The sequence below is a fragment of the Crinia signifera genome, chromosome 5, assembly GCF_055691185.1.
Source record: "Crinia signifera chromosome 5, ASM5569118v1, whole genome shotgun sequence".
NCBI lineage: Eukaryota > Metazoa > Chordata > Amphibia > Anura > Myobatrachidae > Crinia > Crinia signifera.
In genome coordinates this window covers 208548136-208673948 of record NC_139221.1, presented here as the reverse complement: position 1 = coordinate 208673948, position 125813 = coordinate 208548136, and the positions used below count along the sequence as shown (strand labels likewise).

At 46.1% G+C, this 125813-nt stretch overlaps 1 protein-coding gene and 1 long non-coding RNA gene across 2 annotated transcripts; one reads left to right on the top strand and one right to left on the bottom strand.

Annotated features, from left to right (window-relative positions):
* Nucleotides 1-6310: 6310 nt before the first annotated feature.
* Nucleotides 6311-43210, bottom strand: LOC146080811 (uncharacterized). Its single transcript, XR_014474996.1, has 3 exons — nucleotides 43081-43210; nucleotides 41385-41472; nucleotides 6311-6901 (listed from the first exon to the last, which is right to left on the bottom strand). It is a non-coding gene; the product is annotated as an uncharacterized LOC146080811 (long non-coding RNA).
* Nucleotides 17270-112619, top strand: EPDR1 (ependymin related 1). The gene is made up of 3 exons (XM_083188473.1): nucleotides 17270-17601; nucleotides 103155-103363; nucleotides 110619-112619. Exons 1-3 carry the CDS (start codon nucleotides 17333-17335, stop codon nucleotides 110807-110809), a joined length of 669 nt encoding a protein of 222 aa, XP_083044599.1. The 5' UTR covers nucleotides 17270-17332; the 3' UTR covers nucleotides 110810-112619.
* Nucleotides 112620-125813: the final 13194 nt, after the last annotated feature.

Genomic DNA, 125813 nt, shown 5'->3' with positions numbered 1-125813 from the left:
GACCGACAAGACTTCTATATACTAAACTATATATATATACCACATATACACGCACACACAGACATTATAGGGTTCATTTTGTTTGGAGCCAATTAGCCTGCCAGAATATTTTTGGATTGTGGGAGGAAACCGGAGTACCCGAAGGAAACCCATGCAAGTACAGGGAGAATATACAAACTCCGCACAGTTAGAGCCATGATAGGAATTGAACCCATGACCTCCACGCTGTGAGGCAGTAATGCTGACCATTACACCATCCGTGTATTGTATTATATCCCTCCCACTCCTTGGGAGTATTACTTATAATTAAGTGCCTCCACCCAAACCAATTTATATTGTAGGTGGCTTGGGAAACCTATTTTTGTATATTTTGAAAGTTATATTGACCGTCTATGAAAGTACCTGGGGTCCTAATTAATTCCCCCCTTCTATTTTTCAGGATCCCTTGCAATAACAAATGGATTGGGAAACCCGATTCAATACACACAATGGCTAATACATTAGGTATATAAGAAATGGAGTAAACACAGCAATAGTTTTTAATTATACACAATACACATTACATTCTATAAACTCTAGACTTATTTCCTATATTCTCCTATACAGAGTGCTATGCATGCATGTATGTGGGGCAGTACGGATGATGTAATGGTTAGCATTACTGCCTCACAGTGCTGAGGTCCTCCCACAATCCAAAAATATACTGGTAGGCTAATTGTCTCCCAACAAATGAACCCTAGAATGTCTGTGTGTACATGTGGTAGGGAATATAGATTGTAAGCTCCACTAGAACAGGGACTGATGTGAATGTTCAAATATACTCTGTAAAGCGCTGCGGAATATGTGTGCGCTATATAAAAAACTGTTAATAAATAAAATAAATGTACAAAAATTACCGAGTACCAACTGGCCAGTTAAAGAAAAAACATATCTGAGTGTATACAACTATATATCAATAACAATGATAAAGTTGGTGTGCGTTGGGGCCCATATTCCGTGGCTACTTTTGAAGCGATAAGCTGTTCTTGTAAGACCATATGTCCATACCACACAGATACTGCCTGTGTATAATTGTAGTAATGTAACTTACTTCTCTCAGTTGGAAGTTATATTGTTACTATTCTGAGCAGCTTTCCATTAGCTACAGTGTAACACTTGTAATGGCTTGGCTGTGACCCCAGTTCTTTGTGGGAAAAGCAAGCACTCTCAGTGGATATGGTCAGGGGAGCCGAGAGAGGGGGGGAGCAGGTACTAATTACCCGGGCCCAGGCTTGCTGAAGGAGCCCCACAGGGGCCCTGGTTCGACCCCTCCCTTCCCCCTCCGTCCCTCCCGGGTATCACCAGTAGCACACACTTCTACAGCATGTGCTGTTCTGACAGCAGGCTCAGCATGAGTGTATCACTGACAGCGTGAGAGGTCATGCTTAGCCTGCTATCAGCACAGCACATGCTGTAGGTGTGTGCTGCTGCTGAGATTACAGTTTTTAGAGTTTTCTTTTACCCACCTCTAAACATTTTGGGGGTGTGGCCTAAGTGTGGGAGGTGCCCACACCACACACACTTAGGCCACACCCCCAAAATTTTACCGGGGCCCGGCATTCCTCTCGGCTGCCCTGGATATGGTTCCTGGATTGTCAGGGCCGTCTAAATGATTGGGCTGTTAGGGGCCCAACCAAGGGCAGACTGGGCCGGGGAGCAGGGTGGCATGTGCCCCCACACCAGTACAATTCTAAAACTGCGGGGTTGACAGCGTAATTACAGACTCTGTACAGAATCAGGCTGAGCTGGAGCCCTGCAGTCGGCGGCATCTAGTGAGACACTGTTATGCCCCCAGCTGCGGCCGCTCCAAATCGGCCTGATTCTGTACAGAGTCTGTAATAACGCTGCCAGCATAAGTGTCAGGACTCACTAGATGCCGCTGTCCACCAAATCTCCATGTCTGCGGCCACCACCAAGTCTAGGGTAGTGTCTAGTTCACATGCAGTTTTGGTAATTTTCCCACCATGCACTGGGTCCACGTATACCTGTAGGGGGAATATAAATCTGTGGCGAGCGAAGCGAGCCACCGTGCCCGAAGCATGCGAGCGTAGCGAGCCCGCGAGGGTACAATGCTGCAAAAATAAAACAAAATAACCGACACCTACATGAATTAGAGATAAATTAAACGTTGTGAGGGCATCTAACAACTTCCGCCCTCACTGTACGTCACATCCTGTAACCAATACTGCATGTGAACTAGTCTCTACCCCAACTCTAGCGAGCAGCTGACAGCTACTTTCAGTGCAGCGACTGGCCGGAGGGGGAGGAGAAGCTACAATCCTCTCTCCTGATTGCTCCGGTAGGGGGGTGGGGGCGCCAAGCCAGAAATGCGCTACTCCCCTACTGGATACCCGCGCTTGCCGTTAATGCCGTGTATGCCTGCTGGAACCTGCTCTGCCTCATGCAAGCATTCCTGACTACTCCCCCTCCCTTGCCTACGATCTTGATAACAGGCAATCCGTGGCTGCGGGAAGCCCAGCGCTGGAAGAGCAGCCAGTGCTCTCTCCTCTGCACTCCTTAGCAGCACCTGCTCTATCACAGAGGCCACGCACAGGGAGCTCTGGTCAGTGGCACATCTGCTCAGATAAATGGTGGAAGAGGAAATGCCGGCAGTGTGTGGGGCTAATGTGGATGTGAGGTGATTCTGCACCCCTCTTGCACCTGTGGCATCTGTCATGGTGCCCACCGCTACCCGAATATGCAGATTATGGGAGTGCTGGTGCACTGTGCGCCTGCAGCCATGGGCAACATACATATAATCCCCCTGACAAAGAGCATGTAACCGCCTGGGCAGCAAGCATATAAACCCACCTGGCAATGAGCATGTAAACATACCCTCTGGCAACGTGCATGTAAACCCAGGGCCGGATTAACAATGGGCCTGATGGAGTTACAGCTCCACTCTCTTTTTGTAGCTGAGGGCCAGGGCTTTCCAATGAGCCCAGCCCCGTGCCGCTAGCCCTCCGGGAACCGGAGATACCCCCAGGCAAACCCGGATCGTTTTCCCCATAGGATAACATGGGACCCGCTAATTCCGACGCCCACCCAGTTCCAATGGCTGCTAGATCCTCCTCTGGCATCACAGAAGCTCAAGGTTGATCTCAGTCATACCATACATATATTGCTGGGCCTTCAATCTGATACCAGACTGGTCCATATGGGTTCATTGGTTCTAGAGATATTGTGGGTAAACCGATTTTTTTTATTTCTAAAATGTCATTTCATGGCTGTTCATGCTGTTTGAGGACAGATTTCTCTGGAAACAAATGGCTGTTTCATGGGACCAAAATCATTTGAAGCCCACATGTAAATGGGTCAGTTGGTTCTAAATATATAGCTAGTTATTTAAAGGGAGGGGTGGTGGTTTTCTCTCCCACACCAGAAAATGCAGTGACTAGGCTGGTGTAAAGGGGGCCAGCCCGGGAATGTCCCTGCATGATCCTGGGACCATATTCCCGGGTAAGTACCTGCATCTTCTGGTGTGAAATGGGTATTATTTCAAATAGCCGGGACCTGCAGTGCTCTGAATACAGCCGGGCAGCCCCCTGCTCTCTGCCCGGCTGTCAATGGCTGTCATTTCTGCCCAGCGGCGGCTGTCCCCCAATTACCACGAGCATGTATTCCAACTTGGCAATGAGCATGTAATCCCACATGGCAACGAGCATAGAACCCCTGGCAATGAGCATGGAACCCCTGTCAATGAGCATGTAGGTAAGCCGCACTTATGTAGCATAACTTTTACTAGGCATTATGGTGTTTGGCATAATACGTAATGGACATTATGGTGTGTGGCTTAACATGTAATGGGGATTAGGGTGTAAATTTTGAATGCCCACCTTTGGTGCGCAATGCCCCTGTTTATGAAGCATATTGCGCATTATTGCTCAATCTGTTTGGTATAGTGTGTATTTCGGCTCAATCCATGTGGCAAAATGTGAATTTTGCCTTCATTTGTGTGGCATAACGTGAATTTTGACGGAATTCGTGCGACATAGTGTGAATTTTGGCTCAGTCAGTGTGGATTTTGGCTCATACCATGTGGCATTATGTGTATGAGGCAAGTACAGTATAAGGAGGTTACTTTTGTGTTGCATGATTTGTCGGTACTCTTTACCTAGAAGGGCGCCCATCGCGACCATCGCGACCATCGAATGCACTAAAAATCGGGTGCGACGCGATGGCCGCGATGGCCGCGATTTCCCATAGGGACCAATGTTAAAAATCAGATTGGACCCAATTTTAGTGTTCAATGCCTCAATGCCCGCGATTTTTACATAGAAAACAATGTTAAATGGGCCACAGAGCCCTAATAGTCACCGTGAACTCTGAAATGGCCCCCACAATTGTTAACGGCACCCCACGATCAACGTCAACCCGAAGCGTGCCGAGCGCAGCGAGCCCGCGAGGGGCGGCGGTACGCGTCCTCCGACCTTTTCATGCCCTACTATCCACGTCGGCGTGGAGTTGAGAATAGAATAGTGTGGCGAGCGCAGCGAGCCACCGAGGCCCGAAGCGTGGCGAGCGGACGCGGATACCTTCACAGTTATACTCGTCCCCTCGCGGGCTTCACAGTTGTCCGTGGCGAAAAGCGGACACCTGTGAAGCCCGCGAGGGGACGCGTTTACCTGTGAAGGTATCCGCGTCCCCTCGCGGGGCTCGCCACGCTTCGGGCTCGCTGCGCTCGCCACACTATTCTATTCTCAACTCCACGCCGACGTGGATAGTAGGGCATGAAAAGGTCGGAGGACGCGTACCGCCGCCCCTCGCGGGCTCGCTGCGCTCGCCACGCTTCGGGTTCACGTTGATCGTGGGGTGGCGGTAACAATTGTGGGGGCCATTTCAGAGTTCACGGTGACTATTAGGGCTCTGTGGCCCATTTAACATTGATTCCTATGGCCAAATCGCGGGCATTGAGGCATTTAACATTAAAATCGCAGTCAATCACCGTTTTTAACATTGATCCCTATGGGAAAATCGCGGTCATCGCGGGTACCCGATTTTAATGTACCCGCGATTTACCCGCGATGCCCGCGATGGCCGCGATTTTTTACCCCCGATGCCCGCGATTTCAATCGCTGGCGCCCTTCTAGGTAAAGAGTACCGATTTGTCTAAGGGGTATATGGTGTGATAAACTTAGGTGACCACATAAAAGGTGCTGAAATGTTGTCTACCAAGTTTCAGCTTTCAGTATTTTTTTATGACTGGAGTGCCGCCTCACCCCGCAAGTATCTTAAGACATTGGCATCCTGGGGGTGTACCTTTGGAGTGCACCCACCAATATATCTCCCTGCATTTTTTCCTATGCCAGCCCCCTGCCTTTTCCAGGCATATAAATTTAGTTTAAAGTATTTACACAAATAGAGACACACCCATGAGCAGACCACCCAAACAGAACACTGGACACGCCTTCCACATTATTAGGTGCTGGCCACAACCCCTATAGGCCCACATAAGAGACCCTTGATAATTTTCAGCCAAACTGGCCACCCCACAGGTTTACTTGCATGGGGCTGGTGGAGCATGAGTTTCAGATAGCCCTGGTCACTGCTGGGACCCTTGTAGCCTGGGCCAGCCAGCACTGGGCTCTTCCCAGATGTGGCCCAAGTTGAGCATGCACTTAGTGTTGGTGAGCACTGTAGTGATGTTACAGGTCATTCCGTTGTACATCGTCCCATTTGTGCTGAGACAGATTGCAATAGAACATGATAGGGCTGAAGGTAGTGATGGGGCTGAGAAAGGTGATGGGGCTGTTACTGAAGAAGGTGAGGGCGCTGAGGGATGGACTAGGAACTAAGGAAGGTGATGAGACTGGTGGCTGAAAAAGTTGTTAAGGGCTGAGGAAGTTGATGGGGGTTGTGGGCGAGGAAGGTGATGGGGGCTGTGGCTGAGGATGGTAATGGGGCTGTGGCTGAGGATGGTAATGAGGCTGTGGCTGAGGATGTTAATGAGGCTGCACATGCAAACGGTCTGTAAAATCATCTGCAGCCCGTCCTAGAGATCGTTGATCAATGATCTTTGTTCAATCTCTGAATCAGGCCCGCATTAGAGAAGACTATATAAAATTATTTAGTATTTAAATAGAAAAATAAATAAATACTGTCCCTTTGAAAGTTCCAAAGGTTCAATTCCACGTGGTTTATCTGTGGACAACACCTTGGCTTTATACAACCAATAAGGCAAACCCATTGCCAAGGAGATAAAAAAACACTTTTAGTGCAGACGGTTAATACTTTATTTGGTAATTATGGCGTAGATGTACACTCACAATATCTAAAGGAAAAAATAAGCATTCATTTCAATCCCACTGGCAGAAACACAGCAACTTCTTGTTCCACTGTTATTCACATATGGACTTCAGAATGGCTTTACATATATGGCGGAAAAATCCAAAAGAAGCCACAATGGTGCAGATCATTAAAAGCAACACAATTTTAATATACAATGCACTCACATGTAGGAGACATTTTAAAAGCATGTATACGATCCACAGGCAAGCTGGAACCAGTTGAAGGTAACCGTTCCTGGGGTACGTTGGTCTGCTTCAATGACCCTCTGGAGTGGTCAGAAATGAAGAACCAGGTAGGTCCCCCCACACATGCCCATCCCGCTCTGGATCCGAAACAAACTGCCCAAGTCACTCTAAACGCGTTTCAGAGTATGTTTTTTCTCAATAGCGTGACTACCAGGCAGTAGATGGACAGCTGGCTGATTACTTCAACCAGCAGCACCTGCCGCTGACTGCACTTGCGCACTGAGTTCCATGAAGATGGTGGTGCTTTCCACATACCCGAAAATTCTGTTTTTTGCGTTCCACCATCGTCCATACTTGTTCAAAAGTGTTCATTAGTATGCAGAATAAATCTAGATAAAGGAACATAGTGTGACTAGCATGTATATAACTACACCCAAAATGGAACATATATCATTTTTAAAACCAACATGATGCGATTTGTGGTTTGATTATACATACCTCCCAACATTGCCCTCTCCAGGAGGGACACAATGCTCTGTTTCTGGACTTCCCTCTTAATTTATGATTGCTATCACCTGTGTGGAAATATCTTTCTTACCCATTAGCCTGTTTAAAACAGGTGACGTCAATCGCACATTAAGAAGGAAGTCCAGAAACAGAGCATTGTGTCCCTCCTGGAATGGGAGATGTTGGAAGGTATGGATTATATAACTATTACCAATGTTTATCTATATATATAAAACATCCAGGATGCATTGTAATATGTGACGCTAATGGCCATATGTATGTTCAGTGGCGTTTCTGTAATGGGTGCAGTGTGCACAGGGACCCCTTATTCCCAGTGAGGCCCTAACCATGCAATCTGCACCTATTTATTCAATACTTGCTCTCAGGAGTCCTGCGGCAGTGGGCAAAGCGCTGCTGAAATCGCCAGAAAAATGGTGCAGCTGTCATTTTCCCCGTGTTCATCACGTGCACGGTGGAGTCTGACTGATCTAGTGCTCAGACTTCACAGCATGCAGTCTGCTCTGAGTGCTCTGACCCTACTTCTCCTGGTAGAGAGGAGGGTGCTCTGCTGAGGAGGCTGCACACAAGCCTTCTCCTCTCTAAAAACACCCCTGTGTAGGTTCCTACACAAACAGGGACAGGGCTCTGAAAAGAACCCATCCCAGAGATGCACTCAGCCAGGTGCCGGGTGGTCTGTGCATGCGCAGTTAGCGCTGACCCGAGTTGACCGCACTGCCCCGCCAGCAGTTTTGTAAGTAGCCCATAGGCTACAATCGGCTATCACTATCTCAGAATGGTGGTAGCCCCAGGACCTGATGCAATGCTGCCCGATATTGATACATCGGGCAGCATCGCATCCCCCTTAGAAACCAATAGGGGATGCTGCTGGTGGTGGGATAGGAGGGATCGCATCAGTTATCATAGAGCCATGCTGCGTTCCCCCCTAGATACATTCAGGGGATACTTCAGGGGAATATCTGTCTAGCCTTCGAAAATGGGTGTTTTTGCAGTGTTGTAACATCCGCGCCCATTATCGCCGGCTACCGCATTATTATTAACGGCATATGCTGTAACATATGCCATTATTAACGCAAGGGACAGCTCTTGTGATAAGAGCTGGCACTGCGGAGGCGCCATATAGCATATAGAAATGCGGTAAAAACCCAGAAAACTGGGTTTTTACTGCATTTCTGCTTTACAGAATCTCCCCCTTAGCCTCAAATGTTAAATTATAAAAGGGCCCCCTAATTTAATTTGGTCCTGGACTACCAACCCGAGGCACCCCTGCAAGAGCTTCATGGCACCCCAGGGTGCCTAGACACACAGTTTGTGAATGGGAACAGCTGGACTAATGCAAAAGGGCTACAATCATCCCTTTTGCAGCAGACATTAATGACATAGGGGTACATTTACAAAAAATGTGTATTTCCTTCTTTCTCATTCGTATTCATATTTGTATCGAATGGCTGCGTACGTATTTGTGTTGTAAAATGTACGACCATGTACATATAATTTACCAAGCAGTTGTATAAGGGTAATTTGGGTACTTGTGTATTATCTGGGCACCCGATTTTTTTACATTGCATGCCACTACTTAAGGCATGCGAGGCAATGCGATGCAATATTTCATTGTAAAGACCCAATTTTTAATTGTATAGTCAGCCAGGGTGATTTCATAACCCCAGTATCCAACTACGAATGGAGTTGATTTTATATAGTGTGGCGAGCGGACGCGGAGTACTTTACATGTATTCTGTGTCCCTCACGGGGCTCGCTGCGCTCGCCACGCTTCGGGCTCGGTGGCTCGCTGCGCTCGCGACACTATATAAAATCAACTCCATGAGTAGTTGCATAGTGGTGGTATGAAATCACCCATGGGTGACTATACAATTAAAAATCTGGTCTTTACAATGAAAAATCGCATTGCATGAATTGCATGCCACTATATTGCATGCAATGCAATGCAATGTGATGCAATACAATGACAAAATCGGGAGCCCAGATATTACACAAGTACCGTAATTTGTCATTTCCAATGTCGTTGCTGTTCGTAGTCATTTGTATACTATACGTTCGTATTTGGAGTTACGGATGTATTTAATAAGATTCGTATTCATATTCTTAAAAAAAAAAATTGAAGTAGGGTCCCCCCTCCTCAGTGGCGTAACTATAAATTTTGCTCCCCCCAGCCAAAAAAGTTTTTGATGCCCCTTACACATTACGTCACACATCATAATGCCCCTTACACTATATGCCACATGCCGTAATTAACCATACACTATGGGCGGAATTTAATGCCGCCCGAGTTCAGTGTGAGATGTCCGCCAAACTCAGACGTTTTTTAAAGGGGAATTAACTGGTTTTGCCTTGTAAGTTAATTCCCCTTTAAAAAAACGTCCGAGTTCGGTGGACATCTCGCACTGCCGCTGAACTCAGGCAGCAGAAAATTCCACCGTATCTGTCACACACCGTTATGCTCCTTACACTATACACCACACATAGTAATGCTCCTTACACTGCAGGAATTAAGACTTCTGTGCGACAAAGCCGCACCGCCGCCAGAAAAAGGGTGTGACCGCACAAAGAGGTGGCAACTGCAAGGCTTATTGGGAATAATGCTCCCACAAGCCATGCCTTTGGTTTTCATCACTATGGAGGCATGCTAAGCTCTCTCTAAGCTTCTGGCATGTCCCCAGCCCCTCTGTCTCCCGTGAATAGATGCTTTGCGTAGGCGCAATATGTCTATTCACCACTGCTCCGCCAAGCAGAGCACCAAAAGGGCGTCTCCCAACTGCCCCTCTCCCCATCACGGGGCATTGCTGCCCTTGGTTGGAACAGTGGGACAGTCACACAAAAATAAATACAGATGGGAAGTACTGTATGCTGACACATGGACAAGCAGATGCCGACATGCTGGCAAACAGACAGATGCTGACAAATGGACAGATCCTAACACACGGGCGCTGACACATGGATGCTAACAAGTTGACGCATGGACGCTGACACAGACACACATGCTGACACAGATAGCCAATGACATACCTCCCAACTTGCCGCTCATCGGCGCTGAATAGACGCTGTGCGCATGCGCACAGCATCTATTCTTGGCAGACTGGGGGGACTCCCAACTGCCCCCCTCCCCCCACCGCGGGACAATGGCGGCCCCGGGCGGGACGCAGGAACGTCCCCGAATATCGGGACATTCCCGTGGTAAGCGGGACAGTTGGGAGGTATGCAATGACACATGGGCCCTTATTCTGATCGGTGCGGCCAGAGCCGATTATGCGGCCAGGACCGTGCGTGCGAAACCCCGCCTTCCATACGGATCGCCCACTCCGTCCGTATGCGGTAAGAAGCTGGCCGAACGGACCACACGTGTATTTTTCACGGAATACGCCTCCTCCATCTAAGGGAACCTCCCCCATCATTCGATGGTCGCAGACCATCGAATGCAGGACCGAGTGCTCCACCAGCACCCGCAACCTCAGACCACACGGACATTTTTCCGTGCAAAAGCAGGGATCTGGGCGGGCAGCTGACATCCGGCGATGTCATATGTCCGCCCCCTACACGTGCGTCACGGCCGCATTACCATACGTACGCCCAGCATTTTCATGGGAACTCCCATGAAACGCGGGGCGTATGCATATGGTAATGAGCCCAAATAGCCCTTCACGCCCCTCTCCACCCCCTGTTCGGAGTGTTCACATATCATGCGGGATTTGGCCGTACGCCCCGCTCGCACATGCGCAGAGACGCCTCTGCACATGCGCAGACACAAAACATCGGCGGGGCGAACGCACGCGGATATTACCGCACCGATCAGAATAAGGGCCATGGACACTGACAGATGCCTACATACAGGGATACGCTGACACACAGACTGCACATAGAGACACTAATGCTGACATCTGGAGACATAACACAGACACCCGGACACTGACCCAGATATGCTGACATGTGATGACACAGACACTAACTGTTTTGCCTCCCACTTGCATCCCACTGTAGAAAACCAGGGTGTGAAAGGGGTTAACCTTATTGTTTTGTTCTGCTCCTGTGCTGTAGCAGTAGGGGAGGGTGCAGTAACCGAGTGGAGAGTGCAGGGGAAGAGACGAGTGCCTTCGTGCGCATGAGGATCAGGAACAGAAAGCAGGGAGAGGGAGGATGCTGCACCAACCTGTGCGGATGGATGGAGGCTGTGTGTGTGTGTGCACAGAAACCTCTCCTAGGGCCTTATTCTGATCTGAGCTCAGTACACATTTGTTCCTAAAATGGGCAAAACCATGTGCACTGCAGGTGGAGCAGATGTAACGTGTGTTAAGAGAATTAAATTTGGGTGGGGTGTGCTGAAACTGAAATCTAAATTGCAGTGTAAAAATAATGCAGCCAGTATTTACCCTGCACAGAAACAAAATAACTCACACAAACCTAACTCTCTCTATACATGTTACATCTGCCTCACCTGTAGTGCACATGGGCCCTTATTCTGGTTGGTGCGGCCGGAGCCGCATATGCGGCTCCGACCGTGCAGGCGAATCCCCGCCTTCCATACGGATCGCCACGGCCATCCGTACGCGGATATGTGGCGATCCGCATGAAATTGGACGGGGATACGCCTCCTCCATGGTGGGAGCAGCCCCTGCATTCGATGGTCGCCGAACATCGAATGCAGGGCCGCACGCTCCACCAGGTCCCGCAACACAAGACCACACGGACACTTGTCCGTGTGAAATCTTGTATGGGGGCGGGCAGCTAACATCCGGCGATGTCAGATGCCCGCCCCGTACCCACGCGTCACGGCCTCATTACCATGCATACGCCCCGCGTTTGCATGGGAACGCCCATGAAACGCGGGGCGTATGCATAGAGTAATGAGGATAAGTAGCCCCTCACGCCCCTCTACGCCCCCTGTGCGGCGTATAGAGAATCCTTGCGGCGAAATCGCCTGCACATGCGCAGAGTGACCTCTGCACATGCGCAGAAGATAAACATCGGCGGCCCGTACGCAAGCGGGAATATCCGCACCAACCAGAATAAGGGCCATGGTTTTGCCCATTTTAAGAACAAATTTGTACTGAGCTCAGATCAGAATAAGGCCCCTAGTTCCTTCCTGCCTGTGCTGCTGCTGGGAGGAAGGGAGGGAGAGCATACCCTCCAACATTTCAGTGGCAGAATTCGGTACACATTTAGGAAGGGGCGTGGCCACGGGTAAAGTGGGCGGAGTCACCCTTTCCGAATGTGTTTTGGGCCGTTTTTTCCCCCACATTTGTAGGTTACCCCCCCCCCCCCCCCGCCCGGCACCTGAAGCAGCTCATGTCACATGGTGGCTTGGTGGGCTGCTGGCTGCGCATATTAAATTAAATAAGTGTATTTAATATACTTATTTAATAAATGAGTATATTAAATATACTTATTTAATATGCCAGCAGCCCACCAAGCCACCATGTGACATGAGCTGCAGGCAAACAGGTGCGACACGATGCTGATAGCAGACACAGCTGGAGTGATTTAGTGCACCTACTTGCTGCACTCCAATGTGTGGCAGACTCCGGACGGCGACCTGTAGTCTAGATGGCACCTACTTGCTGCACTCCCGTGCGTGCCGGAGCTGGCCACCGCACCCCTCTCTCCCTCACAGAGATTTGCACGCGCCCTCGCTCAGTTCTCTGCCTGCGCATGCGCAGACAGTGAGGGCACATAAATAGACATCCTTCCCTTGAGTGCGCGCGGTGCGGTGCTGGCGCCTGATGTCATGACGCCATGCCCGCAATGCACTTATGGGAACGGAGGGGGAGAGGGGAGAGCCGGCGCAGGGCAGCACGCACAGGATTGGAACAGCCAGGAGCGGAGGAGGAATAGGAAAACAAGGAAGGAAGCAAAAAACCGATACATTCGGTACAAACTGATTTTGCCGGTACAGACTGTTAAAAAACGGTACTGTACCGGCAAAATCGGTACAGTTGGAGGGTATGGGAGAGGCAGGACGGACCTCACTCACTTCAGCTATGCGGGTCTGAGAGTGAGGCTTCCTGCTGCTGGTGCCGCTGCCTGTGTTAGGCAGACAGAGCGACAGGCAAAACATCCGGCAGCAGCAGACGGCACCAGCAGCTCGGCGCTCCCCGCAGACCCCAGTGGCACCGCCTCCTCAAAGCCACCGCAGGGGCTGCGGCAGTGTAGTTACGCCACTGCCCCTCCTGAACATAGCCATCCCTGAGCTTATTGACCCGGTCCTGGTTTTGAAAATATGGAGACAAAATGTATAGGAGTCCACTGTATTGAAGAAACCAGCACCAGGCTCTTGGACCGGTCCTGGTTCCAAGAATACAGGGGACAGAAAAACTGGGGGTCCCCCGTATGCCACAGCTGAGGGACACTTTCTATACAAGGTCCCCCAGCCGTTCCATGAGCACTGTGGATACTCAGCCGTGGACTGGGTCCACAGGGGAGTCAGAACCCCTCCATTAATGGGGTCCCCCCATTCCAGGGCTGAAGCCCGGGGCTGTCCTCAGGGTGGTGGATGCCGTGCTGATACGTGTAAAATTAAAATAATAAACGTTGCTTTTTACAGTCGAACTACAAGTCCCAGCAGTCCTCCCCTTCATGCTGGAACTTGGCAAACCACAAGTTCCAGCAAGCGAGGTATTAATGGGCCCCCTTAGACTTATAGTTCACCTGTAAAAAGAATGTTAAAATAAATACACACACACACCCAGAATAGTACAGCTTTATTACGTTCATTATTTTTACACCAATATACAAGCCAGGTCCCTCCTCGCTGTACTATTTTGTGTGTGTGTGTCATTCTTTTTTACAGGTGAACTTTGTTTATTATTCTAATTTTACACGTCAGCCCGGAACCTTTAATGGGTGGTTCTGACTCCTCCCACAGACACATTTCAGGGCTGACCAGCCACGGTGCTCATGGTATGACCAGAGGACCTTGTATAAAAAGTGGCATGACACCACTTGCTTTTGAAGCCCGATGCTGGTTCCAAAATATGGGGGACCCCCAGTTTTTTTGTCCTCAATTTGTTTGGAACCAGGACTGATCCAAGAGCCTGGTGCTGGTTTCTTAAATACAGCAGACCCCTACACATTTTATCCCCCTGCAATTTTTAAGCCAGGACCGGTTCAATGAGCCCAGATCTGGTTATGCTCAGGAGGGGGGAAGCCAGGCCATTTTTTAAAACATTTTCACTAAAATTGCAGCATAATTTTTTTCCGTTAAAGGAGTTTGCTTTTGCAAACCGACCAGAATCACCCCAATACTGCCATACTGCCAGGGGCGTAGCGAGGATGGAGCCGGCGGAGCACAAGCTCTGGGCGCCAGAAGTTGACAGGGCACCGGAAGTGTGCCTGCACCACCAGCTCGCCTGCTCCCCTGCCCACTCCCGGCTCCCCGCTGTGTCTGGGAGATGTGCTGCTAATTTCAATTCACGTCTCCCGCTAGACCGCTAGCCAATAGGCGCTTGCGGTCCAGCAGCCAATCAACCCCCTTGGCAACGAGCAATTTCAGTGCTCCTTGGCAAAGAGCAATTTCAGTGCCACTTGGCAAAGAGCAATTTCAGTCCCCCTTGGCAACAAGCAATTTCAGTCCCCCTTGGCAACGAGCAATTTCAGTCCCCCTTGGCAACGAGCATGAAGCCCCTGGCATCGAGCATGTAGGTAAGTGCCACATTTGTGTAAAATGTGTAATGGGCATTACGGTGTGTTATATAGTATGTAATGGGCATTACGGTTTGTTATATAGTATGTAATGGGCATTACGGTGTGTTATATATGTAACCCTTTTAATCTTTTACTATGTAAAGGGTACAACTAAGTAACTAAGTGCCTCGACCCAAACATTATTTAGTTAGTGTCGTCTGGGAAACACTCATCTAATTAAGTATCTGCCTATCCTATAATGTTACTCCATAATGAACTTGGCTAACCCGTCAATAGAATAAGTAAGTTTAATACGATTTATATTTATCAATACATAAGCATACAGGAACATATCAATAATAACATACAATACATTTTCATGCTCTTTATACAATACAATACAGTACCCTCTAATCCTCCCAAATCCTATACAGAAATACTTGCATGCATTACAAAAAAAACCCTTAGCTGGCCAGCATTAAAGGAATAATATATGCGCATGTTGGGGCTCAAATGTAAGCATACAGTTCAGTCTTGCTTTGAACTAATGAAAGTGTATTTATCTGAATGTAGTAGTTGAAAAGTATTAGTATTGGATACTAATGGATGTATCCAATCTAATCAAACCTTTTCTCTGTCTCAGAGTTCTTTCCTATACAATGTTTCTAGTTACTTAAATCTGGCTGTCTGTCCAGACTTTGAGTGAAATGTGAGAGTAAGACATGCTGTCTTTTTTGTGAGTGTGAATTAGTCTTATCTCACCCTATGTCTGCTGGCTCCTTAACTCTTTCTCTGCTGCACTTGAGTGGGATATGATGATGTTTTATATTCGCGGCTCAGCGGCTCCTCCTTTGCTGGCTGGGCGGTGCTGCTGCTGCTGTGATGATGTGAGTACCTCCTGCATTGTTGGCTCAGCAGAGGCTCGGTGACCTGACACTCCCTCCGGGCTTTGGTAGAGCAATACTGTCAGTTGCCGCTCCGCCTCCTCTGTCTTCCCCAACTTGTAGCACTAGGCTGCAGTCCTCCTGCCTGCACCAGATGATAGATGGTGCAGCTTGCATTTTAGTTGGACAGGGAGCGGGGTGCTCTGCTAAGTAGTAACTCCTTCCTGGCTCACTTCCCCAGCCACATAGTATAGCGCCTAAATATCTACAGCTCTCAATGTTCACAGCTATCAGAGAAGGTTAGCGCTGTATAAGGGAGACTGTCAGTCTAAAACCAGCAGCGTTTCTGTCAGCCCTTCACAGAGTCAGCTCACTGGTCAACTGCCTGGTCAACTGCCTGGCTCAAGGACAGTCCTTGTTCTCACTGATTGACAGCCTAAAGAGTCTCATGGGGCTCTGGAAATTTCCAGTGCTGTGCTCATTGCTCTACAAGTCTTTAAGCCAGCATGCCAGTATACCATACATATAATATATGTACACCATTAAATCTATTCTATATACGTAAATACATATACATCACTTCAATAAATATATTAACACTACAATTTCATATCTATACATGTATAACCTAAAGTAGGGTTACATATAGTATGTAATGGGCATTGCGGTGTGTTATATAGTCAGTGGTGCAAGTAGAATTTTTTTCTTGGTGGTACTGATAGCCTCCACCAAAAATGGGCGTGGCCATGTGTCATGAGGGGGGCGTAGTCACACAAAGCTAGAGGAGTGACTAAATGACAATAGTGGCGTGGCATCAGGAGACAGGGAATGAGAAACAGGGAATGACTGGGGGTGGGTTGGCTCTTGCTTGGGGGAGAGCCGGGCAGCTTGTGCTTACAATTGTGGAGCCTGCTCTTCATGCTGCTGGCGCCGCTGATGCCTGTCAGTGTGACAGGCTAAATCAGCAGTAGCCGATAGCTGCATCCATCACCAATCATAACGCTGGGTGGGCGGGCTGCGGATGCATTATATTTAGACTTAAAATAAAAATAGAATTGACAGTGGGTCAGGGGGTAAGTGGTACTGCGTACCTGCAACATATTTCTTACAGGTACTCCGTACCACACAGTACCCCCTTACTTGCAACACTGTATATAGTATGTAATGGGCATTACGGTTTGTTGTATAGTATTTAATGGGCATTACGGTGTGTTATATAGTATGTGATGGGCAAAATGTGTGGCCTTATGTGTAATTGGCATTACGGTATGTGGTATTACAAAGTTCGCTGCAATGGGCATTACGGTGTGTGGTATAATGTTGTGCTGCGCCCACTTTTCACTGCGCAGGAGCCTCAACTACTACAAGTTGGGGGGAGGGGCGCAAAAAATGCCCTTGCTTCGGGTGCCGTGGCACCTAGTTACACCACTGCATGCTGCTAGAAAAAAAAAACTAGCCTGCTTGGTAATTCCACCATGTCAGGTTACAATGCATTACTGTATTATGTAAATAGTAACTTAATGCTTTATCTAAGGAAAACTATTTGGTTCACAAAGTGTGCCCTGTAATTTAGGTAAGTGAAATAATTTTAGTTGCAATCACTTGTTAGTAATTGTACACCAATGTTACAACTGATGCCCTGTTCCTGGCTAGACTCTATTCAGGGCACATGACATCACTGCATTCACTCTGTGTCCTCCTCCTCCTCCTCCTGCAGATACAGTAGCACACAGAGCAGAGAAGGAAAGGAAGGGGGCAGGGTACAAGCTGCTGGGAGAGATGATGATGGAGACAGGACAAGTGCAAGCTTTCTGCAGAGTCATATTCCTGGCTCTTTTTCTGCACATTGTCACTAGTCATGCAAATTCCAGAGGTATTAACACATCAGTTCCTGTGACTCCATGCCAAGCACCTCTGCAGTGGGAGGGCAGGACAGTAGTATACGATCATAACACTGGTAAAAACACCAGGGCCAATGTCACTTATGATGCCAAACTACAGCGTATACGGATATTGGAGGACAGAAAGAGCTTGGTGCCTTGCAAGAGGTAGGTTGCTTCAGCTCACAGTAGATAGTAGCTCATGTTCTGACTTACTGTATACACGGTACTTCCATGGTCTGTTAAATGGGCAGTAATTTAGGTATTGCAGGACCATTTTGTAGCTGCTTATTTTGTTCATGTATTGTACCATATGTTTGGGATCAATTAAAAAAAAACTGATGTTACTAACCTGCTAGGCCTCACCGTAATAATACTGGTTAGGAGGAAGGTAAACAGCCTGAGAAATGCTGCCATCTGGCTACATACAGTATTACATTACCCTGCTTATGTGCAATAGTCGCTATGGGTACTGGTGCTCCTGAAGATAGAAGTCTTCAATATGTTTTTTGGCAATGATAGTGTATGTGATGTTAATGGTTGCGGTATGAATGGTAGGCAATATCTAGGTCGACAGTCACTAGGTCCACCACTAATGGACAACAGTGACACTAGGTCAACACCTTGAAATGGTCGACATCCCCAAGGTCAAGCATATGGTCGACATGAAAAAGGTTGACCTGAGTTTTTCACGTTTTTGCGTTTATGCCCACATACATCGACATGGACACCGTATAAATGTACCGCGTCCCCTCACATGGATCGCTGCACTTGCCATGCTTCGGGCACATTATTATATTACTAATTTATACCCACTTGGATAGCAAAGTATGAAAAACCTCATTTAAAAAAAAAGTGAAAAACTCATGTTGACCTTATTTAGGTCTATGTCGACCATAAGCTTGCATCTACCTTTTGCCAATATCGACCTTGGGTATTTTGAACATTTCAAGGTGTCAACCTAGTCGCTGTGGACCATTAGTGGCTGACCTAGTAACTGTCGGTCTACCCAGTGACCGCATACCCATGGAAATACTGTGATGATAAAATGTAGGAATATTATGATGGGCATAGATCAGGTGAGGACGGAAAGGTCTACATTGTCTAGGTCGACTGTCAATAGGTTGACACCAAAAGTTAGCCGTACAAAAGGTTGATATTAACAAACTGTCAACATGCAAATGATGACATTGACAAAAGCGTGACACAAGCAAGCATTCAACATTAGCTTTTCTAGTGTTTTGTGTCATTGTCGACCCCTGTCAACATGGGCCCCCCGTTAGTGTAGTGCTTTCCCTCGCTTCAGGCATGGTGCCTCTCTATGCTCAGCACACTTTACCAATCCCAAACAGACTCCACGTGGCTGTAAAAGTATGAAAAAGTCCCAAAAAATTAAGAAAAACTCATGTTTTCATTTATCATCCTTTTTTATGTTCCTTTTGTCAGTGTCAACATTGTGTCATTGTCAACCTTTTGCATGTTGACGTATTTACTGTCGACCTAGACACAGTAGACCTATTGACCAGATACCCAAAGATCACCTACTGTAGTTTTTGTAATTTGACAAATGCAGTAAAACAGTAATTGGACAAAATCTAAATTCTTACTAAACTATAATACTTACAGGAAGACTAACGGGCACATGACGGGCACAAGACTGCACCCAGTTAACTGATGTGCAACTGATCAGATCACTTTATCTCTGAAGAGGATGCTTAGATCACATAAGTTATAAAACTACAAAAACATTAATGTATAAATGTGACTCTTTCCATAATAACGAAAGTCAAATATGCAACAAAATATATAGGGTGTATTCAAACTCTGAGCTATTTCTGCCGGGGGAAATAGCAGCCGCCGCCTTTTCAATGCTGCTGTTTCCAACAGGATTGAATTGAAGGCAGATTCAGACAAAACAGATCCGACTTTAAAACCAGTTGGATCTGTTTTGTCGGATACGACAGCAGATTGTCGAATATCACAACAGCAATATTTAAATATAAAAGGCTAGTAGGATGGGCTACTATTTCCATAAAAAATGTGGTGCTGCAGGGCTCAGGATCCCTGCGCTACCCGGAAGTGTGGATTCCGGGAGCATTGGGGCACTCTGTGCCAGCTCCTGAACAATGAGCATGAATTTCCCTAGTATAGAGCAGAATTTGGGGTGGCTGCAGGTGGGAGCAGGACCCAGGATGACCGCTGTCAAAAACTCTGGGCCACCACGAAGGGGGCAGGCAGGGCTTCGGACAGATGCAGGACTTACGGCAGATGCAGGTCAGACTGGTACAGAAGGCAAGACGGAGAAGGCGGGTGGGAGTATCCAGTGTCCTGAACAATGAGCATGAATTTCCCTAGTAAAGAGCATGTAACCCTCATGTTAAAGAGCAAGAAACTGTCAAGGAGCATGTACCCCTGGGCAATGAGCAAGAAACCTCTGGGAAGGAGCATGAAAGGCCGGGCAAGGAGCATGTGACCCTGGGTAATAAGCAAGAAACCTCTGGCAAGGCGCATGAAACACCTGACAAGTGTAAACAGCACTGCAGGGAGCAATATACGTGTATGCGGCACTGCAGGGGGCATAATGCACATAAGCGACCCCATCCCCAGAACATAACCAGCCAGTGCTGGTTCAAAAAAATACAGGGCAAATGCGTAGGGTTTATCTGTATTTCATCTGTATTTAAAGAACCAGCACCCAGGCTCCTGGACCGGTCCTGGTTCCAAAAATACGGGACACAAAAGATGTACCGGACTCCACTAGCCAGGGATGTAATGCCACAGCCAGGGGACATGCTACTGTCACTTTTAACCCCTGTGTGCAATGGAGTGGGAGCTTGCAAAGGCTGCGGACAGATGCAGGTCCCCGGGCGGCTGTCGACAGAAGCAGGATTTGGGGTGGCTGCAGGCGGGAGCAGGACCCAGGATGGCCGCTGTCAAAAACTCGGGCCACCACGAAGGGGGCAGGGCTCCGGACAGATGCAGGTCAGACTGGTACAGAAGGCAAGACGGAGAAGGCGGGTGGGAGTGTCCAGGGTCTTGTGTACTTCAGATGCGATACATCTGAGGTACACAAGAAACATCTGAGGGAGCTCCAATTTTAGCATGTTTTCATCAAACAACTGGTCTCACAGATCCATCTGAATCCATTTGCACCAAATCAGACTAGTGGATGGGGCCTTTAGGGAGAGAGGTGGAGATAGAGGTAGAAGGAGTAAGCAGGAGAGACACCACTTGAGTACAGCACAGGATGGGGGATGGAGGCATCAAGGGACAGATGGATGGGGGCATGGATGAATGGATGGGGACATGGGCAGACAGATGATGGGCAGAGCACCATATGGGGGAAAAGATGGATTTTGTCAGCACTGATGGTCACATTTACACTCAGAGCACCATATGGGGACAAAGACAAATGGATGTACGGGAGGGGGCTTAAACAAACAAGATGGACAGATGGTAGTGGTATAAATAGACAGGATGTAGGGGGAATAGATGGATGGATGGACAAGAGGTGGGAATAGATAGACAAATGGAGGGATAGAGCTACATAAGGGTGCATAGACAGACAGACAGAGCACCATATGAGGGCACAGATGCAGGGTCGGTGCTACCCGTTCAGCAGAGCCTGCAGTGCAGGGAGGCGTTGGGCTGGAAAGGCGCTCTCCCTGCTCTGCGACTCTGCTGCCGACTGCTGGAGTGTACGGTGCTGCTGTGTCTGTCACAGTGTATTACACAGGCAGCGGCGCTGGCAGCAGAGGTGAGAGAGGGCATACATCAGAGGGAGCAGCAGCAGGGGAAGTTCCTACACCTCCTGCAGTGTGCGGTGCACGGCAGAGCCCCTCCCCCTAAACTTAGAAACAGGGTCAGGACAGCATGTGCTGAGCTGTGATTGGAGGAGCTTGGCACATGCTGATTGGAGAAGCCCCTGATTGGAGGAGCCATAACATGCTCCTCTGACCCCCGGGAGAACACTGAGGATTCAGGAATGGATCATTCATCATTTCACAGAATGGCCCCATCTGTGAGTATACACCCTGCCCTGCCTTCTTTGTCTCTGCAGCTCCTGCCTCTCTCTCTCTCTCTCTCTCTCTCTCTCTCTCTCTCTCTCTCTCTCTCTCTCTCTCTCTCTCTCTCTCTCTTACATGTTTCATACTTCTCTATGTTCTGTACCAAGCATCTGCCCCCCCCCCCCCCCACTCTGCACAGCTTCTGTCCCCCCTCTCTCTGCCCAACATCTGGCTCCTTCCTCTTTCTCCCCATCATCGGTCCCCCTCCTCTCTACTCATCATCTGTCACCCCTCTCTCTCTGCCCAGCTTCTGTCCCCCCTCTCTCTGCCCAGCATCTGTCCCTCCTTCTGTCTAGAATATGTCACCCCCTCTGCTTATCATCTGGCCCACCTTTCTCTACCCAGCATCCCCCCTCTCTGCACAGAATAATCCTCTCCCTGCCAAGCATCTGCAACCCTCCTCTCATAAGTATCTGTCCCCCTCTTCTCTCTGCTCTGCATCTGCCACCCTACTTTCTCTACCCAGCATCTGTCTCCCCCTCTGCCCAGCATCTGTCCACCCTTTATCTACCCAGCATCCCCCTCTGTACCCAGCATCTGTCTCCCCTCTGCTAGCATTTGCCTTCCCCCAGCATCTGCCCTCTCTCTCTCTCTCCCCAGAACCTGTCCCCCCGCTCTCCCCAGCATCTGGGTGGGGGGTCCTGAACACCCTAGCACCAGCCTTGCATAGATGGACGGATGGGACAGGTATAGACTGGTGGACAGAAGGGGGAATTGAAGGAGCGGACAGCAGGGGGTATAGACGGACAGATGGGAGTGGGTATAGAATAGATGGACAAGCATGCCCAACCATTTTCCATTTTTTTAAATCTTCAATTACTGATGTGGCAGTTTACTTACTGGGATGGAAACGTGAGGCAGAGTCATTTTTTGTACAGAATCCTGTGGATGTGCCTGCAGTAGCAGTGCAGCTTCTTGTAGAGAATCCAGAAGCTAGAAGTGGCGTTGGTGGTGTGCAGCTGACGGATGTTCACTGATTGTGCTTGTACAGTCCATCAGCCTCACACCACCAGTACCACTACTAGTTTCTGCTTCTCTACAGGAAGTGGCTTCGCCTCCCTCCCTGACTACCTGGTTCATAAAACATAAAAGCAAATAACCTTTGTAATGGGAATACAATAGGATTGAACCTTAGAATCCTGGGCTTAGTGATGAATAGGCACCTTAGAGTTAAAGATAAATTATTAGAACTTTATTAGAACTTTTTGAATTGGACCTAACACTTTTATCTGCAAAATATATCAGTAAATAGACACTCTACATTTAAAATAGCATTGTTATTATGGCCCCCAGGTGATAACACCTCCATCCACTAAAAATAAACGAATTAGGTTTGTGTACTACTCTGATGATGGTGGAGCTGCTCCTCATTCTGATGCATGAGTGGGTTCTGCGTCCTCACAAACAGAGCCCCTAAGCCACAGCTTAGTCCATATCTAACTCAGGCCCAATGTTTATGTTCTGTATTGTGATCATACTATCTACTAAGTACCTTGAGTTTTATTGGAGCAAGAGCACTATAGGCAGGGACCAAAAATGGATGGGGCTATTGGATGGAGGGGGTGGGGCTACACGGATGAAGGGGGCAGAGCTATAAGGGAGCAAGACAGATGAAAAAAGAAGTAGGAGAGGATGAGCTGCCAGCCTGAATGCCCTGAACTAGGGGAGTAAAATGTGAGTGAACTGCAAATGTGGGCATATATATAGGCAGCACTACTACTGTCGCAACTGGTGTGGGCATATGTATAGGCAGCACTACCACTGTCGCAACATATGTGCTCATATGTGGGCAAATGGTGTGGGCATATGTATAGGCAGTGCACCCGGTGTGGGCATATGTGTAGGCATCACTACTAGTGTGGGTATATAGGCAGCTCTACTGCTATCGGCAACTGGTGTGGGCATATGTATAGGCAGTGCTACTATTGTCAGCATCTGGTGTGGGCATATGTATAGGTAGCGCTACTGTTGTTTGCAACTGGTGTGGGCATAGGTATAGACACAGTACAACTGCTGTCTGCAACTGGTGCGGGTATTATGTATAGGCAGTGCGACGAGTATCAGCAACTGGGCTGGACATATGTATAAGCAGCGCTACTCCTGTCAGCAACTGGTGTGGGCATATGTATAGGCAGCACTACTAGTATGGGCATATAGGCAGCGCTACTACTATCAGCAACTTGTGTGAGCTGCCAGCCTGAATGCCCTGAACTAGGGGAGTAAAATGTGAGTGAACTGCAAATGTGGGCATATATATAGGCAGCACTACTACTGTCGCAACTGGTGTGGGCATATGTGGGCATATGTATAGGCAGCACTACCACTGTCGCAACATATGTGCTCATATGTGGGCAAATGGTGTGGGCATATGTATAGGCAGTGCACCCGGTGTGGGCATATGTGTAGGCATCACTACTAGTGTGGGTATATAGGCAGCTCTACTGCTATCGGCAACTGGTGTGGGCATATGTATAGGCAGTGCTACTATTGTCAGCATCTGGTGTGGGCATATGTATAGGTAGCGCTACTGTTGTTTGCAACTGGTGTGGGCATAGGTATAGACACAGTACAACTGCTGTCTGCAACTGGTGCGGGTATTATGTATAGGCAGTGCGACGAGTATCAGCAACTGGGCTGGGCATATGTATAAGCAGCGCTACTCCTGTCAGCAACTGGTGTGGGCATATGTATAGGCAGCACTACTAGTATGGGCATATAGGCAGCGCTACTACTATCAGCAACGTGTGTGAGCTGCCAGCCTGAATGCCCTGAACTAGGGGAGTAAAATGTGAGTGAACTGCAAATGTGGGCATATATATAGGCAGCACTACTACTGTCGCAACTGGTGTGGGCATATGTGGGCATATGTATAGGCAGCACTACCACTGTCGCAACATATGTGCTCATATGTGGGCAAATGGTGTGGGCATATGTATAGGCAGTGCACCCGGTGTGGGCATATGTGTAGGCATCACTACTAGTGTGGGTATATAGGCAGCTCTACTGCTATCGGCAACTGGTGTGGGCATATGTATAGGCAGTGCTACTATTGTCAGCATCTGGTGTGGGCATATGTATAGGTAGCGCTACTGTTGTTTGCAACTGGTGTGGGCATAGGTATAGACACAGTACAACTGCTGTCTGCAACTGGTGCAGGTATTATGTATAGGCAGTGCGACGAGTATCAGCAACTGGGCTGGGCATATGTATAAGCAGCGCTACTCCTGTCAGCAACTGGTGTGGGCATATGTATAGGCAGCACTACTAGTATGGGCATATAGGCAGCGCTACTACTATCAGCAACTTGTGTGAGCATATGTATGTTACTTATAAGTTGTTCTACTACTTTCATAAACGTGTGGGCATTACGTATAAGCAGCGCTACTTCTGTCAGCAACTGGTGTGGGCATTATTTATAGGCAGCAATACTTCTGTTGGCAACGGGTGTGGGCATTACATATAAGTTACACTACTACTGTCAGCAACTGGTGTGGGCATTATGTACAGTATAAGTTGCGCTGCTACTGTCAGTAACTGTGGGCGTTATATATATAAGCAGGCATATGCACAAGTACTCAGTATTAAGGAAAACATAGGCCCACTAACTGATACTAGTGGAAAAAGTGTTACTGAGGACAAGGGAAAAGCAAAACTGTTAAATGAGTTCTTCTCATCAGTATTTACTAAGGGAGAGCAGACTGTGGAAAGAACATTTACCACAAACGGGACAAATAAGCCAGATCAGATTGTGGATTTCACGCCGAAGGAAATAATACTGAGGCTAAGCAAACTCAAAACAAATAAATCACCAGGGCCAGATGGGATTCATCCGAGGGTATTAATGGAATTAAGGGATGAACTAGCTACCCCCTACATTATATCTTTAGCAAGTCACTATCGTCAGGTATAGTACCAAAATATTGGAGAATAGCAGAGGTAGTGCCAATATTCAAAAAAGGAAGATCCCGCTAATTACAGACCCGTTAGTTTAACATCAATTGTGGGTAAACTATTTGAAGGATTTTTAAGGGATGGTATCCAGGCATATTTAGACCATCACCGTCTACTCAGTACTAACCAACATGGGTTCGTGAAAAATCGTTCATGCCAAACTAATCTACTAGGGTTCTATGAAGAGGTTAGCAAAAACCTTGATAATGGAAATGCTGTAGATGTGATTTTCCTAGATTTCGCTAAAGCATTTGATACTGTCCCACACAAGAGATTGATTAATAAAATGGAGAACCTAGGATTGGGTGAAAATATTTGCAGATGGGTAGGGAATTGGCTATGTAATAGAGAACAAAGAGTGGTTGTGAATGGTGCCGTATCAGATATGATACCGGTACTAAGTGGAGTGCCCCAGGGTTCGGTTTTGGGGCCCATTTTGTTTAACATTTTTATTAACGATATAGGGATAGGGTTACTCAGCAATGTATCCATCTTTGCGGACGATACAAAACTTAGCAAAGTCATCAAATCATCAGAAGATGTCACCATGCTTCAAAATGATCTTGCAATTCTAGATGAGTGGGCAAAAAAATGGAAGATGAGGTTCAATGTAGATAAATGTAAGGCTATGCACCTTGGGAGACACAACCAGTGTGCAAGTTACAACCTTAGCGGAGAGGAACAGGGTAATTCCATACTTGAAAAGGATCTAGGAGTCCAAATAGACAGCAAACTGGGATGTAGTGCCCATTGTAATGTAGCTACAAAAAAGGCCAACAAAATTCTGGCATGTATTAAGAGAGGAATGGAAACTAGGGACTCAAGAGTAATTATGCCACTGTATAAAGCATTGGTGAGACCTCACCTCGAGTACGGAGTGCAGTTCTGGGCCCCATACTATAAAAAGGACATCATAGAATTAGAAATAGTCCAAAGGCGAGCAACAAAGCTTATTAGGGGAATGGAGAATTTAAGCTACGGGGAGAGATTAAGCAATTTGGGACTATTTACATTAGAAAAGAGACGTTTAAGGGGGGACATGCTCAACATGTACAAGTATATCAAGGGCCAATATAAGGAACTGTCACACACCCTCTTTTCTACTAGAAAGGAATCTAGGACACGAGGGCATGAGTATAGATTAGAAGAAAAAAGATTTAATTCAGCTAGTAGAAAGAATTTCTTTACGGTCAGAACAGTCAAACTCTGGAACTCTCTTCCCAGAGAGGTGGTAACGGCTGGCTCATTAAATGCGTTCAAGGCAAAGTTGGACAAACATTTACTGGAGAAAAACATCCATGGGTACAAATAAGAAATATAATTTGTCTGTAAAATATCAGAACCTACCAAATCAGCAATGGATACCAGGTTGAACTAGATGGACGCAAGTCTTTTTTCAGCCTTACCTACTATGTAATTATGTAACTCAGTGCATTGCATGGAGCATAATGTGTGTCATAATATCATATAGGCATAATGGTGTGCAGCATATTGTGTAAGGGGCATTATGGTGTGTGGCATAATGTGTAATTGGCACTACAGTGTGCTGCATATTGTGTAAGGGGCATCATGATGTGTGGCATAATACATAATGGGCATTACTGTGTGATACAATGTGTTATGGGCATTACAATGTTATTAGTAATTTTATATGGCCACACCCCTTCCCCATGAATTTTGATGCGTGCCTTCGGCGTACACTCTCCCTAATTTAACTGTGGTGGTGGGGCAGTCACCAATTCTAAAATGGCTAGTTATGCCACTGGTTCTGTTGTGCTACTGTGGTATTGTGTGGCCATGCCCCTTCTTTGTGAGGCTATGTGTCTTTCATTCGGAGTGTGCTGTCGGTTTGTCAAGTTTGGGAGAGCGCAAATTTATCATTTGCAGGAGAGCGCCGAACACCCTAGCACCGGCCCCGAGTACAGCGTTGGCAAAGATTGCATAGCAATCGAATCTTAAGTCGAATAGCAAGGGAATCTCACTGTGTGTACACACATTAGTCATGTGCGACAGAGACAGATTGATCGAGGCTGGCACTGACGTCACACATCCTCCCTTAAAATGCCTGGACACACATTTTTTTTGACACTCCCAGAAAATTTACGGTTTCCACCCCCAAACGCCGGCTTCCTGACTGTCAAATTGTAGTAGGATTGCCATGACAATCCATGTGTTATTTCGGTCGCAGTTTGTTCTCACGCATGCGTGCTATAATCCAAAAAGATGCGCAGTCAATCGATAACCACTCGATCTGCAATTTTTCACATTAGCAATTAATTCTGTTCTAGATCATACACATGGCCACTATGGCTATGTAACTGAGGGGTAGATTTATTAAGCTCGATGAAGCGATAATGTGTCTGGTTTTTATCACCGGCCAATTAGCTCCTAACTGTCATTTTTCAAACCAAGCCTGTAACTTCACAGTTAGGAGCTGATTGGCAGGTGATAAAAACAAGACACTTTATCACTTCACCAAACTTAATAAATCTGCCCCTGAGAATCTTACCACTTACGCTAGCACTCCCATAAAACACCCACAAGACTTTTTGCACAGGCTTCATAAACTTCCGTTAACCCTTTGCAACTCCATTTCTGCACCTGCCGGAGATCTTTGTGCCATCTGAGATTTTTTTGCACAATATCAAATAATCTCACAACTACATCAATAGTTGTTGCACTCTTAAGTGTTGAGGTTAAATCCCATAGATATTGATAATGCATTTTGATTCACCAGTGATGCATTTAATTTCCTATACTGTCTGTACTAGTCCTTTCTGCAAAGTGAAAATATATCTTTATATTTTCAGCAAGCATTTTTAATCCAAAGTGTAGTATAAAAGTTTTGGAAATTCCACTTGATGCAGTGCTTCCCAAACTGGGTTCTGGGATCCTTAAAGTGGTCCAGGACCAACTCAAATAGTTTATGGTCAATGTGGTAAGCAAAACCAGTGTTTATGGCTTCTAATCATTGACAAACAGAAATGTATCCGGTCTCCCATCATATAACTTGGGGGTGGTGTCAAACTGTGATGTCATCAGGCTACACTTTTAAAATGGGGAAATGTTCCCAATTTGTGGCTCAGGAAGTAGGGGGTAATTTCATATGTGTGCCGGATGGGATCCTGACAGTCATTTACCCAATGTCGGGATCCCGACTGTTAAAACACTGACAGACGGGTTCCCGACGGCCACTAGCTTTTCTCCCTCATGGGGGTATATGACCCTCATAGAGGGAGAATAGAATTGGTGGCGAGCGTAGTGAACCACCGTGCCCGCAGTGTGGCAAGCCCGCAAGGGGCTTTGTTGCGCTCACCATGCTGTCTGAGTCTGGCCAGTCGGGATCCTGACATCGTGCTAATGACTGTCGGGATCCTGACTGTCGGAACCCTATACCACACCCATTTTATCCCTATCCTGCCCACTGCACCTTGAGAGTTACCTACCCTTCTGTGCTGTGGAGTACTACTTGAAAACAGCTATTCAATTATTTGGAATTGAGTACTATCTTTAACTATCAATTAATTAATACTGTTTTCTTAATGTGGGTAAGAGATGATCCAGCTTTGACTTTCAAAATTTGTTTGCTCATATCACTATATATTGTACAATACATGGGCAAAAGTATGTGAACTTTACACTCACACAGTATGTGCTTGAAGAACGAGATACGTGTAACAGAATACTGAGCGTTATGCTGGGGGAGGTGTGAGTGGGGTGGTGGCACTAGAGGGAGGATTAGGATTAGGCTGCAGGGTGGGTAGACTTTTAGAAGGAAGGGTTGGGGGGGGGGGGGGGAGGTAAACATGCTGACTGTACCCCTGAAAGAATTCCCTCCATGGTATTCTGACCACTTTCCAGTCCCACAAGTGACAATGTGGTGGTGGCAGTTTAGAAATTCCACAGCTGCCACTTGCATTAAGTATATATCTCCTTCATAGACATCCTTAATTTTGTTATATGCAGAATCAGTGCACCGCCCCCAGATCCCGGCGCCCAAGGCAGCTGCCTAATGGTAGTGCCGGCAATGCCTAAACTCTTTTTAAATTCTCCTATAGACATGTGCAGTGCCGCACATCGGTCCCTAGCGCAAATACGCCAGGGAGCGAATCAACCTGAATCATGACCACTGTTCATTTGGCAAATACTGCTTGTTCTGACACTGACAGAAAAAATATATAAACAGTGCATGATAAAAGTTTGATGCAAAATCAGCAATGACTTTAGCAAATTTTGCTGAGCGATCTGAGCGATGCTTGATCGCTCAGTACACAGCACTGCACAGCAATGTGTCAGGGCCAGGCGATAGTGATCACTTAGAAATACCCTGAAATAGCCCTGTGTGTAGTGCTCATAATTATTCTCTACAAAGAAATCTGGCAACACTGAACACAGAATTGTTGTATTGAATCTGCTCATTTGATCAGTGTGTAAATATTTGTGATGTGTAAAGCCAACAATCTCTCTGGGGCTTGCTGATGTATAGTTAACCGTTATTATACAGAATCAGAATTCTGACACTTTTACCATAGTGATCTGGCACATTGATCGGTTAATAAGGACATTTTATATCCGTTACTGGAAACTTCAATCAACACTGCTTTTAAAATGACGTTATGCTCACATGTCCTAGCTGTTTAGCCCAAAGCAAATACTTGTATTTCCTTTTGGAATGTCTTTCTGTGTACACACGGGGCCTTATTCAGATCTGCGTGCATTCGCACGCAGATCCGATGTTGGCCATCTGCACATGCGCAGACGGGTATCTGCGCATGTGCAGGCATATGGTACGTGCACCCACGGCGACCTTTCGGGTCACCGGGTGCACGCACCCATGGCAGCGAGGGGGGGGGGGCGGAGATGGGCGGGAGGCGCCGGGCTGCCCCATTACCATATGGGAACGCCCAGCGCTGGGCGTTCTCATGGTAATGAGGCAGTGACGCGGGTGTGTGGGCCGGGTAGCTGACATCACCGGATGTCAGCTGCCCGCCCATATCACGCCAGCGTGCACGCAAATGTAAGTGACTGAAAAGTCACTTATATATGCGTGCACGCTTAACATCATTCGATGGTCGGTGACCATCGAATGATGTGGGCAGACACCCCAGCAAAGCGAATGGATGTTTATGCAAAACATCCATTCGCTGCTGTGCGGCCGAAGCCGCACATTGCTGGGTCGGCGGGGGGGGGGGGGGGGGGGGCGTGCGTTCGCCGGGCGGGGTTTGGTGGACTCGCAAGGCTGCAAATTCGCAGCCTTGCAAATCAACCTGAATAAACCCCACGGTGCGATATATTGCTCAGAGTCTCGTTTTCATCACCGACCAGAGATGGTTGTTGATGAAAAGGAGACTCTGCTGGGGGAGCCGCAGTGGGAAAGAGCTGATCCTTCTGCGACCAGCGACCATTAGGGAGCTGAACACGGGAGCGCGCAGCTGGCGATTTTTCGCCGCAGCACAAACAAATCACTGGCAATATGGTTGCTCAGCGACAATATTGCCAGCGATTTTGCACTGTGTATACACAGCTTTATGCATTTTATTCTCTGATCACAGAATGACAAGCTTAATCTCATTTTCTCTTGTTTATATTTATTTTAGAATTATCAAAGAAAAAACTAATATTTGGTTGAATAGCTAGTGACAAGCTTGGTGCAATTGTTTAGCCCCATACACTCTAGATGAGAAATTAAAAGATATAGGAGGTTATTCTGGTTGGTGCGTAAATTTCCGAATTCTTTCGGAGTGGTCCGCACGCCACGCTGTGCGGACATCGTACGGAGAAACGCCCACCGGTCCTCCACATAAGGACGGACTCACACTTTAAGAACAGGGCGTGTTTACGGACGACATCCAAACCTTGCGTGTGCGGTGGGCACACACATATTCTGCACGGTCTTACAGCGTTTGCACGGTCTTACCGCGTCAGAACGGACGGGAACCTGCCTTTCTGCATATATTTGTGTGTTTTGTAATGGTCCATTTAAGCTGCAATGGTTCCAATTGAAGCAATGAAAAGAGTGTAATTAATGAGTTATGAGTAAAGGAGTGGATTGTATTGTGTTCAGCTGACATTGGTTCAGGTGCGGCCGTACTGATTGGGCGTTCCGAATGCCTAGCGCATGACCGAGTGGTGTCTGCAAAGAAATACTTGCTTATGGACACCGCATATTTCTTGCCTTTTGGTTCGTTTGCAGTCGGTGTTCTGTCCGAATGCACGCCTACCGTAATTAGTGCACTCCCTCGTGATCGCCCATGTTAACGGCCAGTTTAGCCCACTTTGAAACTACGCCCCTGTGTACTTCCGAATGACGCCCATAATACGCCAATATCTCCCGAGTGAATGCGGTGCACATTTCTGTACGGTATTAGTAAGAACGAGTATGGAGACCTTGCATGGCACATGCGCATAGCGTTGCCCACGCATGTGCAGACGGCTAAAAAACGCCATCCGAAATAATTCAGAAAATTACGCATCGACCAGAATAAGGCCCATAGTTATATCTTAAGTGTTACCTTTGGGGCCTATATTATCTAGCTGAATTTGGTTATCATCTGATCTTGTGCGACTGTCACATACCATATTTCTTTTTATAAAAAAAATGTGACCTGTGCGGCTGCGCAATCATGAACTTTATAAATGAAAGACAATAATAGACCACATATGTTATGGGCAGTTTCCTATTAAACCTGGTAAAACATTGGGAGAGAAGGTTTTTCACTATTTTTACAGATGATATCCCAATGTTTTTTATTCGGCTATTTAATTTGGATTGCTCGATAAAAAGCACGAGTTCTTACAAAAACACACGAGGTTCAGCAAAATGTGTGTGTTTTAGTTGCCTTAACATTCTATGGGCTGGATGTAATGATGCCGGAGTACCATGACTTGTTAAGTGATTGCCCATTTATTATTATTATTATTATTATTATTTATATGGTGCTACAAGGGTTCCACAGCACCGGAGAATACTTAGACGAACGAAAAACAAGAAAAGTTAGTACAAGTACATGGAAAATAAATGAATAAATGATGTCTGAATTTGGCCAGCAGAGTGAACGGCCACCAAACTTGGGCATTGCTAGGAGTCAGATGTAATGAATTAACATGATTTATTGTTAATGTATTAGGCAAAACCAGTGCTTGTGGCTTCCAATTATAAAACATGTGGGCAAACAGAAGTTAATCACCACATAACTGAACCTGAGGTCCCCCATACATTGTGGCGACTTCTCCCCTTGGAGAAGTCGAGGCAATGCTCCTTGAGCCACCCAGGCTACGTGACCCTCCCAGGCAGCAGTATCGCATGTGACATATCGTGTGAGGTCCTTTTGCATGAGATATATCTTATGCAATTCCAGCCGAGCCTGCCCAGAGCCGGAAGCAATCCTATAGATTGGTTCTCCACCTGAGGCGACTAGTACCCCTTTCACACTCGCAGAGCCAGGTCATACCCGGGAATGTGTTCCCGGATGCTTCCTGGGACACTACCCGGGAATGTACCCTTTCACACTGCACTCAGACCTGGGATCGACCCGGGAAAGCCCCATTCACACTGATCCCGGGAAATCCCTGCAAATACATATGCATGTCATTAGAAATGGACTCAAGGGCTCTGAAAGATGACATAAGCATTTGTGGTACTTGTGAGTTATCTGGGCGTCCGATTTTTTGATTGTATGCCTTAAGTTAAGGCATACAATCAGATGCGATGCGATATCGCATCGCATCGCATGCGACCATCGGATGCGATGACCCGATTTTTCCATAGGAATCAATGTTAAAATGGACTGAGTCCATTTTAACATGGAATTCAATGGGAAAAAGGGGTCCTTTTCATACCCCTACTATCCAAGTGGGAATGGAGTTGGATATAAACCTGTGGCGAGCGTAGCGAGCCACCGAGCCCGAAGCGTGGCGAGCGAAGCGAGCCCCGCGAGGGGACGGTATTCCGTGTCCCCTCGCGGGGCTCGCTACGCTCGCCTCGCTACGCTCGCCACAGGTTTATATCCAACTCCATGCCCACTTGGATAGTAGGGGTATGAAAAGGACCCCTTTTTCCCATTGAATTCCATGTTAAAATGGACTCAGTCCATTTTAACATTGATTCCTATGGAAAAATCGGGTCATCGCATCGCATCGCATCCGATGGTCGCATGCGATGCGATGTCCCGATCCGACCCGATTTAAAAATCGGACGCCCGGATAACTCACAAGTACCGCATTTGTGAGCCCAAGAAAGCTCCAATCAGCAGCTCTTTTAAAGTCCTGTGTACCCAATCCCGGGTACGGGACCATTCACACTGACCACATCCCAGGTCGATTCCGGAATCTACCCAGGTAAGGACCTGGGTAGAAGTCCCGGGATGTTCATCCCAGCATATTTTTTCAAGACCCTTTCACACTGAACTAAATCCTGGGTTGATGCGCGTTCATGTGCAAAAACCAGAGATATTTTTGCAAGTGTGAAAGGGTTCTAGGAGGGTCTATCTAGTGTGATGGGCACGGTACCGCACATTGCATTGGACCAGCTGTCAGTCTGCAATTTGGGCACTTTTCCTGCAAATGAGGACCAAAATTGCAGGAAAAGCGCTTAAATTGCAGGTAAATGACCGTGTATGGGGGCCTTAATTGTGACGTATAAACACAATCCACGTAACTGAATGTTTTTTTTTTTTCTTTTGAATTTCACAATAAGAAACGTTTGGCTTAGGGGTGGTATAAAACAAAATCTGATACTCTAGGGCAGTGGTTCTCAACCTCGGTCCTCAAGGACCCCCAACAGTGCACATTTTCCAGGTCACCTAGCAGGTGCACTCATTATTCACTGACACATTTTAAAAGATCACAGATGGAGCTAATTAGTTCACCTGTGATTCTTTGTGGAGACCTGAAAAACGTGCACTTGGGCACCATGAACCAGATGAAGGGCCTTATTTTGGTTCATTCTTTCTGACAAAATCCTTCTTAGATGGACAAAACCATGTGCACTGCAGGGGGGCAGATGTAACATGTGCAGAGAGAATTAGATTTGGGTGAGTAATTTTGTTTCTGTGCAGGGAAAATACTGACTGCTTTATTTTTACACTGCAATATAGATCTCACTTTGAAGTAAAACCCCACCCAAATCTAATTCTCTCTGCACAAGTAACACCTGCCCCACCCGCAGTGCACATGGTTTTGCCCATCTAAGAAGGATTTTGTCAGAAAGAATGAACCAAAATAAGGCCCGAAGTTTGGGAACCACTGCCCTAGTGTATTAGCATCCAGACAACAGTACTCATATGTAACTATGTTGTTCACTCAGGATTAATTGATACTTTTGTTGTTTGATACTATTATTGCCACTCTGGATAACTGTATCCGTGTGTGTTTCCTTTTTATTCTCTCCAAACACTGAATATAATGTGTCTGGTATTAGCAACTGTGTGTGTGGTTTTTAAATGGAGAAAGTATTATTAGAACGTCTATGTAAATTAATTTAACATGGTGAAAATGAATGAACAATGAACTAATAGTTAACAAGGGGAGATGGAAATGATAGAATAATTCATATAGATATTATACAGGGAGCATGCGTACAGTGTCTGTATAGAGAATTGTTTGTAAGGACTTGCTAAGAACCTCCAAGTCCCGCACTGGCTAATTAAGCATCTGGACATTTTCAATCAGCTTAAAGAGTCCAATGCTAAAACAAGTCACAAGAGTCCAGATGCCCTGCTAACAGCAGCTGGTAAGAGGTTTGTCAGACCTCACTATGCAAATAAATGCAGGATATCCAGTATATATTATACCAGCGCTTGCTGTTAGTATGGAACTATGTACAGATAGTCTAATTGTTAACAATATAACAGAAACAGGGATTTCCCATTCACGGTTTCTTTAAAAAAAAAAAAAAAATAATATTCTGACTAGAAATATACATATTTCCATACTCCCAGCCAGCGCTGGTGCAATATACAGTATACCTTGGTTGTCCTTAATGAGTCGGAATAGATGGATTACTAGCAGCTCTGTCCTCCTCTGCTGCCCTGACATGCTGGAGATCCCTCCTGTGTCCATTCTGTCAGGTAGGGAGCTCTCTCCACCCGCAGGTCCCTGATGTGATCACTGCACCCCTTGCACCTGCCCCCCAATGAGTACAAGTGATTGGATCAAGTGAGGTTAGATGCCTCCCCCCTCTGAATGGCGCCCCCTGTGGAGTGCGCAATTATTGTTTGGGAATGATTTTTTAGTGCATGTGGGCACACACTCCCCTCCGATCCCTGCACCTGGTCCTTGTAATCACTGGTGACATTTTGGGAACATTAGTTATGTAACTCCTGCTTCATAGTCACAGCTGCAGGTATGATGCAGAACCGCACATACACCACATACTGTGCAATACTTATCAGTAACTTTCAGTGCTGTAAATGCACCCTGCCTGCTCCTCACCGGGGACACCATGTTTTATTACATCCCCACATGCACTAAAAAATCCATTCAAAACAATTATTTTAGATAGAGATTTCATGTTTTTAATTGTCAGTAAGAAAAAAGTGCACCCGGGAGGCAGAGGTTCAGGGCCCATCACTAGGACTCATTACGCAGTGTAGCGGCGATGATGGTATGATGGCGGCTTCCTGTCGCATGAGGCGTGGGGGTGGGCCTCGAACCCGCGGTCACACTGCTTCCCAAGCGCGGCACTTAGCACGGCGCCAACCCGTGTCAGCCAATAATAACCCTGCCTCGGGGCCCCTTAAGGCTCAGAGAGCATGACGTCATGCAGCCACTAGGCGGTTGTGTGCAGGGGCTGGCCGTTCCGTGCGCTGCTTATTGACAGCGGGCAAAGGGAAGAGCTAGTTAGTTGCTGGCAGCTTCCAATTCCGAGGATGGAGAGTAAGAGGGTGAGGATGGTGCCTGCGTGGTGCTCTCTCAGGAATACATTGTACTGAGCTCTCCATCCTACATATTTAATATATATATATTCTGACCTCCAAATAGATAGAGGATAAATAAATAGATTAGATGGGTACAGATATATTTGCTTTTGTTCAGTTAAACCAACATGACCATGTTCTATTTTTATATGTATTTATATCATGTAGGGGTGCACGTAGGACCTGCAGGCCTAGTCATGGGGCAGTGCTGATAAGAGGGAAGGGCCCCCTATCTTAAGTGCTCCAGGACCCCCTAACGCTGGCTCATAGGGTCGACATGCAGTGTGTCGATCACTGAAGTTCCACATGAGCCAAGGTCGACACACGAGAAAGTGGACATGGGCTTTGGTCAACATGTCATTAGGTTGACACAAGCATTAAGTTGGCATGGGCTTGTCAGTCAAAAGATTAACATGGGGTTTTTCACTTTTTAAACCGACAGGCAGGATTTCATGCCCTACCATCCACTAGGGCGTTATGGGAGCGTAGAGAGGCACCATGCCTAAAGCATGGCCTGCACAGCCGTGCACTTTTTTAGTGTCCATGTGGATTGTGTCGACATTTGGGCAAATAAAAGTGAAAACCTTTTGACTATTGACCTAGTCCATGTCAACCTAATGCTTGTGTTGACCTAATGATATGTCGACCTTCAGTTGTCAACCCAATGCCTGTCGATCTTAGTGCTGTTGACCCTTTGACCCATACCCCTCCTCACATGCGGCCAAAGGGGACGGAAATCCTTCGATGGTCGTCAACCATCAAATTTATTTATTTATTTATTTACAGTTTCTTATCTAGTGCCGTGGTAAACACAGGATTTTTCGTGGGGGGTTTCCAAATCAAATCCACAATCGACCACTCTGCAGAACATTGGAGTAAGTACTGCAGTCTGGTCCTTGTAATCACTGGTGACATTTTGGGAACATTAGTTATGTAACTCCTGCTTCATAGTCACAGCTGCAGGTATGATGCAGAACCGCACATACACCACATACTGTACAATACTTATCAGTAACTTTCAGTGCTGTAAATGCACCCTGCCTGCTCCTCACCGGGGACACCATGTTTTACTACATCCCCACATGCACTAAAAAATCCTTTCCAAACAATTATTTTAGATAGAGATTTCATGTTTTTAATTGTCAGTAAGAAAAAAGTGCACCTGGGAGGCAGAGGTTCAGGGCCCATCACTAGGACTCATTACGCAGTGTAAGCAGCAATGATGGTGTTTGGCTTCCTCCAGCATGAGGCGTGGGGGTGGGCCTCGAACCCGCGGTCACACTACTTCCCAGGCGTGGCACTTAGCACAGCGCCAACCCATGCCAGCCAATAACTACCCTCCCTCGGGGCCCCTTATGGCTTAATGAGCATGACGTCATACAGCCACTTCGCTTACGTCATGTGAAATCAGCCGCCCATCCCGAGCAGGCATCGGTCAGCCTGCATTCCTAGGGGAACGCCCATAAAAGGCTAGGCATTCCCCTGTTCCATCCCCATTCTCAGCCCCCACTCTGGAGTGAAGTAGCCTAAGCAATTCGCTTCCGGGGATTGCCCGTGCGCAAAACCTCCCACCATCGGACAAGAAACCGAATACTGACTCTTTTGCACATAATGCCACAGGAGTAGTGCCGTTTACGTACATAATACCCATAGGAGTAGGCATGTTTGCACATAATGCCCACAGTAGGAGCACTGTTTACACATAATGCCCACATGAGTATCGCCCCTTTTGCACATAATGCCCACAGTACACTTGTCTCATACACACATTCTCCCTCAAATTACACCTATCAATTGGCCGCTCATCTGTAGCAGCTTATGATCTGCCTCTGCAGCTCTGTTCTGTGTAGCTCCGCCTCTGAACTCCTGATTAGCTCCGACCCCTAATTTTCATGCACCTCCACCCTCTTTTAGACACAAATTCCTTCCGCTGTCATAGGATGAGGGAGAGAGGAGCTTCTTGCTGCTGGTACTGCTGCCTGTCAGACAGTCTAACCCCCTATACTAGTGAGATTAGGTTAGATTTGATTAGATTCCAACGGATTGGGCCGATAAATCGGACCAAATCTCTTGTATTTGACATCCCACCCAAGCCGATGCACGGTCCCGTGTGCATCTGATCGAGTCGGCAGGTTGGACGGGCTGCACATAAGATTTGATAAATCTTATGTGCAGCCCGTGCCAGGCAGGGGATGCTGCGAGCTGCAGAGGGGACCAAACAGGTGGGCAGGGGAAGACAGGCAGCAGACGCAAAACCCATACAAATGAATGTGAAGCCGCTGATTGACTGAGAGCTCTCTCAGTGAATACATATTTACTACTTCCTATGTATGGCCCTTATTTTATTATAAATCATGGTTATTGTAATATTGCAACATTGTTTTTGTTTTGTTACTGTGTAAATCCACAGACCTTTACATGGGTGAATAGTTTATTGTTTCACTTTTTGTCTTCCTAACTTGTTTTTGTTGCTTAAACCTCTGTATATGTGTAATTAAATTACATATTTTAAAATACTTATCGATTATTGAATTTATTTATCACTCACCTATCATCCTCATCATATAGTGCTGCTTCCTGTATTATATATGTGAATAAAGTGCAGTGTTATATGAATAAGGAGCCACACAGTGTGGTGTAATGTATATAATTTACACTCATGATTGACGTTTAATGTGAATGGTGTAATGTGAATAAGGCTGTAATGTGAATAGGGTTGCACTGCTGTGTGGCATAATTTGAATTTGGGGTACTATTGTGTGATCGCTGCCCTTCGTAGCAAAACCATGCTCCTTTGGCACATGCTGTGCCAATTTAAAATATGGGGGATGGGGGTACCAGTGGTCCTGCTGGCACAGGGCACCAAAATGTCAGCTTACGGCTCTGTGAATAAAAATTGGTATGGGTGAGGGGTACTAATTGTTGCTGACTGATGGGAACTGGGTCAGAGATGAAAGTAGCAGCAGTGCTAGGGGGCACCAGCCAATATTTTACCTACGACATCAAATTGATAGGGTCATATTGTGTCGCCTCTGTCTCCAGGCTAACAGCATTCTTCCAGCTAGTGTCAAGGCCCCCATACACTATGCGATTTTGGGCCGATTCCATGCGATTTCGGCACTTGGGCCGATAAATCGTCCCAAAATCGCATGCGTGTGACATTTGATCCGATACGATGCGCAGTCCCGTGCGCATCGGACCGGATCAGGAGGTCGGACATTCAGCATATACGATCACGTCCGACCTCCGGCAGCGGGGAGGGTGCCGGTGACAGTGGTGCGGGCGGCAGTAATAATCAGTGTGCTGCCACTGTGCAACGGGCTGGCAGCAGTGTCTCTGGGTGCATCGGGGGATGCCGGTGACAGTGGGGCGGGCAGCGGTGATAATCAGTGTGCTGTCACTCAGCGCCGAGCGGGCGGGCAGCAGTGGCTATTACATCTTTAAAATAACGTCAGATGACTATCCGGCTTCTGATTGGCTGAGATAGCGCACTCTCAGCCAATCAGCGGCCGCTGGGAAGGAGCCACTGATTGGCTGAGAATGCTCTATCTTAGCCAATCAGAAGCCGGATGGTCATTTGACATGTTATTTTAAAGATTTAATAGCCGCCGCTGCCCGCCCGCTCGGCGCTGAGTGACAGCACGCTGATTATCACCGCTGCCTGCCCCACTGTCACCGGCATCCCCCACTGCACCCAGAGACGCTGCTGCCAGCCCCCACTACTGCCGCTGCTCACCGCCCCCCCCCCCCCCCCCCACACTGCTCCTCATCGCCCGGTAGCTCCCCGGTTTGTTTTATATGTGATAAATCGCATGCGATTTATCACATGTAAAAAATGGCACATCAAGTGCCAAATTGTATGTGAGCCTCCCGGGGAGCTGCCGGGCGGCTCACAGGAGAATTGGGTCCGACTAGTCGGCCTAATGTATCGGGGCCTCGGAGTGACTCAGTGGGCGCCGGGCGGTCCCACTCACTACTATCAGTGTTTACTATCAGATTATGGGCCATAGATACCTGGAGCGTAAAGGTTTTTTGCACATTGCTAACAGTGCAGCAGGAGAAAGTGGCTTGTACCTAGCAAGTGTTTGTTGTCTGTCAGTCACGTAATATAGCTCACTCTACCACCTTACATGATATTATGGGCAGACCAAAGGAGGAAATCTTTCCTGAATCCCAACTATCTCTCAAATGAGACAACAGTAATAGTCCTTCTAAATCAAAATTTCCCTGTTAGAACTGGAACAGCTCTGAGGTATGCTATGGTACTGGCTTTTTTTTTTTTTTTGGCACCAAACTATGGGTCTGCCTGTTTCCCATTCAGTGCCAAATTCAGCATGAATCCCTTATCAGAAACTGTGCAAATCGAGCGATTTTTTTAATTTCTGCACAGCGTTTGTATCGCACATGCATGTGGTCAATATCTTTCTGCATAGAAGTTGCAGAGTAGTCGCAGTTTAAGTGACAAGAAACTGGCATTAATGGGTGGAAACATGGTGTTTTCTGGGTGTAATTGTGAATACACATGTGCGCCCAGCTGTGTTTTGGGTTGGACCGTTGTTATCTGCTTGTTGCTGTAGCAGATTAGTGATGTCCTAGACTAGCACATATGGAAAAATCTGTTCAATGGTCCAGTTTTTGCAAATGGATCTGCTATTACATTGCAATTTGTGATACATTGGCAATTTTGCAAGAGGCGCTCTATCTGTCTGTCTGGGTGGCGGTTTTCTGCTCACAGTCCCCTCTGCATTTTCTCTAATTTAGCTATCCATGCTGAATTAGACCCTTAAGTTGCTATCTCCACCCCATGATTACATGATTACAACTCCACGCGCATTTCTGCACATGTGCAAACCCTGACTACGAACCGCTGCGGTGAGTTACCCACTTGCTGGGTCGTTCACGGCAGGGAGGGAGGGACGGGGGTGGTGGCATTGCTGGGCAACGGGAAAGACCATATTTTATGAGTGTCCCTATGAAAATGCTGGATGTTCCTATGGGTACGCGGGCTGATGCTTACCGGGGGGTTGGTGGTGGACATCACATGACGTCAATGCCCGCCCTGTCTTTGCATGACGTAAATGCCCGCCCTGTCTTCGTCCCGGAGCCTGCAAATGAAAGTCAGTTTATTTATTTATTTACAGTTTCTTATATAGCGCAGCAGATTCCGTTGCGCTTTACAATAGTAAAGACTGACTTTTATTTACAATGGTAGGAGAAATCATTTGATGGATGCGACCAACAAATGATTTCTCTCGTAGTGGCGGCATGCAATGGTATGTGTCTTTTTACACATCACCTCGAAACGTCAATTCTTCTGAATTTCACAATAAGAAACGTTTGGCTTAGGGATGTTATAAAACAAAATCTGATACTCTAGGGCAGTGGTTCTCAACCTCGGTCCTCAAGGACCCCCAACAGTGCACATTTTTCAGGTCACCCAGCAGGTGCACTCATTATTCCCTGACACATTTTAAAAGATCACAGGTGGAGCTAATTAGTTCACCTGTGATTCTGTGTGGAGACCTGGAAAACGTGCACTGTTGGGGGTCCTTGAGGACCGAGGTTGAGAACCACTGCTCTAGGGCACCAGGAACCAGATGAAGTTTGAGAACCACTGCCCTAGTGTATTAGCATCCAGACAACAGTACTCATATGTAACTATGTTGTTCACTCAGGCTTAATTGATACTTTGTTGTTTGATACTGTTATTGCCACTCTGGATAACTGTATCCGTATGTGTTTCCTTTTTATTCTCTCCAAACACTGAATATAATGTGTCTGGTGTCTGGAATTAGCAACTGTGTGTGTGGTTTTTAAATGGAGAAAGTATTACTAGAACGTCTATGTAAATGAATTTAACATGGTGAAAATGAATGAACAATGAACTAATAATTAACAAGGGGAGATGGAAATGATAGAATAATTCATATAGATATTATACAGGGAGCATGCGTACAGTGTCTGTATAGAGAATTGTTTGTTTGATTGATATATAAGTGGATTTTCATAACAGCCATAAAGCACAGGCACTTTTTTGGATGTTTGTTTGTTTTTGTGCACTGTCAGAGCAAGTCCAATTTATGCTAAACTCATTCTTTTCTTAAAAATTGTAAGGACTTGCTAAGAACCTCCAAGTCCCGCACTGGCTAATTAAGCATCTGGACATTTTCAATCAGCTTAAAGAGTCCAATGCTAAAACAAGTCACAAGAGTCCAGATGCCCTGCTAACAGCAGCTGGTAAGAGGTTTGTCAGACCTCACTATGCAAATAAATGCAGGATATCCAGTATATATTATACCAGCGCTGGCTGTTAGTATGGAAATATGTACAGATAGTCTAATTGTTAACAATATAACAGAAACAGGGATTTCCCATTCACGGTTTCTTTTAAAAAAATTCTGACTGTCGGGAGTTCATCCAGCACCCGTCCTAGCCCAGTAAGGAACCATTCAGAGTGTTCTTATAAATTGTGGCTAAATACCATTGTGTATTACACATTATTATTGTGCTAAATACTATATTAAATAATATATACATTTTCAATTTGAAGTTTAGAGTGTGCAATATCGGATATACATTCCCTGTATTAAATGTATATATATTTTGTAGAAGAACCCGTTCCTTCCCCGTCTGTTATATTTGTAATGATGATATTAACTGTTTAGAAATATACATATTCCCATACTCCCAGCCAGCGCTGGTGCAATATATACCTTGGTTTTCCTTAATGAGTCGGAATAGATGGATTACTAGCAGCTCTGTCCTCCTCTGCTGCCCTGACATGCTGGAGATCCCTCCTGTGTCCATTCTGTCAGGTAGGGAGCTCTCTCCAGCCGCAGGTCCCTGATGTGATCACTGCACCCCTTGCACCTGCCCCCCAATGAGTACAAGTGATTGGATCAAGTGAGGTTAGATGCCTCCCCCTCTGAATGGCGCCCCCTGTGGAGTGCGCAATTATTGTTTGGGAATGATTTTTTAGTGCATGTGGGCACACACTCCCCTCCGATCCCTGCACCTGGTCCTTGTAATCACTGGTGACATTTTGGGAACATTAGTTATGTAACTCCTGCTTCATAGTCACAGCTGCAGGTATGATGCCGAACCGCATATACAGCACATACTGTACAATACTTATCAGTAACTTTCAGTGCTGTAAATGCACCCTGCCTGCTCCTCACCGGGGACACCATGTTTTATTACATCCCCACATGCACTAAAAAATAATTTCCAAACAATTATTTTAGATAGAGATTTCATGTTTTTAATTGTCAGTAAGAAAAAAGTGCACCCGGGAGGCCGAGGTTCAGGGCCCATCACTAGGACTCATTACGCAGTGTAGCAGCGATGTTCGGCTTCCTGTCGCATGAGGCGTGGGGGTGGGCCTCGAACCCGCGGTCACACTGCTTCCCAAGCGCGGCACTTAGCACGGCGCCAACCCGTGTCAGCCAATAATAACCCTGCCTCGGGGCCCCTTAAGGCTCAGAGAGCATGACGTCATGCAGCCACTAGGCGGTGGTGTGCAGGGGCTGGCCGTTCCGTGCGCTGCTTATTGACAGCGGGCAAAGGGAAGAGCTAGTTAGTTGCTGGCAGCTTCCAATTCCGAGGATGGAGAGTAAGAGGGTGAGGATGGTGCCTGCGTGGTGCTCTCTCAGGAATACATTGTACTGAGCTCTCCATCCTACATATTTAATATATATACTCTGACCTCCAAATAGATGGAGGATAAATAAAAAGATTGGATGGGTACAGATATATTTGCTTTTGTACAGTTAAACCAACATGACCATTTTCTATTTTTATATGTATTTATATCATGTAGGGGTGCACGTAGGACCTGCAGGCACAGTCATGGGGCAGTGCTGATAAGAGGGAAGGGCCCCCTATCTTAAGCGCTCCAGGACCCCCTAACGCTGGCTCATAGGGTCGACATGCAGTGTGTCGATCACTGAAGTTACACATGAGCCAAGGTCGACACATTAGAAAGTGGACATGGGCTTTGGTCGACATGTCATTAGGTTGACACAAGCATTAAGTTGGCATAGGCTAGTCAGTCAAAAGATTAACATGGGGTTTTTCACTTTTTTTAAACCGACAGGCAGGATTTCATGCCCTACCATCCACTAGGGCGTGGTGGGAGCGTAGCGAGGCACCATGCCTAAAGCATGGCCTGCACAGCCGTGCACTTTTTTAGTGTCCATGTGGATTGTGTCGACATTTGGGCAAAAAAAAATGTGAAACCCTTTTGACTGTTGACCTAGTCCATGTCAACCTAATGCTTGTGTTGACCTAATGATATGTCGACCTTCAGTTGTCAACCCAATGCCTGTCAATATTAGTGCTGTTGACCCTATGACCCATACCCCTCCTCACATGCGGCCAAAGGGGACGGAAATCCTTCGATGGCCGTCAACCATCAAATTTATTTATTTATTTACAGTTTCTTATCTAGTGCCGTGGTAAACGCAGGATTTTTCGTGGGGGTTTCCAAATCAAATCCACAATCGACCACTCTGCAGAACATTGGAGTAAGTAATGCAGTCTGGGGGAATGGTAATGTGTATATATGTTTTGTAGAAGAAACTGTACCTCACCCCTCTCTGTTATATTCGTAATGATTATATTAACTGTATAGAAATATTTATATATATATATATATATATATATATATATATATATATATATATATACAGTGTGTGTGTATATGTATATATATATATATATATATATATATACACACACACACACATATTCCCATACTCCCAGCCAGCGCTGGTACAATATATCCATTGGTTTTCCTTAATGAGTCGGAATAGATGGATTACTAGCAGCTCTGTCCTCCTCTGCTGCCCTGACATGCTGGAGATCCCTCCTGTGTCCATTCTGTCAGGTAGGGAGCTCTCTCCAGCCGCAGGTCCCTGATGTGATCGCTGCACCCCTTGCACCTGCCCCCCCAATGAGTACAAGTGATTGGAACAAGTGAGGTTAGATGCCTCCCCCTCTGAATGGCGCCCCCTGTGGAGTGCGCAATTATTGTTTGGGAATGATTTTTTAGTGCATGTGGGCACACACTCCCCGATCCCTGCACCTGGTCCTTGTAATCACTGGTGACATTTTGGGAACATTAGTTATGTAACTCCTGCTTCATAGTCACAGCTGCAGGTATGATGCAGAACCGCACATACACCACATACTGTACAATACTTATCAGTAACTTTCAGTGCTGTAAATGCACCCTGCCTGCTCCTCACCGGGGACACCATGTTTTACTACAAGCCCACATGCACTAAAAAATCCTTTCCAAACAAGGCTGAATAAGGCTGTAATGTGAATAGGGTTGCACTGCTGTGTGGCATAATTTGAATTTGGGGTACTATTGTGTGATCGCTGCCCTTCGTAGCAAAACCATGCGCCTTTGGCACATGCTGTGCCAATTTAAAATATGGGGGTACCAGTGGTCCTGCTGGCACAGGGCACCAAAATGTCAGCTTACGGCTCTGTGAATAAAAATTGGTATGGGTGAGGGGTACTAATTGTTGCTGACTGATGGGAACTGGGTCAGAGATGAAAGTAGCAGCAGTGCTAGGGGGCACCAGCCAATATTTTACTTACTACATCAAATTGATAAGGTCATATTGTGTCGCCTCTGTCTCCAGGCTAACAGCATTCTTCCAGCTAGTGTCAAGGCCCCCATACACTATGCGATTTTGGGCCGATTCCATGCTATTTCGGCACTTGGGCCGATAAATCGTCCCAAAATCTCATGCGTGTGACCTTTGATCCGATACGATGCGCAGTCCCGTGCGCATCGGACCGGATCAGGAGGTCGGACATTCAGCATGTACGATCACGTCCGACCTCCTGCAGCGGGGGGAGGGGGGGCGGGCAGCAGCGTCACTGAAATGAGTGCCCAGCAGGGGGGTGCCGGTGACAGTGGTGCGGGCGGCAGTAATAATCAGTGTGCTGTCACTGTGCAGCGGGCTGGCAGCAGTGTCTCTGGGTGCAGCGGGGGATGCCGGTGACAGTGGGGCGGGCAGCGGTGATAATCAGTGTGCTGTCACTCAGCGCCGAGCGGGCGGGCAGCGGTGGCTATTACATCTTTAAAATAACGTCAAATTACTATCCGGCTTCTGATTGGCTGAGATAGAGCATTCTCAGCCAATCAGAAGCCGGATGGTCATTTGACATGTTATTTTAAAGATTTAATAGCCGCCGCTGCCCGCCCGCTCGGCGCTGAGTGACAGCACACTGATTATCACCGCTGCCTGCCCCACTGTCACCGGCATCCCCCACTGCACCCAGAGACGCTGCTGCCAGCCCCCACTACTGCCGCTGCTCACCGCCCCCCCCCCCCCCCACACACACACACACACACACACTGCTCCTCATCGCCCGGTAGCTCCCCGGTTTGTTTTATATGTGATAAATCGCATGCGATTTATCACATGTAAAAAATGGCACATCAAGTGCCAAATTGTATGTGAGCCTCAAGGGGAGCTGCCGGGCGGCTCACAGGAGAATTGGGTCCGACTTGTCCCTAGGACAAGTCGGCCTAATGTATCGGGGCCTCGGAGTGACTCAGTGGGCGCCGTGCGGTCCCACTCACTACTATCAGTGTTTACTATCAGATTATGGGCCATAGATACCTGGAGCGTAAAGGATTTTTGCACATTGCTAACAGTGCAGCAGGAGAAAGTGGCTTGTACCTAGCAAGTGTTTGTTGTCCGTCAGTCACGTAATATAGCTCACTCTACCACCTAACATGATATTATGGGCAGACCAAAGGAGGAAATCTTTCCTGAATCCCAACTATCTCTCAAATGAGACAACAGTAATAGTCCTTTTAAATCAAAACTTCCCTGTTAGAACTGGAACAGCTCTGAGGTATGCTATGGTACTGGCTTTTTTTTTTGGCACCAAACTATGGGTCTGCCTGTTTCCCATTCAGTGCCAAATTCAGCATGAATCCCTTATCAGAAACTGTGCAAATCGAGCGATTTTTTTTTAATTTCTGCACAGCGTTTGTATCGCACATGCATGTGGTCAATATCTTTCCGCATAGAAGTTGCAGAGTAGTCGCAGTTTAAGTGACAAGAAACTGGCATTAATGGGTGGAAACATGGTGTTTTCTGGGTGTAATTGTGAATACACATGTGCGCCCAGCTGTGTTTTGGGTTGGACCGTTGTTATCTGCTTGTTGCTGTAGCAGATTAGTGATGTCCTAGACTGGCACATATGGAAATATCTGTTCAATGGTCCAGTTTTTGCAAATGGATCTGCTATTACATTGCAATTTGTGATACATTGGCAATTTTGCAAGGGGCGCTCTTTCTGTCTGTCTGGGCGGCGGTTTTCTGCTCACAGTCCCCTCTGCATTTTCTCTAATTTAGGGTCTGAATTAGACCCTTAAATTGCTATCACCACCCCATGATTACATGATTACATCTCCACGCGCATTTCTGCACATGTGCAAACCCTGACTGCGAACCGCTGCGGTGAGTTACCCACTTGCTGGGTCGTTCGCGGCAGGGAGGGAGGGACGGGGGTGGTGGCATTGCTGGGCCATGGGAAAGACCATATTTTATGAGCGTCCCTATGAAAATGCTGGATGTTCCTATGGGTACGCGGGCTGATGCTTACCGGGGGGTTGGTGGTGGACATCACATGACGTCAATGCCCGCCCTGTCTTTGCATGAGGTAAATGCCCGCCCTGTCTTCGTCCCGGAGCCTGCAAATTAAAGTCAGTTTATTTATTTATTTACAGTTTCTTATATAGCGCAGCAGATTCCGTTGCGCTTTACAATAGTAAAGACTGACTTTTATTTACAATGGTAGGAGAAATCATTTGATGGATGCGACCATCAAATGATTTCTCTCGTAGTGGCGGCATGCAATGGTATGTGTCTTTTTACACATCACCTCGAAACGTCAATTCTTCTGAATTTCACAATAAGAAACGTTTGGCTTAGGGGTGGTATAAAACAAAATCTGATACTCTAGGGCAGTGGTTCTCAACCTCGGTCCTCAAGGACCCCCAACAGTGCACATTTTCCAGGTCACCCAGCAGGTGCACTCATTATTCACTGACACATTTTAAAAGATCACAGGTGGAGCTAATTAGTTCACCTGTGATTCTGTGTGGAGACCTGGAAAACGTGCACTGTTGGGGGTCCTTGAGGACCGAGGTTGAGAACCACTGCTCTAGGGCACCAGGAACCAGATGAAGTTTGAGAACCACTGCCCTAGTGTATTAGCATCCAGACAACAGTACTCATATGTAACTATGTTGTTCACTCAGGCTTAATTGATACTTTGTTGTTTGATACTGTTATTGCCACTCTGGATAACTGTATCCGTATGTGTTTCCTTTTTATTCTCTCCAAACACTGAATATAATGTGTCTGGTGTCTGGAATTAGCAACTGTGTGTGTGGTTTTTAAATGGAGAAAGTATTACTAGAACGTCTATGTAAATGAATTTAACATGGTGAAAATGAATGAACAATGAACTAATAATTAACAAGGGGAGATGGAAATGATAGAATAATTCATATAGATATTATACAGGGAGCATGCGTACAGTGTCTGTATAGAGAATTGTTTGTTTAATTGATATATAAGTGGATTTTCATAACAGCCATAAAGCACAGGCACTTTTTTTGGATGTTTGTTTGTTTTTGTGCACTGTCAGAGCAAGTCCAATTTATGCTAAACTCAATATTTTCTTAAAAATTGTAAGGACTTGCTAAGAACCTCCAAGTCCCGCACTGGCTAATTAAGCATCTGGACATTTTCAATCAGCTTAAAGAGTCCAATGCTAAAACAAGTCACAAGAGTCCAGATGCCCTGCTAACAGCAGCTGGTAAGAGGTTTGTCAGGCCTCACTATGCAAATAAATGCAGGATATCCAGTATATATTATACCAGCGCTTGCTGTTAGTATGGAACTATGTACAGATAGTCTAATTGTTAACAATATAACAGAAACAGGGATTTCCCATTCACGGTTTCTTTTAAAAAAAATTCTGACTGTCGGGAGTTCATCCAGCACCCGTCCTAGCCCAGTAAGGAACCATTCAGAGTGTTCTTATAAATTGTGGCTAAATACCATTGTGTATTACACATTTTTATTGTGCTAAATACTATATTAAATAATATATACATTTTCAGTTTGAAGTTTAGAGTGTGCAATATCGGATATACATTCCCTGTATTAAATGTATATATATTTTGTAGAAGAACCCGTTCCTTCCCCGTCTGTTATATTTGTAATGATGATATTAACTGTTTAGAAATATACATATTCCCATACTCCCAGCCAGCGCTGGTGCAATATATACCTTGGTTTTCCTTAATGAGTCGGAATAGATGGATTACTAGCAGCTCTGTCCTCCTCTGCTGCCCTGACATGCTGGAGATCCCTCCTGTGTCCATTCTGTCAGGTAGGGAGCTCTCTCCAGCCGCAGGTCCCTGATGTGATCGCTGCACCCCTTGCACCTGCCCCCCCAATGAGTACAAGTGATTGGATCAAGTGAGGTTAGATGCCTCCCCCTCTGAATGGCGCCCCCTGTGGAGTGCGCAATTATTGTTTGGGAATGATTTTTTAGTGCATGTGGGCACACACTCCCCGATCCCTGCACCTGGTCCTTGTAATCACTGGTGACATTTTGGGAACATTAGTTATGTAACTCCTGCTTCATAGTCACAGCTGCAGGTATGATGCCGAACCGCATATACACCACATACTGTACCATACTTATCAGTAACTTTCAGTGCTGTAAATGCACCCTGCCTGCTCCTCACCGGGGACACCATGTTTTATTACATCCCCACATGCACTAAAAAAATAATTTCCAAACAATTATTTTAGATAGAGATTTCATGTTTTTAATTGTCAGTAAGAAAAAAGTGCACCCGGGAGGCCGAGGTTCAGGGCCCATCACTAGGACTCATTACGCAGTGTAGCAGCGATGTTCGGCTTCCTGTCGCATGAGGCGTGGGGGTGGGCCTCGAACCCGCGGTCACACTGCTTCCCAAGCGCGGCACTTAGCACGGCGCCAACCCGTGTCAGCCAATAATAACCCTGCCTCGGGGCCCCTTAAGGCTCAGAGTGCATGACGTCATGCAGCCACTAGGCGGTGGTGTGCAGGGGCTGGCCGTTCCGTGCGCTGCTTATTGATGGGCAGCGGGCAGCGGTGGGACCTGGACTAGGAGGACCGCGTGATCTGCGGGGGTTTACAGGACCTGTCAGGCCCGAGAACAGGTGTGTGCACCCGTCACTGGAGAGCCCGATTAAGAAAGGGGGGTGTGCATGAAGCGCACAGGAGGTGAGTACCCCGGGAATCACCTGTCAAAGGGAAGAGGTACTTAGTTGCTGGCAGCTTCTAATTCCGAGGATGGAGAGTAAGAGGGTGAGGATGGTGCCTGCGTGGTGCTCTCTCGGGAATATATTTCACTGCGCTCGCCCTCCTACCCTCCCAAATATTATATATACACTCTTCCCTCCAAATAGATGATAAATAAATAGATTAGATAGGTACAGATATATGTGCTTTTGTACATTTAAACCAACACTTACATGAACTTGTCCATTTTCTATTTTTATATGTATTTATATCATGTAGGGGTGCACGTAGGACCTGCAGGCACAGTCATGGGGCAGTGCTGATAAGAGGGAAGGGCCCCCTATCTTAAGCACTCCAGGACCCCCTAACGCTGGCTCATAGGGTCGACATGCATTGTGTCGATCACTGAAGTTCCACATGAGCCAAGGTCGACATATGAGAAAGTGGACATGGGCTTCGGTCGACATGTCATTAGGCTGACACAAGCATTAAGTTGGCATGGGCTTGTCAGTCAAAAGATTGACATGGGGTTTTTCACCTTTAAAACCGACAGGCAGGATTTCATGCCCTACCATCCACTAGGGCGTGGTGGGAGCGTAGCGAGGCACCATGCCTAAAGCATGGCCTGCACAGCCGTGCACTTTTTTAGTGTCCATGTGGATTGTGTCGACATTTGGGCAAATAAAAGTGAAAACCTTTTGACTGTTGACCTAGTCCATGCCAACCTAATGCTTGTGTTGACCTAATGATATGTCGACCTTCAGTTGTCAACCCAATGCCTGTTGACCTTAGTGCTGTCGACCCTATGACCCATACCCCTCCTCACATGCGGCCAAAGGGGACAGAAATCCTTCGATGGCCGTCAACCATCAAATTTATTTATTTATTTACAGTTTCTTATATAGTGCAGCAGATTCTATTGATGAAATGATTTCTCTCCCCTTTGGTAATAAGTCAGTTAAAACCGACTTATTTCAGATGGAGATGGCTGGAAAGGGGGCGGGCGCTTAAGACATGTGAATTCAGCCACCTTTCCGAGCAGGCATCGGCCAGCCTACATCAGGGCAGTCTTAAAAGAAGTGTGGGCCCCTGGACAAAGCAATGCACTGGGGCCCTTACCCATTCTCCCCTCATAGGGGCGGCGGTTGCTATCAGCAGCAGCTTTGATGTCCCATGGGTGGCAGGGGGTGCTCTATCTTCCATTCAACATGTAGGACCTGGAGCAGTCATTTCTGCTAATTACTCCTTTACTGCACAGGTGGTGGGAGGGAGAACACGAACGTGTGGAAGGGGGCACTGAGCTGAATGAAGGGTCCCTTGTAAATGACTTCCAGGGAGGTAGGGGGTGTTTTATACGCAGGGGAGGGTTGGATAATGGAGTGGGCTTAATATTCGTCATTTTCCGGTGGAAGGGCAGCTTGTTTGACTGCAGATATCGCCATTATCTGGAAATAGATTTCTTAGCCTTCAATAGTATAAAAACCTAGAGTCACAACTTTCAGGAGGTGCTAGGAACTTGGGGATCTGAGATCAGGAGCCAGAGCAATCCATTGACAAAAATATAAAACTGTACACCAGACGTTTGGAGCTGGAGCAGGAACTGGCTGCTGGAAGGCTGATATCTCTGGTTGTGGGCACTAGTGTCGACAGAAAGGGGAGAGTCCCAGCTTTTGGAATATACTCTCAGAAAAACTCTAAGTCAGAGAGAACCTGAGAAATATGACTGGGAATTGCAATTAACAGGTCGGATGTGGACTGATGATTTGAAGTTGGAGATCTCCAGTTCCCCAGGGCCGATTTTCTAAATTCTGGTATCCCTGGAAAAAAGGGGATCCTCAGCTATCAGGATAGGGCCCTCATACACCTGGGGCCCCTGGGCAAGTGCCCATTAAGCCCATACAAAAAGACGACCCTGGCCTGCATTCCCAGGGGAACGCCCATAAAAGTCTAGGCATTCCCCTGTTCCATCCCCCCTCTCTGCCCCCCCCCCGCTCACACCCTCTGGAGTGAAGTCGCCTAAGCTTTTCATTCACGGGGTTTGCCCGTGCGCAAAACCTCCCACCATCTTACAAGGGGCTGAATTCTGGCCCATAGTGCCCACAGGAGTAGTGCTGCCACCTGCCACTTACAAATAAAGGCCACAGTAGTAGTAGCAGCTTACACATATAAAACCCACAGTGGGAACACTGCTTATACATAATGCCGGAGTAATGACTCTTTTGCACATAATGCCACAGGAGCGCAGCCTATGCACATAACGCCCACAGGAGTAGTGCCGTTTACGTACATAATACCCATAGGAGTAGGCATGTTTGTACATAATGCCCACAGTAGGAGCACTGCTTACACATAATGCCCACAAGAGTATCGCCCCTTTTGCACATAATGCCCACAGTACACTTGTCTCATACACACACTCTCCCTCAAATTACACCTATCAATTGGCCGCTCATCTGTAGCAGCTTATGATCTGCCTCTGCAGCTCTGTTCTGTGTAGCTCCGCCTCTGAACTCCTGATTAGCTCCGACCCCTAATTTTCATGTACCTCCACCATCTTTTAGACACAAATTCCTTCCGCTGTCATAGGATGAGGGAGAGAGGAGCTTCTTGCTGCTGGAACTGCTGCCTGTCAGACAGTCTAACCCCCTATACTAGTGAGATTAGGTCCAATTTGATTAGATTCCAACGGATTGGGCCGATAAATCGGACCAAATCTCTTGTATTTGACATCCCACCCAAGCCGGTGCACGGTCCCGTGTGCATCTGATCGAGTCGGCAGGTTGGACAGGCTGCACATAAGATTTGATAAATCTTATGTGCAGCCCGTGCCAGGCAGGGGATGCTGCGAGCTGCAGAGGGGACCAAACAGGTGGGCAGGGGAAGACAGGCAGCAGACGCAAAACCCATACAAATGAATGTGAAGCTGCTGATTGACTGAGAGCTCTCTCAGTGAATACATATTTACTACTTCCTATGTATGGCCCTTATTTTATTATAAATCATGGTTATTGTAATATTGCAACATTGTTTTTGTTTTGTTACTGTGTAAATCCACAGACCTTTACATGGGTGAATAGTTTATTGTTTCACTTTTTGTCTTCCTAACTTGTTTTTGTTGCTTAAACCTCTGTATATGTGTAATTAAATTACATATTTTAAAATACTTATCGATTATTGAATTTATTTATCACTCACCTATCATCCTCATCATAGAGTGCTGCTTCCTGTATTATATATGTGAATAAAGTGCAGTGTTATATGAATAAGGAGCTACACAGTGTGGTGTAATGTATATAATTTACACTCATGATTGACGTTTAATGTGAATGGTGTAATGTGAATAAGGCTGTAATGTGAATAGGGTTGCACTGCTGTGTGGCATAATTTGAATTTGGGGTACTATTGTGTGATTACTCCCCTTCGTAGCAAAACCATGCTCCTTTGGCACATGCTGTGCCAATTTAAAATATGGGGGATGGGGGTACCAGTGGTCCTGCTGGCACAGGGCACCAAAATGTCAGCTTACGGCTCTGTGAATAAAAATTGGTATGGGTGAGGGGTACTAATTGTTGCTGACTGATGGGAACTGGGTCAGAGATGAAAGTAGCAGCAGTGCTAGGGGGCACCAGCCAATATTTTACCTACGACCTCAAATTGATAAGGTCATATTGTGTTGCCTCTGTCTCCAGGCTAACAGCATTCTTCCAGCTAGTGTCCCCACACACTATGCGATTTTGGGCCGATTCCATGCGATTTCGGCACCTGGGACGATTAATCGTCCCAAAATCGCATGCGTGTGACATTTGAGCCGATACGATGCGCAGTCCCGTGCACATCAGCGGCCGCTGGGAAGGAGTCACTGATTGGCCTCGGAGTGACTCAGTGGGCGCCGGGCGGTCCCACTCACTACTATCAGTGTTTACTATCAGATTATGGACCATAGATACCTGGAGTGTAAAGGTTTTTTGCACATTGCTAATAGTGCAGCAGAAGAAAGTGGCTTGTACCTAGCAAGTGTTTGTTGTCTGTCAGTCACGTAATATAGCTCACTCTACCACCTTACATGATATTATGGGCAGACCAAAGGAGGAAATCTTTCCTGAATCCCAACTATCTCTCAAATGAGACAACAGTAATAGTCCTTCTAAATCAAAACTTCCCTGTTAGAACTGGAACAGCTCTGAGGTATGCTATGGTACTGGCTTTTTTTTTTTTTGGCACCAAACTATGGGTCTGCCTGTTTCCCATTCAGTGCCAAATTCAGCATGAATCCCTTATCAGAAACTGTGCAAATCGAGCGATTTTTTTAAATGTCTGCGCAGCGTTTGTATCGCACATGCATGTGGTCAATATCTTTCCGTATAGAAGTTGCAGAGTAGTCGCAGTTTAAGTGACAAGAAACTGGCATTAATGGGTGGAAACATGGTGTTTTCTGAGTGTAATTGTGAATACACATGTGCGCCCAGCTGTGTTTTGGGTTGGACCGTTGTTATCTGCTTGTTGCTGTAGCAGATTAGTGATGTCCTAGACTGGCACATATGGAAAAATCTGTTCAATGGTCCAGTTTTTGCAAATGGATCTGCTATTACATTGCAATTTGTGATACATTGGCAATTTTGCAAGGGGCACTCTTTCTGGTGGCATTGCTGGGCCATGGGAAAGACCATATTTTATGAGCGTCCCTATGAAAACGCTGGATGTTCCTATGGGTACGCGGGCTGATGCTTACTGGGGGGTTGGTGGTGGACATCACATGATGTCAATGCCCGCCCTGTCTTTGCATGACGTAAATGCCCGCCCTGTCTTCGTCCCGGAGCCTGCAAATTAAAGTCAGTTTATTTATTTATTTATTTACAGTTTCTTATATAGCGCAGCAGATTCCGTTGCGCTTTACACTAGTAAAGACTGACTTTTATTTACAATGGTAGGAGAAATCATTTGATGGATGCGACCATCGAATGATTTCTCTCATAGTGGCGGCATGTAATGGTATGTGTCTTTTTACACATCACCTCGAAACGTCAATTCTTCTGAATTTCACAATAAGAAACGTTTGGCTTAGGGGTGGTATAAAACAATATCTGATACTCTAGGGCAGTGGTTCTCAACCTCGGTCCTCAAGGACCCCCAACAGTGCACATTTTCCAGGTCACCTAGCAGGTGCACTCATTATTCACTGACACATTTTAAAAGATCACAGGTGGAGCTAATTAGTTCACCTGTGATTCTGTGTGGAGACCTGGAAAACGTGCACTGTTGGGGGGTCCTTGAGGACCGAGGTTGAGAACCACTGCTCTAGGGCACCAGGAACCAGATGAAGTTTGAGAACCACTGCCCTAGTGTATTAGCATCCAGACGACAGTACTCATATGTAACTATGTTGTTCACTCAGGCTTAATTGATACTTTGTTGTTTGATACTGTTATTGCCACTCTGGATAACTGTATCCGTATGTGTTTCCTTTTTATTCTCTCCAAACACTGAATATAATGTGTCTGGAATTAGCAACTGTGTGTGTGGTTTTTAAATGAAGAAAGTATTATTAGAACGTCTATGTAAATGAATTTAACATGGTGAAAATGAATGAACAATGAACTAATAATTAACAAGGGGAGATGGAAATGATAGAATAATTCATATAGATATTATACAGGGAGCATGCGTACAGTGTCTGTATAGAGAATTGTTTGTAAGGACTTGCTAAGAACCTCCAAGTCCCGCACTGGCTAATTAAGCATCTGGACATTTTCAATCAGCTTAAAGAGTCCAATGCTAAAACAAGTCACAAGAGTCCAGATGCCCTGCTAACAGCAGCTGGTAAGAGGTTTGTCAGACCTCACTATGCAAATAAATGCAGGATATCCAGTATATATTATACCAGCGCTGGCTGTTAGTATGGAAATATGTACAGATAGTCTAATTGTTAACAATATAACAGAAACAGGGATTTCCCATTCACGGTTTCTTTTAAAAAAAATTCTGACTGTCGGGAGTTCATCCAGCACCCGTCCTAGCCCAGTAAGGAACCATTCAGAGTGTTCTTATAAATTGTGGCTAAATACCATTGTGTATTACACATTATTATTGTGCTAAATACTATATTAAATAATATATACATTTTCAGTTTGAAGTTTAGAGTGTGCAATATCGGATATACATTCCCTGTATTAAATGTATATATATTTTGTAGAAGAACCCGTTCCTTCCCCGTCTGTTATATTTGTAATGATGATATTAACTGTTTAGAAATATACATATTCCCATACTCCCAGCCAGCGCTGGTGCAATATATACCTTGGTTTTCCTTAAAGAGTCGGAATAGATGGATTACTAGCAGCTCTGTCCTCCTCTGCTGCCCTGACATGCTGGAGATCCCTCCTGTGTCCATTCTGTCAGGTAGGGAGCTCTCTCCAGCCGCAGGTCCCTGATGTGATCACTGCACCCCTTGCACCTGCCCCCCCAATGAGTACAAGTGATTGGATCAAGTGAGGTTAGATGCCTCCCCCTCTGAATGGCGCCCCCTGTGGAGTGCGCAATTATTGTTTGGGAATGATTTTTTAGTGCATGTGGGCACACACTCCCCTCCGATCCCTGCACCTGGTCCTTGTAATCACTGGTGACATTTTGGGAACATTAGTTATGTAACTCCTGCTTCATAGTCACAGCTGCAGGTATGATGCCGAACCGCATATACAGCACATACTGTACAATACTTATCAGTAACTTTCAGTGCTGTAAATGCACCCTGCCTGCTCCTCACCGGGGACACCATGTTTTATTACATCCCCACATGCACTAAAAAATAATTTCCAAACAATTATTTTAGATAGAGATTTCATGTTTTTAATTGTCAGTAAGAAAAAAGTGCACCCGGGAGGCCGAGGTTCAGGGCCCATCACTAGGACTCATTACGCAGTGTAGCAGCGATGTTCGGCTTCCTGTCGCATGAGGCGTGGGGGTGGGCCTCGAACCCGCGGTCACACTGCTTCCCAAGCGCGGCACTTAACACGGCGCCAACCCTTGTCAGCCAATAATAACCCTGCCTCGGGGCCCCTTATTGCTCAGAGAGCATGACGTCATGCAGCCACTAGGCGGTGGTGTGCAGGGGCTGGCCGTTCCGTGCGCTGCTTATTGACAGCGGGCAAAGGGAAGAGCTAGTTAGTTGCTGGCAGCTTCCAATTCCGAGGATGGAGAGTAAGAGGGTGGGGATGGTGCCTGCGTGGTGCTCTCTCAGGAATACATTGTACTGAGCTCTCCATCCTACATATTTAATATATATACTCTGACCTCCAAATAGATGGAGGATAAATAAAAAGATTGGATGGGTACAGATATATTTGCTTTTGTACAGTTAAACCAACATGACCATTTTCTATTTTTATATGTATTTATATCATGTAGGGGTGCACGTAGGACCTGCAGGCACAGTCATGGGGCAGTGCTGATAAGAGGGAAGGGCCCCCTATCTTAAGCGCTCCAGGACCCCCTAATGCTGGCTCATAGGGTCGACATGCAGTGTGTCGATCACTGAAGTTACACATGAGCCAAGGTCGACACATGAGAAAGTGGACATGGGCTTTGGTCGACATGTCATTAGGTTGACACAAGCATTAAGTTGGCATAGGCTAGTCAGTCAAAAGATTAACATGGGGTTTTTCACTTTTTTTAAACCGACAGGCAGGATTTCATGCCCTACCATCCACTAGGGCGTGGTGGGAGCGTAGCGAGGCACCATGCCTAAAGCATGGCCTGCACAGCCGTGCACTTTTTTAGTGTCCATGTGGATTGTGTCGACATTTGGGCAAAAAAAAATGTGAAACCCTTTTGACTGTTGACCTAGTCAGGGTCAACCTAATGCTTGTGTTGACCTAATGATATGTCGACCTTCAGTTGTCAACCCAATGCCTGTCAATATTAGTGCTGTTGACCCTATGACCCATACCCCTCCTCACATGCGGCCAAAGGGGACGGAAATCCTTCGATGGCCGTCAACCATCAAATTTATTTATTTATTTACAGTTTCTTATCTAGTGCCGTGGTAAACGCAGGATTTTTCGTGGGGGTTTCCAAATCAAATCCACAATCGACCACTCTGCAGAACATTGGAGTAAGTAATGCAGTCTGGGGGAATGGTAATGTGTATATATGTTTTGTAGAAGAAACTGTACCTCACCCCTCTCTGTTATATTCGTAATGATTATATTAACTGTATAGAAATATTTATATATATATATATATATATATATATATATATATATACAGTGTGTGTGTATATGTATATATATATATATATATATATATATATATATATATATACACACACACACATATTCCCATACTCCCAGCCAGCGCTGGTACAATATATCCATTGGTTTTCCTTAATGAGTCGGAATAGATGGATTACTAGCAGCTCTGTCCTCCTCTGCTGCCCTGACATGCTGGAGATCCCTCCTGTGTCCATTCTGTCAGGTAGGGAGCTCTCTCCAGCCGCAGGTCCCTGATGTGATCGCTGCACCCCTTGCACCTGCCCCCCCAATGAGTACAAGTGATTGGAACAAGTGAGGTTAGATGCCTCCCCCTCTGAATGGCGCCCCCTGTGGAGTGCGCAATTATTGTTTGGGAATGATTTTTTAGTGCATGTGGGCACACACTCCCCGATCCCTGCACCTGGTCCTTGTAATCACTGGTGACATTTTGGGAACATTAGTTATGTAACTCCTGCTTCATAGTCACAGCTGCAGGTATGATGCAGAACCGCACATACACCACATACTGTACAATACTTATCAGTAACTTTCAGTGCTGTAAATGCACCCTGCCTGCTCCTCACCGGGGACACCATGTTTTACTACAAGCCCACATGCACTAAAAAATCCTTTCCAAACAAGGCTGAATAAGGCTGTAATGTGAATAGGGTTGCACTGCTGTGTGGCATAATTTGAATTTGGGGTACTATTGTGTGATCGCTGCCCTTCGTAGCAAAACCATGCGCCTTTGGCACATGCTGTGCCAATTTAAAATATGGGGGTACCAGTGGTCCTGCTGGCACAGGGCACCAAAATGTCAGCTTACGGCTCTGTGAATAAAAATTGGTATGGGTGAGGGGTACTAATTGTTGCTGACTGATGGGAACTGGGTCAGAGATGAAAGTAGCAGCAGTGCTAGGGGGCACCAGCCAATATTTTACTTACTACATCAAATTGATAAGGTCATATTGTGTCGCCTCTGTCTCCAGGCTAACAGCATTCTTCCAGCTAGTGTCAAGGCCCCCATACACTATGCGATTTTGGGCCGATTCCATGCTATTTCGGCACTTGGGCCGATAAATCGTCCCAAAATCTCATGCGTGTGACATTTGTGCGCATCGGACCGGATCAGGAGGTCGGACATTCAGCATGTACGATCACGTCCGACCTCCTGCAGCGGGGGGAGGGGGGGCGGGCAGCAGCGTCACTGAAATGAGTGCCCAGCAGGGGGGTGCCGGTGACAGTGGTGCGGGCGGCAGTAATAATCAGTGTGCTGTCACTGTGCAGCGGGCTGGCAGCAGTGTCTCTGGGTGCAGCGGGGGATGCCGGTGACAGTGGGGCGGGCAGCGGTGATAATCAGTGTGCTGTCACTCAGCGCCGAGCGGGCGGGCAGCGGTGGCTATTACATCTTTAAAATAACGTCAAATGACTATCCGGCTTCTTATTGGCTGAGATAGAGCATTCTCAGCCAATCTCAGCCAATCAGAAGCCGGATGGTCATTTGACATGTTATTTTAAAGATTTAATAGCCGCCGCTGCCCGCCCGCTCGGCGCTGAGTGACAGCACGCTGATTATCACCGCTGCCTGCCCCACTGTCACCGGCATCCCCCACTGCACCCAGAGACGCTGCTGCCAGCCCCCACTACTGCCGCTGCTCACCGCCCCCCCCCCCCCCCACACACACACACACACTGCTCCTCATCGCCCGGTAGCTCCCCGGTTTGTTTTATATGTGATAAATCGCATGCGATTTATCACATGTAAAAAATGGCACATCAAGTGCCAAATTGTATGTGAGCCTCAAGGGGAGCTGCCGGGCGGCTCACAGGAGAATTGGGTCCGACTTGTCCCTAGGACAAGTCGGCCTAATGTATCGGGGCCTCGGAGTGACTCAGTGGGCGCCGGGCGGTCCCACTCACTACTATCAGTGTTTACTATCAGATTATGGGCCATAGATACCTGGAGCGTAAAGGATTTTTGCACATTGCTAACAGTGCAGCAGGGGAAAGTGGCTTGTACCTAGCAAGTGTTTGTTGTCCGTCAGTCACGTAATATAGCTCACTCTACCACCTAACATGATATTATGGGCAGACCAAAGGAGGAAATCTTTCCTGAATCCCAACTATCTCTCAAATGAGACAACAGTAATAGTCCTTCTAAATCAAAACTTCCCTGTTAGAACTGGAACAGCTCTGAGGTATGCTATGGTACTGGCTTTTTTTTTTTTTTTTTGGCACCAAACTATGGGTCTGCCTGTTTCCCATTCAGTGCCAAATTCAGCATGAATCCCTTATCAGAAACTGTGCAAATCGAGCGATTTTTTTAATTTCTGCACAGCGTTTGTATCGCACATGCATGTGGTCAATATCTTTCCGCATAGAAGTTGCAGAGTAGTCGCAGTTTAAGTGACAAGAAACTGGCATTAATGGGTGGAAACATGGTGTTTTCTGGGTGTAATTGTGAATACACATGTGCGCCCAGCTGTGTTTTGGGTTGGACCGTTGTTATCTGCTTGTTGCTGTAGCAGATTAGTGATGTCCTAGACTGGCACATATGGAAATATCTGTTCAATGGTCCAGTTTTTGCAAATGGATCTGCTATTACATTGCAATTTGTGATACATTGGCAATTTTGCAAGGGGCGCTCTTTCTGTCTGTCTGGGCGGCGGTTTTCTGCTCACAGTCCCCTCTGCATTTTCTCTAATTTAGCTATCCATGCTGAATTAGACCCTTAAGTTGCTATCACCACCCCATGATTACATGATTACATCTCCACGCGCATTTCTGCACATGTGCAAACCCTGACTGCGAACCGCTGCGGTGAGTTACCCACTTGCTTGGTCGTTCGCGGCAGGGAGGGAGGGACGGGGGTGGTGGCATTGCTGGGCCATGGGAAAGACCATATTTTATGAGCGTCCCTATGAAAACGCTGGATGTTCCTATGGGTACGCGGGCTGATGCTTACTGGGGGGTTGGTGGTGGACATCACATGATGTCAATGCCCGCCCTGTCTTTGCATGACGTAAATGCCCGCCCTGTCTTCGTCCCGGAGCCTGCAAATTAAAGTCAGTTTATTTATTTATTTACAGTTTCTTATATAGCGCAGCAGATTCCGTTGCGCTTTACACTAGTAAAGACTGACTTTTATTTACAATGGTAGGAGAAATCATTTGATGAATGCGACCATCAAATGATTTCTCTCGTAGTGGCGGCATGAAATGGTATGTGTCTTTTTACACATCACCTCGAAACGTCAATTCTTCTGAATTTCACAATAAGAAACGTTTGGCTTAGGGGTGGTATAAAACAAAATCTGATACTCTAGGGCAGTGATTCTCAACCTCGGTCCTCAAGGACCCCCTTCAGTGCACATTTTCCAGGTCACCTAGCAGGTGCACTCATTATTCACTGACACATTTTAAAAGATCACAGGTGGAGCTAATTAGTTCACCTGTGATTCTGTGTGGAGACCTGGAAAACGTGCACTGTTGGGGGTCCTTGAGGACCGAGGTTGAGAACCACTGCTCTAGGGCACCAGGAACCTGATGAAGTTTGAGAACCACTGCCCTAGTGTATTAGCATCCAGACAACAGTACTCATATGTAACTATGTTGTTCACTCAGGCTTAATTGATACTTTGTTGTTTGATACTGTTATTGCCACTCTGGATAACTGTATCCGTATGTGTTTCCTTTTTATTCTCTCCAAACACTGAATATAATGTGTCTGGAATTAGCAACTGTGTGTGTGGTTTTTAAATGGAGAAAGTATTATTAGAACGTCTATGTAAATGAATTTAACATGGTGAAAATGAATGAACAATGAACTAATAATTAACAAGGGGAGATGGAAATGATAGAATAATTCATATAGATATTATACAGGGAGCATGCGTACAGTGTCTGTATAGAGAATTGTTTGTAAGGACTTGCTAAGAACCTCCAAGTCCCGCACTGGCTAATTAAGCATCTGGACATTTTCAATCAGCTTAAAGAGTCCAATGCTAAAACAAGTCACAAGAGTCCAGATGCCCTGCTAACAGCAGCTGGTAAGAGGTTTGTCAGACCTCACTATGCAAATAAATGCAGGATATCCAGTATATATTATACCAGCGCTGGCTGTTAGTATGGAAATATGTACAGATAGTCTAATTGTTAACAATATAACAGAAACAGGGATTTCCCATTCACGGTTTCTTTTAAAAAAATTCTGACTGTCGGGAGTTCATCCAGCACCCGTCCTAGCCCAGTAAGGAACCATTCAGAGTGTTCTTATAAATTGTGGCTAAATACCATTGTGTATTACACATTATTATTGTGCTAAATACTATATTAAATAATATATACATTTTCAGTTTGAAGTTTAGAGTGTGCAATATCGGATATACATTCCCTGTATTAAATGTATATATATTTTGTAGAAGAACCCGTTCCTTCCCCGTCTGTTATATTTGTAATGATGATATTAACTGTTTAGAAATATACATATTCCCATACTCCCAGCCAGCGCTGGTGCAATATATACCTTGGTTTTCCTTAATGAGTCGGAATAGATGGATTACTAGCAGCTCTGTCCTCCTCTGCTGCCCTGACATGCTGGAGATCCCTCCTGTGTCCATTCTGTCAGGTAGGGAGCTCTCTCCACCCGCAGGTCCCTGATGTGATCACTGCACCCCTTGCACCTGCCCCCCAATGAGTACAAGTGATTGGATCAAGTGAGGTTAGATGCCTCCCCCCTCTGAATGGCACCCCCTGCTGTGGAGTGCGTAGTTATTGTTTGGGAATGATTTTTTAGTGCATGTGGGCACACACTCCCCTCCGATCCCTGCACCTGGTCCTTGTAATCACTGGTGACATTTTGGGAACATTAGTTATGTAACTCCTGCTTCATAGTCACAGCTGCAGGTATGATGCCGAACCGCATATACAGCACATACTGTACAATACTTATCAGTAACTTTCAGTGCTGTAAATGCACCCTGCCTGCTCCTCACCGGGGACACCATGTTTTATTACATCCCCACATGCACTAAAAAATAATTTCCAAACAATTATTTTAGATAGAGATTTCATGTTTTTAATTGTCAGTAAGAAAAAAGTGCACCCGGGAGGCCGAGGTTCAGGGCCCATCACTAGGACTCATTACGCAGTGTAGCAGCGATGTTCGGCTTCCTGTCGCATGAGGCGTGGGGGTGGGCCTCGAACCCGCGGTCACACTGCTTCCCAAGCGCGGCACTTAACACGGCGCCAACCCTTGTCAGCCAATAATAACCCTGCCTCGGGGCCCCTTATTGCTCAGAGAGCATGACGTCATGCAGCCACTAGGCGGTGGTGTGCAGGGGCTGGCCGTTCCGTGCGCTGCTTATTGACAGCGGGCAAAGGGAAGAGCTAGTTAGTTGCTGGCAGCTTCCAATTCCGAGGATGGAGAGTAAGAGGGTGGGGATGGTGCCTGCGTGGTGCTCTCTCAGGAATACATTGTACTGAGCTCTCCATCCTACATATTTAATATATATACTCTGACCTCCAAATAGATGGAGGATAAATAAAAAGATTGGATGGGTACAGATATATTTGCTTTTGTACAGTTAAACCAACATGACCATTTTCTATTTTTATATGTATTTATATCATGTAGGGGTGCACGTAGGACCTGCAGGCACAGTCATGGGGCAGTGCTGATAAGAGGGAAGGGCCCCCTATCTTAAGCGCTCCAGGACCCCCTAATGCTGGCTCATAGGGTCGACATGCAGTGTGTCGATCACTGAAGTTACACATGAGCCAAGGTCGACACATGAGAAAGTGGACATGGGCTTTGGTCGACATGTCATTAGGTTGACACAAGCATTAAGTTGGCATAGGCTAGTCAGTCAAAAGATTAACATGGGGTTTTTCACTTTTTTTAAACCGACAGGCAGGATTTCATGCCCTACCATCCACTAGGGCGTGGTGGGAGCGTAGCGAGGCACCATGCCTAAAGCATGGCCTGCACAGCCGTGCACTTTTTTAGTGTCCATGTGGATTGTGTCGACATTTGGGCAAAAAAAAATGTGAAACCCTTTTGACTGTTGACCTAGTCAGGGTCAACCTAATGCTTGTGTTGACCTAATGATATGTCGACCTTCAGTTGTCAACCCAATGCCTGTCAATATTAGTGCTGTTGACCCTATGACCCATACCCCTCCTCACATGCGGCCAAAGGGGACGGAAATCCTTCGATGGCCGTCAACCATCAAATTTATTTATTTATTTACAGTTTCTTATCTAGTGCCGTGGTAAACGCAGGATTTTTCGTGGGGGTTTCCAAATCAAATCCACAATCGACCACTCTGCAGAACATTGGAGTAAGTAATGCAGTCTGGGGGAATGGTAATGTGTATATATGTTTTGTAGAAGAAACTGTACCTCACCCCTCTCTGTTATATTCGTAATGATTATATTAACTGTATAGAAATATTTATATATATATATATATATATATATATATATATATATATATACAGTGTGTGTGTATATGTATATATATATATATATATATATATATATATATATATATATACACACACACACATATTCCCATACTCCCAGCCAGCGCTGGTACAATATATCCATTGGTTTTCCTTAATGAGTCGGAATAGATGGATTACTAGCAGCTCTGTCCTCCTCTGCTGCCCTGACATGCTGGAGATCCCTCCTGTGTCCATTCTGTCAGGTAGGGAGCTCTCTCCAGCCGCAGGTCCCTGATGTGATCGCTGCACCCCTTGCACCTGCCCCCCCAATGAGTACAAGTGATTGGAACAAGTGAGGTTAGATGCCTCCCCCTCTGAATGGCGCCCCCTGTGGAGTGCGCAATTATTGTTTGGGAATGATTTTTTAGTGCATGTGGGCACACACTCCCCGATCCCTGCACCTGGTCCTTGTAATCACTGGTGACATTTTGGGAACATTAGTTATGTAACTCCTGCTTCATAGTCACAGCTGCAGGTATGATGCAGAACCGCACATACACCACATACTGTACAATACTTATCAGTAACTTTCAGTGCTGTAAATGCACCCTGCCTGCTCCTCACCGGGGACACCATGTTTTACTACAAGCCCACATGCACTAAAAAATCCTTTCCAAACAAGGCTGAATAAGGCTGTAATGTGAATAGGGTTGCACTGCTGTGTGGCATAATTTGAATTTGGGGTACTATTGTGTGATCGCTGCCCTTCGTAGCAAAACCATGCGCCTTTGGCACATGCTGTGCCAATTTAAAATATGGGGGTACCAGTGGTCCTGCTGGCACAGGGCACCAAAATGTCAGCTTACGGCTCTGTGAATAAAAATTGGTATGGGTGAGGGGTACTAATTGTTGCTGACTGATGGGAACTGGGTCAGAGATGAAAGTAGCAGCAGTGCTAGGGGGCACCAGCCAATATTTTACTTACTACATCAAATTGATAAGGTCATATTGTGTCGCCTCTGTCTCCAGGCTAACAGCATTCTTCCAGCTAGTGTCAAGGCCCCCATACACTATGCGATTTTGGGCCGATTCCATGCTATTTCGGCACTTGGGCCGATAAATCGTCCCAAAATCTCATGCGTGTGACATTTGTGCGCATCGGACCGGATCAGGAGGTCGGACATTCAGCATGTACGATCACGTCCGACCTCCTGCAGCGGGGGGAGGGGGGGCGGGCAGCAGCGTCACTGAAATGAGTGCCCAGCAGGGGGGTGCCGGTGACAGTGGTGCGGGCGGCAGTAATAATCAGTGTGCTGTCACTGTGCAGCGGGCTGGCAGCAGTGTCTCTGGGTGCAGCGGGGGATGCCGGTGACAGTGGGGCGGGCAGCGGTGATAATCAGTGTGCTGTCACTCAGCGCCGAGCGGGCGGGCAGCGGTGGCTATTACATCTTTAAAATAACGTCAAATGACTATCCGGCTTCTTATTGGCTGAGATAGAGCATTCTCAGCCAATCTCAGCCAATCAGAAGCCGGATGGTCATTTGACATGTTATTTTAAAGATTTAATAGCCGCCGCTGCCCGCCCGCTCGGCGCTGAGTGACAGCACGCTGATTATCACCGCTGCCTGCCCCACTGTCACCGGCATCCCCCACTGCACCCAGAGACGCTGCTGCCAGCCCCCACTACTGCCGCTGCTCACCGCCCCCCCCCCCCCCCACACACACACACACACTGCTCCTCATCGCCCGGTAGCTCCCCGGTTTGTTTTATATGTGATAAATCGCATGCGATTTATCACATGTAAAAAATGGCACATCAAGTGCCAAATTGTATGTGAGCCTCAAGGGGAGCTGCCGGGCGGCTCACAGGAGAATTGGGTCCGACTTGTCCCTAGGACAAGTCGGCCTAATGTATCGGGGCCTCGGAGTGACTCAGTGGGCGCCGGGCGGTCCCACTCACTACTATCAGTGTTTACTATCAGATTATGGGCCATAGATACCTGGAGCGTAAAGGATTTTTGCACATTGCTAACAGTGCAGCAGGGGAAAGTGGCTTGTACCTAGCAAGTGTTTGTTGTCCGTCAGTCACGTAATATAGCTCACTCTACCACCTAACATGATATTATGGGCAGACCAAAGGAGGAAATCTTTCCTGAATCCCAACTATCTCTCAAATGAGACAACAGTAATAGTCCTTCTAAATCAAAACTTCCCTGTTAGAACTGGAACAGCTCTGAGGTATGCTATGGTACTGGCTTTTTTTTTTTTTTTTTGGCACCAAACTATGGGTCTGCCTGTTTCCCATTCAGTGCCAAATTCAGCATGAATCCCTTATCAGAAACTGTGCAAATCGAGCGATTTTTTTAATTTCTGCACAGCGTTTGTATCGCACATGCATGTGGTCAATATCTTTCCGCATAGAAGTTGCAGAGTAGTCGCAGTTTAAGTGACAAGAAACTGGCATTAATGGGTGGAAACATGGTGTTTTCTGGGTGTAATTGTGAATACACATGTGCGCCCAGCTGTGTTTTGGGTTGGACCGTTGTTATCTGCTTGTTGCTGTAGCAGATTAGTGATGTCCTAGACTGGCACATATGGAAATATCTGTTCAATGGTCCAGTTTTTGCAAATGGATCTGCTATTACATTGCAATTTGTGATACATTGGCAATTTTGCAAGGGGCGCTCTTTCTGTCTGTCTGGGCGGCGGTTTTCTGCTCACAGTCCCCTCTGCATTTTCTCTAATTTAGCTATCCATGCTGAATTAGACCCTTAAGTTGCTATCACCACCCCATGATTACATGATTACATCTCCACGCGCATTTCTGCACATGTGCAAACCCTGACTGCGAACCGCTGCGGTGAGTTACCCACTTGCTGGGTCGTTCGCGGCAGGGAGGGAGGGACGGGGGTGGTGGCATTGCTGGGCCATGGGAAAGACCATATTTTATGAGCGTCCCTATGAAAACGCTGGATGTTCCTATGGGTACGCGGGCTGATGCTTACTGGGGGGTTGGTGGTGGACATCACATGATGTCAATGCCCGCCCTGTCTTTGCATGACGTAAATGCCCGCCCTGTCTTCGTCCCGGAGCCTGCAAATTAAAGTCAGTTTATTTATTTATTTACAGTTTCTTATATAGCGCAGCAGATTCCGTTGCGCTTTACACTAGTAAAGACTGACTTTTATTTACAATGGTAGGAGAAATCATTTGATGAATGCGACCATCAAATGATTTCTCTCGTAGTGGCGGCATGAAATGGTATGTGTCTTTTTACACATCACCTCGAAACGTCAATTCTTCTGAATTTTACAATAAGAAACGTTTGGCTTAGGGGTGGTATAAAACAAAATCTGATACTCTAGGGCAGTGATTCTCAACCTCGGTCCTCAAGGACCCCCTTCAGTGCACATTTTCCAGGTCACCTAGCAGGTGCACTCATTATTCACTGACACATTTTAAAAGATCACAGGTGGAGCTAATTAGTTCACCTGTGATTCTGTGTGGAGACCTGGAAAACGTGCACTGTTGGGGGTCCTTGAGGACCGAGGTTGAGAACCACTGCTCTAGGGCACCAGGAACCTGATGAAGTTTGAGAACCACTGCCCTAGTGTATTAGCATCCAGACAACAGTACTCATATGTAACTATGTTGTTCACTCAGGCTTAATTGATACTTTGTTGTTTGATACTGTTATTGCCACTCTGGATAACTGTATCCGTATGTGTTTCCTTTTTATTCTCTCCAAACACTGAATATAATGTGTCTGGAATTAGCAACTGTGTGTGTGGTTTTTAAATGGAGAAAGTATTATTAGAACGTCTATGTAAATGAATTTAACATGGTGAAAATGAATGAACAATGAACTAATAATTAACAAGGGGAGATGGAAATGATAGAATAATTCATATAGATATTATACAGGGAGCATGCGTACAGTGTCTGTATAGAGAATTGTTTGTAAGGACTTGCTAAGAACCTCCAAGTCCCGCACTGGCTAATTAAGCATCTGGACATTTTCAATCAGCTTAAAGAGTCCAATGCTAAAACAAGTCACAAGAGTCCAGATGCCCTGCTAACAGCAGCTGGTAAGAGGTTTGTCAGACCTCACTATGCAAATAAATGCAGGATATCCAGTATATATTATACCAGCGCTGGCTGTTAGTATGGAAATATGTACAGATAGTCTAATTGTTAACAATATAACAGAAACAGGGATTTCCCATTCACGGTTTCTTTTAAAAAAATTCTGACTGTCGGGAGTTCATCCAGCACCCGTCCTAGCCCAGTAAGGAACCATTCAGAGTGTTCTTATAAATTGTGGCTAAATACCATTGTGTATTACACATTATTATTGTGCTAAATACTATATTAAATAATATATACATTTTCAGTTTGAAGTTTAGAGTGTGCAATATCGGATATACATTCCCTGTATTAAATGTATATATATTTTGTAGAAGAACCCGTTCCTTCCCCGTCTGTTATATTTGTAATGATGATATTAACTGTTTAGAAATATACATATTCCCATACTCCCAGCCAGCGCTGGTGCAATATATACCTTGGTTTTCCTTAATGAGTCGGAATAGATGGATTACTAGCAGCTCTGTCCTCCTCTGCTGCCCTGACATGCTGGAGATCCCTCCTGTGTCCATTCTGTCAGGTAGGGAGCTCTCTCCACCCGCAGGTCCCTGATGTGATCACTGCACCCCTTGCACCTGCCCCCCAATGAGTACAAGTGATTGGATCAAGTGAGGTTAGATGCCTCCCCCCTCTGAATGGCACCCCCTGCTGTGGAGTGCGTAGTTATTGTTTGGGAATGATTTTTTAGTGCATGTGGGCACACACTCCCCTCCGATCCCTGCACCTGGTCCTTGTAATCACTGGTGACATTTTGGGAACATTAGTTATGTAACTCCTGCTTCATAGTCACAGCTGCAGGTATGATGCAGAACCGCATATACACCACATACTGTACAATACTTATCAGTAACTTTCAGTGCTGTAAATGCACCCTGCCTGCTCCTCACCGGGGACACCATGTTTTATTACATCCCCACATGCACTAAAAAAATAATTTCCAAACAATTATTTTAGATAGAGATTTCATGTTTTTAATTGTCAGTAAGAAAAAAGTGCACCCGGGAGGCCGAGGTTCAGGGCCCATCACTAGGACTCATTACGCAGTGTAGCAGCGATGTTCGGCTTCCTGTCTGCATGAGGCGTGGGGGTGGGCCTCGAACCCGCGGTCACACTGCTTCCCAAGCGCGGCACTTAGCACGGCGCCAACCCGTGTCAGCCAATAATAACCCTGCCTCGGGGCCCCTTAAGGCTCAGAGTGCATGACGTCATGCAGCCACTAGGCGGTGGTGTGCAGGGGCTGGCCGTTCCATGCGCTGCTTATTGATGGGCAGCGGGCAGCGGTGGGACCTGGACTAGGAGGACCGCGTGATCTGCGGGGGTTTACAGGACCTGTCAGGCCCGAGAACAGGTGTGTGCACCCGTCACTGGAGAGCCCGATTAAGAAAGGGGGGTGTGCATGAAGCGCACAGGAGGTGAGTACCCCGGGAATCACCTGTCAAAGGGAAGAGGTACTTAGTTGCTGGCAGCTTCTAATTCCGAGGATGGAGAGTAAGAGGGTGAGGATGGTGCCTGCGTGGTGCTCTCTCGGGAATATATTTCACTGCGCTCGCCCTCCTACCCTCCCAAATATTATATATACACTCTTCCCTCCAAATAGATGATAAATAAATAGATTAGATAGGTACAGATATATGTGCTTTTGTACATTTAAACCAACACTTACATGAACTTGTCCATTTTCTATTTTTATATGTATTTATATCATGTAGGGGTGCACGTAGGACCTGCAGGCACAGTCATGGGGCAGTGCTGATAAGAGGGAAGGGCCCCCTATCTTAAGCGCTCCAGGACCCCCTAACGCTGGCTCATAGGGTCAACATGCATTGTGTCGATCACTGAAGTTCCACATGAGCCAAGATCGACATATGAGAAAGTGGACATGGGCTTCGGTCGACATGTCATTAGGCTGACACAAGCATTAAGTTGGCATGGGCTTGTCAGTCAAAAGATTGACATGGGGTTTTTCACCTTTAAAACCGACAGGCAGGATTTCATGCCCTACCATCCACTAGGGCGTGGTGGGAGCGTAGCGAGGCACCATGCCTAAAGCATGGCCTGCACAGCCGTGCACTTTTTTAGTGTCCATGTGGATTGTGTCGACATTTGGGCAAATAAAAGTGAAAACCTTTTGACTGTTGACCTAGTCCATGTCAACCTAATGCTTGTGTTGACCTAATGATATGTCGACCTTCAGTTGTCAACCCAATGCCTGTTGACCTTAGTGCTGTCGACCCTATGACCCATACCCCTCCTCACATGCGGCCAAAGGGGACAGAAATCCTTCGATGGCCGTCAACCATCAAATTTATTTATTTATTTACAGTTTCTTATATAGTGCAGCAGATTCTATTGATTAAATGATTTCTCTCCCCTTTGGTAATAAGTCAGTTAAAACCGACTTATTTCAGATGGAGATGGCTGGAAAGGGGGCGGGCGCTTAAGACATGTGAATTCAGCCACCTTTCCGAGCAGGCATCGGCCAGCCTACATCAGGGCAGTCTTAAAAGAAGTGTGGGCCCCTGGACAAAGCAATGCACTGGGGCCCTTACCCATTCTCCCCTCATAGGGGCGGCGGTTGCTATCAGCAGCAGCTTTGATGTCCCATGGGTGGCAGGGGGTGCTCTATCTTCCATTCAACATGTAGGACCTGGAGCAGTCATTTCTGCTAATTACTCCTTTACTGCACAGGTGGTGGGAGGGAGAACACTAATGTGTGGAAGGGGGCACTGAGCTGAATGAAGGGTCCCTTGTAAATGACTTCCAGGGAGGTAGGGGGTGTTTTATACGCAGGGGAGGGTTGGATAATGGAGTGGGCTTAATATTCGTCATTTTCCGGTGGAAGGGCAGCTTGTTTGACTGCAGATATCGCCATTATCTGGAAATAGATTTCTTAGCCTTCAATAGTATAAAAACCTAGAGTCCCAACTTTCAGGAGGTGCTGGGAACTTGGGGATCTGAGATCAGGAGCCAGAGCAATCCATTGACAAAAATATAAAACTGTACACCAGACGTTTGGAGCTGGAGCAGGAACTGGCTGCTGGAAGGCTGATATCTCTGGTTGTGGGCATGATAGAGACAAGCCACTAGTGTCGACAGAAAGGGGAGAGTCCCAGCTTTTGGAATATACTCTCAGAAAAACTCTAAGTCAGAGAGAACCTGAGAAATATGACTGGGAATTGCAATTAACAGGTCGGATGTGGACTGATGATTTGAAGTTGGAGATCTCCAGTTCCCCAGGGCCGATTTTCTAAATTCTGGTATCCCTGGAAAAAAGGGGATCCTCAGCTATCAGGATAGGGCCCTCATACACCTGGGGCCCCTGGGCAAGTGCCCATTAAGCCCATACAAAAAGACGGCCCTGGCCTGCATTCCCAGGGGAACGCCCATAAAAGTCTAGGCATTCCCCTGTTCCATCCCCCCTCTCTGCCCCCCCCCGCTCACACCCTCTGGAGTGAAGTCGCCTAAGCTTTTCATTCACGGGGTTTGCCCGTGCGCAAAACCTCCCACCATCTTACAAGGGGCTGAATTCTGGCCCATAGTGCCCACAGGAGTAGTCCTGCCACTTACAAATAAAGGCCACAGTAGTAGTAGCAGCTTACACATATAAAACCCACAGTGGGAACACTGCTTATACATAATGCCGGAGTAATGACTCTTTTGCACATAATGCCACAGGAGCGCAGCCTATGCACATAACGCCCACAGGAGTAGTGCCGTTTACGTACATAATACCCATAGGAGTAGGCATGTTTGCACATAATGCCCACAGTAGGAGCACTGCTTACACATAATGCCCACAAGAGTATCGCCCCTTTTGCACATAATGCCCACAAGAGTATCGCCCCTTTTGCACATAATGCCCACAGTACACTTGTCTCATACACACACTCTCCCTCAAATTACACCTATCAATTGGCCGCTCATCTGTAGCAGCTTATGATCTGCCTCTGCAGCTCTGTTCTGTGTAGCTCCGCCTCTGAACTCCTGATTAGCTCCGACCCCTAATTTTCATGTACCTCCACCATCTTTTAGACACAAATTCCTTCCGCTGTCATAGGATGAGGGAGAGAGGAGCTTCTTGCTGCTGGAACTGCTGCCTGTCAGACAGTCTAACCCCCTATACTAGTGAGATTAGGTCCAATTTGATTAGATTCCAACGGATTGGGCCGATAAATCGGACCAAATCTCTTGTATTTGACATCCCACCCAAGCCGGTGCACGGTCCCGTGTGCATCTGATCGAGTCGGCAGGTTGGACAGGCTGCACATAAGATTTGATAAATCTTATGTGCAGCCCGTGCCAGGCAGGGGATGCTGCGAGCTGCAGAGGGGACCAAACAGGTGGGCAGGGGAAGACAGGCAGCAGACGCAAAACCCATACAAATGAATGTGAAGCTGCTGATTGACTGAGAGCTCTCTCAGTGAATACATATTTACTACTTCCTATGTATGGCCCTTATTTTATTATAAATCATGGTTATTGTAATATTGCAACATTGTTTTTGTTTTGTTACTGTGTAAATCCACAGACCTTTACATGGGTGAATAGTTTATTGTTTCACTTTTTGTCTTCCTAACTTGTTTTTGTTGCTTAAACCTCTGTATATGTGTAATTAAATTACATATTTTAAAATACTTATCGATTATTGAATTTATTTATCACTCACCTATCATCCTCATCATAGAGTGCTGCTTCCTGTATTATATATGTGAATAAAGTGCAGTGTTATATGAATAAGGAGCTACACAGTGTGGTGTAATGTATATAATTTACACTCATGATTGACGTTTAATGTGAATGGTGTAATGTGAATAAGGCTGTAATGTGAATAGGGTTGCACTGCTGTGTGGCATAATTTGAATTTGGGGTACTATTGTGTGATTACTCCCCTTCGTAGCAAAACCATGCTCCTTTGGCACATGCTGTGCCAATTTAAAATATGGGGGATGGGGGTACCAGTGGTCCTGCTGGCACAGGGCACCAAAATGTCAGCTTACGGCTCTGTGAATAAAAATTGGTATGGGTGAGGGGTACTAATTGTTGCTGACTGATGGGAACTGGGTCAGAGATGAAAGTAGCAGCAGTGCTAGGGGGCACCAGCCAATATTTTACCTACGACCTCAAATTGATAAGGTCATATTGTGTTGCCTCTGTCTCCAGGCTAACAGCATTCTTCCAGCTAGTGTCCCCACACACTATGCGATTTTGGGCCGATTCCATGCGATTTCGGCACCTGGGACGATTAATCGTCCCAAAATCGCATGCGTGTGACATTTGAGCCGATACGATGCGCAGTCCCGTGCACATCGGACCGGATCAGGAGGTCGGACATTCAGCATGTACGATCACGTCTGACCTCCTGCAGCGGGCGGGGGGGGGGGGGGGCGGGGCGGCCGGAAGCTGCGACTCTGAAATGAGTGCCAAGCAGGGGGGTGCCGGTGACAGGCGGGCGGCGGTAATAATCAGTGTGCTGTCACTGTGCAGCGGGCTGGCAGCAGTGTCTCTGGGTGCAGCGGGGGATGCCGGTGACAGTGGGGCGGGCAGCGGTGATAATCAGCGTGCTGTCACTCAGCGCCGAGCGGGCGGGCAGCGGTGGCTATTACATCTTTAAAATAACGTCAAATGACTATCCGGCTTCTGATTGGCTGAGATAGCGCACTCTCAGCCAATCAGCGGCCGCTGGGAAGGAGTCACTGATTGGCCTCGGAGTGACTCAGTGGGCGCCGGGCGGTCCCACTCACTACTATCAGTGTTTACTATCAGATTATGGACCATAGATACCTGGAGTGTAAAGGTTTTTTGCACATTGCTAATAGTGCAGCAGAAGAAAGTGGCTTGTACCTAGCAAGTGTTTGTTGTCTGTCAGTCACGTAATATAGCTCACTCTACCACCTTACATGATATTATGGGCAGACCAAAGGAGGAAATCTTTCCTGAATCCCAACTATCTCTCAAATGAGACAACAGTAATAGTCCTTCTAAATCAAAACTTCCCTGTTAGAACTGGAACAGCTCTGAGGTATGCTATGGTACTGGCTTTTTTTTTTTTTTGGCACCAAACTATGGGTCTGCCTGTTTCCCATTCAGTGCCAAATTCAGCATGAATCCCTTATCAGAAACTGTGCAAATCGAGCGATTTTTTTAAATGTCTGCGCAGCGTTTGTATCGCACATGCATGTGGTCAATATCTTTCCGTATAGAAGTTGCAGAGTAGTCGCAGTTTAAGTGACAAGAAACTGGCATTAATGGGTGGAAACATGGTGTTTTCTGAGTGTAATTGTGAATACACATGTGCGCCCAGCTGTGTTTTGGGTTGGACCGTTGTTATCTGCTTGTTGCTGTAGCAGATTAGTGATGTCCTAGACTGGCACATATGGAAAAATCTGTTCAATGGTCCAGTTTTTGCAAATGGATCTGCTATTACATTGCAATTTGTGATACATTGGCAATTTTGCAAGGGGCACTCTTTCTGGTGGCATTGCTGGGCCATGGGAAAGACCATATTTTATGAGCGTCCCTATGAAAACGCTGGATGTTCCTATGGGTACGCGGGCTGATGCTTACTGGGGGGTTGGTGGTGGACATCACATGATGTCAATGCCCGCCCTGTCTTTGCATGACGTAAATGCCCGCCCTGTCTTCGTCCCGGAGCCTGCAAATTAAAGTCAGTTTATTTATTTATTTATTTACAGTTTCTTATATAGCGCAGCAGATTCCGTTGCGCTTTACACTAGTAAAGACTGACTTTTATTTACAATGGTAGGAGAAATCATTTGATGGATGCGACCATCGAATGATTTCTCTCATAGTGGCGGCATGAAATGGTATGTGTCTTTTTACACATCACCTCGAAACGTCAATTCTTCTGAATTTCACAATAAGAAACGTTTGGCTTAGGGGTGGTATAAAACAAAATCTGATACTCTAGGGCAGTGGTTCTCAACCTCGGTCCTCAAGGACCCCCAACAGTGCACATTTTCCAGGTCACCTAGCAGGTGCACTCATTATTCACTGACACATTTTAAAAGATCACAGGTGGAGCTAATTAGTTCACCTGTGATTCTGTGTGGAGACCTGGAAAACGTGCACTGTTGGGGGGTCCTTGAGGACCGAGGTTGAGAACCACTGCTCTAGGGCACCAGGAACCAGATTAAGTTTGAGAACCACTGCCCTAGTGTATTAGCATCCAGACGACAGTACTCATATGTAACTATGTTGTTCACTCAGGCTTAATTGATACTTTGTTGTTTGATACTGTTATTGCCACTCTGGATAACTGTATCCGTATGTGTTTCCTTTTTATTCTCTCCAAACACTGAATATAATGTGTCTGGAATTAGCAACTGTGTGTGTGGTTTTTAAATGAAGAAAGTATTATTAGAACGTCTATGTAAATGAATTTAACATGGTGAAAATGAATGAACAATGAACTAATAATTAACAAGGGGAGATGGAAATGATAGAATAATTCATATAGATATTATACAGGGAGCATGCGTACAGTGTCTGTATAGAGAATTGTTTGTAAGGACTTGCTAAGAACCTCCAAGTCCCGCACTGGCTAATTAAGCATCTGGACATTTTCAATCAGCTTAAAGAGTCCAATGCTAAAACAAGTCACAAGAGTCCAGATGCCCTGCTAACAGCAGCTGGTAAGAGGTTTGTCAGACCTCACTATGCAAATAAATGCAGGATATCCAGTATATATTATACCAGCGCTGGCTGTTAGTATGGAAATATGTACAGATAGTCTAATTGTTAACAATATAACAGAAACAGGGATTTCCCATTCACGGTTTCTTTTAAAAAAAATTCTGACTGTCGGGAGTTCATCCAGCACCCGTCCTAGCCCAGTAAGGAACCATTCAGAGTGTTCTTATAAATTGTGGCTAAATACCATTGTGTATTACACATTATTATTGTGCTAAATACTATATTAAATAATATATACATTTTCAGTTTGAAGTTTAGAGTGTGCAATATCGGATATACATTCCCTGTATTAAATGTATATATATTTTGTAGAAGAACCCGTTCCTTCCCCGTCTGTTATATTTGTAATGATGATATTAACTGTTTAGAAATATACATATTCCCATACTCCCAGCCAGCGCTGGTGCAATATATACCTTGGTTTTCCTTAATGAGTCGGAATAGATGGATTACTAGCAGCTCTGTCCTCCTCTGCTGCCCTGACATGCTGGAGATCCCTCCTGTGTCCATTCTGTCAGGTAGGGAGCTCTCTCCAGCCGCAGGTCCCTGATGTGATCACTGCACCCCTTGCACCTGCCCCCCAATGAGTACAAGTGATTGGAACAAGTGAGGTTAGATGCCTCCCCCCTCTGAATGGCGCCCCCTGTGGAGTGCGCAATTATTGTTTGGGAATGATTTTTTAGTGCATGTGGGCACACACTCCCCTCCGATCCCTGCACCTGGTCCTTGTAATCACTGGTGACATTTTGGGAACATTAGTTATGTAACTCCTGCTTCATAGTCACAGCTGCAGGTATGATGCCGAACCGCATATACAGCACATACTGTACAATACTTATCAGTAACTTTCAGTGCTGTAAATGCACCCTGCCTGCTCCTCACCGGGGACACCATGTTTTATTACATCCCCACATGCACTAAAAAATAATTTCCAAACAATTATTTTAGATAGAGATTTCATGTTTTTAATTGTCAGTAAGAAAAAAGTGCACTCGGGAGGCCGAGGTTCAGGGCCCATCACTAGGACTCATTACGCAGTGTAGCAGCGATGTTCGGCTTCCTGTCGCATGAGGCGTGGGGGTGGGCCTCGAACCCGCGGTCACACTGCTTCCCAAGCGCGGCACTTAGCACGGCGCCAACCCGTGTCAGCCAATAATAACCCTGCCTCGGGGCCCCTTAAGGCTCAGAGAGCATGACGTCATGCAGCCACTAGGCGGTGGTGTGCAGGGGCTGGCCGTTCCGTGCGCTGCTTATTGACAGCGGGCAAAGGGAAGAGCTAGTTAGTTGCTGGCAGCTTCCAATTCCGAGGATGGAGAGTAAGAGGGTGAGGATGGTGCCTGCGTGGTGCTCTCTCAGGAATACATTGTACTGAGCTCTCCATCCTACATATTTAATATATATACTCTGACCTCCAAATAGATGGAGGATAAATAAAAAGATTGGATGGGTACAGATATATTTGCTTTTGTACAGTTAAACCAACATGACCATTTTCTATTTTTATATGTATTTATATCATGTAGGGGTGCACGTAGGACCTGCAGGCACAGTCATGGGGCAGTGCTGATAAGAGGGAAGGGCCCCCTATCTTAAGCGCTCCAGGACCCCCTAACGCTGGCTCATAGGGTCGACATGCAGTGTGTCGATCACTGAAGTTACACATGAGCCAAGGTCGACACATGAGAAAGTGGACATGGGCTTTGGTCGACATGTCATTAGGTTGACACAAGCATTAAGTTGGCATAGGCTAGTCAGTCAAAAGATTAACATGGGGTTTTTCACTTTTTTTAAACCGACAGGCAGGATTTCATGCCCTACCATCCACTAGGGCGTGGTGGGAGCGTAGCGAGGCACCATGCCTAAAGCATGGCCTGCACAGCCGTGCACTTTTTTAGTGTCCATGTGGATTGTGTCGACATTTGGGCAAAAAAAAATGTGAAACCCTTTTGACTGTTGACCTAGTCAGGGTCAACCTAATGCTTGTGTTGACCTAATGATATGTCGACCTTCAGTTGTCAACCCAATGCCTGTCAATATTAGTGCTGTTGACCCTATGACCCATACCCCTCCTCACATGCGGCCAAAGGGGACGGAAATCCTTCGATGGCCGTCAACCATCAAATTTATTTATTTACAGTTTCTTATCTAGTGCCGTGGTAAACGCAGGATTTTTCGTGGGGGTTTCCAAATCAAATCCACAATCGACCACTCTGCAGAACATTGGAGTAAGTAATGCAGTCTGGGGGAATGGTAATGTGTATATATGTTTTGTAGAAGAAACTGTACCTCACCCCTCTCTGTTATATTCGTAATGATTATATTAACTGTATAGAAATATTTATATATATATATATATATATATATTTATACAGTGTGTGTGTATATGTATATATATATATATATATATATATATATATATATATATATATATATATATATATATATATATATACACACACACACATATTCCCATACTCCCAGCCAGCGCTGGTACAATATATACCTTGGTTTTCCTTAATGAGTCGGAATAGATGGATTACTAGCAGCTCTGTCCTCCTCTGCTGCCCTGACATGCTGGAGATCCCTCCTGTGTCCATTCTGTCAGGTAGGGAGCTCTCTCCAGCCGCAGGTCCCTGATGTGATCGCTGCACCCCTTGCACCTGCCCCCCCAATGAGTACAAGTGATTGGAACAAGTGAGGTTAGATGCCTCCCCCTCTGAATGGCGCCCCCTGTGGAGTGCGTAATTATTGTTTGGGAATGATTTTTTAGTGCATGTGGGCACACACTCCCCTCCGATCCCTGCACCTGGTCCTTGTAATCACTGGTGACATTTTGGGAACATTAGTTATGTAACTCCTGCTTCATAGTCACAGCTGCAGGTATGATGCAGAACCGCACATACACCACATACTGTACAATACTTATCAGTAACTTTCAGTGCTGTAAATGCACCCTGCCTGCTCCTCACCGGGGACACCATGTTTTACTACAAGCCCACGTGCACTAAAAAATCCTTTCCAAACAATTATTTTAGATAGAAATTTCATGTTTTTAATTGTCAGTAAGAAAAAAGTGCACCCGGGAGGCCGAGGTTCAGGGCCCATCACTAGGACTCATTACGCAGTGTAAGCAGCAATGATGGTGTTTGGCTTCCTCCAGCATGAGGCGTGGGGGTGGGCCTCGAACCCGCGGTCACACTACTTCCCAGGCGTGGCACTTAGCACAGCGCCAACCCGTGCCAGCCAATTACTACCCTCCCTCGGGGCCCCTTATGGCTTAATGAGCATGACGTCATACAGCCACTACGCTTACATCATGTGAAATCAGCCGCCCATCCCGAGCACGCATCGGTCAGCCTGCATTCCTAGGGGAATGCCCATAAAAGGCTAGGCATTCCCCTGTTCCATCCCCATTCTCAGCCCCCACCCTCTGGAGTGAAGTAGCCTAAGCGATTTGCTCCCGGGGATTGCCCGTGCGCAAAACCTCCCACCTTCGGACAAGAAGCCGAATACTGGCCCATAGTGCCCACAGGAGTAGTGCTGCCACCTGCCACTTACAAATAAAGGCCACAGTAGTAGTAGCAGCTTACACATATAAAACCCACAGTGGGAACACTGCTTATACATAATGCCGGAGTAATGACTCTTTTGCACATAATGCCACAGGAGCGCAGCCTATGCACATAACGCCCACAGGAGTAGTGCCGTTTACGTACATAATACCCATAGGAGTAGGCATGTTTGCACATAATGCCCACAGTAGGAGCACTGCTTACACATAATGCCCACAAGAGTATCGCCCCTTTTGCACATAATGCCCACAGTACACTTGTCTCATACACACACTCTCCCTCAAATTACACCTATCAATTGGCCGCTCATCTGTAGCAGCTTATGATCTGCCTCTGCAGCTCTGTTCTGTGTAGCTCCGCCTCTGAACTCCTGATTAGCTCCGACCCCTAATTTTCATGTACCTCCACCATCTTTTAGACACAAATTCCTTCCGCTGTCATAGGATGAGGGAGAGAGGAGCTTCTTGCTTCTGGAACTGCTGCCTGTCAGACAGTCTAACCCCCTATACTAGTGAGATTAGGTCCAATTTGATTAGATTCCAACGGATTGGGCCGATAAATCGGACCAAATCTCTTGTATTTGACATCCCACCCAAGCCGGTGCACGGTCCCGTGTGCATCTGATCGAGTCGGCAGGTTGGACAGGCTGCACATAAGATTTGATAAATCTTATGTGCAGCCCGTGCCAGGCAGGGGATGCTGCGAGCTGCAGAGGGGACCAAACAGGTGGGCAGGGGAAGACAGGCAGCAGACGCAAAACCCATACAAATGAATGTGAAGCTGCTGATTGACTGAGAGCTCTCTCAGTGAATACATATTTACTACTTCCTATGTATGGCCCTTATTTTATTATAAATCATGGTTATTGTAATATTGCAACATTGTTTTTGTTTTGTTACTGTGTAAATCCACAGACCTTTACATGGGTGAATAGTTTATTGTTTCACTTTTTGTCTTCCTAACTTGTTTTTGTTGCTTAAACCTCTGTATATGTGTAATTAAATTACATATTTTAAAATACTTATCGATTATTGAATTTATTTATCACTCACCTATCATCCTCATCATAGAGTGCTGCTTCCTGTATTATATATGTGAATAAAGTGCAGTGTTATATGAATAAGGAGCTACACAGTGTGGTGTAATGTATATAATTTACACTCATGATTGAAGTTTAATGTGAATGGTGTAATGTGAATAAGGCTGTAATGTGAATAGGGTTGCACTGCTGTGTGGCATAATTTGAATTTGGGGTACTATTGTGTGATTACTCCCCTTCGTAGCAAAACCATGCTCCTTTGGCACATGCTGTGCCAATTTAAAATATGGGGGATGGGGGTACCAGTGGTCCTGCTGGCACAGGGCACCAAAAGTCAGGTTACGGCTCTGTGAATAAAAATTGGTATGGGTGAGGGGTACTAATTGTTGCTGACTGATGGGAACTGGGTCAGAGATGAAAGTAGCAGCAGTGCTAGGGGGCACCAGCCAATATTTTACCTACGACCTCAAATTGATAAGGTCATATTGTGTTGCCTCTGTCTCCAGGCTAACAGCATTCTTCCAGCTAGTGTCCCCACACACTATGCGATTTTGGGCCGATTCCATGCGATTTCGGCACCTGGGACGATTAATCGTCCCAAAATCGCATGCGTGTGACATTTGAGCCGATACGATGCGCAGTCCCGTGCACATCGGACCGGATCAGGAGGTCGGACATTCAGCATGTACGATCACGTCTGACCTCCTGCAGCGGGCGGGGGGGGGGGGGGGGGGCGGGGCGGCCGGAAGCTGCGACTCTGAAATGAGTGCCAAGCAGGGGGGTGCCGGTGACAGGCGGGCGGCGGTAATAATCAGTGTGCTGTCACTGTGCAGCGGGCTGGCAGCAGTGTCTCTGGGTGAAGCGGGGGATGCCGGTGACAGTGGGGCGGGCAGCGGTGATAATCAGCGTGCTGTCACTCAGCGCCGAGCGGGCGGGCAGCGGTGGCTATTACATCTTTAAAATAACGTCAAATGACTATCCGGCTTCTGATTGGCTGAGATAGCGCACTCTCAGCCAATCAGCGGCCGCTGGGAAGGAGTCACTGATTGGCCTCGGAGTGACTCAGTGGGCGCCGGGCGGTCCCACTCACTACTATCAGTGTTTACTATCAGATTATGGACCATAGATACCTGGAGTGTAAAGGTTTTTTGCACATTGCTAACAGTGCAGCAGGAGAAAGTGGCTTGTACCTAGCAAGTGTTTGTTGTCCGTCAGTCACGTAATATAGCTCACTCTCAGCGGTGTAGCTAGGTGCTATGGTGCCCGGAGCAAGGACATATTTTGTCGCCCCCCCCCCCCCGGTAATGAATTGGGGGCGTGGCTAACATGTGTCGGCATGTTACATTTGAAAAGAAAAAACGTAAAAAATAAGACACTATATAAGACGCTGTAACGGAATCTGCTGCGCTATATAAGACGCTGTAATGGAATCTGCTGCGCTATATAAGACACTGTAACGGAATCTGCTGCGCTATATAAGACACTGTAACGGAATCTGCAGCGCTATATAAGACGCGGTAACGGAATCTGCTGCGCTATATAAGACGCGGTAATGGAATCTGCTGCGCTATATAAGACACTGTAGCGTAATCTGCTGCGCTATATAAGACACTGTAACGGAATCTGCTGCGCTATATAAGACGCGGTAACGGAATCTGCTGCGCTATATAAGACGCTGTAACGGAATCTGTTCCGCTATATAAGACACTGTAACGGAATCTGCTGCGCTATATAAGACGCTGTAACGGAATCTGTTCCGCTATATAAGACACTGTAACGGAATCTGCTGCGCTATATAAGACGCGGTAACGGACTCTGCTGCGCTATATAAGACACTGTAACGGAATCTGCAGCGCTATATAAGACACTGTAACGGAATCTGCTGCGCTATATAAGACGCGGGAACGGAATCTGCTGCGCTATATAAGACACTGTAACGGAATCTGCTGCGCTATATAAGACACTGTAACGGACTCTGCTGCGCTATATAAGACACTGTAACGGAATCTGCAGCGCTATATAAGACACTGTAACGGAATCTGCTGCGCTATATAAGACGCGGTAACGGAATCTGCTGCGCTATATAAGACGCTGTAACGGAATCTGCTGCGCTATATAAGACACTCTAACGGAATCTGCTGCGCTATATAAGACACTGTAACGGAATCTGCGGCGCTATATAAGACGCGTTAACGGAATCTGCTGCGCTATATAAGACGCGGTAACGGAATCTGCTGCGCTATATAAGACACTGTAGCGGAATCTGCTGCGCTATATAAGACACTGTAACGGAATCTGCTGCGCTATATAAGACGCGGTAACGGAATCTGCTGCGCTATATAAGACGCTGTAACGGAATCTGTTCCGCTATATAAGACACTGTAACGGAATCTGCTGCGCTATATAAGACGCTGTAACGGAATCTGTTCCGCTATATAAGACACTGTAACGGAATCTGCTGCGCTATATAAGACGCGGTAACGGAATCTGCTGCGCTATACAAGACACTGTAACGGAATCTGCTGCGCTATATAAGACACTGTAACGGACTCTGCTGCGCTATATAAGACACTGTAACGGAATCTGCAGCGCTATATAAGACACTGTAACGGAATCTGCTGCGCTATATAAGACGCGGTAACGGAATCTGCTGCGCTATATAAGACACTGTAACGGAATCTGCTGCGCTATATAAGACACTGTAACGGACTCTGCTGCGCTATATAAGACACTGTAACGGAATCTGCAGCGCTATATAAGACACTGTAACGGAATCTGCTGCGCTATATAAGACGCGGTAACGGAATCTGCTGCGCTATATAAGACGCTGTAACGGAATCTGCTGCGCTATATAAGACACTCTAACGGAATCTGCTGCGCTATATAAGACACTGTAACGGAATCTGCGGCGCTATATAAGACGCTGTAACGGAATCTGCTGCGCTATATAAGACGCTGTAACGGAATCTGCTGCGCTATATAAGACACTGTAACGGAATCTGCTGCGCTATATAAGACACTGTAACGGAATCTGCTGCGCTATATAAGACGCTGTAACGGAATCTGCTGCGCTATATATATGTATATACGGATAAAGAACAAAGATATATACAGCACACAGCAGGGCCGGGGTGGCAGCAGAAGCCAGAGAGATTCACTCTCTCCCTCCCTCCCTCCTCCCCCCCCACGAATCCCAAACCCCAAGTTTATTATGTTTATCTACATTAATTACCTTATTGAAGGTAAGGAGTAACAGGGCGGCAGCAGCAAAAGTTCTCCTCCTCCAGGGCGGCTAACTACAGCCAGCTCTTGAGGCTGATGACACTGCTGTAGCAAGAGAGGAGGGGGTGAGGCTGGGAGGAGTCAGTCTTTGGTGCTGCTACGCTGCGCTGCCCGGAAGCCGGACCGGGCAGCAGCAGCAGCAGCAATAGCAATTTTAGAGCAGAGGATTCAGCCCGCCGCCCGGCCTCACCGTCCGTGACGCTTGGCGGCAGGGGCCGGGCGAGCAGGGTAGGACGGAGGACGGAGGCAGGCGCCGGGTAGGGCAGGGTAGGACGGAGGACGGAGGACGGAGGCAGGCGCCGGGTAGGGCAGGGCAGCCGCCGGCGCACGCTGCCCTACCCGGCATACTTGTGTGAAGCAGGTATAATTTGCGGAGGGGGGGGGGCGGGCCGGTGGCGCCATTCCACCAATCGGCGCCCGGAGCAGGAGCTCCGGTGGCTCCGCCCTCCCTACGCCTCTGCTCACTCTACCACCTTACATGATATTATGGGCAGACCAAAGGAGGAAATCTTTCCTGAATCCCAACTATCTCTCAAATGAGACAACAGTAATAGTCCTTCTAAATCAAAACTTCCCTGTTAGAACTGGAACAGCTCTGAGGTATGCTATGGTACTGGCTTTTTTTTTTTTTTTTTTGGCACCAAACTATGGGTCTGCCTGTTTCCCATTCAGTGCCAAATTCAGCATGAATCCCTTATCAGAAACTGTGCAAATCGAGCGATTTTTTAAATGTCTGCGCAGCGTTTGTATCGCACATGCATGTGGTCAATATCTTTCCGTATAGAAGTTGCAGAGTAGTCGCAGTTTAAGTGACAAGAAACTGGCATTAATGGGTGGAAACATGGTGTTTTCTGAGTGTAATTGTGAATACACATGTGCACCCAGCTGTGTTTTGGGTTGGACCGTTGTTATCTGCTTGTTGCTGTAGCAGATTAGTGATGTCCTAGACTGGCACATATGGAAAAATCTGTTCAATGGTCCAGTTTTTGCAAATGGATCTGCTATTACATTGCAATTTGTGATACATTGGCAATTTTGCAAGGGGCACTCTTTCTGGTGGCATTGCTGGGCCATGGGAAAGACCATATTTTATGAGCGTCCCTATGAAAACGCTGGATGTTCCTATGGGTACGCGGGCTGATGCTTACTGTGGGGTTGGTGGTGGACATCACATGATGTCAATGCCCGCCCTGTCTTTGCATGACGTAAATGCCCGCCCTGTCTTCGTCCTGGAGCCTGCAAATTAAAGTCAGTTTATTTATTTATTTACAGTTTCTTATATAGCGCAGCAGATTCCGTTGCGCTTTACACTAGTAAAGACTGACTTTTATTTACAATGGTAGGAGAAATCATTTGATAGATGCGACCATCAAATGATTTCTCTCGTAGTGGCGGCATGCAATGGTATGTGTCTTTTTACACATCACCTCGAAACGTCAATTCTTCTGAATTTCACAATAAGAAACGTTTGGCTTAGAGGTGGTATAAAACAAAATCTGATACTCTAGGGCAGTGATTCTCAACCTCGGTCCTCAAGGACCCCCAACAGTGCACATTTTCCAGGTCACCTAGCAGGTGCACTCATTATTCACTGACACATTTTAAAAGATCACAGGTGGAGCTAATTAGTTCACCTGTGATTCTGTGTGGAGACCTGGAAAACGTGCACTGTTGGGGGGTCCTTGAGGACCGAGGTTGAGAACCACTGCTCTAGGGCACCAGGAACCAGATGAAGTTTGAGAACCACTGCCCTAGTGTATTAGCATCCAGACAACAGTACTCATATGTAACTATGTTGTTCACTCAGGCTTAATTGATACTTTGTTGTTTGATACTGTTATTGCCACTCTGGATAACTGTATCCGTATGTGTTTCCTTTTTATTCTCTCCAAACACTGAATATAATGTGTCTGGAATTAGCAACTGTGTGTGTGGTTTTTAAATGAAGAAAGTATTATTAGAACGTCTATGTAAATGAATTTAACATGGTGAAAATGAATGAACAATGAACTAATAATTAACAAGGGGAGATGGAAATGATAGAATAATTCATATAGATATTATACAGGGAGCATGCGTACAGTGTCTGTATAGAGAATTGTTTGTAAGGACTTGCTAAGAACCTCCAAGTCCCGCACTGGCTAATTAAGCATCTGGACATTTTCAATCAGCTTAAAGAGTCCAATGCTAAAACAAGTCACAAGAGTCCAGATGCCCTGCTAACAGCAGCTGGTAAGAGGTTTGTCAGACCTCACTATGCAAATAAATGCAGGATATCCAGTATATATTATACCAGCGCTGGCTGTTAGTATGGAAATATGTACAGATAGTCTAATTGTTAACAATATAACAGAAACAGGGATTTCCCATTCACGGTTTCTTTTAAAAAAATTCTGACTGTCGGGAGTTCATCCAGCACCCGTCCTAGCCCAGTAAGGAACCATTCAGAGTGTTCTTATAAATTGTGGCTAAATACCATTGTGTATTACACATTATTATTGTGCTAAATACTATATTAAATAATATATACATTTTCAGTTTGAAGTTTAGAGTGTGCAATATCGGATATACATTCCCTGTATTAAATGTATATATTTTGTAGAAGAACCCGTTCCTTCCCCCTCTGTTATATTTGTAATGATGATATTAACTGTTTAGAAATATACATATTCCCATACTCCCAGCCAGCGCTGGTGCAATATATACCTTGGTTTTCCTTAATGAGTCGGAATAGATGGATTACTAGCAGCTCTGTCCTCCTCTGCTGCCCTGACATGCTGGAGATCCCTCCTGTGTCCATTCTGTCAGGTAGGGAGCTCTCTCCACCCGCAGGTCCCTGATGTGATCACTGCACCCCTTGCACCTGCCCCCCAATGAGTACAAGTGATTGGATCAAGTGAGGTTAGATGCCTCCCCCCTCTGAATGGCACCCCCTGCTGTGGAGTGCGTAGTTATTGTTTGGGAATGATTTTTTAGTGCATGTGGGCACACACTCCCCTCCGATCCCTGCACCTGGTCCTTGTAATCACTGGTGACATTTTGGGAACATTAGTTATGTAACTCCTGCTTCATAGTCACAGCTGCAGGTATGATGCAGAACCGCACATACACCACATACTGTACCATACTTATCAGTAACTTTCAGTGCTGTAAATGCACCCTGCCTGCTCCTCACCGGGGACACCATGTTTTATTACATCCCCACATGCACTAAAAAAATAATTTCCAAACAATTATTTTAGATAGAGATTTCATGTTTTTAATTGTCAGTAAGAAAAAAGTGCACCCGGGAGGCCGAGGTTCAGGGCCCATCACTAGGACTCATTACGCAGTGTAGCAGCAATGTTCGGCTTCCTGTCTGCATGAGGCGTGGGGGTGGGCCTCGAACCCGCGGTCACACTGCTTCCCAAGCGCGGCACTTAGCACGGCGCCAACCCGTGTCAGCCAATAATAACCCTGCCTCGGGGCCCCTTAAGGCTCAGAGTGCATGACGTCATGCAGCCACTAGGCGGTGGTGTGCAGGGGCTGGCCGTTCCATGCGCTGCTTATTGATGGGCAGCGGGCAGCGGTGGGACCTGGACTAGGAGGACCGCGTGATCTGCGGGGGTTTACAGGACCTGTCAGGCCCGAGAACAGGTGTGTGCACCCGTCACTGGAGAGCCCGATTAAGAAAGGGGGGTGTGCATGAAGCGCACAGGAGGTGAGTACCCCGGGAATCACCTGTCAAAGGGAAGAGGTACTTAGTTGCTGGCAGCTTCTAATTCCGAGGATGGAGAGTAAGAGGTTGAGGATGGTGCCTGCGTGGTGCTCTCTCGGGAATATATTTCACTGCGCTCGCCCTCCTACCCTCCCAAATATTATATATACACTCTTCCCTCCAAATAGATGATAAATAAATAGATTAGATAGGTACAGATATATGTGCTTTTGTACATTTAAACCAACACTTACATGAACTTGTCCATTTTCTATTTTTATATGTATTTATATCATGTAGGGGTGCACGTAGGACCTGCAGGCACAGTCATGGGGCAGTGCTGATAAGAGGGAAGGGCCCCCTATCTTAAGCGCTCCAGGACCCCCTAACGCTGGCTCATAGGGTCAACATGCATTGTGTCGATCACTGAAGTTCCACATGAGCCAAGATCGACATATGAGAAAGTGGACATGGGCTTCGGTCGACATGTCATTAGGCTGACACAAGCATTAAGTTGGCATGGGCTTGTCAGTCAAAAGATTGACATGGGGTTTTTCACCTTTAAAACCGACAGGCAGGATTTCATGCCCTACCATCCACTAGGGCGTGGTGGGAGCGTAGCGAGGCACCATGCCTAAAGCATGGCCTGCACAGCCGTGCACTTTTTTAGTGTCCATGTGGATTGTGTCGACATTTGGGCAAATAAAAGTGAAAACCTTTTGACTGTTGACCTAGTCCATGTCAACCTAATGCTTGTGTTGACCTAATGATATGTCGACCTTCAGTTGTCAACCCAATGCCTGTTGACCTTAGTGCTGTCGACCCTATGACCCATACCCCTCCTCACATGCGGCCAAAGGGGACAGAAATCCTTCGATGGCCGTCAACCATCAAATTTATTTATTTATTTACAGTTTCTTATATAGTGCAGCAGATTCTATTGATTAAATGATTTCTCTCCCCTTTGGTAATAAGTCAGTTAAAACCGACTTATTTCAGATGGAGATGGCTGGAAAGGGGGCGGGCGCTTAAGACATGTGAATTCAGCCACCTTTCCGAGCAGGCATCGGCCAGCCTACATCAGGGCAGTCTTAAAAGAAGTGTGGGCCCCTGGACAAAGCAATGCACTGGGACCCTTACCCATTCTCCCCTCATAGGGGCGGCGGTTGCTATCAGCAGCAGCTTTGATGTCCCATGGGTGGCAGGGGGTGCTCTATCTTCCATTCAACATGTAGGACCTGGAGCAGTCATTTCTGCTAATTACTCCTTTACTGCACAGGTGGTGGGAGGGAGAACACTAATGTGTGGAAGGGGGCACTGAGCTGAATGAAGGGTCCCTTGTAAATGACTTCCAGGGAGGTAGGGGGTGTTTTATACGCAGGGGAGGGTTGGATAATGGAGTGGGCTTAATATTCGTCATTTTCCGGTGGAAGGGCAGCTTGTTTGACTGCAGATATCGCCATTATCTGGAAATAGATTTCTTAGCCTTCAATAGTATAAAAACCTAGAGTCCCAACTTTCAGGAGGTGCTGGGAACTTGGGGATCTGAGATCAGGAGCCAGAGCAATCCATTGACAAAAATATAAAACTGTACACCAGACGTTTGGAGCTGGAGCAGGAACTGGCTGCTGGAAGGCTGATATCTCTGGTTGTGGGCATGATAGAGACAAGCCACTAGTGTCGACAGAAAGGGGAGAGTCCCAGCTTTTGGAATATACTCTCAGAAAAACTCTAAGTCAGAGAGAACCTGAGAAATATGACTGGGAATTGCAATTAACAGGTCGGATGTGGACTGATGATTTGAAGTTGGAGATCTCCAGTTCCCCAGGGCCGATTTTCTAAATTCTGGTATCCCTGGAAAAAAGGGGATCCTCAGCTATCAGGATAGGGCCCTCATACACCTGGGGCCCCTGGGCAAGTGCCCATTAAGCCCATACAAAAAGACGGCCCTGGCCTGCATTCCCAGGGGAACGCCCATAAAAGTCTAGGCATTCCCCTGTTCCATCCCCCCTCTCTGCCCCCCCCGCTCACACCCTCTGGAGTGAAGTCGCCTAAGCTTTTCATTCACGGGGTTTGCCCGTGCGCAAAACCTCCCACCATCTTACAAGGGGCTGAATTCTGGCCCATAGTGCCCACAGGAGTAGTGCTGATGGAACACATAATACCCACAGGAGTAGTGCTTACACATATAATACCCCAGTAGGAGCGCCACTTACAAATAAAGCCCACAATAGTACTAGCATCTTAAGGCCCATACACACTTGAAGATTTTCATTTCAAAAGACTTTGCCAAAATCTTTGATAGCTATATCTTTCACCAAAGTAGTGCGTACACACTGAGCTATTTTCCCCAAAGAGCAACAGATTTTCAGGAGGCGAAAGACTGCTGAAAATCTTTCATTATAAATGGGCTGGGTTTGAATTCCAAGGGTTCCATATATACAGTACATTGGTGGCAGTGGGCATATAAATATATAAACATTGGTGGGCAGTGTTGATGCTAATTTATGATTTAAGCATTGCTCACCACATCCGCCTCCAGCCCCTTCCCTCCCTCGGTGAGATGTGGCCGCATAGTTCCCCTGTGGAGCAAAGCGGGTAAGCGCCAAAGCGCCCTCCCTCCCCGCCTGGGGCGCCCCATGCCCTACACTATCCATAGCCGTCCCCAGCAGATAGCGACGCACACAGCTGCCCACCAATGTTTATATTTTATATGCCCACTGCCACCAATGTATTCATTTAAATGCACCAACAATATATTATAATATATTATATAATATATATATATATATATATATAAAAAAAAATTAATATATATATATAATATAAATATATATTATATATATATATATATATATATATATATATATATAAATATATATTATATAACATATATATATATATATATATATATATATATATTATATATATATATATATATTATATATTATATTGGTGCATTTAATGAATACATTGGTGGCAGTGGGCAGAATAATATAACCCATGGTGCCCAGCAGGGTGTTAGCAGGGAGCAGTGCTGTCTGCTCCGTGTGTTTAGCAAGGCTGGGGGCGGGGCTAGCCTAGCCGGGGAGCAGGTCTCTGCAGCAGCAGCAGCAGCATCCAGCCGGCCAGCCAGACGGAGCACAGGGTGAGTATGACGGGCGAGGGGGCGGGAGGGCGGTCCGCCGGGCTGAAAGTGGTTAATCTTTCAGCCCGGCAGGCGTACACACACAGCGATGCTGGATGGAAAACCATCCATCATCGCCACATCTGCTGGTAAAACCAGCAGATGACCCACTTTCCTAGCGATCATGCGGGAGCGCGCATCATCGCTAGTCGGCAATCTCCGGTGCATACACACTGGGCGATTTCCGGCCGAAAATCACTCAAAACGGCTGTTTTGACCGATTTTCAGCTAAAAATCGTTAAGTGTGTATGGGCCTTTACACACATAATGCCCACAGTAGGAACCCTGCTTATACATAATGCCCTCATGAGTAATGCCTCTTTTGCACAATAATGCCCATCGCAGGAGTGCAGCCTGTGCACATAATGCCCACAGGAGTAGTGCCGTTTATGTACAACAGGGGTGGCCAAACAGTCGATCGCGGTCTACCGGTTGATTGCAGACCTTCTACCAGTAGTTCGCGATCATTTTTAACATTTTGAAGCCTCCATTACTGCAAATTTTCTTCAGAAGCCTTTTCTGACTTCAGCGTTCCCAGTAGTCCATTGCGCGGGTGCACGGGTGACGTCACCATTCACCGGCGCAGTGAAGGACTGAGGCACTTTGAACAGGTGCGTAAGTTGTGCGGCAGAGGCGGGAAGGCAGAGATGTGGAGGCATGAAGGCAGAGCGGTGACTTGAGGCAGAGTGGCAGCAGCGGTTTGAGGCAGAGCGGCACATTCCCTGTGTCAGAATGGGATTTTCGGCTCATTCCACGTGTCAGATTGTGAATTTTGGGCATATTCCCAGTGTCAGAATGGGATTTTCGGCTCATTCCACGTGTCAGATTGTGAATTTTGGGCATATTCAAAGTGTCAGAATGGGATTTTCGACTCAAAACCTTTGTCCTAATGTGAATTTTGCCTTATACAGTGTGTCCTAATGGAAATTTTGGCTCATACTGTGTGTCCTAATGCAAATGTTGCCCTGTTCTGTGTGGCATAATTTGTAAGGGGCGTATTGCACTGGGAAGGGAATATTTTTTGCACATGGGGAAATGCCGGTAGATCACCGAAAAGTAAATTTACAAAAAGTATATCCGGGTGACAAAAGTCCGGCCACCCCTGACGTACATAATTCCCAGAGTAGGGGCACCACTTACACATAATGCCCACAGGAGTAGCCATGCTTACACATAATACCCACAGTAGGAGCCCTGCTTACACATAATGCCCACAGTAGGAACCCTGCTTACACATAACGCCCACAAGAGTATTGCCCCTTTTGCACATAATGCCCACAATACACTTGTCTCACACTCACTCTCTCTCACACACACACACACACACTCACACACTCTCTCCCTCAAATTACAGTACCTATCAATTGGCTGCTGATCTGTAGAAACTTATGAACTGCCTCTTCAGCTCTGGTTTGTGTAGCTCCACCTCTGAACTACTGATTAGCTCCGACCCTTCATTTTCGTGTAGCTCCGCCCTTTTTCAGACACTGATTTCTGCTGCTGTCATAGGATGAGGGAGAGAGGAGCTTCTTGCTGTCAGAATTACTGCCTGTCAGACAGTCTAACCTCATTTACTAGTGAGAATTGGTCCAATTTGACCCGATTCCAATGGATCAGGCTGATAAATCGTCCCAAATCTCTTGTATTTGGCATCCCATCTGACCCAATGTGCGGTCCCATGCGCATCGGATCGAGTCGGGAGGTCAGACGGGCTGCACATAAGATTTGATAAATCTTATGTGCAATCCGTGCCAGGCAGGGGGACACAGAGCGGCCGGGGAACGCTGCGAGCCGCAGAGAGGACCAGACAGGTGGGCAGGGGAAGCCGGGCAGCAAGCGCAAAGCCCATACAAATGAATGCGAAGCCACTGATTGACTGAGAGCTCTTTCAACCAATCGCTGACCTGTCCCAGGGAGCTGCCGGGGAAATTAGGTCCGACTTGTCAGTCGGCCCAGGCGTAGCACCAGCCGGCAGCTACAGGGGATATCCGCAGGATACAGAGCAGGGAGAGCTCCCTGCTCTGCTTGGCACTCTGCACAGTGGAGGAGGGAGGAGAGGGGGGCAGTCTCCCTACGCACCTGGCTGCCGACCCATCTTTCCCTGCCATTGCGGATACCTAGGAAGAGCAGAACTTTATGAGGAACACAGAACCGGGCACAATCCGCAGTGGTCACAGCTCCACACAGTAGCTGCAGGAAATGACTACAGGTGCTCTGATTCCTAATCAGATTAGTTTTGCCATTGATGGGGGGAGAACCAGATAGTTTTTCTCCATTGATGGCACAGCATAACCAAACAGTTTTTGTCCCCCCCCAGGGGCTGGTACATGGAGCATGGCTCTGCCGCTGACTCTGCAAATCCCTGTCCCCAGTTTCTGAATAGCCCATGACCATTCAGTCAAAGTAAATGGATGATTATCGATAGGTAAAACCATTGAAGGTCATCCACTGCATGGAATGCTACCATCAACGATCGGTTGCTCTATTGCCATCAATGGCCATCCCCCCCCCCCCCCTCTCTCTCTCTCTGTGCTGCCTCTCAATCTCTCCCTCTCTGCTCCCCTTTCTCTATTTTTTAGCTTGTTTTAGTTCATTCATGTTTTTTATATGGGTATTTCCATTGTTGTCAAATGTAGATAATTTGTTCGGAGGTCTGGGGAAGAGGTAGTACTTTAGATGAGGAGCTGAAGGGGGGAAGGGGGGGGGGGGGCAGTTCAATGTGAGTGGCTGTTTGACCTGAGGGTGGGAGGACAGTTCATATGAGTGACTGTGTGGCCAGTGGGGGAACATCCACCGTCATGCTCATTTACAACTATTTTGTGATGTGAGTATTTACCCGACAATTCACCTGAACTATTGTCATTTGAGTGCTGCAAAAAGGGCTTATTCACCAGCCCTTATATATATTTCCATCAGAGACTGGCAGGTTAAGTGAATATATGTTTATTACTGCCCATGTATTTTATTGTGAATTATGGTCATTGTGACAATTATTTGGAATTGAAGAGTGCCGCTTCTTGATAAGATTTTTCTTTCTCTTTCAGTTGGAGACTTAAGCTTTATGCACATGGTGCGATTTGAGTTAGTGCAAATCGCATCGTGTTTTACTGCATCGGATCCTGATTTGATCCCAATGCGCGGCCCTGCGGCATTGTAATAAATAGAATAAAGTGTCTGTATAAGTTTACCTAATAGTTAATAAAACTTTTAGATATGGTCCCCACAACTGAGCTTAAACATATCACAAGAATAACATTTTATATATAAAAAATTGTTTTACCGTATATTTTATTGAACTAACTGCAGGCATGAGAAATATCAGGAATAAGGGTTAGAGTATGGGTACATGATAGGTGGGAGCACTGACTCAGAAAGTGCACACATACATAGCAACAGTAATGGGGGCATATTACACATATAGCCAGTGCTATTTTTGTAGGAAAACAGGTTCAGGAACTGTGGATGGGACAGAAGTGGACAGTGATGTGGGTGGAGCTACCAAAGGGGCGGGGTATTAATTATTTCATAAACTTTTTCATTAACACATGATGCCCTCAGCACTGCTATATATTATCAATGCCGATATTTATATGATCAAAGAACAATAAGTGAAAAGCGTAGGTTACGTATAATGTCCGTAACCTGTGTACCCTTTATTCCTAGCTACGTGCGAACAAAACATAGCGCAGCGTAGCGTACCTTTATCGTATATTATACACGGAAGAACCAATGCATTAATAGGAGATCCCTTCGCAGTACTTTGTCTCTAATCTGCGAATACACTTTAAAGGACAATGTCCGTAATACACCTTATCGCTAGATGCGAATAATAGACGAGACCACAGTATAAAGGTGAGGAGATAGAAACTCCGTAAATAGTGTATTTAGTCCCTAATGGACAAAAGGGGATTACAGAAATAGGAAAAACACAGGGTAACACATGATGCAATTCTCTAACAATAATAAGTACTTTAAAACACTTACAAAGATGCAGAAACATATACAATCATAATCAGCCACATTACATAAAACGGGAATACAAATGTTACCGTCAGGGAAAATAGCGCAGCGCAGTCCGGTTGGAGCTCGCTATATTCAGATTGAACTATAGCCCGGTCAATGGTAAGGGATAGAAGCAGTGCCGAAGTGATCGAGGCCGCCCTGGGTCACCTAACTTATAGGGTCAGAAGGGGGAGGTCAAAGGCCGTTCCTATTGGTCAGGGTTCGTATGTCCAGTCCTCAGTGATTGGAACAAAAGTAATACAACTGGTTTGCATAGGTGCAGGGGGGAGTGAACTTTGGAGTCCTTTGTGTGTTGGCATCGTCGTCAAGGGTTGTAAATAGCAGCAAGAACCGGTTATAACTAGATTCTTTTGTCACACACATTTTAACAGAAACAGTCTTGGGAATACAAGATTTTGTCCGTAATTATCGGACCGTATGAATTGCGAATTATTCGCAATGACCGGAATACTGTGCATGGGAAACGGAACGTAACGGTACCAAACATTATACAGACGGAAGTATGTAATGCTGACTAAACTATGTGTAGTGCTCTAAACCTTTAATTAACTATATTTTATTTGGTGTAAGTGTGGAATTATGAATTTATGTGTAATAGTATGGCTGCGCTTCTGGTCCACTTTGTCACACAGACTCGGGTATGTATACTTTATTTGCGAAACTCTGCGAACCAAAATGGCGGCCATACTATCCTAAAATGGCGTGTATAAAACTCGACATTGACAATATACACATAATGCCACCAGTAATGCCATGTATACATATGCCACCAGCAGTGCCAGTTACACAATGCCCCCAATAATGCCAGATAAACAATGCCCCCCAGCCAGTGGTGCAAGTCTAAAAAAATACCTAGAGGTACTGTGTGCGCACGCCAGAGGCATGCCAAAAAGTGGGTGCGGCCACATGGGACATATGCCACACAGAGATGCCCATTATTCATATGCCACACAGATGCCCATTATTCACATGCCACACACAGAGATGCCCGTTATTCATATGCCACACACAGAGATGCCTGTTATTCATATGCCACACACTGTTTTTGCGATGTGATGTTGTTGGAGGCTGAGGGGTGGGGGATACCCAGGCAAGTTGCCACAACTCCCAGCCGAATGCGGAAGGGAGGAGTTATAACGCCGCTGATTACAACTTCAGGAACGCCGTTTCTGATGATGTAATTTTTCATCAAAACTTCAGGAACGGCATTCCGCCAGAAAAATAGCGCTGCATATAGCTAATACTGACGGAACCGGGACAAAGGATCTAAAGCAAAAAGATAGAACACCATTAGGTCGACACCATTAGTTCGACAAGCAAAAAGGTCGACATGCAAAAAAGGTCGACATGCAAAAAGTTTGACAGTCAAAAGGCCGGCATAGGGTTTTTCACTGTTTTTAAACCCGATTGTCGACACAGTCGACATGGACACAGTTTGAAGTGCACCGCATCACCTCGCAATGCTTGCTATGCTTCGGGCACACTATTTTATTCTCCCTCCTCGCCCTAGTGGATGGTAGGGCATGAAATACCACCTGTCGGCACATGTTGGCTCAAAACAGTGAAAAACCGCATTTCGACCTGTTGGCATGTCGATCGGCAGGACAGCATAACCTGCTAGCTGGGCTCTGAACACATGAAGCCTAACAAGCAGGTCTGAATAGGGCCCTTAAACCGCATCAAAATTAGTTTGAAATGTATGACTATTACCCATTCTTTTTTTACTGTTATTTCCAATTGTTTTGTTTTATGTTATTACTGTTTACAATTGTAAAGTCACAGATGAAGCACAACTAAACTGACAAAAAAGTTGCTGCAGCATAGCATTATCCAGCCGCCAGCTGGTATCTGTACAGTCTGCAATGTACTTGTCTGTAGCTTCCAATGAACACCCTAGGTGGTACTGCAATATCAATATTGGTTGTCACCTGCAAGTCCAGATTCAGGGATACTGCAGCAGCGATGCACCACTCAGCCCATCGGCCTGTGAATGGACACTGCTCAGACACCCCCCCCCCACACACACACACACAACAACTTATGTAAATACATGTATGCGTGTATATATGTATGCATGTTATGTTATGTATATTATGTTTAAGATAAAGTGAGTGTGACGTCTATGGTCCTGCATGGAGGGGGGAGTCGGCCACAGAATTAATATAGACAGCTTTCAATGAACTATTATTATTATTATTATAATTTTATTTATAAGGCACCACAAGTGTTTCGCAGCGCCGTACAAAGGAACAGTACAGGGAGACAAAACAGTATTACATTGAATAAATAACAAAAATAGAGTACAAATAAAGAGCGCCAGAGTTCAATACACATTACAGCTTCGATATAAGTAGTGAGGACTCAATCAACCTACAACTAGAGGCTTGAGGCCAATGATGGAGATGAGTATGCAGACGAAAATGGTCACTAAGTGTTTGAGTATAGGAGAGCTGTGAGTGAAATATGAAGAGAAGTGGGCTTTGACAACAGGAGGGAAGAGGGCCCTGCTCGGAGGAGCTTACAATCTAGTAGGAAGGGGAGACAGACAGACTACAAGAGGTGCAAGCAAGTGGGTGTTGGTTAGATAGCAGGATGTAAACAGGCAAGGGGTCGGAGAACCAGCTAATTTATATAGTTGAAGGGTAGGCTTTGATGAATAGGTGAGTTTTCAGTGCCCGTTTGAAGCTTTGCAAGGTCGGGGAGAGTCTAATGGAGCGAGGGAACTGATTCAAACTTGCAGAAGAGGTGCCCCCGTGGGAGCAGGAGTCCGGCGGCAGATAACTCCATTGCCTCCCCAGTTACGCCTCTGGTACGGAGTAAGTGATGGGGTTTCTTTATAGGATATAATGAGTTTATAGTGATAAATATGTTGGACATGATGCCAGCAGTCAAGTTTTTGCACCTGCCAAGCTAACTATCTGGCAGTGGATCAAACACAGTGACTGCAGTGTGTCTAAGCAGTCATGATGTGGAGGAGGTAAAATCTATCATATCTTTCCTTATCACTTCAATAGCAGAAAGATTAGTTGCAGGTTGGGTTGGGTACAAAATCCCAGCAGTCACAATCCCGACTGCCAGAAAGCCAACAGCGGAATCTTGACGGATCCCGTTAGCATAGGGGAATCTAAGGGGTGGTCCGGGGGTGCACCGGACCACCCTTACGACTGCCTGGCAGATCAAGTCCAGCGCTAGCACCCGCCGGGCGCTCTAGGCTGCTCCGGGTGCCCGCTCATTAGATATGCATCAGCGGCGTCCTGCTCGGGCAGCAGTGAGTGGGACGCTGCTCCTGCATATTTAATGAGCGGGTCCCCATCCAGTGCATATCTAATGAGTGGTGACCCGGCGGAGTGCATATTAAATGAGCAGGTCCCAGCTCATTAGATATGCACAGACGGGGACCGCTTATTCAATATGCACTGCGCCTGGTTCCTGCTCATTAGATATGCATGCGCTGCTCCCGGCTGTATATGATGCTTCTCAGAACTCGCACACACCTGTCCCACTGTACCTCGTGCCCCTCCAGCCCCTGGCCCTCCACTGTATCCCCCCGGCACTAGCTGTCCCCCACACATCAAAGAGGTGGAGGAATATGAGCGTCGTAAGCAGAAGTACCTCCAGCCGGGCACTGCTCTTCTCCCTGTTCTGCAGCTGTCTCAGCCCCATCTAGCCTGGTGCACTTGAACCCCCTTCCGCCCGGCTCCCCAGATGAGGAGCGCCTACCAGGAGGGGACAATGCAGCTGCAGCATGACCTCTGGCATGAATGAAAGACAAAGGTGACCACCTGGGTGCGGGATGTTTGTGTATTTGGGGGGGGGGGAGGGAGAAGTGCAGGATGTTGTGGGGGTAGAGGGATATGGGGTGTATGGGGGTGGACAGGGGGAGCAGGTTATGCAGGGGGGCATAGAGATAGGGTTTATCTTTGGGGAGATAGGGGTGTATGTGTGCTGTGGAGGATTATGGGGAGTAAGTGTGTGTGTGTGTGTGTGTGTGTGAGATAAGGGGTGTGGAGGATTATGGGGATTAAGTATGTGTGTGATAAGAGGTGTGTGGGGTTTAAATTGGGTTATGCGATAGGCTACTGGGTCAGAGGCAGAACTAGCAGCATTGCAGCCGGTGGATTGCTTCAAGGCCCACCGCAAAGGTGGTGGGATTTTCCGCTAGGGGCACCAACAAAATTTTTGCCTAGGGCATCAAATTTGTTAGGGCCTGCTCTGCTCCCGGCCCCCGGTGACAGCCGTCACAGCTGTATACATTTACTAAGATGGGAGTTCTATTGAAGATGTTGCCCATAGCAACCAACCAGATTCTACTTCTTATTTATTTAGCATTGTATACAAGATAATAGATAGAACCTGATTGGTTGCTATGGGCACCATCTAATCTTCAATAGAACATCTATTTTAGTAAATTTACCCACACACAGGAGACTATAAAACTGGCCTGGGTCTCAGTCAATCATGTTAATATGATACATACTGCAACTTCCAGTTGTATTATGGCAGAAAAGTTGCTTTATATAAGCTAATAGCATGCCTGTTCTGAGCAGCATTTACTGTAATCAGAGTGCTATAAATATATAATGGCTTTCAGGCTTGAATCTGTTCTGCTCATTCCCTTACCCGTATGCATTCACTGTACAGATCTGGTACGGATGCATCATAAGAACAGAAGCAAAGTTTTGCACTATTCTCTTTGTCCTAAATTTGGCAGATCTGGCAAGGCCAAACTATGACTCTCCAGCTGTTATGAGACTACAAGACCCATCATGCCTTGCTACAGTTTTGCTTTTTAGGGAATGCTTAAACTATTGCAAGGCATGCTGTGATATGTAGTTTCACAACAGCTGGAGAGCCATATTTTGGCCATGCCTGCACACGATGATATCACTCTGTGAGCAATAATGTCAACCATTCCCGCCGATTCCCATTCAATTAAAAAGAGCACATACACACACTGAAAGATATTGTTAATGATATCGTTCAGTAACGTCATTTGGTCCCCACTTTGTTGTTGACCATATACTCATGATTGAGCTGCAACGACCATCAGGGGCTGCACACGGGAGCGCGCACCTGGCGATTTATCGCCGACAGCACAAACAAATCACTGGCAATATGATCGCTCAGCGACCATATTGCCAGCGATATGTGCTGAAATGGCCCCGTGTACACAGCATAAGTTCTATCATGAAAAATATAGTTAATGATATATCATCTAATGTATATGAGACTGAACCCAGGTTGCCGCACATCACTGAGCTTTATCACTTTGGGGTAACCAAATAGGCACCATAAAACATCAGGTGCAAAAAACATAATTTTCCCCAATGTTTTTTTTTGTTTTTCAAAATATTTTTATTCACGATTGAGCATTAAATTATTACATTCAATAAACATATTTGCATTTGTTACAACAAGAAAGAGATAATGTAAATCAGGTTACAGTAATGTACGTTACAATTTTTTTTATTTTGTTCTTTCGTACATTCCCCAATGTTTAATTGATATTTTTTATACAGACTATGCTCTCCCAAAAATATACACACGCTCAGGTTTGGCAGCCCTGTTTTTGCCAGGAAACGTGGCTGCTTTTATGGATTTTGTTTTGTCTGCCTGAGGCATGTGAAACTAAATTCTTGATAAGCCACATGCCGGCTTATCGCGGATAGTTGGATATTCCTGGGTGATACAATTGGTACTCTTTACCTAGAACGGCGCCCGCGATTGGCATTGCGGTCATCGGGGGTAAAAAATCGCGGGCATCGCGGCCATCGCATGCACTAAAAAAACGGGTGCGACGCGATGCCCGCGATTTCCCATAGGGATCAATGTTAAAAGTGTGATTGGACGCGATTTTTGTGTTAAATGCCTCAATGCCCGCGATTTGTCCATAGGAAACAATGTTAAATGGGCCACAGAGCCCAAATAGTCCCCCTGAAGTCTGAAATGGCCCCCACAATTGTTAACGCCACCCCACGATCAACGTGAACCCGAAGCGTGGTGAGCGCAGCGAGCCCGCGAGGGGCGGCGGTACGCGTCCTCCGACCTTTTCATACCCCCACTATCCACGTCGGCGTGGAGTTGAGAATAAAATAGTGTGGCGAGCCACCGAGCCCGAAGCGTGGCGAGGGGACGCGGATACCTGTGAAGCCCACAAAGGGACGCGTTTACCTGTGAAGGTATCCGCGTCCCCTCGCGGGGCTCGCTGCGCTCGCCACGCTTCGCGCTCAGTGGCTCGCTACGCTCGCCACACTATTCTATTCTCAACTCCACGCCGACGTGAATAGTGGGGGTATGAAAAGGTCGTAGGACGCGTACCGACGCCCCTCGCGGGCTCGCTGCGCTCGCCACGCTTCGGGTTCACGTTGATCGTGGGGTGGCGTTAACAATTGTGGGGGCCATTTCAGACTTCAGGGGGACTATTTGGGCTCTGTGGCCCATTTAAATGGAAAAATTGCGGGCATTGAGGCATTGAACACTAAAATCGCGTCCAATCACACTTTTAACATTGATCCCTATGGGCGCCGTGCTAGGTAAAGAGTACCCAATTACCTGTGGTAGATGGCCATAGGTAATCAGATACCAGCTTTAGTCTAATGCTTGTCAAGAAAGACTATGGGGGAAATTTACTAAGATGGGAATTCTATTTCACATGGGATGTTGCTATGGGCAACCAGTCATATACTGTCTATAATTTTGTAGAAGGTGCGCATAGCAAGATCCCATATATAATAGAACTCCTGCCTTTGGAAATTTTGGCCTATGAGGTAAATTTTCTAAAGCTTCTAAAAATGAAAAAGAGGCGATGTTGCCCATAGCAACCAATCAGATCAGGATAATTTCATTTCTAATCATTTCTCCTAGAAAATGGTACACAGAATCTAATGGTTGCTATGGACAACATCACCTCTTTTCATTTTTAGAAGCTTTAGTAAATTTAACCCCTCTATCACCTTTTCTTTCAATAAAGTTAATTTATGCTAATTACAAATACCCATAAATCCATGTCTGCATCCATGAAAGAAAAGCCATTGTTGTTTAAGTTAGAAACCAATAAGTAATCTATTAATGTACTTTTATGTTTGTTTTGTTCCCAGGTTTTTTGAATACATCTTTCTTTATAAAGAGTCTGTAATGTTTCAGATTGAGCAGGTTACTAAAATCTGTGTTAAGAATACTTTGAATGAACCTTGGGACCCATATGACATACCTGAAAATTCAACCTACGAAGATCAATATTACATTGGAGGACCTGGGGACCAAATCAGTGTCCAAGAATGGTCTGACAGAAAGCCAGCTAGAAAATGTAAGTTTTGTGTAGTAAAAAGAAAGATACACTGGGGGGAATTCAATTGTGTACGAAAATTAGGGAATTTATCAACTGTACGTGAAAAGTGCAGCAAAAACTATGTACAGTATGTTTTAATTTTTCAATCCAGTTGCAAAAATACGAAACAGGATTTCCACAATAATTCTTGCCATCACAACCATTGAATAGGGTAGGTAAAAATGAGGTAAGCTGCTTTATCACAGGAAAAAAACTAATATAAAATACAGGTTGAGTATCCCTTATCCGAAATGCTCATCAGCACAAGCATTTTGGATAAGGGATTTTTCCAGTTTTTGGAATATTTCTTTTTAACATACTTACCTGGTCCCCTGGTGGTGCCCCGATGGTCCCCCGCATCCACAGTGTTCCACGGCGGCCTTCAGCATCCTCTTCAGCAGTCCCAGGGGTGCATTGCATGAGTTTGCAGGTGCGCTGGTGATGTCACCGGCGCGCCCACGCACTTGTGCAATGCACCCCTGTGACCGGAGATGCCGCTGAAGAGGATCCTGAAGCCCGCCGTGGATGCCAGGGGGCGGGGCAAGTATGTAAAAAGGGACGGGGGGGGGGGAACAAACAATCAGAAATATTCTGAAAAACCACGATTTTTGGAATATTTCGTTTTTTGGATATACGGAGACAGGATACTCAACCTGTAGCAGTATAGAAATCTATGGGTGGTCACAATAAAAGTATTTGGGGGACTTAAATGTAATCAAATGACTGTTGTATGCATTTTATTAAGAAAATATAGGGAGCAAGTGTTTTTGTTATCAAAATAAAGTGCTCAAATTAAATTGTGGGAACATAAAAATGGGTATAAGTATATATTTGGGTCATTTTACACACACTTTAAAATAGTTCCCAAGAAACAACATGTCTGACACTAAATGCACCAAAATACCTATCACATATCTTGTACCCCGATTGCCATAATTTTGCACTTATTCACCCCAAAAATGTCATGTCACTTTTGACTAAATTTTTTTTGGGGGGGGGGGGGGGGGGGTGGGTGTATCCCAAGGACATGTAACCAAATTCGGTACTCTTTACCTAGAACGGCGCCCGCGATTAGAATCGCGGGCGTCGGGGGTAAAAAATCGCGGGCATCGCGGGTAAATCGCGGGTACATCAAAATCGTGTACCCGCGATGACCGCGATTTTCCCATAGGGAACAATGTTAAAAAGCCTGATTGACCGCGATTTTACTTTAAAATGCCTCAATGCCCGCGATTTTCACATAGGAATCAATGTAAAATGGGCTACAGAGCCCAAATAGGCAGAATTAACCCTTAAATGTCACCCCAATTTTTGTACGCCACCCCACGATCCACGCCAACCCGAAGCGTGGCGAGTGCAGCGAGCCCGCGAGGGGCGGCGGTACGCGTCCTCCGACCTTTTCATGCCCTACTATCCACGTCGGCGTGGAGTTGAGAATCGAATAGTGTGGCGTGCGCAGCGAGCAACCGAGCCCGAAGCGTGGCGAGCGCAGCGAGCCCCGCGAGGGGACGCGGATACCTTCACAGTTATACGCGTCCCCTCACGGGCTTCACAGGTATCCGTGGCGAAAAGCGGACACCTGTGAAGCCCGCGAGGGGACGCGTTTACCTGTGAAGGTATCCGCGTCCCCTCGCGGGGCTCGCTGCGCTCGCCACGCTTCGGGCTCGGTGGCTCGCTACGCTCGCCACACTATTCTATTCTCAACTCCACGCCGACGTGGATAGTAGGGCATGAAAAGGTCGGAGGACGCGTACCGCCGACCCTCGTGGGCTCGCTGCGCTCGCCACGCTTCGGGTTGGCGTGGATCGTGGGGTGGCGTACAAAAATTGGGGGGACATTTAAGGGTTAATTGTGCCTATTTGGGCTCTGTAGCCCATTTAACATTGATTCCTATGGGAAAATCGTGGGCATTGAGGCATTGAATGCAAAATCGCGGTCAATCAGGCTTTTTAACATTGTTCCCTATGGGAAAATCGCGGTGATCGCGGGCATCGCGTCGCGGCCGTTTATGTACTGCCCGCGATACCGCGATGGGCGCCGTTCTAGGTAAAGAGTACCCCAAATTCCAACATTTTTAGCTTAAAATAGGGATTTTCACCAAGTTTTCACCTGCTCAGGTGGAGGTGAACAGTAATTTGGGTACTTGTTTCCTAGCACGGCGCCAACGGTTTTTATCTTATGGCATCTTATGGATCTGATCGCATTGCATGCGATTGTATGCCTTAAATATGGCATACAATCCATACAATCATATGAGATCCTGTACAATTTTTTATTTTTTGATTGTATGTACAATTTTTTTTATTGTATAGGAATCCTATAAGATTTTTAATTGTAAAAGTTTATGTGTACTTAAAATGTGAAATGAGGGTACTTGATTCCTAGAACGGCGCCCATCGCCGGCATCGCATGTACATCGCATGCCATTACACGCTGAGAGGTCACGCTGCGCAGGGTTGCTCTGCCGGGTATGGGAGTATCCGGGCAGCGGCTGAGCGAGTGCTCAGACGCTGCACGGCATTAGACTGCGCATGCGCAGTCTAATCCCGAAAATCCCGGGATTGGAAACTCCAATCCCGGGATTGAAATCCCGGCGTTTTGGGGGCCAAATCCCGGGATCCGGCCGATCCCGATCCCGGGATTGGCCACCCTAATTGCATGCCAACCAAATCGCATGCGATGCGATCGACCCGATTTTTACATTGGAATCAATGTAAAATGGTCCCTGAGACCCGATTTTACATTGATTTCAATGTAAAAAGCCCCAAAACCCCCCATTTTTATACAAAACCCCCCTCATGTTTTAAATGCCCCCACAATGTTAATGCAACCCCACTATTGACGCCAACCCGAAGCGTGGCGAGCGCAGCGAGCCCGCGAGGGGTGGCGGTAAGCGTCTTCCGACCTTTTCATACCCCCAGTTGATTTTATAAAGTGCAGCGAGCCACCGAGCCCGAAGCGGGGCGACCGCACGCGGATACCTTCACAGGTATCCGCGTCCCCTCGCGGGATTCACAGGTATCAGCGTCCCCTAGCGGGGCTCGCTGCGCGCCCCACACTTTATAAAATCAACTCTGCGCCGACGTGGATAGTGGCGATATGAAAAGGTCGGAGGACGCGTACCGCCACTCCTCGAGGGCTCGCTGCGCTCGCCACGCTTCGGGTTGGCGTCAATAGCGGGGTGGCGTTAACAATGTGGGGGCATTAAACATACTTTTGAGCCATATTCAATGTGAAATTGGCCATATTGGTCTATCGCGTTGATTGTATGCCTTAAGTACCTTAAACTTAAGGCATATAATCAATGAGACGGGCGCCGTGCTAGGAAATAAGTACCGCCATATTTAAGGCATACAATCATATGAGATGGGCGATGCGATATTGTACATACAATCAAAAAATAACAAATTGTACAGGATCTCTCATGATTGTATGGATTGTATGCCATATTTAAGGCATACAATCATATGAGATGGGCGCCGTGCTAGGAAACAAGTACCGAAATGTGCAGTAAATTTGTGCAGAATGATTTTTTGTGGACAACTGGCTAGCAACTTTTCCCACAGTCTGTAGTTATCTGCAATATTATATTAACCTTGAGTCATTACACCTTTGTGTTGAGTACATCTTGTCCTTGGACTGCACTCATTGGGGGATATCCTATTAGCAGCAGTAATGTACAGCTGCTAATATGTTTACCTGGGGTTTTCTTATTGGCTCCGATGCCAGTGCACTTATTCCCTGATGCCAGCTTTTATCAGCGATTATGCTTCCTAAAGCATAATCCTTTATTAGCAAACCCTTCAGAGCCGCTGAAATACATAGGTCTGGGAATTTATCCCGGATTCCATGTGTTATCACCCGCAAATGGGTAATTTTCATTTTAATAGTTAAAAGTGGTAAAAGTACACAATAAAAGCCATATTTTTTTTTCCAGGTGAAAAATTACCGGGTATAATAGGATGTACCCGATAGACTTATTTGGTAGCTCTGACTAAAGTGTAAAGTTATTCTAGTCATGGTTGCATCATAAAAAAAAAAAAAATATTGCATTGTGCAAACATTCATACTAAATATAGTTTACACATGATAGAGAATTCTGAGATATTTTAGGGATGTTTTTAGACAATTTATGGTTAGGATTAAGATTTATGAACTAGATATGTGCTTGATGATTTCCTCCTTAAGTCTACCTTTACATATGGATAAATACTAGAGCATCGCAAATGGTGTTTAAACTATAGGAACAAATGTAGCTTGAGGATATTGAGACACTCATTTTAAAAGGATGGATAAAGACTTAGAAGAAATGGCTTTGACCTTGAGAAAGGAAGCTTCCTTAGTTACCTGCCGTGATATGGCCGTTGCTAAGATCAACACTGCCTGTTCCTTTACTTCCAGAGCCTGTTATCCCAAGGGCATACCTAAGCACTAGTGGTGGATGCTGTGGAAACTTATGGTATGGTATATTGAAGGATAGACAGTAAGGTTTCCTCAGTCATACATTGCTATGAATGGTTTCACATGTTACTCTGAGATGGTTATCCAATTCATATTGCGCAAAGCCTCCTTTAACCTTCTATGATATTTTTTTTTACTGCATCTGCATAGAGAGCCTGTTCCCTCTGCTGGATGTGTACTGAGGAAAACAGCTGTCAACTGTCTGATGTATTGACCAGTTCTAGATGTGTGTGTTAATATGCAATGAGTTCTTAAAAGAATAAATAGCAGGAAAAGCAGGCACCTGTTGTAGCTCTCAATGACTCTTTTGTTGCCTTTACATAAAATCTGCACCTGCAAATTTTATTTTAATTATCTGTCTTAGTAATTTTCTGTATACATAGGCGAGCATGGCTTTAGATAGTTGTACCCCTTTCACATTGCACTTATAAGCCGGTATATTGCTGGGGTTTTTTGCATTTTGAAACGGTACCAGCTGCAATGTGAAAGGTCCCCAGTCAATTTACAGGTTACAGAATACCGGCATTTGAAAACGGGTTAAAAGCAGGATCCTACACGGTTCTGAGCCGATTTTCCTGCAGTCTGAACGGGCCAGAACCATTTTGAACTACATATGATAATCTGCACAAGGGTCATTGGTTGTCTCCCTGCTTGTTGTCACCGCCCACAAGCAGGAATTGCACAATAGAGTTTTATTATGGGTGAAATGGGTTGAATGTGAAAGGTACAAAAACGGTATATAAACAGAAATATACTGGTTACAACATGCAATGTGAAAGGGGTTTAACATAACTGGCTTTTGACCCGTTTTATGAAACGTTTACAAAAATAGGTTGAAAGCAGGGTTGCAATGTGAAAGCAGCATTATATAGATATAACTGTACAGCAATAAAGAAGTAGAGACCACTGTCCTATATAAAAAATGGAAGTATTGTTTTCATGTATAGTATAGACTATAGAATGATGATGTGGTTATGGTGTCTCCTGCCTGAAGCCGCGGTGTCCTGGACTTCGTACATAAGGCAAATTCGACCATAGTCCCAAAACAGGCTTTTGCCTGCATTTTCCATTTAGTACATCTCGCCCCTTCATGTGTAAAGGTCAACAGTCCAAAGATCGACATGCACTAAGTAGACAACACAAACAAAACATTGACACATGAAAAGGTCCACATGAGTTTTTAAAGTTTTTAGGTGACAATGCTGACACCTGTTGATATGGAGCCCAAGAAGCATAGTGTCATTGCTCTTGGAATTGCTGTGCTGGGCCTTTATACACGGAAATAAAATGGTGTAGTAAGTGAAAGGTGTTGTCTACTTTTATGTAATAGGAATCCTAATTAGAAAAATAGTATTCTGCAACATACATTATTATTATTATTATTATTATTATTATATTATTTTTTTATTATAATTATACACTGATTAAACCTGCAACTCTCACCAACAAAGCCAGACAGCCTATTTGCCACCTTTAAAACCCAGTCTTCTTGCATATAAGCCACTTGATTTTCCAGCATTTTTCTGGCACAGGTTCTATTCAGATATATGTATATATGTACTGGGAGGGGGAGGAATGGCATGATAATGTGCACTAGGAGGGGGAAGCAATGGCGTGTTAATGTGTGCTTGGAGGGGGATGAATAGCGTATTAAAGTGTTGCTGGAAGGGGGCATGCTCATGTGCTCTGGAAGGGGGAGGAATAGCCTGTTAATGTGCGCTGGGAGGGTGGAATGGTGTATTTATGTGCACTGGGAGGAGGATCTACCTGGGGCAGTGTGTCTAAGATGCTCCACCAGGGGCATTATGCACAATGTGTACAAGTGACACTACTGTGTGGTGTAATGTGAATTTGTACTATTATGTCTTCACGCCCCTTCCCCATGAAGCCACGGTGCACACTGTCCCTATTTTGACAATGAGAGGGGGCACCAATTCACTTTCTGGCACACAGCGCCAAAATGTCTACTTACAGCACTGAAGGGAAATCATCTGAGCAGTACAGCAAGGGTATGCAGAGACAGAAAGGGATGCTTATAATGTTTGTCACCCCCCCCCCCCCCCACCCCACCACCACCCCAAAAGCTTAGTTCCGGTCAGTCCCTGTGCGAGCGGCCAGTGATCAGAAAAAGTTGCAGGAGTTCATCGCTGGCGGGCAACACACACGCGCATTGCAGTATATATGCATGCACAGGGATGCCGTGCAAATTTGCAGCCCTGCGATCGGGTCTGAATCGGGCCCATTGTCTCTCTGACTGTTAGTGTAATACCAGTATGGTGAAGAACCCATCCATTGCTGTCTGCGATGCTGCTGGCCAGCCCGAAGTGTAGGGGCACCTCGGTGACTGCCCATCTATAATCCAGCCCTGCTCACAAGTAACCAATTTATCATCGCAAGATGTTGTTTAGTCTTAATATGGACAGGACACTGTACTGAATAGCTAAATAATGCCGACTGGAGACTGGGCACAGAAGTGAAATGGTAGCAGGCAGATGCTAACAGTAAACTTGTCTGGTAGTGGCCAACCATAGATGGTATATTACTGTACTAGGTCTAGCAGCAGACAAACCAAGGGCTTTTTGTGCCAGGACTGGCTTTATAAAGGGAATATTAATAGATATGCTGATTCAGGACTAACAGCAGATATGGTTATACAGAGTGCATCAGGGCCTATTTTATCCAGTTCCACAGAAAAAAAAAATTGTATATTAAATATGGAGCTAGAAGATTGACCAATTGTTGAATGTCATGTTTTTTTCCTGCTTTGCTACAGATGAAACCTGGGTTGGAGCTTACACAGATAAAGATTGCTACCCGGTGCAAGAAACCTACACAAAGAACGACAGCATGACTACCTCCACACGTTTCTTTGACCTACAGCTAGGCATACAGGATCCATCTGTATTCACCCCTCCAAGCAGCTGCCAATCTGCAAGCCCTGTGTTAATGAAGGATGGCTGCTAAACCTGGCAGAGGCAGGGAAGTGGCTTAAATTACTATGTATACAATAAGCATTAGAAGTCAATGATAATATATAGATAAAATAATAATAACACAATTCCCATTTTTATTAAAAAGCCACTTTGCAACGTGTGTTGTAATACATTTTTAATTTGCAGTTCTCTGATTGCTGTAACCTGAATGACTTAAGAAGCAATGCACAGTATGGCTGCACTTTTACAATAGTTTAAAAAAAATACTTTTGTTTTATTGAAGAATAATTGCACTAACGTTAACACTTATGGGCCAGATGTATCAAGCTCCAAAAAGTGATAAAATGGAAAGTGATAAACAGCCAGCCAATCAGCTCCTACCTGCCATGTCACAGACTGTGTTTCAAAAATTAGTGGTAAAAACTGATTGGCTGGATGTTTATCACTTTCCACTTTATTATTTTTTGAAGCTTGATACATTTGGCCCTAAACCAGGGCATGCTGTGACTGGTCCATACGCAAGCTGTGTGGTTTAAACGCCACCAGCATGAATGACCACCCCCCTCGCACGCCGAGTTCCCTCCCACACGTGCAAATGGATGTTTAGCATAAACATTTATTTGCAGCTTGCATGCGAGGAGGAAATCATTCGATGGTCAATGACCATCGAATGATTTCCACAGTGCTCGCAGAGGTAAGACACCTTTCTGGTGTCTTACATTTGCAGACGCCCTGTACAGGAAGCGGGCGGGCAGCTCACGGGTGCATTTACATGGGAATGCACATGAAATGCTGGGTGTTCCCGTGAGCACAGTCAGTCCTTGCCACCCCTCGCCTACACTGCTAGGTTCGAACGGGACATCGAAAAAGCAGTTCTCATCGCCCGCTCGCACCAATCGCCTGCACATGGGCATAAAAGTATATGCACATTTGCAGTCAATCACGATCGCTCCCCTGCGCGAACTTGCAGGGGAGTGGGGTGATAAGAATCAACCCCATAGAGCATGAGTCATTAGAAGGGGTGGAATCAATGTCTAGAGGCAGCTGTATGCAGGGCCGGTGCAAGGCTTCTCAGCACCCTAGGCAAAACTTCAACCTACTCCCCACCCCCACCCCCAATTGTTTTTTTTAGATCCTAGTGGTCATCCAATCCTAGCAATGTAGGAAGTATGATGCAAGGGGAAGTATAGAGGTGAGGTCTTAGAAGTTCCACAGCTGCCACCTGCATTAATTACCTCCATAGACATCCTTGATTTTTTGATTTGTAGACTTGGTGGCGCCCCCCAGATCCTGGCGCCCTAGGCAGCTGCCTAAAGCTGCCTAGTGGTAGAGCCGGCCCTGGCTGTATGTAAAATTGAAGAAGATCTCTACGACAAACGTACACAGTACAGATAAAGCATAAGATAAACCTGAAAAAAAAAAAATGCCTAGTGTGGATGTATGCACCAGCTTTTCACATTAACTTACTCTCTTCAATATATCGGTTGAAACCCTCACTGTTATCATAAATAACAAAATAACACCAACCAGGAGTTGCACTAAGAAAATGTACTGAGAGTATAAAACAGTCTACAAGTGTCATCACTGAGTAATGATATTATTTGAATGAATTTAACCTTTTTTATAGGATCCTTTATGCAATCTCCAGATTTAAATACAATGTATAAATATATCAGAACCTGCACAATATAAACTCAAATGGTTTGTTAACAACAATGTATTAACAATTATATATAGATACAAATGCATACAGAGTATAGATTGGTAAATAGGACATATTGAAAATATTCATAAATGAAACATGGCTGTCCAAATAAATCAATAAAAATCTTTAACAAACAGTCTTGTGTAGTCCTGATTTTATATTGAAAGTATTGGCTGTTATATATTGTCAGCACATCCAGCAGAGTTGCATTCATTCTAGTACACAAGATAATGTTGCCGACATGAATAGATATGGAATATTAGGAGAGATGGTAAGGAGGGGGGGGGGGGTTCTCACTGATCTTTTACCAGCAATAACATTGATCGTTTATGGTTAGAGAAACCATAAAGAAGAGACCTGCATATGGCACCCATGCTGGTTCACCCAGGGAACTTGGGATTACAAAATACAAACGTACAGACTCCCCCCTTCTTGGTCCAACCTTTCCTAGTGCCAATTGTTCAATGTAACAAAGCAATGAAGAAGGCAAGTCAGATGCTTGGTTGCATAGAGAGAGGTATCAGCAGTAGAAAGAAAGAAGTAATAATGCCACTGTATAGGTCATTGGTACGACCTCACCTAGAGTACTGTGTTCAGTTCTGGAGGCCATATCTCCAAAAGGATATAAATACTTTAGGGGCTGTTCAAAGAAGGGCAACTAAAATGGTGCATGGCCTACATCACAAACTTACCCGGAAAGACTAAAAGATCTTAATATGTATACTTTAGAGCAGAGAAGGGAAAGGGGGTACATAATAGAAATGGTTTTAACAAGGTACAGGAGGGAGACATTCTTAACAGGAAGAGGAGCAGCAGAACACGAGGACATGCACTGAAACTAGAGGGAGGAAGATTCAGGGGAAATTTGAGGAAAAATGACTTCACAGAAAGAGTAGTAGATAAGTGGAATAGCCTCCCATCAGAGGTGGTAGAGGCAACGTATATAATAAAAGGCTAACACTGCTCCTAATGTCTATGGTTGGAAATCAAGTGTGTTGTACTCCGATGGCACTAGATGGCACCTACAGAGCAATTCAATAGTTTCTCTGTTCGGCTCTGTTATTACTGTTATGATCCATCATTTTTTTGGGCTGTAACTAGTTTATATATATTTAACCTGTGAGTAGAGAGTACAGGTGTGCGCCACATTCTGTAGTGGTAACTCGTACACTGCGGCAGAATTAGGGGCAGATTTATTAAGCTTGGAGAAGAGATAAACTGGAGATAAAGCGGAGAAAAGGTAAAAGGAGATAAAGCACCAGCCAATCAACTCCCAACTGTCTTTTTCAAACACAGCTGATTGGCTTGTGCTTTATTTCCTTTTACCTTTTCTCCGCTTTATCTCCAGTTTATCTCTTCTCCAAGCTTAATAAATCTGCTAAAGCCTGGTAAGGTGATAAAGTGGTTATAAAGTGAATAGTAATAACGCACCAGCCAATCGACTCCTGTCATTTTTAAACACAGCTGATTGGCTGGTGCATTATAACCTTCCACTTTATCATCACTTTTATCACTTTACCAGGCTTAATACATTTTCCCCTGTGTTTGGCAGGGTCGGGCTGGGCCGGGGGGCAGGGTGCCATGTGCCCCCCGGGCCGCTTAGCCAGTCACTGGCTGCGGGCCACGCTGGTCACCATCCACCTCCCCCAGGCACAGGCCCCCTGTGCAGGAGGCCGGCGGCTATCTTCCTGTAGACGCGGCCGTGCTCTGGAAGCCGCGGCCAGCTCAGGAGGGCGGACTGGAGGAGGTGGATGGTGACTGGCTAAGCGGCCCGGGGGAGCAGGAGGGCTGTCTGTCCCGGACCCCTTAGCCCAGCAACAATGGTGAGTTGCTGGTGGGGGCATGTGTGTCTCCTCTGGCACTGTGGGGGCATGTGTGTCTCCTCTGGCAGTGTGGGGGCATGTGTGTCTCCTCTGGCACTGTGGGGGCATGTGTGTCTCCTCTGGCACTGTGGGGGCATGTGTGTCTCCTCTGGCACTGTGGGGGCATGTGTGTCTCCTCTGGCACTGTGGGGGCATGTGTGTCGTCTCTGGCACTGTGGGGGCATGTGTGTCGTCTCTGGCACTGTGGGGGCATGTGTGTCTCCTCTGGCACTGTGGGGGCATGTGTGTCTCTGGCACTGTGGGGACATATGTGTCTCTGGCACTGTGAGGGCATCTCTGGCACTGTGGGGGCATATGTGTCTCTGGCACTGTGGGGGCATATGTGTCTCTGGCACTGTGGGGGCATCTCTGGCACTGTGGGGGCATATGTGTATCTGGCACTGTGGGGGCATATCTGGCACTGTGGGGGCATATGTGTCTCTGGCACTGTGGGGGCATATCTGGCACTGTGGGGGCATATGTGTATCTGGCACTGTGGGGGCATATTATGTTTCTCTGGCACTGTGGGGGCATATGTGTCTCTGGCACTGTAGGGGAATATGTGTATCTGGCACTGTGGGGGGAATATCTGGCACTGTGGGGGCATATGTGTCTCTGGCACTGTGGGGGCATATGTGTCTCTGGCACTGTGGGGGCATATGTGTCTCTGGCACTGTGGGGGCATATCTGGCACTGTGGGGGCATATGTGTATTTGGCACTGTGGCAGAATATCTGGCACTGTGGGGGCAAATCTGGCACTGTGGACATCACATTATGCGGTGTAATGGGCATCATGGTATGGTGCGTAATGGGCATTACGGTGTGGGGAGCATTGGGTAATGGCCATCACAGTATGGGCATCAAGGTGTGTGGCATAATGTGTAATTAGCATCACAATGTGCAATCTGCAGGTACACAATACAATCAAGGTACAGGCCACGCCCCCTTATGATAGGCCACACGTTTAATTTTTCTACGCGCCTCCGGCGCGCACAAGCATTCAGCTTTCCAGAATGATGGGGGGTATGGGCCAGTGCTCTGGACTTGCCCCCTAGGCTAAAAGTTGCCAGCCAGCCCCTGGTGTTTGGTGAGTGTCTCACCTTTAAAAGCCATAAGCTAGTTAGCAGGTAAGTATTAAACCAGGAAGCACATGTTCAGTTTGGCTCTGATGTGACAGCAATTGCCAGGTTCTCAAAATTCAGGGTGATAAAATAGGACATGCTGAGAAATTGGGTCCTGTAAAGTGAGCTGCAAGCATATACAGGTTGAGTATCCCATATCCGAATATCCCTTATTCAAATTATTCCGAAAACCATACATTCCAGAAAGTGAAAAAAAAAAAAAATTTTGTTAAAAACTCACTGGGGACATTTGTAACAGCACTACTGAGGACATGATATGTAACTGGCACTATATATGTACAAGAACATGATTGCTTGGCATTCAAATTCAATATCTGAGATAGTACACAGACTTTTTTCATGTTCTTGAAACCTTGTTTTTTGAACAAATAAAATATATTTGTGTGTATTTTATGTGGTAATAAAATATATCTGTGTGCATTTCATGTGTTTGATGTGTTTATACAACATAAATGCAAGATACTTCAAAATACATCATTGAAATATTAAAATATTCTGAAATACGGAATAATCCGTTATCCAAAATTCTCCTGGTCCCGAGCATTTTGGATACGGGATACTCAACCTGTACGCATTAATCAATTAATGAATCAAATTCTCATTCTCTATGTGTTAAGGTGAGAGACCTTATTTTGGCAACAGTCAAACTGAAATGATTGACTTAACAACTGGCATAAGAATTATTATTATTATTATAATTTTAATTATAAGGCGCCACAAGTGTTTCGCAGCGCCGTACAAAGGAACAATACAGGGAGACAAAACTTGGCATAACATTGAATAAATAACAAAATACAGTACAAATAAAGAGCGCCACAGATAAATACACATTACAGCTTAAATGTAAGTAGTGAGGACTCAATCAACATACAACTAGAGGCTTGAGGCCAATGATGGAGATGAGTATGCGGACAAAGATGGTCACTGAATGTTGGAGTATAGGAGAGCTGTGAGTGACATGTGAAGAGAAGTGGGCTTTGACAACAGGAGGGAAGAGGGCCCTACTCAGAGGAGCTTACAATCTAGTAGAATAAGAATAGTTTTAGAGGACAGGATATAACATAAGCTATGTGTTTTCCCATAGGTCACACCCATTTTTTAGTTACTGGCGTACCAATTGTAACGTGCATGCACATAATAGGGATATCTGCAGTGCAGTTAGTTTTTAACACAGAGATAATACGGTGAGGTAAATGTAGCAGAGAGCTACTGATGTTAAGTAAACAATGTATGCAAAATCAATACACAAGTTTCTAGGAATATGTAATTGTTTACCATGGAATCTCCATGGAAGCTACATGTACTAAAATCCATAATGGGGGTGATTCTGGTCTGTTTGGCCCGTTGCAAATTCACAACGAGAAACAGTGTTGACGGCCTTCGAATGTGCATAATCGCTTATGTACATGTGCAGTTCTTCACTGTAGCCGCCCTCGGGGACTTGCGAGGTGCCTGCAGCGGAGGGGGGGGGGGGGGGGGGGGGAGTTGGCAGGGGTTATGCGAAATAAGATTGCTTCATCCGAATAGAAAGACCTTCCAGATTAGGGAAATTATGTAATTTATTCACTGCTCTGTTGGCCCTAGGGGATTGCATTGCATTGCGCCTCCTGAAATATTGCATGATATTTTATAGGGTGCGATGCCATGCCATTAGTTATGCACTTGTATGACATACAATGAAGCTTCACTGACCCCCCCCCACTATCCACTCCACCCTGAAGTGTCCAGTGTGACAGATATATCCATTGTCCAGTGTGACGACATATATCCTGTGTCCAGTGTGACGACATATATCCAGTGTCCAGTGTGACATCTAGCCATTGTGTGACGGCATATATACAGTGTCCAGCGCGACATATATCCAGTGTCCAGTGTGACATATATCCATTGTCCAGTGTGACGACATATATCCTGTGTCCAGTGTGACTACATATATCCAGTAGAACAATAGAAAAGAATTTCTCAACAACAGACAAAGAATTGCACAAATCTCAAAGAATAGGCAGCGGCTAGCCAGAGGTGTGGCCCCCTATACGCCGACTTTCCCTAGTCGGTGAATGTACAATGTTCAAAAGTCAATATCCAGAGATATCATCAGGGGTAACAGACAGTGCTAAAAAATCTACCATACATCCAGGGCCGGTGCAAGCCCCCTGCCAGCCCCAGGCAAAAAACCCAGCGCCGCCCGCCGGGGGGGCTGGGCGGCATGGGTGCGGACGATACTGCGGCACGGGGGGGGAGGGGGTGCGGCGGGCAATACTGCGGCAGGCAATACTACCCCCCATCCCCCCGGGAGCATAGGTGGTGCCGCGCTGAAATCCCCTCAGCGGGGAGCGGGCGGCACGGGGGGAGCAGGGACCATGCCACGGGCGGGATAGGAGAGGGGAGAGGGAGGATGGATCACACAGACTTACCTGCTCGCCGCTCCGTGCTTTCGGGTACCTTTTTATGGTACCTCAGCGGCTCAGTACCACCCTGCATACATCCCTTAGGGATAATGGGCATCTCCTCTTCTCCGTAAATGACATGCACATCGTAAGGGATCCCCGGGTACCAAGGAAGTTTTTCACCGATATACTGGGTCCGGTGTTTTCCTCTTACGAATGATAATAATACCCAAAATGAAGAGGAGAGGTATATAGTGTGATACCACCTTTTTATTTTGTACAACAAATTAAAATAGACAATTACGTCCTCCGAATCAAGTAGTGGAGTGGATTTTACCATAAGAGTTGGAGAACCAGGTAAAGGCTCTCATCAAAGCATGAAAGTGGACCAAAAAGATGACACTGCCCAGGCAGGTTCCACACATGTCCTGATGAGAGTTCCACTAGCACAGTGGCGGATAACAGATAACGCAATGTATTAATCTGTAATATCAGATAAAAATCTACTTTTTGCACAAGTCGACTGAGTGCCGCCTCATTTCCTGGGTACAACCTATCTAAGGCTCCCCTGGATCCTGTCTACATATTGCAGTTGCCCTTTATACAGAGTGCCGAACAACCAGCAATCTATATATATTAGAGATGTGCACCGGCCACTTTTCGGGTTTTGGGTTTTGGGTTCTGATTACCTTGAGGTTTTGGGTTCTAATGGGTTTTGCCAAAACACCTCCTAAGTGTTTTGTGTTTGGATTTCTTGGGTTTTGGGTTCTGATTTTTTTGTTAAAAAAGCATAAAAACTGCTAAAATGGCAGAATTTTTGCTCCTACGCTATATTAACCTCAATAACATTCATTTCCACTCATTTACAGTCTATTCTGAACAGCTCACACCTTACAATATTGTTTTTAGGGCAAAAGGTTGCACCGAGGTAGCTGGATAACTATGATAAGCCACACAAGTGTGCGGCACAAACACTAGACTGATATGGCACACTTAGCATACCCTCTAGGCTGATACTGCACACCTAGAATTACCCCTGGACTGATATGGCACAGGTAGCATCACCCCTGGACTGATACGGCACATTTAGCATCACCCCTGGACTGATATGGCACACTTAGCACCCCCCCCTAGTCTGATACGGCACACCTAGCATCACCCCTGGACTGATATGGCACAGGTAGCATCACTCCTGAACTGATACGGCACATTTAGCATCACCCCTGGACTGATATGGCACACTTAGCATCCCCCCTAGTCTGATACGGCACACCTAGCATCACCCCTGGACTGATATGGCACGCTTAGCATCACCCCTGGACTAATACAGCACACTTGGCAGCACCCCATGAATTATACGGCAGACTTGGCTTACCCCAGGAATTATACGGCACAGATGGTGGCACCCCTGACCTGATACAGCACACATGGAATTATACGGCACAGATGGCGGCACCCCTGGACTGTTACGGCACACATGGCGGCAGGCATGGAATTATACGGCAGACAAATTCCTGCAGTAAAAATAAAAATGTGTATTCTTTTAATTATAAAAAAGAGCAGCACACCTTACTTAGCAACACCCCATGAATTATACAGCACTCTTGGCTCACCCCTGGACTACAGCGCATTTAACAGCCCTTGCAGTAAAAAAAAAAAAAACACCTTAATTTTATTTTCATTAAAAAAAAGGGCAGCTCCCCTGGTCTGATATGGGACACATGGGGCACCCCTGGAATTATACGGCACACATGCGGGCACCCCAGGACTGATACAGGACACATGGGGGCACCCCTGGATGGATACAGCACACATGTGGGCACCCCTGGACTGATAGTACTGGTAGCCAGTGGAAACAGCAGATTGGAATTATATACTGCAATAAATACTGGTAGCCAGTGGCAACAGACTGGAATTATATACTGCGATAAATACTGGTAGCCAGTGGAAACAGCAGACTGGATTTTTATATACTGTGATAAATAATACTGGTAGCCAGCGGCAACAGCAGACTGGAATTATATACTACGATAAATACTGGTAGCCAGTGGAAACAGCAGACTGGATTTTTATATACTGTGATAAATAATACTGGTAGCCAGCGGCAACAGCAGACTGGAATTATATACTGCGATAAATACTGGTAGCCAGTGGAAACAGCAGACTGGATTTATATACTGTGATAAATAATACTGGTAGCCAGCGGCAACAGCAGACTGGAATTATATACTGCGATAAATACTGGTAGCCAGTGGAAACAGCAGACTGGATTTTTATATACTGTGATAAATAATACTGGTAGCCAGCGGCAACAGCAGACTGGAATTATATACTGCAATAAATAAAATACTGGTAGCCACTGCCAGTGGCAACAGCAAACTGGAATTATATACTGTGATAGGTACTGATAGCCAGGGGCAACAGCACACTGGAATTATATACTGCAATAGGTACTGGTAGGCACTAGCCAGTGGCAACAGCAGAGAGCAGACTGCAGCAGACACTAGGCAGTGCAGGGCAGGCAGTGGCACTAGCAGCACCAGTGGACTATCACACTGTGACTGATTATACAGGAGCAGACTCAGCAGAGGCAGGCCCCAGCACAAAGGAGAGACAGAACACAGCACCAGTCATCCTTGCAATGGTGATGTCTTGATCACTGAGCAGAGACACAGTACACAGCAGCACGGGCCCCAGCAGAGACCACACACAGCAGCAGTACACCCTTCCCTACCCTTCTCCGAGATTGGAGTGAAGATGGCGGCTCGAGGTTGCGGAATTTAAGGGTTCCGTGATCTCGCGAGAATCCGACGCCGGGCGATGACGTTTTGCCCATGCGCCCGGATTCGAGTAAGGCGGGAAGCGCTGAGCGCTGCTCGTATCCGGGCCCGGATTGATGACGTCCGTGCTGGCTCGGATCTGAGGAATCCGAGCCCGCACATCTCTAATATATATATAAATATATATATATATAATCAAACTTCAGCCTGAACAATGAATATGTGAAAATAGGGGAGGGGGGGCAGGGTGTCAGGTTTTGCATAGGGGCAGCCTGATCCCTAAATTCGCCCCTGTCTGTGTGCCCAGTATTACACTATGCAGGACCGGGTTCTTCCTCCGAGCAGCAGTGACCCTTTGAGAACTCCTCAGGTGACAGACTTTAGCCCAGAATCCAGGGGGGGGGGGGGGGGGGGCATACGCCGGAAAGCCTAATTTTGGCCCTGCACTATGACACCATGCTGGCTAAAAATCCAGGTTAAATTCTGCATTCGTCTTTTTGTGTTTTTTACTTATATTGGAGATGCACCATGGGTTTAGTAGAATATCGTCCTTGATGGCATCTGTAGTGTATCAGAAAAGATCACAACACACACACATGGAGGATGGAGTGTTGAAAACATGCTGTGTCATGTTATACATACTGCTCTGCACTGGGTAATACTGGTATATACTATAGCTTTGGTCACATTAAAATAGTTTAACAAGTGCAATCAGTTTATTCCAAGTAATACAGGTTGCGTAAACTGAATTTGTTTCTAGTTCACTGTTCTACCTTTAAAAAATATTTGTTATGTATTAAAGTCTTTGCAGAGTTTTTTGTATGACGTTCATTTATTGCAGGGTCACCTGCACCCCCCCCCCCCTGATCGCGGCTTCCTCCCCCCAGACCGCGCCGTTTAAATAACCTAATCTGCAGTTCTCCGATGAGGGAGCGGGGCTAAAGTGTCACAATTGTGTCATTTTAGCCCCACCACCTCCACAGAGATTGGCAAATCGGGTAATTTTCCATTGTGGGGGAGAGGCTTAATGACGTTACGCTCAAGCTCTGCCCCCAAACTCCTGCTGAAAGTCTCCTCTCCGGGCTTCTCCCAGAGAGGAGATTAAAAGAGTAGACAACCCTGATTTATTGTCATCCTTCGATATGACAGTAGGGGCCATATGTAATAGGTGTGAGAAAAAAATGAGAGATTTGGGGAGAGTTTTCCCATTTTTATTAAAACAGTGATTGTTTACATTGAAATACCAGGCTGATTTTGCCATGTCATTGATTGCCGCTTTAAAAAAAAAACACTTTCCCAAAATCTCTCACTTTCTGATTCTAACACCCTATTTCATTTGGGCCTAGATGTACTATGTAAATATAACAGTACATAAATCAGAGAGTTGCACTGATCTATCAAACTCTCAAAGGCAAACAAAATAACAAAATAGATAATACAAAATGGTATGTATTCAATGCTGTTTGCGAGTGGTGACAGCGAGCAGGGCTTCCTGCTCGCTGTCACCACTCACCCTGACAGCACTTAACACAGCCTCCGCATCCGCCAATTCCCCCTCGATCCGTTTTTTGAGCGAGGGGGAATTGGCGGATGCGGCTCCAGAAGCAGCGAGACCCGCGGCTAAAAACTGCGAGTTTTCTGCAGCAGCCGCGGGTCTCGCTGTTTTTGGGGAATTCTCGCCGTCCTTGGCGGCGAGGATTTCCCCAGAACGTTGCATAGTGCGAGCTGGTTTTCAGCAATCCTCGCTGTTTAACCCCCTCGCCGGCCGCTCGCACCGGCATTGAATACCTGCCAATGAATTCAATCAAATAATACAGTAATTTCATGTAATCAACATGATAATCATATTTTAATATGATTGAACACTTTGGAAATGAATACTGTCTTTATATCTTTCTGTGGTTACAAAGACTCTTAATATTATGACCTGTAAAGTCCGCAGCTTCACTACATTGCACTTATAACTGTATTCTTTTTGCTGTTTTTGGAGGCAGTTTAACCCGACTGAGCATCCATGAGTTGCTTTGTGGCTCATATTTACAATTCCAAACCAGCAACCAGTACACCAAGAGAAAACCATTAATCATTCTACAAATATTCTGTTGTGGTTTTGTCCAGGTTTTATTCTCATTAAAAATAACTTCAATGTCTTTATTAACAGCCATGTCCATTATGCAAATAGTGATCCTATAAAATATTCCTTTATTTCTAGTGAGAAACATTTTTGCACTTGGAATAATTATTAGTTATTGTGTTTTATTATTCCAGCAGAGACACTAATTTACAATACGTTGATATAATAATAATTGAATTTGAAAGGACTTTATCAATCATTCAAGCACTTTTTTGATAAAAAAAAACATACTTTTACTGTGACAGAAGGTTGTAATTCCAAAGAGACTAAACAAACTTATTATACAAACCCATAAAAATGTTGACATCTTTATATTTTGCTTCTCTAAAGATTGGACAAATTCCTTTTACTTTTGGGTTGGGACTATCCCCAGCTGCTGTCCATGTCATCGTCAGACTGTGCATGTGTAAGTAGCAGGATTTCCATCTATTCGGTATAGCTCCAGACAGTCTGGAGACAGCCTTTTCCTAGGTTCATGATTAGGGTGGCCAATCCCAGGATCGGTGGGATCCCGGTATTTGGCCCCAAAATGTCTGGGATTTCAATCCCGGGATTGGAGTATCCAATCCCAGGATTTCGGGATTAGACTGTGCATGCGTAATCTAATGCCAGGCAGCGTCTGAGCACCCCCGTTTAGATGCTGTCTGGCTGCTTCTGACCCAGGGTGCGGCATGCGCAGCGAGACAGTAAGAGGTCACGCTGCACAGACCACACTGTCCCACATTGCCGATCCTGACCTCACCTCCCGGGCGCAGTGCATGCACGTTCTGCTGCTCCAGCCTCATGCCAGGAGGTACCAGGAACCCCGCACCACTACTGTCTGCCCTGTCCAGGCCACCAGACAACGTAAGTAAATATGCGGAGTGGCCGGTATGGGAGGGATGGGCGCATTTTTTTAAATAAGGGATGCCAATCCAATCCTGTCCCACTTTTCTTGTAACCCACTGGTTTTCCCTGTCACACTCTGCCTCCCCCTGCCTCTTCCTGTCACTCATTGCCATGCTGCATATTGTGAACTTGGGTTGTTGTGGAGGAATGGGCCCGAATTACATTTTTGTACCAGGGCTCACCACACCACTTGTATGGGTAACATCCCATCTTCAATAGAACTCCCATTTTAGTAAAAGTACCCCTACATGTCTCTGAACATGTTACATCTGCCCCACCTGCAGCACAACAAGATTTTGTCCATGTATGAAAAAAGGTGCTTTGTGATCATGTCTGAATTAGGCCCTTAGTCCTATGCATAGAGATACAGAATGCTTGCACTTAGGATATATAATTCGCTTAAGCTGATATAAGTACCATAGATGAGGGTGTCTTCATGTAATCTGTCCTATTTTCCTGTGCTGTGACCAAATTGATAATGGATTGGGGTTTGTTGTAGCTGTATTTATGTGGTTGGTGACCACCCCACAATGCTTTCAACATTAAGAAAGAAATCTTGAACAGTATGTTGCTTGGCCCTTTACCTTAGCGTAACCTCTTCAAGTTTTGTATGAGAAAGATGCAGGGAAATAGTGCGTTATACAGGGAACCACACTAACTTGGAACACCAGATAAACTAACAAGAAACCAATTAAGTGGGAAGAGCTGCTTTATGACTCAGACTTTTTTGGCTCTGAGTGCATGTGACTTGATACGTGGTAATACCGTCCTGTGAGGAAGAATCATAAAATAATGAGGAGAATAAACCCACAGAGCAGATTGTGTTCCTCTCCCATTAGATGTTGTGAATCCATTTCATGGTATCTTTCATAGTTTAATACAATACACAAAACTTTAAACTTGTGTTGGCCTTCTATTCACAAAACACAGGGCGCGATGAAGACCTATTTGCAGCCGATTATCGATAGACCGTTCATGCACGCTGTGTGCGAGGTCCCCCTACGAACAAAGCGAACAATGACTAGCCATCGCTGCCCGTTTTCAAGATAATTGACAGATGGACAATGTTTGTAGGCGTTTTCTGGGAGTGCCACGGAAAAGAGCAGGCAGGCCCAGCCCTTGGGAGGGAGAGGCACTGATGTCCAGTTTGGCCATACATCTACAGATTGATTGTCAGATCTGGCTTATTGGAACAAAAACCTGATATTATCTATTCCATAGCTCCCAACGGGATGCAGTTTAAATCCCGGCAGTCGGGATCCCGGCGTTCAGAATCCTGACGCCGGAATCCCTACCGCCGAAATCCCGACAGTTTCTCCCTCCGGGGGTGTCCACGACACCCCCGAAGGGAGAATAGATTAGCGTGCCGAGCGTAGCGAGGTACCGGGCCCGCTGCGTGGCGAGCGCAGCGAGCCCGCAAAGGGGGGCGATCCACGTCCCCCCCTTGTCGGGATTTGGGCGTCGGGATTTTGAACGCCGGGATCCCGACTGCCGGGATTTCATACTGAATCCCTCCCAACATGACCCTCTCCAGGAGGGACACAATGCTCTATTCCTAAACTTCCCTCGATTCCTAAACTTAATTAATGATTGCCATCACATGTGTTTGAAACACCTTTCTTATTAATTAACCTGTTTAAAGCAGGTGATGGCAATCATACAGTAAGAGGGAAGTCCAGCAACAGAGCAAATGTGTGTCCCTCCTGGAAAGGGTCATGTTGGGAAGTATGCTATTCTGAATGGCAGTTTTTGGCATTTCTCCAGCAATTCAAAGCAAATGGTCAATTTTGCTCTCATTCATTACCAGGATTTTGTTCCATGCAGCCAGATCTGACAATAAATCTGTAGATGTATGACCAGCTTTACTCTGTGACTTCTTTTGAAATGCATGGGATCATTGTAACCGTGCGGAGAACTTGTACTGGTGATCCTGTTTGAATGGTTTGCTCTGCTTTCAGTTTTTTTCCAGGTACATAACAGCTAAGGTGCCAACATATAGATTGTTTGACTTTTCAGGGAGATTGCTGCTATATCAGGGAGTCTCCCTGACATTTAGAAAGAGTTGGCAAGTATTATTAACTCTATTCTGAAATATAAAATGTATCTTTGGCTCATATACCAGTGAGGAGGAGTCAA

Excerpts from the sequence above, each read along its gene's own strand:
- EPDR1 (XM_083188473.1), top strand. The coding sequence starts at position 17,333 with ATGATGATGGAGACAGGACAAGTGCAAGCTTTCTGCAGAGTCATATTC. Across the intron at positions 17,602-103,154 it reads AGCTTGGTGCCTTGCAAGAG|GTTTTTTGAATACATCTTTC; the intron begins GTAGGTTGCTTC and ends TTTTGTTCCCAG. Across the intron at positions 103,364-110,618 it reads CAGAAAGCCAGCTAGAAAAT|ATGAAACCTGGGTTGGAGCT; the intron begins GTAAGTTTTGTG and ends GCTTTGCTACAG.